Source organism: Ambystoma mexicanum, chromosome 3q (assembly GCF_040938575.1).
Source record: "Ambystoma mexicanum isolate Mex_15411 chromosome 3q, UKY_AmexF1_1, whole genome shotgun sequence".
Taxonomy (NCBI): Eukaryota; Metazoa; Chordata; class Amphibia; order Caudata; family Ambystomatidae; genus Ambystoma; species Ambystoma mexicanum.
In genome coordinates this window covers 663,179,971-663,324,149 of record NC_090926.1, presented here as the reverse complement: position 1 = coordinate 663,324,149, position 144,179 = coordinate 663,179,971, and positions in this window count along the sequence as shown.

The window sequence follows — 144,179 nt, the reverse complement described above, 5'->3', positions numbered from 1 at the left end:
CAAATCATACAATTTCTGGACATAGTTCTGAGCAATTTTTGAAATGTTGTTGTTTACCCACACTCTTTCTAACATTTCCGTCATCTGTTGAGCGCATACATGCGTAGGACCGTGTGCCATTACAACCATCATTAGTACATACGCATCGGGGAGTAACTATTTCCCATCCACCGTGTCCACCCAACACCCATCACCATCAAGTTCTCCCAAGCCCTCAGCCCACCTCTTGGCTTCTTCTACTGGGGCATCGGCTTGGATATCCCGTACAGACCCCACTCCCTCATACATCACATCAGCATTTTCAGTCTCCCTAGAAACATATATCTCCATACAGCGATCAGTGGTAGTTTGTTTGGCTATTTGATCAGCGAAAGCATTCCCTTTTCCAATGTTATCTACAATCTTGCGATGTGCTGCAAATTTCACAACTGCTAACTGGGTAGGGAGTGCAAGTGCTGAGAGAAGTTGTACTATTAAGGTGCCATGTTGGATCTTGGTGCCATGCGAGGTTAGGAATCCTCTTTCCGACCAAAGTCTCCCAAAGTTATGAATCACCCCAAAGGCATACTGACTATCAGTATATATATTCACTGCAAGCCCTTCGGAAAGTTCACAAGCTCGGGTTAAGGCTATAATCTCTGCAGCATGCACAGAATTATGTGTAATTCTCTTAGTTTCCACAACCGTGCTTAAGGTAGTGGTTGCATAAGCGGCTGTGGATGTACCATCCGGAAGTTTAAAGCAGGAGCAGTCACAAAACAGCTCTCCTTGCGGATTATCCAAAGGGGTATCTTTCAAATCAATCCTGCCCTTTGTTTCTTGCTCGCTCGTGTACAAACAATCATGTGAATCTTCATCGCCGCAAGTAATATCTTGCGGGAAAGGTAGGAGTTCAGCCGGATTAAGAACACAACACCTCCTAATTTGAATGTGAGGGGAAAACAAGATCAATTTGTATCTCGTCAACCGTGCGGAAGTGAGGTGTTGCGTTTGAGTTCGGTTCAACAGAACATCTACAGAGTGAGGCACCATCAGGGTCAAATCATGGCCTAGGACCATTCCCTCACTCTGTTTTACGGACGCAGCAGCAGCAGCGACAGCGCACAAACATCTTGGCAAAGCGCATGCTACAGGATCAAGGGTGGAGGAATAGTAACCACATGGGCTATTCTTCCCTCCATGCTCCTGCGTTAATACAGCCAAAGCACATCCATCACATTCATGCAGAAACAATACGAAGGCCTTTTCATAGTTTGGTGTGCCCAAAACTGGTGCAGAGCATAATGCAGTCTTAAGCAAGTCAAACGATTGCTGGTGTTCCGAAGTCCATGGCAACGGCGAAGAAATGCCCTTCTTCGTCAAGGCCAACATCGGTTTTATCACTAGTGAAAAATTTGGGATCCACAACCTACAGTAAGAAGCCATACATATCAAGGCCCTAACTTCCTTCTGCGTATTTGGGACAGACATACCAGAAATGTGTTTTATTCTTTCAGGTGTCAATCTTCTTCCCCCCTTTGACAGGAGATAGCCTAAATAGGCAACCTCCTGGCAACAGTATTGAAATTTCTTAAGCGAAGCTTTGTGACCATGCTTAGCTAGATGAATAAGTAGTAACACGGTGCCCTCCTTACAGGCACTCTCAGAGTCTGCAGCCAGAAGCAAATCGTCAATGTACTGAAGCAAAGTACAAGTAGAGGGCAATTCAAGGGTATCAAGTTGCTCTTTCAAAGCCCTACTATAAATACTAGGACTCTCTGTGTACCCTTGAGGTGCACAAGTAAATGTAAACGAGCGTTCCCCTAAGGTGAAGGCAAACAAATATCTACTATCCTTGTGTATAGGAATACTAAAGAACGCATTCTTTAGGTCCACAACACTAAAGTAAGTAGCTGTAGCTGGAATCATGGTTAAGATCATTGTCACATCAGGCACAATTGGAAACTGCGGTGCCACAACTTTATTAATGGCACGTAAATCAATTATAAAACGGAATGGAATTACATTATCACCTTTCTTGTACACGGATAAAAACTTCCTGAGATTTCTTCAATCACACCATGGTGCACAAAATCGGAAACAATACATTTCAACGCTCGCTCAACCTCATCCGAAATCTTATACTGGGGAATGCGTGGCAGCTCAATTCCATGTTTCAAAACTATCTTAAGAGGCTTAATCTGCAAAACACTGACATCATTGTCGTCAACAGCCCATAAACTCTGTGGTACCTCAATGAATTCTGGAGGCAAAGGTCTAGTCAGAAATTGCGAGGTGGAAGATTGCTGCGGTGAAATTGTCAAGCGTACTCCATCAGAAGAACAATGAATCACTGCATTTAATTCTTTCAACAAGTTCAATCCCAGCAAGTTTTCCCCGCAATCCGAGGTCAATAGGAAAGGACACTGGTCCGTAAAAGGACCCAAAGAAATAGGTACTGACATAGAGACCGGACAAATAACTGGAGTACCAGAAAACCCTACAGAAACATTGGTTTGCCCTGACAGTGGAACGTTTGAAACCCGTGAACGATCAATGGAACACTTCTGCGCTCCAGTGTCTATCAAAAACTGATGTTTCCTATTTCCCACTATCATTTCAACGTAGGGACCTTTCTGATTGACGGGAATAAGTGTAGGTTCCAAACCCTGCTTCGGGCAATCCTAACGAAACAGAATATTGTCAAAAGGAAGCTCTTTAGACAAATATGCAGCGGAAGGATGATCGAATATGTTCCTAGTATCCACACTCGAAGTCTGATTGTCCTGCGAAAAAGGTTGTTGAGGGTCCTGTGTGAACTGACCTCTACCAGGGCCCCCTATGCCCGGGCGAACTCTAGATCACCTACCCATGTTATTACTCGACCTCTGTTGAAGGACGGGGCATTGTGCTCGCCAATGACCCACTCGTCGACAATAAGCACATTGATTAATGTTCACAGGACCCAAGGGCCCATCAATCTGCCGACCAGGGATTGATCCCTTTCTATAGACCGCTTTCTCTTTCGCTTCCTAAGCCATTATCAGACCATTGAACCAGATATTCTGCAGTTTACCTTTGTCTTGGTATCAACCCAAGTACACCCACTTTGGATGAAAATACATGTTTACTGGACCTTAGTTACCATCAATCTAATACCATTTGTATGGTAAATCACATGTGATACCAATCTTGGTTAATACTTCCCTTCATTTGCCTCAGCCAACATTCTGAACTACAACTACCAACTTGGTATCCATCCGACAACTTTGCAACTTTTCTTTTACCTGTACGCCTCCACATACGTCCAATCCAACCCCTGTACTATGAAATTCTCCCTGATGAAGGACCAAGCATAGGTCCGAAATGCATTGGCATATTATTTCTGCTGCTTCTGTTCTGTTTCGGACATATTTCTTTCAGAAACATTTGGTGCCTTGTGAGGCGCAATTATCCACAATTTATTCATCCACTACATATGAATGTACCTAATATCCTTCAGTAGTTTTTACTACAATTGGCGACCCAAGGTCTGATGATAATTTTTTCTCATCAGACATTTATGAAACTTTCCTGTACACCCAGTATAGTGTATACTGGTTTACTTGGTGACGCCATTAATCGCCTGCTCTAACTAAGAGTTACATTAATGTAAGGCAAACTCAGCGGTGCCCGCCCTAACCACTTTCTCTGTGCCATTCACAGGACCCAAGGGCACATTCCCCTGTGGGACATACTGACCTCTAACCTGAGAGTTACCCCCTTTGGGGCCTCTAACAATTTGCTGCAATAGCACCTTTGTTTTTAAATCACCTTTCCGTTTTTCAATCCTATCTTTTTCATTGTTGACACGATTTTCATAATACTGAGCCATATGCAGTACTTCTGATTGCGATTTCGCCTGCCAAGCGCTCTCAGAGGACATAATCTGTGACTGGATGTCAGGCAGCAATCCACGTACAAATGTGTCCACAAATAACCTTTTCCCCGACTCTGTGCCTAAGTCTTGTCCACTGAAATCCGAAAATACCTGTTCGAACCGATTAAAGAACTCGGTAGCATCCTCAGACTTTCCTTGGACACAGGCCATAAGCTTGTCCCATATAATTCTTTTTTCGGGAATTATGTTTTTTTAATTTAGCAATGATTCTATCAGGCAAGGTTAATATCACGTGCTGTGGTCTTTCACCAGCTGGCCTTTCCCCATCGAATCTAGTTAAATCCGCCCATGTATCTCCCAGGTGTACATCGTACATCGTCAATATTTCTAACTTGTTTCCATAAATCTACGGGCAGGAGTACTGGAAACAACAAATCAATGTCACCCAAGGTGAACACTGAGGATTGCAAAACGGATTCCATCTCTTTATAGAACCCTGTCGGATTTTTCCTAATATCAGGAATAGACGTGAACAAACTGTGATACATAATGTGCGGGAATTTCCACAGCGACTATACCTCGTGCAGCATCGGCCGCAACCTCAACCTTCGGGACAAATGTCGGAGAACCTCTCTCATAGGCAACTGAGATGTAGGCAACTCCGAACAGTTACTAAGCAACAGAGCCAAATCGAGCACTAAAGCAGTCGAAGAAGTGTCAAACAAAAAAGCTCTCTTATAATTATTCAATAACTCTGTGGGACAACTAATCTTCTTCTTTACACATTCATCTTGCAGGTACTCTATCATTACCTGTATCACTTTTCTCTGCATTTCCAACGTATATTGACTATATGTGTCATATACCTCAACTGGAGTTATCGATATGTCTGAAATCCATCTAATCGCATCTTCCTTACAAATTCGCATTTTCTCCGATATTGGTTTAAGACACGAAAGGTACCGTTTCTGTACATACATACTTTCCTCTTCATCATCCTCATTCCGTATCCTTTCTAACTCCTTTCTATATTCAAATAGCCTTTCAACATGCTCATTTACCTTCTCCACAGTATCTCTGGAAAGTGCTAAAGTATTTAGATCCCTTAACCCTTGCGGAACATCCGTATTATTTAATCTTCCCCACATTATACATAACTGAATCCCCAAACCTTCAATAAAAACATTTTTCTCAGGAAAATTATCCGTATTAGAAAGTGTGGAAAAAACACTAGCCTGATCATCCATCTCCATACAATGTTTAACCCATGCAATTAACTCATGTTTCTTCTCCGGTGGTACGAGTGACAACCTTCGAGCCTTCACCATGATCGATTACAAGCGGCTCAAGACCACTTGGAAGTGAGGGGATAGGCAAATTCGATGGAGGAGCTATAACTGGTGCGACAGGAAGAGGCAGAGGAGCAGGTGGAGGAACAACAGTCAAAGGACTAGGAACAACAGGTTGAGCAGGAAGAGTAGGAATAACAGCAGGTAAAGGTACCGCAGCAGGAAGAGGAACATACAGAGGTGGCGCAGAGGCACCAGGCCTTCGTTCATTTAATATTTTCTCAAAAACTCATCAGAATCATGGAGATCTTTGGAAGGATAGATTTTCTGAATACCAAGTGAAAAAGCCCTTTCCATATTTTTAGCCGACTCAGCCTGTTTATTCTGATCATATAATAATGCTTTTTCGGCAACTGTCTTATGACGGCGTGCATGTTTTTCTCTACTCTTAAGCTGTTGTAACGCCTCTTTTTTCCAATTCTGTAAAACATCAAATGCTGCAGGTCTAGCCTTTTTCTCTAACAATACTGACTCCAAATATTCAATGCGAGGGATCTCAAAACTACCATTGATTGGCCACTGAAGTTCGGAGGTATGTCTGGTTTGTCTGTGCCAAATATCATTAAATACTATACTTCCAATGCCATGCTTACAGTACATAGTACATGCCGGCGACCCCTCCTGTGGTGCCGGACGGCTAAATTCCAAAGATTGTCTATCACTGCGGAATAATGCCCTAAAGCAGGTAGACAATTTCCCAGGCATATCTCAAATTCTTGGTGTTACCTGGTCAATAGTTGTGTCTGCAAATACAATGCGCCAAAATTCAAATTGCCAGGGTTAAATTAAGAATCGGGTCACGACTCAGCTGGCCAAACCTAAGGAGGACCGATCGGTACTTCTAAGAATCTTACCTAACTAATCTTACCTCGTGTATGGTGATTTCGGATAATCTGCCCGCCTCCATAAGTGGACCCTCGTCAAGATGCCGTCTCAGACCACAGGCTAGTCGTCCAGGGATGGGGTCGTGCAGTGCTGCTGAGGTGTCGCGTCTCATCCAGGGGCCCCTTACTTATGTACACCGTCCGATCCCGGTCCGATAGCAAGTGTCAACCTTCAACAATCCGGCATCAATCTTGAGGGTCCCTATTCGGGCGCCAACTGTGAAAACAGAAACAAAATATCGAGGCTGGGTACCCCAAAAGGAAATACACCAAACACAGGTTTCAAAGGAATATACAAAGTACTTTATTCTCTATCGAATACAATTATAAAACAGTGCAAAGTCAGATAGCTATCAGCCCTCAGTACAACACAACGAACTCCAGCGTGGCTCAGTGAGAGACGGTACATTAGAATGCATTTGCTTTTTATACATTTTGTGAGCGCTATGGCCAACCCCTCTTCAGGTTAATATTCTACTTTATACATCACCAATTCTAGGGTTCGTTGCCGAGTCTCAAATAACCGCGTCTAACTGGTTCATTTTTTATTACATGTAACAATAAGCGTATGCATTAACTGTGTATTCTAAGTTTCGTATTGCAGGTCTTCTTAAACATTAATACAATATACTAAAACAGATGTTCTTTGTCCAATGTGTAAATACATTATCATAATACATACTCGTGGGTTGGTTTACTTGCGTGAGTAATCCTTTTACACATACGTCAACGTAGGACGAGGTCTCAGTTCATGACCTCAACAAGTAGCCTGCAGGCAGATTACACATTAGCGATGTACAGAGGTCAAGACGGCCATGTTGTATTTTGCAATGACATTGTCTACCATTTGAGCTCACAGGGTGACTTTTCCACATAAATCCTAAAATGGCGGCCTACATAGATTAAGGGCCTCATTACACGGAAGGCGGTGATCCAGGGTGCTATTAGCACCCTGGACCATGCTGGTAAATTACCGGCACCGCCTTGGCGGTAAGGGGATTTACCGCCCCATTCCAAGGTCGGTGGGGCGGTAAATCCCCCTTCGGCCATTGCCCTTCCCCATTCCCATTTCTGTCCCATAGGGCTCTATGGGAATGGGGAAGGCGCTAATTACGGCACCGCAATTTTGCGGTGCCGTAATTAGCTCCGAGGTCCCTTAGCGGGTTGGTTTTTAACGCCTGCAAAAAGCAGGCGTTAAAGCACCAACCCGCTAAGGGACCTCGTAGTATGGCGGTAAGGGTTAACGGTCACCGTTGCCATTAACGGTGACCGTTAACCCTTACCGCCGTCCGTGTAATGAGGCGCTAAAGGTCAGGACCAAGTAACACAGATCTCGCAAAAGACTTTCGAGCAGCTTGGCGCAGGCCAATATTAATATATTTATTACAATAGGAGGCACGATATACTTTTTATTCCGACATGCTGATCCTCTTTGTCACCAGGCACAGCAATTTCAGTTCTTAAAGCCAGTCATTTGGATCTGGCCAGAGAGCCCTACAGTGCCATTTGGCCACATATGGAACTTCCCAACAGTGCAGCATCCCACACTACAAATAAGAGCCCTCGCCTCTCCCCCATCCCCCATGTCCATGAGTGGGATGATGACAAGCAAACTGCTCTTTACTCATGGACATGATGGGGGTGGACAAGCTGGATAACTGAAGGTGGTGGGCCACTGCCACAATTAACCAACTATAAGTGAAAAAGCAGTGCATATTATTAATTTGGATGAAAGTCACAGACGGGTTTCCATTTTGTCTCTGCCCAGATTTCAACTGCCTGTATTTTTTCATCTGGTCTAGTTTTTTTGTTTATGCAGCACTGTGAAATGATCTTAAAAGAGACATGCTTACCACTTTGTAAAAACAAAAGTAAATTAAAAGTAATACAATTGATTTTATCGTAAAAAATTATCGGGCCAATTCATAGAATTCAGCGCAGAAGTGGCGCAGAGAGGGAGCGTGCGCCAGCCGCGTGCACCAAACAGCATTTAGGCGCACCGCGTATTCATGGATTCCCCTAGCCATTTGCAACCGTGGCGCAGCGAACCTCCAGCAGCGCCAGTTACACCCCCAAGAACGCCCATTGTGCCAGAAAAAGCCATAGAAATCCCCATTACGGCGCAAGGAGCCGCGCTAACCTTGGACCAGCTTACAGCCCCCCTACACCGTAATCGCATGAAAAACTACACGTATCCCGCTCGCAGCAGCCAAAACGTGTGAAAATCTACTTGTGCACGCCCTTCAATACGCGTACCCTGCTCGCACCAGCCAAATCGTGTGATTAGCGCACTCGTGTACCACTGAATCCATGTACCCCACTCACGGCAGCCATAACGCATGGAAATCTCCCTGCGCACCCCTTGAATACGCGTAGCATGCTCGCGCCAGCCAAAAAGCATGACAGTCTACTTGCACACCCCCTTGAATATGCATTCCCCACTCGCGCCAGCCAAAACGCATGAAAATCTACTCGTGCACCCCCTTCAATACACGTACCCCAATCGCACCAGCCAAAACACGAGAAAAACTACTTGCGCACCCCTTCAATACGCGTACCCCACTCACGCCAGCCAAATTGTGTGATAAGCGCACTCACGTACACCTGAATCCACGTAACCCACTCGTGGCAGCCATAACACATGGAAATCTCCCTGCGCACCCCTTGAATATGCGTAGCCCATTCAAGCCAGCCAAAATGTGTGAAAATCTACTCGCGTACCCCGCTCACACCAGCCAAAATGCATGAAAATCTACTTGCGAACCCCCTTTAATACGCGTACCACACTCGCGCCAGCCAAAATGTGTAAAAATCTACTTGCGCACCCCCTTGAATATGCGTACCCCGCTCGCGCCAGCCAAAACACGTGAAAATGTTCTTGCGCACCCCCTTCAATATGCGTACCCCGCTTGCGCCAGCCAAATTGTGTGGAAAGTGCTGTGCGTGTGGTGAGAGTTGTCGGGGTGTCCCCCCTGTGGTGTGGGCTGCCTGCGGGGCATGGTCATGGGTGACGGGCTGCCTGCAGGGCATGGCCAAGGGTGATGGGTGGTGCACTGTGGTGTGGGCTGCCTGCTGGGCATGGTCACATGTGATGGGCTGCCTGTGGGGCATGGTCACGGGTGATGGGCTGCCTGCGGGGCATGGTCAGGGGTAATGCATGGTCCCCTGTGGTGTGGGCTGCCTGCAGGGCATGGGCACGGTGATGGGGGGTCCCCTGTGGTGTGGGCTGCTGCGGGGCATGGTCACAGGTGATGGGGGTCCCCTGTGGTGTGGGCTGCCTGCGGGGCATAGTCAGGGGTGATGGGCTGCCTGTGGGGCATGGTCACGGGTGATGGGCTGCCTGTGGCGCATGGTCAGGGGTGATGGGTGGTAACCTGTGGTGTGGGCTGCCTGTGGGGCATGATCAGGGTTGATGGGGTTCCCCTGTGGTGTGGGCTGCCAGCGGAGCATGGTCAGGGGTGATGGGTGGTCACCTGTGGTGTGGGCTGCCTGCAGGGCATGGTCAGGGGTGATGGGCTGTCTACGGGGCATGGCCAGGGGTGATGGGTGATGCCCTGTGGTGTGGGATGCCTGCACGGCATGGTCAGGGGTAATGGGCTCCCTGCGGGGAATGGTCACGGGTGATGGGCTGCCGCGGGGCATGGCCACACCATGCCCCGCAGGCAGAACACACCACAGGGGACCACCCATCACCCCTGACCATGTCCCACAGGCAGCCCATCACCCGTGACCATGCCCCGCAGGTGGCCCATCACCCGTGACCATGCCCCACAGGCAGCCGACACCACAGGGGACCACCCATCACCCCTGACCATGCTCCGCAGCCAGCCCACATGGCACCGGGCACCTGTAAGCAGGCCCTGACTCATGACTCTCAACAGTGACGGGCACCTGCAAGCAGGCCCCAACTCAGGTCCTCACAACCAACACATTGTCACTACATAAAATCATGTAGCAAATGCCCACCCAAATGCCACCCCACGCTGCCCCCGCACAGTGGAACTCCACACACATCCATTGACCCCACTTCCCAGTACAGGCCCCATTGCATGTCATTCACAGAAGCACACATGCATACACCCAAAGACATGCCCAACATGGCAACACAGCAGTGACACATGACTGAGGCAATGACAACTGACACATGCACTAAACAAATGAGAGCAGACAACACAAATATATGACTTGATGAAAATGTATTAAAAAAATTAAAAGCAACCATGACAATGAAAAATAAATTAATGTGAACTGAAATGAAATGCAAAATCCAAAAGTCCAAAGTCCAGAAATCAAATTCCAAAGAGTAAACCAAAATAAACACCATTCCTTCATGGGTGAAAAAAAAAGGAAGAAACGCCACAGTACCACAACTATGTACAATGACATTTTGAGGGTCCAAGACAAAATGAAACTTACCAAAAACCCTACAAAAATACAACTATATACAAAAAGTGGAGCAATGTCCGTGGACTCCAACAAAAGAATAAAACGAAAGTCTAAATAACTATTTACAATGGCGGCGGGTTAGTCCTACGGCTCACTGTTCTTCCAAAGAGTCTTGGCCAGGGCATCATCGAACTCCGAGTCTATGGCCCGGAGGCGGGACTGCGCTCTATCCTTGAGGGCTCGCAGGGATGGCGCAAAGCCCTCCACCAACTCCTTGCGAGTCTCCTCGAGGAACTCTGCATGCCTCAACTCTCGCCGCATGGAGTTCTCCGCTCTGACCATGGTGAGCCGCGCCATCTGTGCACGTCGCCGCTCTGCATCTATCCACTGGCCCAACCTCTGCCATTTGGAAGACACACTTTGTCTAGGGTCTTCCTGCCCTTCGGCCAATGCCTGCCTCCGTGATGTAGTCGGCTCCGAGTACTGACGCCTCCTATGTCGAGGCTGCTGCCGCCTTGATGCCATCCACCTGTACCACCACGACTGCTTCCTGGAAGATGGCATCCCCCGGGGCTGTCGTGCACGTGTCCTGCCTGATGGTGCCTGCACAGTCTCTGTTGCCAGGGGTCCAGTTGCTGGGGTAACCACCTCTGCTGGACCTCCGACTCCCGACTGTGGCAGGGATGGGATCTACACCAGCCTGGTCGTGGTGACTGGGGCAGGTCCACAGGGGGCCCTGGTGGCATGTGGGCCGGAAGACGGCATGGAGTAAGATTGGTGCATAGTGGGTGAAGAGGAGGAGAGGGTCGCAAGAGCACCCAGCACATGGAGGAAAACCCGACAATGAGCCCTCCTAGTCGGTTAATGTTGGCCCACACCTGTCCGTGATGAAGTGCGTGGTCATGCCAGGAAGCACGCACAGCATCACAAATCCAGCGTGTGCGCAATGTGATACTGACTAGGAAGGGCTCAACCCTGTCACGGATCGCCACGTCTGCAGGTAGATGAGTGTCAGTTCACATGGAACTCCCCCCTACCTGCCGACGGACCTGGGACGGGGTATCCCTGCCAGTGCATGGTGATGCAGTCTCAGTATCAGGGACAGGATTAGGCACCGGCCCCTATGCGGTGACCTGTGCTGCCTCCTGCCCCTGGACTGCACCACTTGCACCAGTGGAATGACCCCCACCAGGCCCCATGTGTGGGTCTAATGCGGCCTCCTCCTCCTCCTTCTCCTCACCCACCACCGACCTGGATGCCTCTGCACCATCTACCACTCTGGACAGCCCCTCTGGCGGCTCACCTGCCCCTACCACTGCAGAGGAGCCCACTCCCAACCTCGGCCTCGGCCTCTTGAGCATCCCCTCGGCAGCTCCGGCATGGACGTGGCACCAGTCCCCTCACTTCCAGAGGATGACTTGTCCTGGGAAGGTGACCGGGCCAATGCGTCTCCGCCTGGTGGAGGCATCCCTGCCGTTCTGCTCCACAGCACCGTCCCCGCCCTCTTCCTCAGTCACTGCTGTAGATGGGGAGAGATTAAACACAAGCATCAGGGTACTGAACAATAGTCTGCTAGACACAAAGCAATTGCACATGAGTGGCACTGTCAAACGTCACTTCCATCATCATCCTCCACAACACACAGGTCAGTGCAAGCAACACACATGCACAAACAAGCATGGCACATGCAATAGTCATTTGCATTCATGTCCAAGGCACTGTTGGAACATCCGATGGGGAATGAACATCACATGCACACACACCATCGGACAGTCATGCATATGGCCATGTCTACCTCCCGTCACAGTGGATTCCTGGACAACTGGGCCGCATCAGTCAATTCACGCATCGTGATGGTCATGTGTCATGCATCCATGCTGTTTCCCAGTCACACAAACACTACTCAGTCACAAGCACGTGTACACCATGCATGACCATGACGGTGACATCAGCATCCATGTCTCACACCCCAAACATGGCCAAGTCCAGACACAGGCATACAAACATGTGTGCGTTGTCACATGCTGGTGCACATCATGCATTGCAACACAGACACCATTGATGTGGAACGGGCTTGAGTGGACTCACATGCAGCACTGTCATGGCCCTGCACACAGACATACATACATGGGGCATGCTAGACATGAGGACAAGGGGCACACTCCTGCCACAACTCAACATGCAGTACGCTGGACAAGAACAGATGGACACTTACCACTCGACTCCAGATGGGTCTGCAACTTGAATACCTGGCGGTGAAGCGCTGGGAGTGTGCGCTCCAGGACCAACATCTGGATGTTGGTCAACTGGTCCCGGCGCTCCACTTCTCCACGAGCTGCTACGAGGCGCCGGGCCTTGTTTTGGGTTCTGGACCTGAAGTCCTCCCAGCGCTTCAGGACATGCTTGTAGTCGCGGGATGCCACCCCCTCCACGTTGATGGCATCCACGATGTCCGACCAGATCCTCCTCCGTCCTTCCCTGTTGAGGCGCGATGATGAGAAGAGGGCATCATAATCCCCCAGGACTTACTTCACCAGGATGCCAACTTCATTTGCAGTGAAGCTGACAGCCCTTTGCCTCTCTGCCAGGGGGTTGCCACTGGCCCTGGATGGTGCTTGGTCCGATATGGCAACCCCTGAGGCAGGTGTGGCTGGGCAACTGGGTTCTGGGGCTGGGCTGTTGAGTGATGGTACACCAAACGGGAGTCTTCTGGGTCAGCAGAGGTGGTCTCAGGAACAGGATCCCTGGCAATGGCTTCTGTGCAGGCACCAAATAGCAGGGCACGTTGGCAGCAGGCAGGCTAGCAGCAGCAGATAGCTCATAGGAGGCTGCTAGGGGCTCTGGCGGGCAGGTAAATGTCCTTCTGGGCAGGAGCATGGTCTTCCGTGTGTTGTCGCGTGGCCAGCTTGATGCAGAGTGAGTCCGCACATGAAAAAACAGCATGTGAGCATGGAATTCGAGGAAAGACCCTTAGAGCGTAAGCGCAGAAGTGACGTGACGTGCACGGGTGTTGCCTTTGGCAGGGGTTAAAGGTCCGTGCGGGTAAGCAGTTCACTGTGCGTGCTTTTTGTGGAGACAGACCGCGTGTGTTTCTTCTTCTTGTGGGTTCACACACGATTACTTCACAACGTTTAAAGTTCCTAATTCTTGTTTTGGCGGGGGAGTTGCCTACGCGTGTGTGTTTTTCTTTTCCATGCAAGGCAGACGGTGAGTCGCGCATGCTTTTTTTTCCACTGTGGTTGCCCTTGTGTGTCGCGCACCCATTGTCGAGGTCAGAGTAGCCTGCGTGTTCCACGCGTATTTATTTTTTGTGTCCCTGGGTGCCACGGTGTACTGCGGGGGGTTTATTCCATGCATGTGGGCTACCGTGGGTTGCATGCACGTTTATTCTTATCTTCTGGGGTGCCTGAGCATTGCATGACCCGTCTTTTCTCACCAGGGGTCCCAGACAGCCTTGCAGGAGCACAAGGGTGCGTCTAACATCACGTACCCTGCCCCCTTCAACCGAATTGCCCAGGACAATTGTTGTGTGCACCTTCCATTGGCAATATTCCATCTGTGCCATGGTTGGGAGGCCACCAAAAGGGAAGGGTGGTAAAACTGGGCAGGCTCCCAGAGCTGGGTGTGGTGGGGCATGTGGCCCCGGTGGCCAGGGAGTCCAGGGAATCCAGGGAGGCCAAGGGGACGCAGAGGGGGATGTAGCCAGGGTGTTCCACCAGGGCAGGATGTCCAGCAACTTGCTGGGACAACCATGCCACCACCCCAAGCGGCTCAGGGAGATGCTGCTGCTGCAGTCATCCCCGGTGCACATCTGGCCCCACAGCCAGTGTCATCTGGCCACCAGGTGGTAGAAGCTACAGGTGCAGCTGTGCCAACCACCACCCAGGCTCGGGGTGAGCCAGCACAGGCTGCCTGGGCAGAGGACTCCCAGGCAAATTTTCAGGTGAGGAAGACCAAGCTACGTGTGTCCAAGGTAGCTGTGACCAAGGCACATGTATCTGGGGCAGTGCTGACATCTGCTGGCCCAAGCAGCCAGGTGGTGGGAGCTACATGGGCAGATGCAGGCAACACCACACCGGCAATGAGTCTGCCAGCCAGGACTGTGTCGGTCACAGCCCTTGGCAATGAGACAGTTATGCTGCTGGGTCCTGGCAACAGCACCCAACAGCCAATTACACAATCCAGGCCTTCCGTCCTAATGCCAATTCCTACTCCCATTGGCTAGTGCACCATCGCCACTGACCTCCGACGCTGTGCAAAAAAAAAAGCAGGCCTCTAATTACTCCCTGACTCTGGTGACTGGCAGTGGGTCACCACCAGAGGAGGATGAACTCACTCTGCACGAGGAAATCGCTGCGGAGTTCATCGGTCAGGGACAGATACAGGGAGTGGGAGGGATGTCGGATTATGACGCAATGTTCGGTGAGTCTTGATGCGTGTGTGGAACAACAAAAATGAACCTGGGCGAAATGAGATCAGAACATCTGTACACATTTAAACAATACCAGGTCTTGTCAAAAAATATATATATTTATTTATAAACAATTTACACAAATATTTCTTGTTCTCAACATCCCCATTTAAACACCACCATTCATTCCAACATTCATTCACACTCTCACTATACATGTCAATATTCCACACCTGTGGTACTCAGACCACCTAGAACCAATATATTAACATACATTTCAACACCTCTTGGTGATTACAGTAAGTGTTAATACAAAAACAAATAGCATCCTGCTTATTTGCTGTAACTCAACATATGTTTCGGTCGTCACAATAGGCCCCTAATTTAAGCCGGTAAATATAAGCAACCTTTTTCAGGAGACAAATGGTTCTGTTGCAACCACTCCGAAATGTCAAAAGGTGGAGGATGTCATCAAACCTCAATCTCCACGGGAAATAGTGGAGACGCCTGTCAACAATGGACTAAATCCTGCAGTGGTGCTAGATAACTCTGCACCTATACTGATCAAAGATTCAGGTATGGGGGTGTCTTGCGTCTTTAGTCAATAAATCCAAAGAGGAAAAATCCCTTTTCTCGCCTCATGTGGCCATGCCTCCCAGCTTCCAGGTCCCGGTGTAAGGCTGACATTCTGAATATGAAACTGTCATGGGTGGACCAGGATAGTTTGCATAGACAGAGGTGATGATTCCCTTGGCATTGCATACAACCTGCACGTTGATGGAATGCCAGTGCTTGCGGTTGCGATAGATGTGCTCAGTGGCCCTAGGTGGACGTAGGGCCACATGGGTTGCAATCAATAGCACCGAGCACTCTGGGGAAGTGGGCCACCGCGTTAAAGTCCTGGACCAGGGCCTGCCTTTCTGCAGGTGTTCTGGGCATTTATATGTGCCTGCGGACTGAGGGGCGTGTAGTCATCATTGCCAACACCTGGTGTAGGCAGCGTGGCTGTGTGGGCTGTGAGACACCCCCAACTATGGCAGTTGTCCACTGAAATGACCCAGTGGCCAAGAAATGCAGGACATTGAGCATCTTTTCCAAGGGGCTCAGTGCTTGGGAGCACAAGGTGGGTGATGTGAGATCATCCTCCCACTCAGTGACCAGGTCTGGGATGATGTGAGGTGGAAACCTATATCTTTTTCCACTACAGAACGGTTACAGATAACAGATGGATAGCATAGCTGCAAACAATGTTCTATCACTACTGCACATTCATACTAGATGTCTCTATTGGAAGAACACTCTCTCCTTATCTTATTCAAAGATCTCTCCCTAGGCAAAGGATGATGTCTCGCCTATCTAAAAGGGATAGTCAAAGGATTCACCCTATCTATCCTTCATTCATACTCAGTTTTTTAAAACATAAAAATCATGTTAAGGTCAAAAGAGGAGCTAACTATACAGAGACCCAATATCTACTATTGGTGTTTCTATCGTCGTGTCAGTGACATATCCTTGTCGGGAATTTCCTACTAAATTTATTCACCAGTTTACAGGGCTGGCACTAATCACTGTTGACCTTATTCTGATAGAGTCAATACAATAGTCTACACAAACTCATACTAGATAGTTTGATGCTAAATCAGACACCTAACATAAAAAAAATTCTTGTTGTGTGTGTCCAAAAACATATTGATGGACATCTTCTTCAACATGAGACCACTCATGCCGAGTAGGGTCGACAGGTTTCGGTGATGTAGCAACTTAAATCATCTTCTTCAGGACCAATTAGTTGTATTACAATCTAATTCAAGTCGAAGGCCATTGGGTAATTCGAAATGTGCCTCTGCTTCCTGTCAGGGAGACATAATGAAATGAGGGACAGTGGGTTATTAACCCTCCTAGAGAGTAATCTAGTAGCCAGCTGGCTACAGGTTACTAATTGTGCACTTAGTTTCTTCAATCGAATAGTGATGGTGATTGTACTAATCAGGGCCTAGAATGGAAGTCCTTAGGTGCACACATAACATACATGGTACCGGGGTGGAGGGATAGAAAAGGGAAGGGAAAGTGTGGCATTTCTATATCATCTGCACCAATGATCAGGGGCTATAATGGCGTTTTGTGCATCTACCACCTTGTGTCCATAGTGAAGAGGGAAAATGGGACGATCCCTTTCCCCGATTCCCGTCCAGATCATGGCCTATGATGTCACAACCTAAGCACCACCCGCAGGATGAGTTCAGCCCTCTGACTGCTGCCCCGGACGTCAAGATCCACCGCGGCCACGCCCCACAGGCCAACTGCGCATCATCCAAAGCATGTGGTGGAGCGGAGACCGACCACGTGGACCAACTGGATTAGACATCGCCCATCAATATCACCATCGTTAGAGATGACATGACGACATAGCCAACGGACAAGAACACACATGCCACCAAGCACCTGGATTAGACACACACCAGCCCACACGAAGAACATACTCAGTGCTACGACGTAGAGGACCGCTCACAGACATTCATCGTTATTTTTCACATAGGCTAACTACTGCACCACAGAAACGCAAGATGCTAGAAGAGTTTGTGTATATACTTGCAGACCCTTTTTTGCTACTAAAACCATGAGGATGTCACTCTGTAGATGGACTAATGATTAAGGACCCGAGTCTCACCTCGCGACCCCCGTGTTATGAACTATACGCCGCCACCCATAGACTAGGCCAAGGTAGGCCGCAAACCAGAGACCTCAGGCCCGGAGCAGCTCAGACGAAACTGTAAGATGCTGATCATGCAGAACAAACCCTGACGGGAGCCCCACAGCCAAGGCCATGAAGTTGCAATCTGCACGCCACGCTCTCAGCACCAAGGTTACACCTGCCACTGCTAAACACTCCTCGGAGCAGAAATACAAATCAAATCCCCAGAATTCTGCTTCAGCCACGGTCTCTCAACACGTGCAGCAACAACGAAGTTACAAGTTGGACACCAGCGGCTATGGGAAAGGGACACTAAACAGCCAGTAGTAAGACCTGCCCATTGTCCGCCACTGACACATAGTCATACATTGTTGCCAACATCAGGTACATCGCGAGCTGGGAACGACGTTGGTCCCAGGCTTGGGGGCTCGCGGATGAACCAATCAGAATACGAGGCGCTCACCACAGATGACACCATAATTCAACCAATCGCTAACTTTCTCCATGTAACAAATCTCATGTAACCATTCTTAGGTACGACCCAAGCGTACCACCTGACCTCTTCTCCACCACTAAAATTCTCTCCTATACTGATCCATACTGACCCTACCACTCGGTGAACCAACCCGGAGTAGCGTTAGGTTTAGGGGCTAGTTTTAGCAGGTGACGCACGTAGTAGCGTCATCCTGCTAGAGAAAGGCCCCGCGAGCCCATCACCGCTGAGAAGTTCCTGGGGTACCGATGCTCCGAGAACCTGTACCTGTCTGTTTTGTGCAATGAACAGCAGTAACTCTTTGCTCTTGTGTGTGTCTCATACTACTTTGGGACGTGGGAGGAGTTGGGGCCTCCCCAACCCCAGAGGTCCGCAGACAGCCCTGCTGACCCCCGGGAAATCACCACGACAATAGAGCTCCCTGCACCGTGCTACACCTGTGCATTTATTCAGTGTAATGAGTCAGCTTCTACATACCCGCTACTAGTCTGGGTACATTCAAGTGCGATGTTGCCGGCCAAGTGGTTCCAGGGTTATCTGGATTCCTGACTTTCTGCTGGTTTCAATCTAAGTCTAAATATGCACATAGGTGTTAATATTCATGCACTAAGAGACATATTTAGTATGTCATTTTATGTCTGTATTAGATTGCTTAACCAGTCTTCTATGTTGTATTAGATGCATATTGTTGTTACTGACTCTTTCTAAATTGGAGTGTAGTAGTCCCCAGGACAGCAGTCAGAATGCTGATCAATGCGCGTACTGAAACACATTAAGAATACCAACAGGCATCTGAGTATCCCACTATGTTGTAATATCTACTATTCCGTTTTGTAAACGGTAACCCGCAAACTCTGTGCTGAGCCGCTTACCTTCGGGAGACAAACACCGTCTTGATCACGGATGGAATCTCTCTGTCATGATTCCTGCCCCTCATGTCCCCAGCCCTCCAAGATGTCAGGCTGGAGCCAGGCCACGATCACCTACATGGCCCTCAAGGGCCTCTCCATCCCTCCAAAGACCCACTTGGAGTCAGACTTGGCGATTGTGGCATCAGACTCACTCACTCCCATAGGATAACATTGGGGATTGGACTTGTAGTGCATTGATGGGGACAAGATGGATGCCCCCACATATTTCGGTTCCCAGAACTGCATGTGCAGTCTAGTCATTTGGGTATGGTTCAGCCCAGAGACACCTGGGATACCCAGAGACTATTTAAGTCATGCCCAGGCTGAGAAACATGCTTTGTGTTTTCTGCCCCTGCAGCGTGACACTCACCGTGTTCGGATCGGTCTCCAGTAGGCCTGCATCTTTCTTCTGCGCTCAGCTCCTGCAAGAACAAGAACACCGTTAGGAACAGCCTTACCTTGCGGCGCTTCTGCCCATCATTCATCGCTTCTTCTGTTCTGCGGGCATCTTCGGCGGTGTCATTCACTTCCCGGCACGCTGCTTCCTAAGGAAAATGGAAAAGAACAGAAAAAAGGCATTAGTAAGCATTCAGCAAATCTTCGCTTATTTTTAAAGACTGTACGAGCTTCAAATGCTTACCTGAATCCCAGCCGCTCTGGGGGAACTCTGTCTCCGGAACTTCTCATCCATCTGCAAGAGGAAAAGACACTTCAGGTTAGCGTGGAAACATCTAGAGGCGCCGCATACCACGCTTACCCACCGCATTTCTTCTTCATAACCGGCATCCATGCTGAAAACATTGCGGCTCCTAAAAGACACAGAAAAAGAACTCAGTTCAATACAAATATGAAAGGGTCGCATTGCGCATCACGCCCTCACTCACCTTCAGCGCTACTCATCTCAGCAGCACGTCACCATCCCTGGACGCCGGCCATCATCTAAGGAAGGAAAGGAACGAAGTTAGAGAACTGTTCAAAAGACTCATTATACTTACCTGTCGGACTCTTGCCAGTGAAGTAACTAGGCAGCAACGAGCCCGCATCAATCAACACGCCCCTATGCTGAAAGTCGGACGGAGAGCAGACTTTCCAAGAAAAGAAGGTGAGCTGTGGATCAAAGAAAAGGGTTGGACCCCGGGGAAGAAGGTGTTCAAGCACACAGAGATAATAGGGAGTTAAACTCTACCAATCCTGTGTTTCAGGCCCAGTCTCCAGTCGAGTAGACTCCAGGGAAGAGTTCGAGGTCGTAAGAGGTCAGAACAGGCTGAGTGACGTCCCCGTGGATACCAGGTGAGCGTTACACTCTCTCATACATGTATCCCGTCCGCTAGAGATCTCTATGGAACATGTCCTAGAGTGTCTCTATTAAGGGGCGTATCCGACGTATCCAAGTGCTGGTCGCCATCTTGAATTGGGCTCCACCTTGATGTGAATTACATCAATTTAAATACAGGGAGGTCCGCGTACATCCCTTTTTCTTATTTCAAGGAATTCTATAAATCATCCACGTTTGTTAAAGTGGGATATTAAATATGCATATATATTTATGGCCCGATATAATGATCTATGCTAGCGGAGGGTATGGCATTCCCAAATAAGTAGAAACTGTTGTAGGACTTGTTGCTGGCCATGTACGAGTTACTGCCTTACTTGTATGGACCTATGATGAGATCGAAAGAACATCAATGCCATGTGGGTTTGTTTTATTACTCCGAATCTAATTCATTCAATCGATATCTCCTACAATTAGTAGCGTGTGGTGGATGTGCTGGTCATCAATTACATATAGCCTTCAATGTATAGCCTAAAGCTTCAGGTTGAAGGGGGTAAAGTGCACTTGGCTATTATAGAACTTAAATATCTATCGACTTGGTTGTGGCTGCCAAGACCTCAAGTATGCATGATGAGTCTAGAAAGGTGTGTCATAGGTGTTTTGGTAGGCAGGTGTATTTTTGGGTGTTCTTTTACTTTTAATGCTCTTTAAACTGTAAAAACTTGCTATCCAAGGCCAACTGCAACCCACTGGAGGGTGGGCTATTGGAGATGCTGGGATTGTATCTGGTTGATGTTTATAGGACAGCTAGATCATTCCGCAGTATCTTTCCGCAGTATCTGAGTATGAATGAGGGTTAGATATGGTGAATACTTTGACTATCCCTTTTAGATAGGAGAGACATCATGCCTTGCCTAGGGAGAGATCTTTGAATAAGATATAGAGAGAGTGTTCTTCCAATAGGCACATCTAGTTTGAATGTGCAGGAGTGATAGAACATTCTTTGCAGCTATGCGATCCATCTTATCTCTGTAACCGTTCTGTAGTGGTAAAACGTTAACCTTTAAAGGTCGGAAAGTAATTTATACTTAGCCCTAGGTGTGTTTTTGGAAACCTATACCTGCCATAGACCTGGTCAACAGGCATCCCAAAAAGGATGGTCCTGGGTAAAAAAATGTGGGGCCTGGCTATCCTCCTCCTCCTGCGGTGTCCCACGATCACTGCTTCGAGGAATGGGACATTCATCGTAGATGTATATGCTTGTTTGTTGTTTGTGCGTGCTTTTATGCTGCGCGGGGCCGCTTCTGCCTGCTTTCGCGTGGCGGACGAGTTTCTGGCATGCGCAGATTTGCCCTGTTCAATTCCATGAATACGCGTTGTTAGCGCACGTGTGGGCGTTGCAAGGGTTTCACTGCTGTACTTCCCCCGTTACGCCCACATTTTCACGTCGTGTTCCCCATTTCGTGTGTTCCGCCCCCTTTTTAGGTGTGTGTGCTGGACATTGTGTGCCTTCACTGGGCGACTCGGACACAGCTTTCAGGATGTCGCAGTGACGTGTGCACCACGCACGGATTAGGGCAGGCTCCCAGGTAAGCCACGCGCAGTGCCTTCCATGAATCGGTAAACGGGCGCACGCATGCATTTCGCACGTATGCGCTGCGTTTCTCACGCTTGCGCTAGACATTTCAGCACGCAATAATTCCATGAATTACTCCGAATTTGTTTTCGAATCAAAATGTGATAAAATAATACATTTTAGGGATAAAGGAATACAGAATTCTGCATAATAATCAACTCTCGTAAAAGTCTGCTCGCATCGGAAGGATATAACCGGAAGCAGGGGAGAAATTGGGCTGGAATAAGAGAGCTTCACTCCAGCAAAAACTGCCTTGCCGGACAGCCGTTCCGACATCAGGCCCAAACCCCCCCCAAGTCTAGGAAGCTCTGCCCCTGACTTCCATGAGTCTCCCAAACACTGTGTCTTAATGCGGGCATTTGAGCAGGCATGTCTTCACAGACTGCATCTGAAAGTCTTCCTTTGCTCAACAGCCAAAACCTAAACAATGAAACTGTCCAAAGCTGTCTATATGTCTCATGCTTTGCACCCATTTTACTGTCAGGTTGATGATTCTGACAGAGGAAACTAGCACCATACCAAGTGTGCACTGTATTCACGTTTGAATTACAAGCACAGACATGTTTGATACATTGGTGGCCATTCTTATGTTACCAAACTGCACTTTGTTTTTATGCAAAGCAGCCAGCATCCCACCTTCAGGGCATCCACATCATTTGAGACTTAGCTCCGCCCATCAGTCTCACCCACACCACTGGCAACCGCCCCAGTCCCACCCACACCACTGACAATAGCAGCCCCCCAACCTCACATGGTGAGTTTGAGGGGTTCTTTCTGCCCAACATTTTTGGAATAATGTGCCGAAATGGTGCATCTTACAGCACAAACATGTGAATAAATTGAATGAAAAACATACAATTTACTAGCAGCCCCAAAGGGAAGTACGAGAGATTCTAATCTTTTGGGTGTCAAACGTGCAAAAGTAAACAGTGTCAAACGTGCAAAAGTAAACAGGAGCATCTGTCTGCAAGAAATTGTGTATGTGCTCATCAAAAAGGTTTGCGCTAAATATACACACTAGATGCACAGATAGCAAATGTATATTTCTGCCACTGCTACACTGCAGTATTATCGCACCAAGAGAAACTTCCAGCATGCAGAGGTCATCGGAGCCTCCTCCGGTAACTATGCATACATTGCTATGCTACAAGGTTGATTTGGCGCATTTTAGAGTTTTGGAAACAGGTGTCTGAAATGCTGGCTTTGGGTACTTTACTCATACTTTACTTTGACTTTACTGAAATAAAAATAATTAAACCAAATAAAAATATAAACAAATTGTATATCTTTTCCATTCTCAATGAAATCCCAGTGTGAATGGTTACAAAAATGAAGAATGATCAATACGCTGGTAAATTCAATTATCAACGTTGCAGTTAACTTGAATGTAGGCTTTATTTAAAGCACACACGTTGCCACATGTACATTTGGTTTACCCTGAGCAAACATTCATCATGTATTGCAAAATACATGAATATTCAAGACAAAGATTTCATTTACTAAAAAATAAAATTGCCTCAGAACACCCCTGCCTATCTAAATCGAAATCCTCATGTAAATTCTCATTTATTGAAAGTAGACATGTCCGTATTTCAAAGAACATTCTAGAAAATGGAATTTAAAGATGTCTTAACATTCCTGCATGTAAATCGCTTGCAAAGAGAAAAATGTCCATTCAACGTGTATGCTTGCTAGATTCTCTTCAATGGCGTTTCTGTTGCATTATTGTGCAAGAGGTGTACATTTGTCATTTTTCAATGGGTGATTTAAAGTGGGAAAATGGGTGACAGTTAAAAATCCTCTCCCTTTTTGCTTGAGTAGTTCAGGGTCAATAGCCGGACTATGGGCCTCATCACGACTTGGGCGGTAATGCAGCGGTATTAGCCCTACCGCCGAACTCCCCGACGCTAATAGCGCCGGATCACGAGTTCGGTGGTAATGTTAATCCCCATTCCCCATTGAGCCCATTCGGGAATGCCCCATTCCCCATTGAGCTCAATGGGGAAATTTTGCGCTAATACCGCCGGCGGATTTCCCGCCGGCGGTATCAGCGCGAATTTTTGGCAGATTTCCCCCCAGCTAAGAGCTGGAGCGAAATCCGCCGAAGTCCTGATTTGGTGGACCCTTAAATCCGGCGGTAATAGCGCTACCGCCGGATTTAAGGGTTACCGCCAAAGTCGTGATGAGGCCCTATAATCTGTGATGTAACCAGGGAATGAATTCAGTTGCATTATTTTTCTAGGCATTTGCAAAGTGACTCCCATTCTATTGTAGGCCATTGCACAGAAAAGAGGTCAACGATCTCCATATATACACAGCATTTGAGTTTATTTGATAACATCCAAAGTTTCGAGAACCACTTAAACTGTTGAAATATGTACTAATTTCCCAGGATGTACAGTCAAATGATATACTGCGCCTCCCCTCAACCCCCCACACCCCTTCTCAGTACTTTCACAAGTGGGGCCAGGATTTAATCTATTTCCCTTTAGAGTATAACTCCTCATAGAATTACATTTCTCCTTTGCATTCTGTGTACATAGGAATTTCTTTTGGCTGTCTCACAATCAGCTGGGTATCCTCTCAAGGACTGGTTTAATTTTCTCCTTTTGATAAGAAGGGAGCATCAGTCAGAAAGATTGGTGAGCTTTCCTCCACAGCCTGGTTTCTCGCCTGGGTTGGGCCTGTCCTCATACATTGGCAGAGGATAATTTAGGGCATTCCTCCTCCTACCCCATTCAAAACATATCCCAAGGGGAGATTGCTGTTGAAACACTGTTGCTGTGTCTGTAACCTCTGGCAACATTGTAATAGCCATTGCTCAGATTTGGTAATGATGCTTTTCAATGTGTCCCACCAGGTGAAGCTACTCACCTCAGACTTCAAATTGGGTTCCTCAAGAAACTCCTCTCTCCATTCAGGCTCGTGTCTCATGAGAGTGATGTAGATATTGACTGAATATGTGTGTGTGTGCACCTCCTTGCCTGCATGATAGCATTAGAAATGATATGTGCACACCCTTCCCTGTGGGACAGTGGCATAATTAGTCCATGTGCCACACCTCTGCAAGAGTGAGTTGTACATTGTGCATGTGCCCCTTACCCTATGGGTGTGCAACAAAAATATGTTGTGCACCCCTTTGTCTGTGGGAGTGCATTTGAAATTGTGTGTGTTCCCTTCCCTTTAGGGATGTGGCAAAATGTGTGTGCCTGCCATGGCAGTGTGTTAGAAAGCATGTTGGCAGACCCTTCCCTATTAGAACGTGGCAAATATTAGGTGTTCACCACTTCCCTGCACCCTTCTTCTTGTGTGACCTCTTGGTTTGGAACTGAAGCAAAATGTGTGTTGGCACCCCTTTCCCTGCTGCAGTGCGTAAACACATGGGTGTGCTCCCCCTTTTTTGCTTGTACCCCCTCCACTGCAGGAGCGCAGCGAAATTGGGTGCACAACTACCTCGCTTTGAAAGTGCTGAAAAGGTTACATGTGCTCCGTTCCCTGCATGAGCAAGTCAACAATAAATCTGCACACCCTTGTGGGTATGTGCTTAAAATGACATGTGCTCCCTCCTCCGTCTGCAGTAGGGCATCAAATATATGGACTACATTCACTGCCCTGTGGGATTACATAAATAGGTGTCTATGTGGGACTGCGTCTGGTTACTCGGTATGGTGGTATGGTCAACTAGGGCCATTTCTCATCCACCCCATGCTACCTTCTCATTGTAGACATTCAATATGTAGCATGCTTGTAATTTCATTCTCTGGGCCAGCAACAAAATATGTAACCTATTTAGCATAACAATTGAAATGTAATCTTCAGAACCCTGAGCTACAAATGTCTATGATAACATCTCTATCTTCCACCCCCATTTCACTGCTCTGGTGACCGGTCTTACACTGCGAGTACATCTTCTGACACCGGTTTGAGCAATGGTGGACTTCAAGGAGGCTGTTGTGCGTATAAAGGTACCAGGACTGGGACCTTGCCATAGTCTGCTGGGGTGAGGTGCCCTTTCAGTTTGATGAATGTGAATTGCTTAAAATTAGGTACAAAGAGACTTCTCCCGTTGCCAGAGAAAATTGTTCCAGCAGCACTGACGACACATTCCAATTGCACACTAGCTGGTAACTGGCCTTCATACCTCTGCTCTATAAGCACATGTTCTTGCAAATTTCTCTCAAGTGCAATACTACACATTTCAAGTCTTCGTGATGTGTTGTCCTACTCTCCACAGTCTCTAATGCAGCCACTTTCTTCTTCAATCTACACCATGTCTGTCCCCCTCTTGCTTTCATGTTCCATTACCTTTTTGGGCAGGTTCAGGTCCAACAAGTATTGCATTGGAAGTGACCGAGAGTTATGGCTCACATGGTGTGTGGCTTCCTCATAAACCGTAGCACCATTGAGTCTGTAAGTGGAATGCCCAGTCAAATGCTCGACTGTAGCTGTAGTCATTTACATTATTGTTTTGCTCACGCAAGCTGTCAAGCATGTGCAATGTTGAATTACATTATGTCGGAACATTCATTTTCAGCTGATAATGTGGGAGTTTGGGTCACATCTGCAACACTTGCAAAGAATTTCTGGCACTGTATAACTGGCTGAAATGAGAGAAGATTGTTGTGCCATGGCAAGCATTTCATAGACAGGAGAGCAATAGCTTAAAAATCAAGTCACTACAAAGGGGTGAATATCTTCAAACCATTGGGCTCCCCAATCTTAGGGCAGAAATAACATTTAATCCAATGCCCACTACCACAAAACCTGAGGATAGCTGCAAACACCTTTGCCACTCCGCCACCACCTGCTTCACTTAATCTCGGATATTGGTGCCTTTATGGCTCTTGCCAACAAACACTTGCATGCACAAAGTGGCTTGTTGGTGGGTGACATACTCCTTCTGTGCTGAACCCTCTCACTCACCAGTGCTGCCACTAGAGGTGAAGGTGATCCGATATTCTAAGCACTCATCTTTTCTTATTCTTTTAGAATTATCGACTGCTTTTCGACACTGTTGATCACTCGTTACTTCTGCCTTCACTTTCGCCATGTCTTAGCCTAGTTTCACTGTCATCTTTCTAACAGAACATTCTCTGTCTCTTGGGCAGGCAAGTCCTTTGAGTCGTTTTCACTTGCCCATAGGGTGTCTCAAGGTTCAGTTTTGGGCCCTTTTCTATTCTTTCTATATACATCTTATCTCACAGTCATTATTTCTTCCTTTGGGCTATGTCACTACTTTTATGCCGACAACAGCCAACTATTTCTTTCATTTTCTTCTTTTTCTCCTGAAATTCATCATACTATTCCTGATTGCTTAGTTGCTATTAAATCTTGGATGTCTTCCCACTGCCTTACTCTTAATGCTGGGAAGACTGAAGTACAGTTTTTTCCTGCTAATACTCTTCCTCCCCTTCTTCCATCTGCTTTTATATCCTTTCCCCCATCTAAACTCCCAATCTCACTTACGGCTTGTAATATTGGTCTCTACTTTGATACTAATATCTCTTTCTCCTATCACATTTCATGGACCTCTCGTTCCTGCAGGTTTCACCTCCATAACATTCGTAAAGCTTGTCCATTTCTTACTTTTCAAGCATCTAAACTCTTAATTTCTTTTTTAATCTTTTCTCTTCTTTTTTACTGTTTGACTGCCCTGTTCGGCCTCCCTAACTCATCTTGCACCTCTTATATCAGTATTCATTTCCTCCATCCTTCTTCTGTGTCTTCTTTCAGTTTGGGATGCTATCTCTTCTTCTCTCGCAACACTTGGCTTCCCTTTCATTCTCAAATGAAATTTCATTTTCTCTGTCTTGTTTCCAAATCTCGTCATGGTCTTGCCCCCAGCTATCTTACTGCACCAATATCTTTCTATATTCCTTCTCGTTCTCTTTGTTCCTCTTCTCAAATCGTACTCTAAGCTCCCCATCCTCCCTGTGCTTAGTCTCATTGTAGTTCCTTCAAACTAATTGCCCCTCTTCACTGGAATGCTCTTCGACTTTCTCTCCTCTCTATTTCTGTCTATTCCCTTTTCTGTGGTTCCATGAAATCTCATTTACTCCAAAATTCCTCAGTGATTGTTTTCTGGCTCATCCATGTACAGCACTTTGGTTTAAGGCACTTAATAAAATGCAAATAAAATACAAATACATTGCACTCTTACTATCATGTAGTCAGTGCTTTGGCCACTCGTCCAGATATTTTCTGTGAAGTGGACTTTCCTTCCCTCTGAGCTGTTCAGTGTCTTACTCACTATGAGAAATATTGCATCATAAAACTCAGGTATTAACTTTCATACATAGTAATTCCAGCAGAGAAAGAGAATTTGTCAGTAGGCATCTGCACCTGCCAAAAGATTACGAAATCCTTTGCTATCATCAAGGGCTTATGGGAAAAGGAAGAAGCATTATTGACAGCTTGGCATTAAGTAGCCATACTCGTGGATAGTTGCTATGATATTTCTGGTTGCACTCAATGGCTCACTGAGACTTGGCTGGTGCATATCCATTGTTCTGCTGCCACTACTATAGCTTTGCCTGCCACAGAGTTCTTTGCTGCAGGATTAACACACCTCCCGCTTCTAGCATTGATGTGCGGTGCAGTGCCAGCATGTTGAAGAGTGTTGGCTGATTCCTGGGCTACTGCTGCTGTGTATGTTTCCAATCAGGTGTCCAAAAGAAAGTTCCCACAGACCAATTTCTAGCGTAGAAAGGCCATACTGCACCTACACCTTCCAATATTGTATTTCAATAGTAAACGCTAGGTGGATTCCCTGCCCCCACCCCGCCAGAGTTCAATTGCTAAGATCTTACTTTTCCCCTGGGAAACTATAACATTTTTCTTCCGGTATATTTTTCAAAAGCCTCAATAGTTTCCTCGGCCTATATTGGCCCTTGACATATTAGCTATGTCTTCCACTCACAATAATGCTGGTATAACTTTTGTATTTATTGTTGGGCAATCATCTTCAAATTTCAATAGGAAGTCCACCATATAATTTATAAATACATTAAAAAATAAGGGGGCAAGATACATCCCAGACTTTTCACCAATTTAAACTGACCTACGTTTTACACTTGAACTCTGTATCATGCCTCCCCTATAGCGTTGCTATATAATTTCCCCATTCCCTTCACAATTCCTTTCCCATAACTAAATTCCTTTTTTTGACCCAGAGATCTGCCTTGGAAAATTGCAATCAGGTTAATATTTATTTGAAGAACAACGAGGTTAGTTTCAATCAGAAATAACTAACTCATTTACAGGTGGCAGAGGAATTTCTCTGAGGATTGCCTGCTCAATAGCACAAATATCAGAGCAAGTGGTGAGGCACTTTATGAGGTTGTGAACAAAGTGCGACAGACCCGGGGGAAAAAAAAGGTACAATAACAGTTGACTTACAAAGATAACAATCTAGGGAGGCAAGTGCTGCAAGCTAAAGAGCAGTATTGTAGACATGTACACACTGCACGCCCCTGCAAAGGTGCAACTGCATAGTGCTGCCTGCTGTTATTGCTGCTACCTGTGGACCTGGTGTTTGCTGTCTTGCGTGATTGCAGTGATTGCTGTGAGGACTATTTGTCTTTCTATAGGATTACCTAGGAATTACGGTGAGGCACTTTTCTGAGTGCTTGAAGGCCTGGGTCTATTGACTTTTACCTCCTCTTTACCCGCCACTTTGAGCAAATATGCCGGTTGAGGCGTGAGTGTACCATCTGCACAGCAAACAGCCTGCCCTGCGGAAAAGGAACCAGAGCCAAATTTCAAATGGCTCCAACTCTTCTATGATGAATACTCAATTCTGCTAAAAAATGAAAAGGAAGGATTAAATGATGTGGCCCAATCGAAGATCACTGTTTTTTTTCTCCGAAGTCCACTATGAAAGAAACGAATAATGGAAGTAATGATGAGGGTGAAATGTCCCTAATCCCCTCAAATCTTGATCATTCATTCCTCCCAGTTGAGAAAAATAATCTTCTAAACCTCTGCTATGACATGCAAAGGGAATCACTTGGCTATCCTGTGGTCAGTACCCTTAGACCTGATCCCAATGTGTATGATAGTATCATAGGTACACATCTTTCGGCATCTCTGAATCTTACACTAATTGCGGCAGAAGTGGCTACTGAGGGAAGAGAAACATCAGTACTGAAGACTACTTCTATATCATTTGAAAATAATGAAAACAGGGCTACAAGCTTTGATGCTATTGGGCCACAATGGATGCAGTTTTTGTCTTTGCTCTAGTCTTATGTAGGAGCAAAGTAACATGACGGCAGCAAAAGCAAACATTAGAGAAGTCAGTCTGGCAAATAGTAACAAAACTCATGATGAAACTCATACGACATTGGACAGTGAAGCTGCACTGATGTCCGGGGCAATTACAATGAATGACTACCCGGAGTTGAGATGGGGAAGCAAGAGGTTAGTATTGAGATCGTAACAAACCAGCACATTTTGGAAGTGAGCAGGGGGAAGAGAATGCGCTGGATCAAGAGGGGCAATACGGCAGGTGAAAAAAGGACTGGACGTAAGCACAATAATAAGAAATGGCTGAGTATGATAAAGGCAAACTCAGGGAAGAATCTGGCTGGAAATCCAAAAAGACTGCAAAAGTGTGGGAGCATTGGCAGAAAAGGGCTCTGATGTTATGGCGTGTCGTTCGCAACTCTAAATATGTGCTGGTACCTTCCTGTGATGCTAATATTCCCTACTCTAAACCGGTGTAAATGCTCTCCCTAAGGGACCAATGGACAATTGGCTGCAGTGTAAAAACATGGAGGCGACTGCTACTAAAAAGCGTACGTCTGATTCCAATCTGATGGTACATAAATCCCTCAGGTTTTCTCATATGGATTGCAACATTGAGGCAATTGAATGTAAAGAAAACATTGTTAAAACTTCAACTAGGAGGGCTGGTTGTAAATAAACAATAACCCAGTGGGGATCTTTGTGAAATTGTTAAGTGTACCCGACGGTGGATAGTCGCTTCATTAATCGTGGGAAGCTGCTAAAGCTCTTTTCTCATCTAGAGCAACTTTCATGGATAACATCTATGGATATAGTATCAGTGAAATGACCAGACTTGTAACGCAAGTCTAATTGGGCGATGTGAAGGTATCACAAAGTAAGACACAGACAACCGTCTTAAAGTTCAAACGAAAGATATTTATGAACTTAAATGTCAGGTTGGTTGAAGGCCTAATTTGTCCTATAATAAGGCAGGGTTTCCCTACCTGAACAAACTAAGGAAAGTCTGAGTCAAAGAGTTCAATTTAAAAGTCTGTCTGTATCCAAAACCTATCCTTTCCCTCACAACGTCAGCTAAACAACATGTAGGGATATCAAAGTCAAAAGAAATAGTGTTCAACTCAAAGTTCTGAGCTCTCTCCAGCTCTAAGCTTTCTTTCATCTGTCCCTACCCGAAACACAAGAAAGTTCCATGAAAAAGTCTCACGATTGCCTTTCTCCGATTCAGGGTTTTCCAGTTCAAAATCACTCCTTGGGGTCACTTTAGGTCTCAGGGTTCCCTTCCCCAAGACTTCAACTTCACCACTTATACTTGTTTTAATCTTTTCCAAATAAGTGTTAGCAAAATCCAGGTCAACATGACCCTCCTTCTGGCTTACCACGCCAGTGCATTCAGAGGTTTCATTGGGCTGTTTCACAGTGTCCTTATTTGTCACCATTCAGGGCTGACTGGTCTAGCTGCAGATGTTAGACTGCATGGTCCACCCATCACAGGTTGTGCAAACAGGATCCTTGGGACTCCTTCGCTCATACAGGTTCCTTCCCCCAGGTTAGATGATAACTTATTGGGGCTCCCTAGGGCCCCACAAGAAGTTCTCACCAGGTCTAAGTTCTCTCCATCTATCTCCCTTTTTTATGGATTCCCAAACTTTCTGGGGGAGTAGATAAGAGAATTGTCTTTCCTTTTCAAAAAAACTGAGAAAAGAATTTGGGCTCCCCTTCACAAGAGACAACTTCTCATGGGACCTTTCTCTCAACAGCTTATGGGCAAGAGGTTTCCATAAGACTTCATACTTTAAACATCCCACCGATTGGCCCTGTTTCATCTCAATGGGGTCATCAGAGAAATTCAAAAGGACAAATTTTAATTCATCTATCGAAGAGAGTATAAGTAGTATCTTTGATTCTCTTTCTTGAGGGGGTAGCACATAAATGCCCACACCACAGGGGAAAGTATCAGTTTGTCACTCCGTGATACCCAACAATCTTGTGGGCAAAAAGGGTGGAACTCATTCCCTTTTACGGACTTCCTCATGGGGAGGATGGCTTGTGTGTTCAAAGCCTGGAAGTCTATCCCTAAATTATAGTTTGTATGGTTGAGAAAGTTAGGATTTCTCCTCAAACTCCTACTTTGTAGATTTGACCAGCGGAAAGAATTTGGGCCAAATTCTGCCTCTTGGGATTTCAATCTGCTAGTGGAACAAGTAGGTGGCATATGAGTCCTAGCATTTTGGCAGATTATACACGACTGCAAGAGAGTTTCAATGTCAGCGTCACATCCAGGCCAGAAAGGCTTCTGTGTAATATAGGTCTGGAGCTTCATGTGTCCTAGATGATCTTGTGTCAAACGTGCCTGAGCTCTTCTTAGGATCACCTGTTTATGGCGTTCTGGGATCATCAACTGTAGCTTTACCCTGCCCTCTGGAGACATATCTCCCCTATAGAGGAAAACATATTTCAAGAAAAAAAAAAAAGGTTCCCCTTTCTCAAGACCCTATGGCTCCAAAATCACTTTTGAAAATGCCTCAGCCACAAAGGGTTCATTTCATTGGGCTAAGGCTAAATCTAGAAGCGTAGTTGGTCCTCCCTTATGATTTTTTCTGGGTTCAAGGTTGAGGGTTGAGAGAGCTATCGGGTGTCCTATCAGCCTCCCCAAAGCTTGAATCCCCCTGTCTGTGCTTTCCTCCCCAGATTTTTCCTCAAGCCTAGGGAATACTGCTTTCTCAAGCAGCCCATGAGCAACCTTATCCCCTGGGAGAATCCATGGTTTTTTAACAATACCATAACATCTCCTCTAAAGTATGGGTCGATCACTCCTGCCAATACTTAAACTGCAAATCTCCACGCTAACCGTGACTTGGGTCCTAGCCTGATGTATGTATCTGGGGTGGAACCAATATCAAATCAGTGGCCATCAGTCTTCTTTCACCTGGAGGGATTGTCTCATCCCTTCTACTACAGATAAACCCAATAGAGGCCTTGGTAGCTACTGATGGGACTGATGCTCTGGCACTCAGCTTTTCAAATCTTAGGGTCCCCCAACTTGTATTGGTTGAGCCGCATCCCACTTCTCACACCATTTGTGAAGGCATCAGAAAGTAAGACACAGACAACATATTTAAAGTTCAAACAAAAGATATTTATTAACTTAAATGTCAAGATGGTTTAAGGCCTAACCTGCCCTATATTAAGGTGGGATTTCCCTACCTGAATAAAACTAAGGAAGGTCTGAGTCAAAGAGTTCCACTTAACAGTCCGTCTGTGTTCAAAACCTATCCCTGCCCTGACTACTTCAGCTAAACAATGTGTAGGGATATCAAAGTCAAAAGAAATAGTGTTCAATTCAAAGTTCTGAGCTCTCTCCAGCTCACAGCTTTCTTTCAGCTCTCCCTACCCCAAAAACAAGAAGGTTCCATGAACAAGTCTCACAATTACCTTTCTCCAATTCAGGATGTTCCAGTTCAAAAACACTCCTTGGGGATCCCTTCCCCAAGTTTCAAGTAACTGTTCAAAACAAAAAGAGATCTTGAAACTCCGTTCTCAAGACAATAAGTGTGGGAAAAAAGTGTGGTCATTTTAAGTCTTAGGGTTCCTGTCACGGTGCCTGCCCCCAGACATCAGGAGCAGACCAGCCTGCCCAGGGTACTGGCACCCATGGGGACCTTTAAGGCCCCAAAGGATTGCCTAAGGGCTTCCTGGAATCAGTCCTGGCACTGTTGGCGCCTGGCTCATACTGCCCTCCCAAGCAAGGCAGGTTACAAGGCAAGAGAATCACGTGCAGACCAGTCTGAGGCAGGTTGGAGGGATTACTTTACCTGGGAATACTTTGATGGGGTGTGGTTGGAGGGACTACTTTACTTTACTTACTACTTCTTGAAGCTATATAAGCTACGCCCTCACAACAGAACACGCTTCCCGTTATTATGCACTCCTGCAGCGTAATGCTCACCGTGTCTGCGAACTTCAGGCCAGTCTTCGGCCACGCCCATCCAGGTCGTCACGAAATGCCTGTAAGGAAAGTAAGAGAGAGGAGGAATCAGAACAAGGCTCTTAGCTGATGCTCCATCTCGATCGCTCTGGAGTCTCCCCATCTGCCGAGCCTGAAAAGCAAAACACCAGGTTAGCCGCGCAGAGAAATGGACCACGTTAAAGACATTGCAACACTGCGCAACACTAAATCTCACCTGAAGGCTGCTCACTCTTGCGATCCATCGAAGCACCATCACTCGATCGCCGCTCCGGAGCTGCCGCACCTGCCGAACAGAACAGAACGCATCAGGTTAGCTGCGCAAAGAGGAAGGGCCTCATTAAAGACATTTAAATCTTACGCAGCGCTAATACTCACCTGAAGGCTGCACTTCCTAGCGGTCCCTCAAGTCACCATCACGCGATCTCTGCCCCGGAGGCACCGCACCTGCAGGATAGGAAAAGAACAGCAGGTTAGTTGCTCAGAAGAACAATACTGTATGTTAAGACATTATCGCACCACGCTAGCGTGGAAACTCACCTTGGAATTCAGCTCCACATTTCTGGGGAGGAGTCACGCTTCATTAGATACACCAAAGGGGAACCTGCAAAGAAGAAGCACAGGAGTGAACTTTTGGCAACTTGAACTCTAAAGCAATTCATACCACTGGTATAAAGACTTACCCATTGAGTCACAGTTGTCCGGAACTCTTCAGGATCAGTGAAGTAACTAGATCCTTGAACTGCTACGCACCCCTGCATACAGTCGCAGGATGGAGAGTCCACCATTCATAGCACCAAGGTGAGACATAGCAGAGTGGTGCATAAGGAGATCACGGGAGGTGGGAGTCGGTCCTCCTCCTTACAGTTAGGTAACATTTCATTTCAACATTTTAGGCAAATCTTCTTTTGTGACGGAAGGGCAAACAGAGGGGACACGTGGAGCCATTCAACATTCCGCTACGTGTGACCGTCCAGCTCCGTTCGGTACCCCTGTGGAGACCAGGTGAGCATAACAGTTCCCTTCCCCAACACTTCAACTTCGACACTTAAACTGGTTTAATCTTTTCCCAAATAAATCCAGGTCAACCTGACTCTCCTTCTGCCTTACCCTGCTAGTTCATCTGCAGTGGTTTCATTGGGCTGTTTCTGTCATGGTTCCGGGTCAAGGACACGGACATTCCTGGTTTACTCGTGATCTGAGAACGAGGTACAAAGTAAACAAAGGCCTTTTTCCGACATTGTTGGTAAACATGCTTCTCCTTTAAGGAAGTCCTTCCAAAGTAGGTGTGTACTAGACAGGTGGCGGTTACCCTAGAGACAGTGGCATCCGTTACATTTGGGACGGATCCGATCGGTCATGTGATCGTGGCTTTATCAGTCCCGTTTCAGTTGGAAGCGTCGCTTCTGAACGAATCCAGTGCGCCTTTGTTTTTGTCCTGGAACTTTCATGTTGCCGTGCCTTTTCTATTGATACTATCTTTGTTTTGCCCTTGTCGGATTGGATGCTTGGTCTTCGCTTGACTTCATAGTTTTTTCGACAAGTTACATTTTACGACCTGCCTTTGTTTGAACCCTTTTAACTTGGTGACTTTTTCTGCTCGTCAACTCTTGCAGCCCCCGAGTGGTACTTTCATGCGGCAGGCTGCCGGTGTACTCCAATACTATCGGAGCGAGAGCAGTACGTTTATACTTTGTTGGCCTCGATTCACATTCTAACATCTCTGCGTGGTACCTATTGTTAGATACTCCAACGACACAGAAGACGCGAATGGGCGCACTGAGGGATCAGCTGTTGTACTTTCTCCCGTCTCTATTGAGGATGCGAACGCGTGCACCGAGCGATCAGCTGTTTTTGTACTTTCTCCCATCTCTATTGAGGACGCGAACGCGCGCACCGAGGGATAAGCTGTTTTTGTACTTTCTCCCGTCTCTGTTGAGAACGTGAACACCAAGGGATCAGTAGATACTGTACTTTTCTCCTGACTCTATTGAGGACGCAAACATGCGCACAGAGGGAGATTCTTGTTTGTTTCTTTTCTTGTATTTACTTGTGACTGCCTTTGGGACACCGCAGTCCTAACCTGACGGATTGGCCTACTGATAGCCATCTGGTTACAACTCCTTTAGTTGGATTCCATGGTTAAGGTCTACTCTTAATATTCCTTGTATTCCATTTAGCTTCAGGTTAGTGTTTCTTTTCTTGATACCTTGTTGACTTTGTTTCGGTCTGTTACTGACACCTGATTACCTTTTCTACAGTGATTCTGAGTGACGTCATCCATCCAGTACAGGTTATGAAGTACTCAGATAGTCTATGTTATCACACTCTTGTTAGACATTGTATCTAACAGTTCCTTTTTCCTCCTTGCAGCTTGGTGTCTCGTGGGATCCATCTTCCAACCAATTAGTCCTTCTGCATGTGTATTTGACATCCAGAGGGTCACATTGGTGGGAAGAAATATATGCTTCACTATGTGTCAAGAAACACAAGGAAGGTTTTTTTGGCCTTTCTGACAGTTTTGACAGTTTCACAATGTCCTTATTTTTCACCATTCAGGGCTTACTCGTCTGGCACAACCAGGATCCCTGGACTCCTAAGCCCACACTAGAACCTTGACACTTGCTCCAATGTACCAAGTCACCTTCACTTAGCTCCTTTGTGTCAGCCTCTTGGCTTTATGTGGCCTCTGTTGGCTTCTCTTTGTAAGCCTTGTGGCTCTGACACCACATTTCTCAGACCTATTGCCAATCTGTGGCCTTGACACACTGTGGTCACTCATCAAAGCTGGCTGTGTGGCTTCCTTTAGCCTTTGATGTACTAAATTTCAGGATTTAAGTTAACTCATGGTGCAACATTCATCTAATATTGTTTACTTTCAGTTCAGTGTTCTATGTGCACTTATGTTGTTTAATTGTCAAATTTAATTCAGTTCAGTATTGAATATGCACTTATTTGCTTCAAAGTTAAGTTTCCATTTAGTTTGGTATTCAATATGCACTTATATGCATGGACCGCTGTTCATTTGAAAACCCACAGGACCGTCCCGGTGCTTACACGCCCTCCCGACATTCACCAGCCTTTTGTACATCTTCCCGGCAGTTCCTGTACTTCCTCTTGATGTCTGCAGTTGGGAAACCCACCAGCGCAAGCCCTGCTTGCCTGCCTTGTGTTTCTCTCTGCACGCCAGCTCCAAGGCTTCTTCCTGGGTGCGGGCGATGTCCTCTCTACACCAGGCTTCTCCTCAGCAGTTCCTGCTGCTTGCACTTGGAGATGGGGGCTCCCAGACCTGGAGAAAACACAAAGCCACTTGTTTCGAGTGCCACAAGTCCTCTGGGATAATTGCCGGTATCCTGGCTCTGTCTCCAGTCCCACCATGGTTGCCTCCTCATAAGGATCTCCTACTGCTCCTTCACACACAGGTCTCCCTTTTGCTCACTTCCCTGCTCGGCTGGTCTCCCTTTACAGACATGCAACCCCTTGACAGGCTGCAGGTGTGGATGTTTAATTAGCCCTGCCTGACTATAATTAAAGGGACATGCCTGACCCTCACAGTTCTTAGCAGGCATCTTCCTCTTCCCATTACTAGAGTGGCGAAGGAGTGTAGTCTTCATTGCTCTCAGTTGCCTCTTCTTTGTCCCAGTACTAAAAGAATGTTGAGAGAGTGTGGTGTTCATTACACTCAGTCTCCACTTCCTCGTCTCAGTATTGTCAAGTGTTACATGTGGGAAAATGAGGGAGCTAGCTTATAATAGCCCATAAAGGTTGGGGGGGTTAGGTTAGTCAATGGGAAAAGGGGGATACCATTTCTCGCCCGAGGGCACCTCATTCCCAATCCTCAAGGACCCTCCACCCAGGTGATTCTCCCTCGCTTCTCTGCCCCTGGGGTCAGGATCCAAGAGTGATGGCCTTTCCCTAGCCACCAGCGCAGAGGATCCAAGGGGAGTCGGAGGTGAGAATACACTCAGGTTTCTCCCATCGATTGTTCAGGTTGTCACCACAATAATTGTTAAATTATTGTGGAGCAAGCTATTGCATTACTAAACTTTGGTATGATATAGTATGCAAAAAACAACTAATAGCCAGTAGAAGTAATTGATGCATTGAACTGGACACAACACAATGCTCACAATCGTATACGACCGAAAGACTCAGCCTGCTGAATGCGGCGATTAACCCTGTGATTTACACAAGTAATGAAGTAGAACACAGACAGTGGGTTCTGCAATCACTCTTGCTACAGAACAATTCAGTTGTAACCAAAAAAGGATCTCTCTGCATGGTTTCGTGGAACAAGAGAGGACATTCTTCTTTCCTGAGTAATGAAGGGCAGAAAGTGATGAATATTTGTGATTTCTCTACATTGCTGGAAACCTGGTTACGCGATAACCTATATATTGATGGATATAAAACAGTTGTAAAGCCTGTGATTTACTCGCCGAGGGGGTGACATAGGGGAGGATTAGCTATGGGAGTAAAAAATGCCCACTGGCTTATTGAGTTTGATGTTAGCATTACATCTCCCTCTTTGCTGGCTGGTAGGGTATTGCTGGAGGAATTTATAGGGTAGATACTTATAGTTACTCTATATGACCCCCGGGTGGCATGGTTTCAGATGGCATAAATAACCACCTTCAATGTATTCTAGATGAGTGGCTAGCTGCCCACCCCAAATCAGGAGTTGTAGTGGCTGGAGACTTTAACTCCTATTGTGCTAGGGCATTTGGCTCTCCAGTTGCAGGAAATAATCGTGAATCCTTTTATTAGTCAGAGGGAAATAATCTGTACCAATTGTCAGAATTCCAATTCTGGGTATAATCTGCAGACAGTAAAAGGTCAAAAAGGGCTGCAATTTTTGGGTGATTATGCAATGTACTTTATTGTCCCTTGCCTGAACAGCATTCTATTGTGGTTGACACTTGGACGAGTGGGAAGTATTCTTCCCGTATTAATTATATCTTTGTGAACTGGAAGACTATGTACCGTGTTTTCGCACAAAGACCACCACTATGAGTGATCACTGTAGAATATGTGTGACCTTGACTGGTGATATTCCTATACCTAAAAGTGTTCCTTGTTATGGAGCAAGTATGAATTATGAGAAACCTGAGGGCGTTGTCACTTCCTTCTCCCCAACTTCCTCCCCTTAGGTGGCCAGGGAAAGACCATTGCTTTTGGATCCTGACCCTGGAGCTGGATGAGGGAGGATCACCTAGGTTGAGGGACATTGGAGAGGGGGGGGAGAAAACATCTACAGGTGAAAAATGGTATTTTCCCTTCTGTTTTTATAATGAACATTTCATTCCAGAAGCTTTTATGTGGTCATGTTATTAGACTCCAGTTCCCTGCAGTCAGGATAACAAATGGAAACACCCTTGGTATAGGAGGACTAGAAATAGACCCATCCGAAAGACCTCGGTCAATATGAGCCGGATAGAACACCTTCAGAACTCTTACAAGGATTCCCCAACTCCTCAAATATATGTCAACTCAGGAAATAAACCAATAGGAGGAGTCCCCCAAATAAAGCAGCCTGTTTCTCTCCCATACACACACCATGACTTTAAAGTAAATCCCTTTACAACTGGGACGAGGAGGAGGGGACTAGGAGCAATGCACACTTCTAGTCAGTTTCACCACCTTAGTACTGAGACGAGGAAGATGCCTATAAAGGATCAGGCATGTCCTACTAATTGTTACAATGAGGGTCAGGCAAACTACCTGCACCTGCAGCCTATTGAAAGGCTACAGGTGCTTAAAAGCAGGCCGGCAGTAAAGCAAGGAAAAACCCGTCTGGAGAGAAGGAGGCCAGCGTGTGGCAGGAAGCAGGATGGAGCAGAACAGGCAGAGAGGACACTGTGTTTGCCCTAGGGAGTGAGAAGGTGCATGTCATGATCTCTGCTTCCAAAAGGTCAGGGTTTTCCCAACTCGCTTGGAAGCAGATCCATAACCCAGGTTCCGAGTGCCAACCAGTCCCAATTGGGACCTTTTGGACCCAGTCCTGGCGCCAGTGGCACCAGGCTCATAAATATGCCCAGTCCCAGCGCTGGAAGCGCCGGGCTCATAATGCTTGGGTGGACTTACCTGCAGCAGACCATGCTGCTTACTTGCATGCCAGTTGAGCCTCTGATCCTCTTCTGTTTGGAACTACTTTTCCTGTTGGGTGGGGCAGGAGCCACTCCCTAGATTCAGAACACTGGAACTCTTCTGGAAAGCAGGAACTCTTTTCTTACCTAGGCGTGGCTGTGGAAGGAGACACCTAAGCACTACAGGAGGCTATTTAAACCACACCCGATGGATGAATCTTGCTTTGCGTTATTCTGCATCCTCTGCAGCAGAACGCTCATCGTGTCTTCTGCATCTGATCCCGGGCCTAAGGAAAAAGGCTTACCATCCTGAATCCAGTCTTCAGCAACACCTATAAAGACAAGAAAGAACAGCTTAGCATTACGGTCTTCAGTGACAGCTCTTCACTTACCTGGTCCATCGGCTGTCATCAACGCCTCGCGCTGCATTCCGGCATCTGAAAGACAAAGGCTTACCTACTCTTCGTGCGCTCCGGAGGTCTTCACACTGCATTCCGGCATCTGAAAGACAAAAGCTTACCAACTCTTCGCACGCTCCGGAGGCCTTCGGCGCTGCATCCTGCATCTGAAAGACAAAACAAGGTGCGTTTAAAGACATTGGGGAACTTTAATACTCACGTGCCATTACTCCTTTCCACATCTAACCCAGTGGGTATTCCGGCACCCTGCAGCCGCTCCGAACTTGTACCTGCAAAATAAAAAGACAGTTAGAGCGCATCGTGAAGCAGGCAACAAGCGCTTACTTACGTGCTTCCAGGCGCTTCTATTCATCACACGGGCTCCATCTTCAACTCACTTCAGCCCGTCATCCGCCATCGCCGGAACCCTGCAAAACAAGAAACATCATTACTAAAGACTTTAAAGACATTAGAATTACTCGAAACTTACCGTTCGTGCAGTAAACGACGGACAGCAGTCCTCTGAAGTCAAGAGGCCTGCTCCCCTTATCCAGTGAAGAAACTGGTTACAGCACCCTGCCCCGAGGCAGATGGAGAGCACGGCGTTCACTTACCTAAGGTGAGAGCGTTAACCTTTGGGGTTCTACAGGAGAAGAGAAAGGGAAGAAGAGAGAGACATTCAATAACCCAGTTCCTTAATCCCATATTTTCTATCTGCAGACATCTTACCCTTCGAGTCAGACATACAGTGCACAGAGGTCCAGCCCAAAGAGCCAGCCGTGTGTTACACATCACCTTTGAAGATACGGTATACGCCCAGTCAAGACCGGCGCCTCTACGGGAATCAGGTGAGCGTTACAGAACGCAAAGCCTACCACAAAACTCCCGTCCAGGCGCTATGGAAACCTCGGATACCGACCAGCTAGCCCAGTTACTTGGGGAACTAAGGGCAGAAGTGCATGCAGCCCGTCAGGAAACGAATGCTCTAAGAAGGGAACTGATTATTTCCAAGGAGCGAACAGATGATCTCGCTAGACAATTGCTACAGTCACAAGCCGGACAGACCCCGTTACCCGCATCTGGGGGAAATCTTCCTTCTACATCCTCTATGAATCCAGTGCAGATCAACCTACCTGGGAATGTACCTCTGGCTCCGCCCGAACGATTTTCTGGTGACCCAAAGAGGTTTGCAGTATTTATCAATCAGTGCCGGTTGCATTTCTTATGCCGGCCAGCAGCCTTTCCAACTGATCAAGCTAAAGTAGCTTTCGTGCTTTCGTACCTTAGTGGCAATGCGGCAGACTGGTCGATCCCTCTAGTAAATCAAGATCATCCGGTCCTCCATGATTTTCAAGCTTTTCAGCTCAGTATGGAAAAACTGTTCGCAAGACATTCACAGGGGCAGGCCTTGGACAATGAGCTTCTTTCGTTGCGACAAGGTAATCAAGACCTTTTGGCTTATATTGCGTCTTTCAACAGACTGATAGTGGAAACTCAATGGCCTGAGGACAAAAGGATTACGCTGTTTTATAGAGGTCTACGTGGAGAGCTCAAAGATGTGTTAGCCCAAGTAGTGAATCCCCCACAAGATTGTTCGGACTATATAGACTGTGTCGTTCAAATAGATCACAGACTGCAGGACAGGAAGGCCGATCGTTCCAAGTTTGATGCTCGAGTATTTTCCAAACCGCCAACTCCTTCCAAAGGAGTAGACTCCGGGGAACCCATGCAAATAGGGGGTCTGAAAGGTCCTCTAACACAAAAGGAGCCGGAAAGGAGAAAACAGTTGCAATTATGCCTCTATTGCGGAAACTCAGGGCACTTTCTTCGAGACTGTCCGGTGAAACCTGCCAAGAAGGCAGTAGGAGCTGCAGTTACCAAAGTTACAAACTCTGAGCAGGGAAACGACCTCGCCCGACAAGAATAGAGGTCCTCTTGCCGAGCGTGAAAACCAGTTCCGTGACCTCGCATTTCGTGATACCTATGGTCCTCATTAGCCCTGATAATCCGGATCGATTACATGCAATTGAAGCTTACGTCGACAGCGGTGCCATCGGCAATTATGTGGATCATGAAATGGTTTTGAGGATGAATCTAACTCTTTGTCCCAAGGCTGTAAAGGACGTCATTACTACGGTGGATGGTACGGAGATAGCCTCCGGGCCAGTAACGCATACCACTCAAGAGGTGACGCTAGTAAGTCAAGATGGACACCATGAGAAGATCATGTTCGATGTGATCAAGGCCCCTCAGTTTCAGATTATTCTAGGAATACCTTGGTTAGAGAAACACAATCCTCTGATCGATTGGCGAGCAAGAACGGTCCAGTTTCCAGAATGTGTCTCTACTTGTCACCCTCCACCTGGTGTTGCACTGGCAGCAATTTCTTCAGAGACTCCCCAGTTACCTCCCGAATACCTAGAATACCAAGATGTTTTCCGGAAGGATCAGGCTAACTCTCTACCTCCTCATAGTCTTATGACTGCCAGATAGACCTGATACCTGGATCTACTCCTCCTTGTAGTAGAATTTATGCCCTCACCGAGCCTGAGAACCTTCACCTTCGACAATACCTGGATCAATACCTGGCAAATGGGTTTATTCGTCCTTCCAAGTCCCCTGCTTCTTCAGCTTTGTTCTTCGTTCCAAAAAAGGAAGGAGACCTTAGAACTTGTATAGATTATCGCTCCCTGAACCAGATCACCGTTAAGAATAGATATCCGTTACCTTTGATCCCTGAACTCCTGGACCAAGTCAGAAAAGCATGCATATATACAAAGCTGGATCTTAGAGGAGCTTACCACGTGGTACGAGTAAAAGAGGGCGATGAATGGAAGACGGCCTTCCGCACCAAGTATGGGCTATTTGAATATCAGGTCATGCCCTTCGGACTTTGCAATGCCCCGGCCGCCTTTCAATATTTTATGAACGATGTCCTCAGAGAGCTCATAGATGTGTGTGTTGTTGTTTACATTGACGACATCCTCGTTTATTCTTCATCGGAATCTGAACATCGGAAACACATGAAAATGGTCCTCCAAAGATTGCGTCAACACAAACTTTTCGCTAAGTTGGAAAAATGTGTTTTCAACGTGACTGAAGTTGAATTCTTGGGATTCATATTATCACCTGGCGGAGTGCGTATGGATTCAAAGAAGGTCGATGCAGTTCTCAAATGGCCATCACCATCCTCCGTAAAAGGTGTGCAAAGCATGTTAGGCTTCGCTAACTTTTACCGCAGGTTTATCCCCGAATTCTCTCGAATAGTCCAGCCCATCACTGCCTTGTTAAAGAAAAACAAACGTTTTGAATGGTCTACCGAGGCGGAACAAGCTTTCCAGGATTTGAAGACTAAATTTATCTCTGCACCAATCTTAAAACACCCTCGCCCCGAACTCCCCTACATCGTGGAAACTGATGCTTCAAGCCTTGCCATGGGGGCAGTTCTATTACAAAAGGACCCGGTAACCAATCAGTTGCATCCTGTGGCATTTTGGTCCCGCAAATTCTCGCCTCCTGAAATCAATTACACGATTACTGACAAGGAACTTCTGGCTATCAAGTCTGCCTTTAAGGCTTGGCGGCATTATCTGCTGGGGGCCCGAGACACCGTTACTGTGATTACGGATCACCGAAACCTGCAATATTTGAAAACCGCAAAAGCCCAATCCTCTAGACAACTCCGTTGGGCATTATTCTTTGCCGAGTTTGACTTCATAATTACCTATCGACCTGGTACAAAGAACGGTAAAGCTGATGCCCTTTCTCGGATGGGAGTGGAAGAACACTTGATCAACCCTAAACCTGTACCAATCATTCCCGAACAAAGAATTCTGGGTGTAATCGCCACAGAATCCATAGAGGAAGTTAAGGATAAAGCCAGGCAACTTTTAACTCCAGCAGACATACAGAATTGGCATCTGCAGGGAAAGGACTTTGCAGTAAAGGACAACTTATTGTATTTCCAAGAACGATTATACCTACCCAGCACAGATTTACAAAAAAAAGTAATCTCTTGTTATCACGATTCTTTAATGGAAGGACATCCCGGTATGGCCAAGACCTCAGAAAAGATCAAGCGCTACTTCTGGTGGCCGTCTTGGAAAAAAGATATCAGAGACTTTATAATGTCCTGTGGATTATGCGCCCAAAACAAGAGTCAAAAGGAAAGACCAGCAGGCCTCTTACGCCCTATTGACATCCCACCTCGCCCTTGGCATACGCTTTCTATGGACTTCATCACCGATCTACCTCCATGCTCCGGATACAATACGATTCTAGTAATCGTGGACTTATTCTCCAAGATGGCGCATTTCATTCCGCTCAAAGGCTTGCCAACAGCAGCAACTCTGGCCCGAGAATTTCTCGAAAACATCGTCCGACTGCACGGTTTTCCTTCGGTTCTAATTTCGGATCGAGGTAGTCAATTTATTTCTCATTTTTGGCGAAGTTGCTGTCGGTCGGCTCAAATTGATATGAGACTATCGACCAGTCACCACCCTCAGACCGACGGACAAACCGAGAAGACCAATCAAACTCTGGAACAGTATTTACGCTGCATGCTGCAACAAACTGAAAAAACTTGGAAAGACATCCTTTGGATAGCCGAATATGCCTACAATAACTCTGTCCATTCGGGAACTGGGAAAACCCCATTTTTTCTTTTGTACGGCAGTCACCCTCGAACCTCGGAGTTGGATCCCCTCCAAGATCTTGAAACACCAGCAGTAGACTACCTGCATTCTACAATCACCCAAGCCTTTAAGGAAGCTGTTTCTCACCTTCAAAGGGCTAAAGAACAATACAAGAAAGGAGCAGATCAACATCGGAAGGAAGCCCCTCAATATCAAGTAGGGGATCAAGTCTGGTTATCCACCAAATATCTACCTCTAAAAGGGCCACGCACATTCAACCCAAGATACCTTGGTCCCTATTCCATCACTACCATAGTAAACCCCGTAGCGGTCAAGTTGGACTTGCCCCCGCACATGAAGATACATCCGGTCTTCCACGTCTCTCTATTAAAACCCGTGCAACCTCAATCCCGACTAACTAAATCTCCAAAACCTATCCTAGTTGATGGAGAACTCGAGTTTGAAGTCAAAAGCATTCTGGACTCCAAGATCTCCAAATCTAAACTATTTTACCTAATTGACTGGAAAGGCTACGGCCCCCAAGAGAGATCCTGGGAACCTGCTGAATATGTCCACGCTCCTCTCCTAATCAAAAGATTTCACCGAACATTTCCTGACAAGCCAAAACCCCCGGAGAAGCCCGGTTTGGGAGGGGCCTTGAGGGGGGGTACTGTCATGATCTCTGCTTCCAAAAGGTCAGGGTTTTCCCAACTCCCTTGGAAGCAGATCCATAACCCAGGTTCCGAGTGCCAACCAGTCCCAATTGGGACCTTTTGGACCCAGTCCTGGCGCCAGTGGCACCAGGCTCATAAATATGCCCAGTCCCAGCGCTGGAAGCGCCGGGCTCATAATGCTTGGGTGGACTTACCTGCAGCAGACCATGCTGCTTACTTGCCTGCCAGTTGAGCCTCTGATCCTCTTCTGTTTGGAACTACTTTTCCTGTTGGGTGGGGCAGGAGCCACTCCCTAGATTCAGAACACTGGAACTCTTCTGGAAAGCAGGAACTCTTTTCTTACCTAGGCGTGGCTGTGGAAGGAGAGACCTAAGCACTACAGGAGGCTATTTAAACCACACCCGATGGATGAATCTTGCTTTGCGTTATTCTGCATCCTCTGCAGCAGAACGCTCATTGTGTCTTCTGCATCTGATCCTGGGCCTAAGGAAAAAGGCTTACCATCCTGAATCCAGTCTTCAGCAACACCTATAAAGACAAGAAAGAACAGGTTAGCATTACGGTCTTCAGTGACAGCTCTTCACTTACCTGGTCCATCGGCTGTCACCAACGCCTCGCGCTGCATTCCGGCATCTGAAAGACAAAGGCTTACCTACTCTTCGTGCGCTCCGGAGGTCTTCACACTGCATTCCGGCATCTGAAAGACAAAAGCTTACCAACTCTTCGCACGCTCTGGAGGCCTTCGGCGCTGCATCCCGCATCTGAAAGACAAAACAAGGTGCGTTTAAAGACATTGGGGAACTTTAATACTCACGTGCCATTACTCCTTTCCACATCTAACCCAGTGGGTATTCCGGCACCCTGCAGCCGCTCCGAACTTGTACCTGCAAAATAAAAAGACAGTTAGAGCGCATCGTGAAGCAGGCAACAAGCGCTTACTTACGTGCTTCCAGGCGCTTCTATTCATCACACGGGCTCCATCTTCAACTCACTTCAGCCCGTCATCCGCCATCGCCAGAACCCTGCAAAACAAGAAACATCATTACTAAAGACTTTAAAGACATTAGAATTACTCGAAACTTACCCTTCGTGCAGTAAACGACGGACAGCAGTCCTCTGAAGTCAAGAGGCCTGCTCCCCTTATCCAGTGAAGAAACTGGTTACAGCACCCTGCCCCGAGGCAGATGGAGAGCACGGCGTTCACTTACCTAAGGTGAGAGCGTTAACCTTTGGGGTTCTATAGGAGAAGAGAAAGGGAAGAAGAGAGAGACATTCAATAACCCAGTTCCTTAATCCCATATTTTCTATCTGCAGGCATCTTACCCTTCGAGTCAGACATACAGTGCACAGAGGTCCAGCCCAAAGAGCCAGCCGTGTGTTACACATCACCTTTGAAGATACGGTATACGCCCAGTCAAGACCGGCGCCTCTACGGGAATCAGGTGAGCGTTACAGTGCAGCGAACCGAGCAGGCCACGAGAGGTCCAAAGCCCCAACTCTGGCTGGTGGTATGTCTCCCAGCTCGAGCTGGGGAACACAAAGAACTCCTGATTGCCGCAGGATGCCGCCCAAAGGTTCTACGGAAACAAGCGCTGCTCGCTGTGTCTCGCAATGCCTACCTGGGAGGAGAGAGCCCAACAAAGCAGCGCAGCTCTGGTGAGTACGAGAGAGAGGACACTCGTACCGGGGTGATCTGAGACGAATGTAAGACAGTCAATGTTTGCCCAAAGGTGAAAAAAGTGCATAACAAGAGGGTTTGGAACCCGAATTGAACAACAGTCTACAACCAGATAACCTCAAGAGAAAGGGTGAATTATATTAGCATTTTCTGACAGGTTAAATCCCTTTGAAATTAGTTAAAATCGTTGAAAACATGAACTTGTCACAAATGAAAGGTGACAATGGACACATGTGGGTGGGTGGTGCATTCTCCACAGCAGGACAGCAACAATGGAAACTCTCACCACATTCCATCCGCCTCCATCACTGCATGGCCGTGCGTGGGACAGTGCGTTATCTGCAGAAGGACGGCAACAATGGAAACTTATCATACTGCTCAGTGGGGTTTGGGGAGATGCCACCATGAAAAGTAGTCAGATTTCCAAAATAGCAGGGCACCCAACTTATGTATTCCACGTGGGGTGTGGGTTCCCAAGCCCAAATGTTAGGAGAGCGAGCGTCCAAGGCAGCGAGTGAGCGGCATGCGGGTCTGGGTGTGGTCTCTAGCAGGTACACACACCGAGCAACACAGTCAGACATGCACATCTGCGGCACCCCCCGCCTGCAGGAGGCTGCCTCTTAAAAGAGGGCTGGACGCCCGATGTTGTGTGCGGGTCTAGTGGTCCCCGCTGCGTGCGTCTCATGACTCCGTTATGACGCTGTAACAATGAAAGGGGCTCTGATGGCACCGCGAGGGCAGAGCAGCAGAGCCCCAGGAAGTGGCAACTCGTGTCTGAGTTATTGTGTCTGTGTGTCCGTGGAGTGCCACGTGGTCATGGCCTTGTGTGCAGCGTGGCCCGAGTGCCCTCAGAGCCGCGGCTGCTGGTGACCGGGGATGACCCCCCTCTGTACTTATGAGACTGCGCCCGGTGATCCGGGCGCTGTAGGGTGAACCCCTACCCGCGACTCGCCGGTTGCCCACCGCCGTCTCTGCGTTGTCGGGTGATCCCGACTGTATCAGTGGGCTGCCCCGAGGATCGGGGGCAGCCCACAACACTGGCGATGAGGAAGTCGCACCGCCTACTGACATTTGCAGCGGGCGGGCGGACAAAGGACCTGCGCATGCGGCCGCAGTCGGCGGCCGTGTGGGGAGAAGCGCGTGGTGGCGGCAGCATTGCAGGGGCCCAGGGAACTGCAGGGGTGTTGCCACGCAGGTCGCCTGGCCCTGCCTGGAAGATGCGGGGCACTCTTCCGCTGGGCTGGAGAGGTCTGGCCTGCGGCATGTGCCACGTGGAGGCCCAGGCCCCGGAACAAAGGAAGGGGGAGGGACCTAGAGATTCAGCCCGCGGCGGCGCTCTCCATCAGGGCAGTGAGTGCATCCGCTGTGCCCCGGGCTCCCGTCGGTGAAAACATTCATTTTTCAACAACAAAAAAAACAATACCCGACCGGCCAGGAGAATCCCCGGGCAGAGAACACACCGGAGGTTGCCCCGAAAAAAAGGGGCGTGGCCCAATGGCGGCCAACAACAAGTAAGGGGCGGGGCCTAGCCCCGTGGACAAAGAAAAGGGGCGGAGCTCAATTGCCTGAGCTCGACATCGGCGTCGGCAAAGAGTACATCCCGCGTGGGGCGAGTGAGAAGAGGACACCGGTCGTGCCCCGGGCCGCATCTGGGTGAAAGCAAAGGACTGGAGGAAAAAAAAAAAGAGAACTGCCGGTAAGAGGGGCGTCATCGAACCCCCACAGTAGTACCCACCAGGGCCCTTGGGGTTGCGGCTCCACCTGGAGTGCTCGTGCGCCCTGGGCAGGGGAAACCAGGAGGCCCCGGTGAAATCAACCAGAGGGCGGGGGAAAAGGGGTCAAGCTACCTGAGGCCCAGGACTGCACGCATCCCTCAACGCCGGTGACTGCGGCTGGCATCCCCAACAATACTAAACATGTCGGACGACGAGGGGGTATGTCGGGGTCAGCTGGCACCAATACCCCATTTCGATGTCCTGGGAGCGACTGCAAGTCTGGGGGCCCGGTGAGTGGCCTGGGTGGAGAACCTGGAGTTGTACTTCGCTGCAATGGAGATCAAAGACGCAGCCAAACGCCCAACACTCCTGTACTCTGCCTGGCTGGCCGTCCAGAGACTGTTCAAGACATTAAAGCCCTGAATTCAGTCGTACGACGCAGCCATCGCAGCCTTGAACGAGTATTTCAGACCCATGGTCAACAGGGACTATGAGAGGTTCAGGATGAGATGTGTGAGGCAGGGGGAAGGGGAAAGCCTCGATGCATTCCATGGGAAGCTGCGCGGCATTGCACTGTCCTGTGCCCTGGGGAATTTCGAGGAGGACGAGATCCGGGCGCAAATCATCTATGGCTGCAGCTCCGCCAAACTGTGCAAGCAGGTTCTGAGGGACCCAGCGCTGACCCTCAATCGAATATTGGAGCTTGGCCGGGCCCAGGAACTGGCGGAGGTGCTGGTCTCGGTCATGGAATCCTCTAGACACCACCTCAAGATGGAGGTCCCCACGCAGCGAGTGAAGGTTGAGGAGGTGGCCACTGTTGGCAGGTGGCCAGGAGGAAGAGTGATAAGGAGGGGAGACCGGCCGAGTAGAGACCCCAATGCCACCGTATGTCATCAGTGTGGGTGGGATCTGCCACACCCGCAGGACTGCCAGGCGATAGGACAAATCTGTGCAAGGTGCGGAAAAGGGGATCACTTCACACGAGTGTGCCTTGCCCCAGCCCCTGCCCCAGCCCGCATGGTGGAGGTATCAGGGGGAATGAGGCGAAGGCGAGAAAGACCACCAAGGTGGCAGTGGTCCAGGTGGCGGAGGGTCCCCGAGAAGTACCGTATGATGTGGGGGAGGAGGAATATGAAGAGAACATATTCTTCTTGGCCTGCAGCGGCGCCGGTGGCCAGTTTGATCCGGGAATCTTCTGAACTTCCCCAGCCCGTGGTCGGGCCCCGTGGTGTGCAGACTAGAACACACCTGTTTGTTTGCAGTGGTCAACGGTTCAGGATTAGCAGCCGTTAAGTGGTGCTTGGACTAGAATGCACCCAATGTTTGATGTGATGATGTAGGGGCATGGTGGGTGCCCGGAATAGAATGCACTGTGTGGAACACAGTAGGAAGTTCTTGTTTGCAGTGGGGTTTTGTTTTATTTTGTTTATAATAAAGGAGGGATGTTGTGTGCGGGTCTAGTGGTCCCCGCTGCATGCGTGTCATGACTGCGTCATGACGCTGTAACAATAAAAGGCGCTCTGCTGGCACCGCAAGGGCAGAGCAGCAGAGCCCCAGGAAGTGGCAACTCGTGTCTGAGTTATTGTGTCGTGGAGTGCCACGTGGTTGTGGCCTTGTGTGCAGCGCGGCCCGAGTGCCCTCGGAGCCGCGGCTGCTGGTGACCCCCCTCTGTACTTGTGAGACCGCGCCCAGTGATCCGGGTGCCATAGGGTGAACCCCTACCCGCGACTCGCCGGTTGCCCACTGACGTCTCTGCATTGTCGGGTGATCCCGATTGTATCGGTGGGCTGCCCCGAGGACCGGGGACAGCCCACAACACCCCCCACATTCACCATTCACCCGGCAAGTGGGGCACTACGTGTTTCTGACAATTACTAAGCCCTACTGCCCCACCCCCCCCCCTCAGGGGGAGCCTCCTTTGGAAAAAATCTCACCTTGGTTCCTATTAACCAGCCCATGTCAGTGTTGCCCGTGACGCCGACCCAAAGCTGCAAGCTTCCAACCCCGACCTCAGCACATTAAAAAATACACCCAAAAACGCCAGACCCATGAGCGTTTTAACACCATACCCTCATTATGCTAGTAACCGAGCAGATGTACACACTTCGCGCAGCCGTGCCACCGGTGCACCTGCACGCAGTTACCCCTTATCTCTGCATTCTAGCGGGTTTCTCATTAGCCCAGACTGGCCGATGAACGCCACATTAAGCCCCTGAAGCTGAAATGCGTGCATTGAATCTGCACTGGGCCCTTTCAGTGAACCGAGGCCATTCACGGGCAAAATGAAATTCATTTTCAGATGTCATCGTCACCAAGGGCGCCGTTCGATACCAGGCCAAGCGCTGTCGCTGAATGGAAAGTCCTGGCCAAGGGGTTTCCTTATCAGACAAGGGCCAGATAGCGGAAAACACACAGTGACCCCTGGCCTGGACAACACTTAGCGTGAGAGGGGTCGCTTGGCCTTCTGAATAGGGCCTCAGCACACGCCTTATCTGTTGCTAGGCAGGCAAAATATTCGTCACATGACTGATACCACAGGGGATAAAGGACAAAAAGCCGACGTCTCAGAGGTATATATATATTCGGTGAGGTTTTCGAGCACGCGCAAACGGAGAGAATTGATTTTACATCAGAACGCCACTTTAAAAACGAGTAAGTTCCAAAACGGTGGCACAGATGTATCCCTGTGGCATCACATCTGCATGTCTGTTCCATGCCGGGTGAAGGGGAAACCTTGCGACATCCACTTCACACGCCACTTGCTGGCCCCTTGGGTACAGCGTCCCATTTATGTTGAAAATGTTGTGCACTTTGTACTCTGGTTTGTGAATAATGTGGGAAGCCAGGTGATTAAAAGCATGATGCAGGAGGTTCTTTGGCCTTTGACTTGCACCAGCCCACCTCACCAAGCACTCCTTCCAGAGACCATAATGGTGGCCCGGGCAGAGCCATTCACATGTTAGCCATAACCTGGTATGTGACTGACTGTGGCCTGAATAGCAACACCCACTTCCCTTTCCCCAATCCCCACCCTGCAATTCTGGCAGGTCGCAGCAAACGGGGACCACAGCCCCTTACCAGTTGTATACGGTTCGTGTCCAGCAAATTCCTACTATTGGGCCGGTGCCACCCTCCAGAGCAGGACCAATCTAAGTGCCAGGTGGTGACTATTTTCTTGTGACCACCTGGATAAAAACGGAGGCCCGAGAGTTGAAATGGTCTTTAACCCTGTGACAAACTATTAAACTCTCCAACCCAATAAGCGTTTATTAATTCGCAACACGCTATACCCCAATTGATTCATAATCAGAAGTAAATTTGCAAAGTGTTGCTAACACTCTGAGCTTTTCTTGTCGCTGGCACCCTTATTATTGTTGTTTTATATTAAAGTAGTAAATCAGTTAAAGAGTCAGAGAATATTGACTAGAGCGGTGTTAGATTCTGAAATAACTGTGGTTTTCATTAGCTATGTCGCGCCACAATGGAATGCGCGGTCAGTTAAATGAATATTGCGGCTTACCAGTGATTAAGTTGTCTGGGTTACAGGTGGGGTTTTAATTTGACATCCCAACTAGGGGTGAGGTTATAGTCATTGCTTACCAATGCCTATTTCCATCTCATTACTTTCCTGCCATGATCCAGAGCAGAGCCAGCCAGCGCCCGAGCGGCGCTAGTAATCAATACGGGGAGAGGACATTATCACAGCATGCATTTTCAGTGATTGCTTGTTGGAAGGTTTGCAACCACCATTGTTCCAGATTAATGTAGGAAACAGTAGATAGACACTTTGAGGAGTGATTTTGGGGTCAGGCTGTTCCTTTAACTTAAGTTGTGCAGCTATGCAGCCTCTGGCTCGAATTTCAAGGGGTATTTGGGTTTTGTACTTCTCACCAGCACACAGAAAACACCCAAATGGTTCATAGAAAAAGCACAGTCAGGTAACAAGTCAGGTTATTTATAAAGTAACGTTTATTAAATCAGTAGCAGTTGTAAGTCAAAATGACAACAAAACAGCACAAGTGGAACAAGAACATTCAACTTGAAAGGAGCTGTAAGGTTATACATGATTGAGTAATGTGCACAAGCACACAGCATAGATCAAATGTGTACTGGCTGTAGCCAAGCATTTAACTCTAACCCACCCTCCTAACCCACCGGGATGTCCAGATCCCCCTTCCAACCTGTATATCCGTGGGACCTTGCGTGACGCACCAGGACAAGCAAACCCTAAATCAATTACCGGTTTCTGATCTGTAATGAATTTACTATAAAATAAAGGGAGATCCGCCATTTTCAAACAATTGCCTGGGTATCAAGCACGCTACCACCTAACTAACTCTTGCTCCTCTGGCACAGAGTCACTTAATCTCTTACTAGTCCCCAGTCACATACAAATGCCGAACACATACAAGTGCCCCAGGATCTACAAATCTTAAGCAGCCAAAAGAAACTACAGCAGCAACGCTTAACTCAATTTCTTCTCATTGCACAGATTGCTGCTGGCATTGCAATTTCAAGGTCATTTTATTTTAACTTTAACTTTTGCAATTGCTACAGCATGACTGTGGCTCCACCCGAGTCAATGTCTAATCTCTGGCCAATAAAAAGCATTACAATCTGCAGGGAATGTTTCAGGTGAAAAGAATGCAATGCTCTGAGGCCGTTGTATTTTTTGTATTTAATATTTATAGCGCTTAACACCTAAGCATACAAAAGAACCAACAGTACAAATCACACGAGCAGATAATAAAAACCAACAGATTTACATAGTAAGAAGATGGGTTTTAAGATGAGTCTTGAAAAGGGCGAAGATATGGAACGAGGAGCAAGGGTTAGAGAATTCTAATTTTTTGGGACCAAAAGAGAAAATGAACGGAATCGAGAAGAGGCAAAATGAGCATGATAAACATTAAGGAGAAAAAGAGATTCAGAACTAAGAGAATAATCAGGAGAGTAAAAAGAAATTAATGAAAAAAGATATGAAGGAGCAAGACTATAGAGACACTTAAAAACAATACAAAGAAAATTGAAAAGTAAGCTATTTTGAAATGAAAGCCATTGCAAAGAGAGTAAGGCAGAAGTAATAGAATCCCGAGCAGCAAGAGAACAGAGAACCCGAATAGCAGACCGGTAGATGTAACGAAGAGGGGCAATCTGAAATGCAGGAAGACCAAGAAGACGAGAAGAACAATAAAACAAGTGACAAACAACTAAAGAACAAATAAGAAGTTTAGCAGAAGAAAAAGAAAGCAACACGCTTTTTTGAATATTAAAAAGTTGATAGCAGCAAAAAGATGATGAAGAGTCAAGAATGACACCGAGATTATGAGTAGAAGGAGAAATAAGAAGGGAGGGAAGGAAAGAGAAGGGGGACGGAGAGGAGAAGAGATAGTTGATGCATGAAAATACTTAGAGGGATTAAGATGTAAGTAATGAGATGAGATCCAACATTGAATTGGAAGAAGGCAGGCAGAAAAAGAAGAATGAAGAGAATCATTAAAAGAACAAAAAGACAGACAAATGTGTGAATCATCCGCATATAGATGATCGAAAAAACCAAGACGAAATAATGGAACCATGATGAGAGTTATAAAGAGAAACGAGACGAGGACCAAGAACCAAACCTTGGGGGACACCATGTAAATGCGGAAGAGTAGGAGAAGAGTGACCAGCCCAAGAAACAGAAAAAGTACGGCCTGTGAGGTAGGAATGAAACCACTTTAACACTGAACCCCGAAAACCCAGATTAGAATGGGAAGAGAGAAGGATAGTGTGATCGACTGTATCAAAGCGGGCGAAGGATCAAGAAAAACACAAAGAGATGAAAGTTTGGACTGACAAGCGGACAGAAGAAAATTAGTGGCAAACACAAGTGCAGTTTCCGTAGAGTGGTGGAGCCAGAATAAGAGGGTAACAAATAATGTGCATTAAAAAAGGAATAAACCTGGAGATAGAATGTGTTCTAGAAGCTTAGGTAGAAAAGGAAGGAGAGATATAGGACGAAGATTAGAGGGCAAAGAATAATCAAGCGTAGTTTTTTTCAGGATAGGAAGTATAGAGGCATGCTTTAAACAAGATTGAACAATAGCAGTCGAAAGAGAACTATTGAAGAGGGCTGTAAAATAAGGTAAAAGCAAAGAATAAAATCTAAGGATTAAGGAAGAAGGAAAAGAAGTATTAGGGAAAGAGATGGGATGAGCCCTAGGCTAGGGTTAAGAAATATCAGCATCAACAAGAGGTTGGGATGTCAATAATACAGGGAGAGAAGAATCAGGCTTAGTCGAAAATAAAGGCGCTACAACCGACAAAGAAGAGATGGAAGAACGGAGTAAAGACATTTTTGAGGTAAAGTAATTAGTAAAATCAGATGCAGAAAGGGAGGAAGACGAAAGATCAAGAGAAGGATAAAGAATGCAATTCAGATTTTGAAAAAGACAAAAAGGATGCGAAGCAAGTGAAGCAAAAAGACTGAAAATTCTGCTGCTTAGCAGAAAGTAGATGTGAGCCATAGACAGAATGGCGTGCAGATAAATAAGATACATTGGCTGCTGAGCTGGACTTGCACCAGCTCCCTTGCGGCCTGAAGAAGGGAGCAGCAAGCAGCCCGAAGAGAAGGTGACATCCAAGGCTGGCTGGGCTGATGAGATGGAGTAAACGCCACCAAAGGATAAAGAAGATACAAAGAGTCAGATAAAGTGTCAAACAGAATAGAAGAGGAAAAGAAAACAAGATAAAAGTATCTAAGATCACAATGGCAGAAAATAGTTGAAGATTGGAGCAAAGAGAGAGCAGACAAAAGAGAAAAGGAAAAAGAAAGGAGAACATGGTCAGATGAATAGATAGGGAGAGCAGTGACAGCAGTAGATGTTGGAATAGAAAGAAAAATGAGATCAAGAGAGGACCCTGATATGTGAGAAGGATGTGTTGGAATTTGTAATAGAGAATAGGAATGAAGAAAAGACATAAGCAGAAAAGTAGCACAAGTAGAAGAGATATGGAGATTCAAATCTCCCAATAAAAATAAAGGCGCAGAGGAAGGCAAAGAGTAGAACGAAGAGTGTCAGGATCATCACAAAAGGAAGAAACCAGAGCAGGCAGGCAAAATATAACAACAAAATGAAGATAAAGACTGGAAAAAGAGCAATAGTGATATTCAAATTATGGAAAGGAAAGATGATCTGTCTGAGAATGGGATGAGACAGGAGGAAGAGATGACAGAATACCAACACCACAACCATGACTGGAAGGGTGGGGAATATGGGAGAAAAGCTACTGAGCAGATGAAAGTGAAGCAGGTATTGCAGTATTAAACAGAGTCAGCCAAGTTTCTGTGAGACAAAGGAAATGAAAACGAAAGCAGGAAAAAAGATCCCCAAAGAGAGTTCTATAGAGGCACGTTAAAAGTATGAGAGAGATCAGTCAGAGGGGGGATGCATGTGAGTAGAGAAACTGCATTGGCCAACATATCCAGCACTCTGCAGCAAAGCACTGCATTCCCTCAGATTAGACTGGATGTAGCTCTGCCAGTGCCATTTTAAGGGCTTTTGGGGCCTAGGGCACTGCAAATGTACCTCTCAAGTCAAAGAAATAAAAGGATCCAAGGATCTCTGTATGTACCAGACCCCCATTATCCCAGTCACAACCCCTAGCTTGATAAGCAGCTGTGTCAGCAATAAAAATAAGTATGGGACCTCCCTTGAAATCCCCCGATCCCCTTCATTCATTCTGGATTCAAAATAACAAACACATGGCATGTCAGGGGTAACATTAGCAGTCCATGATGAGGCTACCCGTGTTCTAGCATAGGTACAGGGCATAATTTAACAATAGCAGCCAAGAGCAAGGTATACAGTCTGTAGTACAGAGCCGGGGACACTGTTCAGTACATGTATGTAAAAGGCACTGCTCCATGTTCCCCACATAAATACAGAATTCAGATTAGCAACCTCACAGAATGACCACATGTTCAAATATTGATAAAGGAGACAGATGGGAAGCAACACAGAACATACACATAGCACAGATTGAGAATGTGTTTCAGAAGTTATCTGGAAGGTGCAACATATGTTAGCAAGTAAGAATGTCCGTGGTTTTCACATAGTGCTGTATTCCATGAACAAAGAAACATTTGACTTAATTATGTGCAATTTATGGATGGTGTGACAATTGAAGTGGGAAAATGGAAAAACAGGCTCCCATCTTCCCCCTCTCGCGCCTGGCCTAAAGGTTCACGGCCCAAGCACCCGCCACGAGAAGAGTTTGCCCATCTACCAGACGACCAGATACCCTGTTACAGGAACATAAGGATGTGTCCATCTGCCTGCCCAGCAGCCCGCCCTGCCCATGCCGATGCCTGCGGCATGGATCAACTAGACTAAAAATTATACGTCGTTAGAGATGCCATGACGACCTAGCCAACGGATAGCACACCTGTGCCAATGTACACAATGGACACTCCCGCACCAATCTACACGAAGAATATACTCAGTGCTATGACGTAGGCGACAGACATACTCACGGACGTGCATCCTTATTATTTTCCACTTAGGCTCTCAAAATGCAGAAACGCAAGACGCACCATGAACTCATCTAAAGAGCTTGCTTACGCTTCTCCTAAACCTAGGTGCCATAATGAGAATTATAACGAAGACACGATACTGGTCATAAGACAATATGAGACTATAACCTAAAACGCCTGTGCACCAAACGGTTCCACCTATACACCAGGCCTAAGTAGGCCGCAAGCAAGAGCTCCCGTGGACGTTAACAGAACAAGAGTCAGGTTGCTGATCCTGCAGAATGAGCCTGGCGAAAGCAGACAGCCAAGGTCGTAATGTTGCAAACCCACATTCCAAAAGCAGACCATCAAGGGCACGATTTTGCAACCTTGCGCGCCGTGCACCAACATCAAAGTCGCACCTGCAAATTAAACCAAGCACACAGTGGAAAAACAATATTAATCGTGCAGAATTCTGCCTCAGACACGGTCCCACCTCACGTGACCAAGCCGAACCTGACGAGATGCCAAGCCCAGAAGAAAGAAGGCGTCTGGATCCCTCAGTACGAGACACAGGCATATACACTTGAAAGGCTCGATGGGCCTCTGCGACGGTGGGAGTAGTCGGCCGTCCAGCTCATGAATAAGTCTTCACATTGTCTGCATGTACCCATAGTGAAACATTGTTGCAAATGACAGGTGCACCGCGAGCTGGGAACAACGATGGTCCCAGACTGGGAGGCTTGCGAACGCACCAATCAGAACATGGGGCTCTTATCACTGACGCCATTAACATTGACCAATCATTAGTAGTCTTCATGTAACAATTCTCATGTATCTAATTGTAGGGACAACCCAGATATATCACCTGACCCACCTTACCCACTAATATTGTTCTCTATACGTATGCTATACTAACCCTACCACTCGAGCAACCAATTAAGAGTGGCGATAGGTTTTTTGCTAACTTTTCGAGATGACACAGGTAGCGCGTCATACTACAGTAAAAAGGGCCTGCGAGCCCCACGACTGTGTGTGTGTCAGGTCAGACGCGTATGATCTTTGACCCATCCCTGCCGTTTGTGTTTAATAAACAGCAGAGTCACCTTGCTTCTTGTGTGTGTCTCATACTCTATCTCTTTTGGGATATACGGGAGGAGTTGGGGCCTCCCTGCCCGGAGGTCTGCGGACGGCCCGGCCGACCCCGGCAGAATTTCCCCCCGACAAGTTGGAGGCACTGCTGAGATCTGTTTAAGATCCGCCTTTTATTTTTTTTTACTTTTTCCAGGCACTCCGGTTGCGAGGAGGCCCGGCGGCGCGGCCCCCTCTGCCGTTGCCCCCTTCTGAGGACTACAGGACCATCGCGGAGCTGCGAGAAGACCGGACAGCGCAATCCGGATATTGGCCTTCGGGAGCCGGTTGAGAAGTATCCCGCCCGCGGTTGGCGAGTGTCCAGACGTGGTCCAGACGAGGGGAGGTGGCGAGCCGCTTGGAGGGGTGCACGCAGTCGAGCGGCCCCGCATCAGGAGAACTTGGTGAGCATGCCACGCACAACAAGAAATGTGAAATTGTGAGGGAGGGGGAGGAGTTAAATAAGGGAGGCGGGAGGTGTTACACAGGTGTGCGGCGAGGGTTTGAGAATTTGGTGTTGGAAATGGAGTGAATGGTAGCCGGAAAAGTGCGAGAGCAGACGGCACATTACGCGAAGGGAGGGGGCGGAGCACGAAAACATCACGTGCGGCCGCTCGTAGACACTGATTGGCCTAGGTCGCGACTACGTGTAAGGAAATGGGTGTGCGTGGTTTCCTACGATTTGGCATTTATCGATCAATGAGTAGATGAGGATCCCTATTGTTCGAGCAAGAAACTCGATAGGTAGATGACGTTTCCCTGTAGGCGGTAGCTAGGTAGTTGCCTAATACGGAAGATAGTTGGCTGGTTAAGCCCTCCTGTCGAGGGGCGTATCACACGCGAGGCGACGCAGCGTGCGCAGTCCGATTATATGATTGATTTGATTACCTTGTTCCAGGAGTGACAGGAAGACAGCTGTAGGGTTAACGGGGGTAGATTAGAAGTGTATTTTGAATGTAAAGAATATATGAAGAACTCATCAGTAGCTCGAAAAAATCGGTGACGTCACCAGTAGGGTTTTCATAGGATATCCCGAGTACAAGGCGTATTCCATCGTGAGGTTGGTGGGGGAGAGAATTGTGGTAAGGAAGTGGAAACGGGGATAAACGGAAATAAGTCGATCGGGGAAAGGTGAACAGGGGGAACGTGGCTGCGCACGGAGAACGCCGGCCACGGCCAGTGTAGAAGAGGGAGGAGCTCGTGGAAATAGGACGACTGTATAAGAACGTATCAAGGGGTACGCAGCCGCAGGGGGCTACGTGCGCCTCGGCCGCAGGGGGCCGTAGGGGGGACAGAAGGAAACATATAAATGTAACATACTGTATTTTCTGTAATTTTTTCTTACACGGATTATCGTAAGTCCCCAAACCTACGGGGGCCAGGTAAGCAATACAAGGCTGTATATTGTAATCTGCTAGTGAGATAAACTGCTACCAGATAGGGGAAGGGTAACAATTGGAGCGCTATTATGTCATATGGGGCAGGATCGGGAGGGTGGGGGAACACACTCATTACCCCACTACAACACATATGCACAACACTGCCACCCCATAGGGAGAAACTGATTAAGTATAGCATAGAATGGACCCAGGGGACGGATAACAAAATGCTAACACCGTGGCCGCCTAACGGTAGCTTCGATCCATATGTCCAACATTCACTATTAAATCATCTGCACAATACATTTAAAGGGAAGAAGTTGGCAAACAATGTGGAGGTGTTTAACTTATGGAGGATGTTCCAGGGGTCCAGACCAGGATCAAATGGAATGCTCACCATGGGGGAAATACCGGAAGGAAAAGAGATTAAGGAGGAAGGAAAGGATGGGGAAAAGGGGAGTGAGGACCCAAAGAACACGGGGAACAGAGGTGAGGGAGGAGAAAAGAATAATAAAGCAGATGAAATAAAAAAGGAACCGAGCAATGATATACCCCTAGCAACGGGAGTAAAAACAGGGGGAGGGGGGCTGTACCCTTTAAGAGAATTGGGAGAAATTGAAAGAGGACAGTTAAGGGCGGCTGAGGGATACTCGAACCCGGCGTACAGCCCTCCACCATATGTGGCTCATAGGAAAATGCCAGCAGGGGAGGGGAGGACTGGAGAAGACCAGACTGTGGAAATAGGAAATGATGAATGGGTAGCTGCACAGATATTATTAAAACTACGGGGTTCATTAACGGGAGAAGAGAAGGAGGTAGTAAAGAAAACAGACGAGGATAATGCCAGGGAGAGTGAATTGAGGGGGGAAGAGCTGTTAAGACAAAAAGAAGAGATTTTGGAGGAACGATTAGCAAAATTAAGGGATGAACAGAATGAATTGATCAAGCAGCTTGAGAGGGAGGAGAGAGAGAGAGCGAGGAAAAGGAAAGAAGGTAAGAACGAATTGGAAAAAATAAGGGAACGAACTGAGGAGCAAAGGAGAGAAGCTGACACGGTAAAAGCAGCAGCAGAAAGGGTATCAAGAGTAGTACTGCGGGAAAAGAAAAGGGAAGAAGAAGAAAAAGAAAAAGAAATGGCAATATGGAGGAGGAGGCTACTATCAGAATCAACTAAAAAATACAAAGAAGGGAGGGTGATGGAGAGTATTGTAGAAAAAGAAAGGGCGAAATGGGAAAGGAAGAAAGAGGATGAAAGAATATTAGAACAGATGAGAAGTGAAGTGATGGAGGAATTGAAAAGGAAAAGGGAGGAAAATAGTAAGGAGATGGAGGAAAGGTATGAAGGAGAAAGAGGAGATAGGGGACGGGAGAGTGGAACATGGGGGGATGTATATGATGACACAGAAGTAGCAACATCATCAGCACAAAGGGGAGCGGTTGATAAAGGAGAAAGAGGAGAACTGGACCTAATAGATTTACAAACAGTAACGATCAAGGGGAAAAAGATCGAGTGGGGGGTACCGTTTATGACTAGCTTTTGTAGTGAGGAAGAAGGAGTGGAGAAAGAAGGAAGTAGCAGTGGAAGGGAAAGTCTAGATAAATTATACATCACCCGAACCAACGTAGATTCACCATGGATAAGTAGGAGAATGGATGAACTGGGAAGTGAGGAGGAAGAGCGAAGAGTAGTGGAAAAGCAAACACATGAAACAACACCATCTCCATCACCATCACCATCACGCCCTCACCCATTGCACCCTACATGCACAACCACCTCACGCTCGTTACGCAAAGTAAAACTCGCGCCATTCACAGAAGGATTGACACCCTATGGATACCGGCTTAGAGACCTCCCTAGTCGCAGACAAGAAAGTCGAATAAACATGCCCACATTGAACGCAGGAAAAAATATAGAAGAAAAGGTTGAGAGCAGGGGAAATACGGACGAAATTGAAGATGTAAAAGAAAGGGAGGAGGAGGTAGGGTGTGAGGACTTGGTATTATGGAACACAATGGGTGAAACAAGACATAACATGATGCCACTTTTAGAGAAAGGAGGGGTTAGACCACAGTACGTCCCTTGGAAGCATACTGATAAAGAAAATATAAAATGCAGGCTCCCATCATTAAGTGGAGGTGCGGGTAAGTGGATATATGAAATGGAAAAACACACCGCAGGACAGAAACTAGCAGTAGGAGACGTAAAGGGCCTGTTAATATCAATATTAGGGGATAGAGCGGATGACATTTGGAAGAGAGCGGGATTCCACGGGGTAACAATAACAAACACATCGCACGATGGGGCACCATTCGCAAACTGCAGACATGCACTATGGCAGGCACTGAGGGTACAGTACCCAGACACATCAGACATAGGTGCAATTACCTCTCGTAAGATGCGTGAAAATGAATATCCTGTTGATTATATCCAGGAGATTCAAGAGAAGTGGCGTATGGAAACGAGGGAACAATGGGATAAAACACCAGCAATATTCTATCATATACTAGTACAAGGGCTCCCAGAAGGAGTTCAGAAACAACTAAAGAAAGTAGTGGGAATGGAAGCAAAACCATGGCCAGAAATACAACTTACTATAGTACATCATTGCAGAACATGGCAAGGTAAAATGAAACAAAAGGAAGAGGACAGGAAAACGGAAGAGGCTAAATTAGTACAGAAAAAGCTTACTAAATACACAATGGAAGGGGCACTAATAACTACACCTACAACACTGACCCAAAGCCCCACACAAGTAGTGGCTGCACAAGATTCCTCCCTAATACCACCTTCACAGACTACAACACAACAGGTGCCGCCACTCCAACCATACACGCCCAACATGGGAGGAGGATACCCAATGCAAGGAGCTGGGTATTATAATTATAACAGGGGGAGAGGAGGAATTATGAGAGGGAGAGGGTACGGGTATGGTACCCAACCGCAGGTGGGAGGATTTAGAAATTCCTACCCCTTAGGGCAACCAGTATACCAGGACAACACAGGGAGCTTTCCATGGCAGAATAGGGAACCACCGGTGTGTTGGAGCTGTGGACTATTGGGGCACATGTCACGTACGTGTAGAGTTAGACCAGGAACACCATCATGGAGTGATCAGGGACAACCACGGCCCGCACAGGTACAGCAGGGCATACCACAACAGCAAATGTTGCCACAAGGAAATGAACAACAACCACAACTGACACAACAATAGCCACAGACGTGTTCGCTGCCACAACAACAGGTAGCGATGACACAGCAGTCCCAAGCACAACAAACACAACTGGGTAGGGTGACGGTTTTGGGACACAACCCTTACACAGGAAATGGCCAATCATTGTACCCCCAATAGGACAGCCCACAGACGGCCTTGGTGTGTCCCATCCTGTCAGTAACACCTAATAGTGCGGAGGAGCCACGCATAGAGGTAACGATAGGTGACAAAAAATTATCAATCCTTGTTGACACCGGGGCAACCCGGTCTTGCATAAGGGAAGGTAAGTTTAAGATGTCAGGCAAAGCCATGAACACCCAAGGATTCTCTGGGGCTAGAGGGTTGGTTCCCTTTACTGATAACATTCCCTTATTTTTGGAGATTATGATTTGTCAGTTCCACTTTTATATTATAGTGCCTCACCAGTAAATATATTGGGGAGAGACATAATGAATAGGTTGAATATGACGATCTCCTTTACTGAGGACGGCATAATTTGCTCTACTCCAGGGATTAACATGCTCACAGCGCGACAAATTATGCAGGCATATTGCGGACAGACCGCGATTAGGGCGGAGCCAATAGATGGCGAACTATTCCAGTATGGAACTGATATGGCAATTGCATGGATGCCAGGGATAGAAGGGAAAATATGGAGGAGGCCAGCAACCTATCTGTTCAGACAAGAAACACCTACTAATGACCCAGAAGGGAAGGTGCTCTTAATGGACATTGAGAGTATTATTGCAACAGCTGACTACATTGCTGTATATGCCCAAGACAAAGAAGGAAGAGCATGGAGGGCAGTGATAGCATTAGCAGAAGGATGTAGGCTCACCCAGGTGTCAGATGAGGAGCTGTTCTCAGATGAAAAAGAAGAAGATGAAATGGTGTTTATGATGAGTGTGGAGATATGGCTAAGGGTGGCGTACAAACAAGTAGCACAGAAAATTGCAATGGCACTTGAGGCACCCGCATGCACCCCAGTCCCCTTCTTTGAAGAGGATATGTCAAAAGTACCCAAATCATTGTGGACCACCGGCCCCTATGACGTGGGGTGTATAAAAAGTATAGGGGGAGTAAAAATAAAATTGAAGAAAGGTGCAATACTCCCCAGAGTTAAACAGTACCCACTATCAAAAGAGGCAGATGAGGGTATCTATGAAACCATAACGGCCCTTATAAATAATGGCATATTGGTCCCCTCAGAATCACCTTGCAACACGGGTGTGTACCCAGTGCGCAAGGCTAAAGGGGGGTCTTGGCGCTTCATACAGGACCTCAGGCCCTTGAACAACATAGTAGAAGCAGAATATCCTGTAGCAGCAAACCCGGCCACAATATTGTGTGGCATCCCAGCAGAGGCATCACGATTTACAGTGATCGACCTTAAAAATGCTTTTTTCTCAATACCATTGCACCCCGACTCACAAGATCTGACGAGCTTCACTTACAGAAACACAAAGTGGAAACACACTAGATTGCCACAAGGGTATTGCGAATCACCCTCAATTTTCAATAGAGTGATATAGATGGATTTGGGTAATATTGAAGTGGAAAGCACGGTGTTGCAGTATGTGGATGACATAATAATATGCAGCACGAACGAGAGAACATGCAGAGAGGACTCTTTAAAAATGTTGACAATATTGGCTGAAAAAGGTTACAAGGTAGACATGGAAAAGATACAGTATTGTCAGGAACAGGTACTTTACATTGGTCAACTCATATCCCAATATGGAAGAAAGATTGCACCACAAAGAGCACAAGCAATTTCGAACACTCCACTGCCACAAACTGTGAGGGAACTGCAGCAGTTTCTGGGGCTGTGCAACTATTGTAGGGCATGGGTGTTTGATTACAGCTCGTACATAGGACCCCTGCTTGAGGCGTTGAGGGAAGCTAATAAAGGGGAGAAAAAGCTGGGTTGGACAATGGAGATGAAAGAGGCTTTTGGTGAATTGAAAGATGCGATATCTACTGCTCCAGTGCTTGCATCCCCAGATTATGAGAGACGATTTTTTATATTCTCACACTGCGACTCAGCAGTAATGAAAGCAGTGTTGGCTCAAAGAACAAGCATGGGCTACAAACCAGTAGCATTTTACAGCGGCCACTTAGATCCTGTAATGTTGGGTCACTTCCCTTGCGAACAAGGTCTAGCCGCAGCTGCCTTCGCAGTGGAAAAGGCATCAACAATCACCATGTGATGCCCAACTATCTTGTTTGTGGAGCACGCACTATTTGCAATATTGAATAAACCTAAGTCCACCCTAACCACGCAGAGAGCATCTGGTTATGAGATCATTTTATCAAGAGCTGAACTATCAATTGTTAGATGTAGCACGGTTAACCCTGCAAGGTTCATAGCAGAAGTAATTGAGGAGGGAGATTATGCCCATGACTGTACGGAGATAACTGAAATATACTCATGTAGCAGGAAGGTGGAAGAAAACGCACTGGAGGGTGGTGAGCTCTTATTTATTGATGGGTCATCAACTATCGATCAAGGGGATGGTATTAGGAGAACTGGGGCAGCAGTGGTAAAAATGATGGAAGTACCGGTGTGTGTGGCAATAAAATGTGTACAATTACCACAGCATTACTCCGCTCAAGCAGCTGAATTGGTTGCACTGATCTTGGCGTTGAAGGAAAGCCTTCACAAACGAGTAACCATATACTCTGACAGCGCATATGTTACATCCACTGTCCACTCAGGGCTGTCGAAATGGAGAAGAAGAGGGTTTAGGAGAGCTGATGGCACTCCAGTGCAACATGCTCTGTTATTGGCTGAACTAATTGAAGTAATAAACGACCCCCAAGAATTAGCTCTAGTAAAATGCACAGCACACACCAATGGTGATGACCACGTCTCAAAGGGGAATGCAGCAGCAGACGCACATGCGAAGTATAATGCATACTTTGGTGAGATATGGAACCCCCCAGAGTCACAGAGAGGGAGGGGAATAGCTAAGGAGATGTTGATAAGAGAAGGGTACTCCCACCTCCCAGCCACGCAGATTATGGAGCTACAAGCGGCCGCACCAATGGCCGAAAAAGAAATATGGGTAAAAAGAGGATGCATAATGTCACCAACTGACGCATTATGGCGCCAAGGTGGCACTGGAAAAGTTGTAATACCATTGGCACTTTTGGACACTGCCCTAAGCCAACTACATCATCCAGCCCACACAGGCAAAGAAGTAATTGCAGCACGAATTAGGGAAGACTGGTTCTGCCCCGAGCTAAATTCTCATGTGTCTAAGTTTATCAGTAATTGTCTCACATGTCAACAGTTTACGGCCGGCAATACTCTAAAGGTGGTAAGAGGTACTATACCCCGGCCAGAGGGACCTTTCCGGCATCTCCATATTGATTATGTTGATATGATCAATATATGTCAAGGAAATAGGTATATGATCGTAGTAGTGGATTGAAGCAGGGCCCTGTTCACACCCAGATGCATTTAGAGCAGCTAAATTCCTAGTGAGGGAGGTCTTCCCAAGATGGGGAGTGTGCGAGGTGTTAAGATCAGACAATGGCCCACATTTCGCAAACGAAATGTTCCAGCACATTACATCCTTGTTGAACATAAAACATAAATTTGCATGTGCATACCACCCACAGGCCAACGGTATATATGAACGCCTGAATGGCCTATTAAAGGAGGCTATAGCAAAGATAAAGCAAGCAACTAATAAGAATTGGTTATATTGTCTTCCATTAGCCCTATTCGAGCTAAGGAATAGACCAGGGTCCGACCACCACCTCACCCCACACAAGGTGGTTACCGGACGTCAGATGCGCCTTCCCCTAACGCCAACATCAAGAGCATTTACTGACAATGAAAGTACTGCCGATGTCTTTGGAGATGAAATGTACCAATATGTGTCTTCTTTGATTACTAGTGTAGTGTTTGTGTCTCAACAGCTCGAGCGCACACGGGGCGGGTCTAACAGCAATCAACAAGAAGACGCGGATAAAGAATTGGACAAAGAAAGACTGTGTAAAGTTACTAAAGGTGACCACGTATTGCTTCGCAACTTCAATAGAAAGTGGAGCGACCCCCGGTTTACTGGCCCTCATCTAGTAGAAGAGGTATCAACGAGAGCAGTAAAGTTACAGGACAAGCGCGCCTGGAATCACCTACACGATGTAAAGATCTACAGACCTCAGACCCGCCCCAGCGCCACCGACAGGTCTGTTGGAAGAAGAACAACAACATCGCCAACGGAAGAAGAGGGTTCTATCACAGCCAATGACCCAAGTGTCCCCATACCCTGTCACTCCCCAAATTGCCCAGAGACAATAACTGAAGAAGAAAAGGGTGATCCCCATACTGCCCACCCCATGGTCACACGCTCCAAGAGTAAAACTACTTCCGCCAATTGAACAAAAACCCCCTGCCCACCATCCACTGACCCCTGTCCCCATTACAGTAGTAACTGAACTAAAGGACATTGTCTTGCACAAATACACATGTAAACACGTGAATGCTCTCTTTTCTTTTCTCTCGTACATGCAGGAACCGCGTATTATTGTATTGCTAAGAAAGTAGATAACTAACAAATTCACTGCCCAGGAGTAGATGGTACCCTCAGACGATAATTACCCAGAAGAATTGTCACACCAATTTGTATATGAAATAAAAAGGCCAACGTACCTGAAAAGGAAAAGGGTACGTGTCTACTACACAGCGTTCCTTTTGGCCATAGAATACTCGATGCCCCACCTCCACCCATACCTGCCTGCACTAAGAGATAGGTCGCTTAGAGTAGCGTGGGAACAGCTCTTCGCCTGGGCACTGAATGACTATCTGGTAGGGAGAGCTTAATTAACAACAACTAATATTTAATAATAAGCATATTGAGAATTTTCAGGCGGGCAACTGTAACGTCGCAAGAATACGCTGCCGGACCGCAGCAAAGGTAAGAGCAAAATGCCGGTGAAATTAGCATATGTAATAAAAATAATAGGGATTTTGATGATCACCGGGTTCTTGGCTGCCTCTGTATGGCAGTACAGCTGTGCTATCAATATTATTGCTGTACCCAAACCTAACACACCCCCATCCCCAGCTGCAACAGGTGTTCCGTCAGGTGATATTAGTAAAATTGCGCACAAGCAAAATAGAGTTCAACGCAGCACATACTCAGATAATAAAGGTATTGACAATTATATACAAGATTCAGCACACGTCTCAAACAACATATGGTATCAACACATGACCCGCATTGGTAAGCAGACAACAGAAGACAGCTGCTACGTTTGCTCATTAATACCATACGCCATGAGCGCTTCTCGAACATTTGTTGCCACAGAAATAGACGAAAAAACAGCACGATGCATAATATACTTGGCACTGTTCCAAACGAAAGGAAGATTTCAAGGGACAGTGGTGCATATGACGTGGAAAACACGAGACTCATACCCATACGAAAACAACTTCCTCAAGACTTATTTGAGTTACCACAAGAGCAGTTTACATGCTGAAGCATTTAGATACATAACAAGTGGTCCTGCAAAAGGAGAAACAAAGAAAGTAACACTACAGTATTTATCATGTGATTGGTACGCCACTGAAGTTCCTGGTAAACTAGGATGCTGGGAGAGGCCACTGGTGACGATAACAGGGAAAGTGTACTTGGACAACAAATGGCGGATAGGAGTCGTTGGCAGCAACATGGTAACAAAAGAAACTATTTCAACTATCGATGCACACAACCACAGATGTTGGACGACTTGGATCAAATACGTGCCTATGCTCACATGGATAGAAACGGATGAAGACCCGATAACAATACTGCCGCTGACTGCGCCTAAAGTATGCTACCAACATAAAGGAGAGGTGGACGTAGGATACAACACCAATTGTGGAAGTGTGATGGAGTTACCTGAGGGGGGAGCAGGAACAGCAGTGATAATGGACCATTACTGGGCCTGTGGAGAAAAGGCATATCACACACTGCCCCCTCTGTGGAATGGTGTATGCACAATGGTGCACGTCAATGTACCATCACTAGTGGTACCCCAGAAGCATGTGAATGTGGCAAACTTTCCCAAAATGGATGAAGGGGACAAGAGAAATAGGAGATCTGCACCACCTCAGGAGGAGCCAGGGAACAGGACCAGCGGCAATGATACTGTCCTAAATAGACGGAAAAGACAAGGAGAACCTCTGACAGGAAATTACCTATGGGGAAGGTCGGAAACGGCACTCACTTCAATCCCGCCAGAACACAGACTATTCAGCAGAGCAGCAATGTTCTTCTCCTCAATAATTCATCCGGGACTACAGGCTTACGCAAACGCAAAAAGGCTCCAGATAACTAGATGGGAATTTATGATGACCATCAATTCTACAGTAAACGGATTCAACACGATAAAGGAGGAGCTGCGAGCAATAAGGATGGTAGCACTGCAGAACAGATATGTATTGGACCTCCTCACTGCCATGGAAGGAGGAGTTTGCGCAAAGATAGGACACTCATGCTGCACATTCATTCCTGCCAACGATGCTGACAACGGTACACTGACAGAAGCAGTTTCACAATTGGCCCAGTTGCACTCCAAAATGGTGGATGAAAGTAAAGGTGCGAAAAAGGATGAGAGCTAGTTTTCGCTATTATGGTCATGGATGCCATCTTGGCTGTCAGATGGACTGAAAATTATAGTTGGTTGTATTATTTTGGCTGGAGCTACACTGATCATAATAAGATTTTGGAAAGCCCGGAAGGCACGCACCACTGACGAGTTGCTTGAAATGGTCGGTATGCACCCACTGATGCCAGCAGATGACGGCCAACACACAGGCATAATCATACAAGAGAGAGAGAAATTGCGCAACCAGATCATCACCAACCACCTGGACCCACCATCGGTGAAGGTCGAGAACCCAAGAAACCCCAGGAGTTACACAGGGAAATGGGTATAGTGTACTCCTGGAGGAACCTGTGAATATATGTATTGGTCGTTTGAAGATCATGTTAACCATTATGGACATTTAGGAGGAATAACTAAAGTATGGAGAGTAAGAGGAGATAACGAAAAGGATATGTTTGTGGTCGACAAGTCGACCAGAGGGGGGACTGAAGTGGGAAAATGGAAAAACAGGCTCCCATCTTCCCCCTCTCGCACCTGGCCTAAAGGTTCACGGCCCAAGCACCCGCCACGAGAAGAGTTTGCCCATCTACCAGACGACCAGATACCCTGGTACAGGAACATAAGGATGTGTCCATCTGCCTGCCCAGCAGCCCGCCCTGCCCATGCCGATGCCTGCGGCATGGATCAACTAGACTAAAAATTATACGTCGTTAGAGATGCCATGACGACCTAGCCAACGGATAGCACACCTGTGCCAATGTACACACTGGACACTCCCGCACCAATCTACACGAAGAATATACTCAGTGCTATGACGTAGGCGACAGACATACTCACGGACGTGCATCCTTATTATTTTCCACTTAGGCTCTCAAAATGCAGAAACGCAAGACGCACCATGAACTCATCTAAAGAGCTTGCTTACGCTTCTCCTAAACCTAGGTGCCATAATGAGAATTATAACGAAGACACGATACTGGTCATAAGACAATATGAGACTATAACCTAAAGCGCCTGTGCACCAAACGGTTCCACCTATACACCAGGCCTAAGTAGGCCGCAAGCAAGAGCTCCCGTGGACGTTAACAGAACAAGAGTCAGGTTGCTGATCCTGCAGAATGAGCCTGGCGAAAGCAGACAGCCAAGGTCGTAATGTTGCAAACCCACATTCCAAAAGCAGACCATGAAGGGCACGATGTTGCAACCTCGCGCGCCGTGCACCAACATCAAAGTCGCACCTGCAAATTAAACCTAGCACACAGTGGAAAAACAATATTAATTGTGCAGAATTCTGCCTCAGACACGGTCCCACCTCACGTGACCAAGCCGAACCTGACGAGATGCCAAGCCCAGAAGAAAGAAGGCGTCTGGATCCCTCAGTACGAGACACAGGCAGATACACTTGAAAGGCTCGATGGGCCTCTGCGACGGTGGGAGTAGTCGGCCGTCCAGCTCATGAATAAGTCTTCACATTGTCTGCATGTACCCATAGTGAAACATTGTTGCAAATGACAGGTGCACCGCGAGCTGGGAACAACGATGGTCCCAGACTGGGAGGCTCGCAAACGCACCAATCAGAACATGGGGCTCTTATCACTGACGCCATTAACATTGACCAATCATTAGTAGTCTTCATGTAACAATTCTCATGTATCTAATTGTAGGGACAACCCAGATATATCACCTGACCCACCTTACCCACTAATATTGTTCTCTATACGTATGCTATACTAACCCTACCACTCGAGCAACCAATTAAGAGTGGCGATAGGTTTTTTGCTAACTTTTCGAGATGACGCAGGTAGCGCGTCATACTACAGTAAAAAGGGCCTGCGAGCCCCACGACTGTGTGTGTGTCAGGTCAGACGCGTATGATCTTTGACCCATCCCTGCCGTTTGTGTTTAATAAACAGCAGAGTCACCTTGCTTCTTGTGTGTGTCTCATACTCTATCTCTTTTGGGATATACGGGAGGAGTTGGGGCCTCCCTGCCCGGAGGTCTGCGGACGGCCCGGCCGACCCCGGCAGAATTTCCCCCCGACACAATGTTAAGAGGCAAGGAGATAGGGCTTGGGAGAGCCTGGGGGCTCAGGATTATTGCCTGCTTTATGATGCTGGCCCCAGAGTCAGTCTACAGGGGAACCCACAGTGCCTCTGCCCCATCCTAGCCTGGTATGGTGTTCTGCCTGGCGGGCCCAGATATCCCTGATGTGCCCCTGGCAGTGCAAGAGGAGAGATGTTGGAAGCACAGAATTTGACATTTGCAAGCCTGTGGGCACACTGCTCCACCAACAAATCGATAAACACTAATATGTCAATTTGTTATGTTGATTTAAACGGTGCACTGCTGGTATGTGCATGGTCCCTAGGAGCTCATGCGGCTCTTTAAGAAAAGTGGGTGGGGTTGTTTAGTAAGGGAGAGAAGGATAGGATACAATGTGTGCTCATCTGGTGATGCGTGCAGAACCAGGCAGAAATGGCATCTGTGCTTGTCATCTGTCTGGGTGTGCTTTGTTATGTGCACTGGGCTTGCTGTGTCCATAAGGGTGGGTCCAGTGTCTGAGCCGTTTGTTGTTTGCAGGTATTGGGATTGTAGTATGATTACAGAGGGGTGTGCGGTTTGCACATTTTTTGGCGCTTTGTTTTACTAGCTCTCTGGGCGTGTCGAGCACTTGAGAGGTCTGAGGGTGTGGAGAAGAGAAGGGGGTGGTTAGTTGGTTTCAGGTGATCTGTGGGTGTTGAGTAGTTTTATTGTCGGTTCTTCATTCAGTATTGTCCTGTGTTTGCAAACTATACACCAGGACCAAAGCAGAGTGGCACGTATAAACTAAATATAAACAAATAAATCAGCACAATTCTAGTGTGGCTAAGTTCAAAAGCAGCAAGGCTAACTCATTAGAATTCGAGTGTGGCTAAATTCAAAAGGAGAAGACACCAAATCAGTATGGTTATGGTGTTGTTAAATTCAAAAGCAGTGATAACTAAATCAGTACAATTCGAGTGTGTCTAAATTCAAAAGGAGCAGATGCCAAATCAGTACAGTGGAGTGTGCTAAATTCTAAAGCAGCGTTGACTAAATCAGTACAATTCTGGTGTGGCTAAATTCAAAAGGATCAAGGCATGGTTCTAGTATGGTTCAATTCAAAGCAGCAGACACCAAATCATTACAATTCTAGAGTGGCTAAATTCAAAAGCATTTGGTTACACTTCTGGTATGGCTAAATTCAAAAGTAGTGTGGTAACTAAATAAGTACAGTTGTAGTGTGGCTAAATTCAAATGTAGTGGGAACCAAATTGGTCTGAATTATATTGCGATGTCCCTTACATTCTTTTCTGTAGTCCTCTGGAAAGGGGGCTCCAGGGCCCCAGGCAAAAAGACTAACAGGAATCGCCCTGCAGTGACTACCTGGGCAACGCTGCCCTTGGAGGGTCCAGTAAGAGAGCTAGTTGGGTCAAGTTAACCCCAGTAGCACCAACCAGTGGTATAGGGGTTTTGGGGTAGGGTCTCTGGAAGCGGGCAGGATGTGGGAGTGGGTAAAATTGACTTTTTTTCTTTTTTTAAATTTAAGGGTAAAGGTCCATAATGTTATGGGATAAGGGTTAATTTAATAAAATGAAAGTTAGGGGTCAGTATGAATTGATTAGATTAAGGGGTGGGATTTAATTAATTAAAATTAAGGGCAGGGGGTTGGATTTAATTAATGAAAATTAAGGGCAGAGGGGTCAGATATAATTAATTAAATTAAGGTGGTAAGAATTGTGTACTAGTGATATCAGGTAGAGGCAGGATTTAGAAAACGCAGCACTGGCTATGCGCCCAAATTCCTGCCACATTACCTGTTTGTAGCAGTAGAGTGTTTTACAGTGCCCATGGCGAACGGGCAAATAAACAATGGTGTTGCCCTAGGGAGGTGCCCTTTGCCTTTGGCCCTTTGCCGGCTGCCCGGACAAGGCTGCCGTGGCACTCACTCCCAAGAGTGCTTCCTGGAGATGGATGACTCCATCAGGGATGGGGTGGGTGGGAGTGGAGCGGAGGGATGGGCAGAGGAAATGAAATGGAGGGTTGAGGAGGCGGAGGGGAAAAAAGGACAAAAACAAAGGAATATACCACAAAGACAGTGGACTCCATAAGCAATCCAGCGCAAAACAACACATTAGAAATCACACTAAAAATAAAGGTAAATCTCTCCAAAAGAAACAGGCTGTAAACTCCTTACCAGGTGCTTGCTGTACAGGAAGGCAGGGCAAAGCACTAACAAATTACTCCTAAAATAGAGGAAGACAAGGACACACGACTGCCTCAGCCAATTGCTATGAAGATGGGAGGAGAGGGGGGAAAGGACAGAAACCAAGGACTATGTAATGCTGTAGATGCTGATCATGTCCAGGTTGGAGGTGGCTTAGAACTGCTGGCCAGTGATGTTTTCATGGGACAACCTGAGCCTCTACAACCTTGGTGTGTAGGGCCTTTGAGGTCTCTGCCGCTGATGGAGAGGGGTGGAGTGCAGGTCAAAGGGCTGCCTGAGGGTGGGTGGCTAAAGCCAAAGGCTGGTAGGCTGCCTGAGGATGGGCTGAAGCGCAATGTGATCCGCTGCTTCATGTGGGGGGGGCATACAACACAGGCTGATGGGCTGACTACTGTTGGTGCTAATGTTCCAACTGTTGCTGTAACAGGAAGGCTTATAGCTGCCTGGGGTGCAGTGAAAGAAGCCCTGCTTGCTACTTGGTGATTGCAAAGTGTGGTTCATTTAATTAAGTTCTTTTCATGTGCAGCTTCCAAATCTTAATTGTTTTTTCCCCATGTGTGGATTGTTGTAGGTATTTGGTCACTTTTAAACATTTAAATAGCACCTGCTCCACAACTGAAGGGGAACAGCTTTACATTATAGGCTAAGGTGTTTTTTTAGAAGTGATATGTTAAGGCATACATGCAATGCATACAACAAAGTGTAAGCACAAGGCAGTTTGTGTTTATGCCTCGTTTCCATATCATGAAGTGTATCGGTTAACCCTGCACTAAGACAGAGCATGAAACAAAGGCCTCTCCTGTTTACGCCTTGGTTTTACGCCAAGGGGGCTTATAAAACGAGCCCATGTTGTCGAGTTGCCATTAGAGGAGTTTCTCTCTAGTGCCAGAAGTGATGGCTCTTTGTCAATGACCTTTCTAAAACAATGGATAGTGCAAATGCCTCTATCAGTTAAACCTGGATACTGCAGCCACTAGTACTTGCTGTTCAGTCCACATTACATTATTGCATCTGCATAACAGAATTGCATTCCCAGTAATGATTTGATGTGCTCTATATGCATTTAGCGCACGTTTTTAGCACCACTTCTCTGTACTACTTACTCTTTTATACATGTGTATATACTTTTTTCGGTTTCTTTCTTACTTTCATTGTCTGTTTCTTCAACCACCCACCCTCGGCACTCTACATATAGAATATTTCTAATCCTTTACCTCGAGAACACCTTTCAATTGCTTCACAAGTACTCCACTGGCTTTGAGTTGGGCACAGAGCCACCTTCAAAGCTTGGTGTATGAGCCATCAAACCATGTGCCTTAAAGTGATGGAATTCATACAACAGAAATTCTCATAGTAAAGACTTAACAGAGACCTCCACAAACCTTCTCAAAATTCCAAAAAGCAAATCCTCTTGCAGCGGCGGCTCCTCCTCCCTGGTACAAGTATCTACAATTGGAAATACCCTGCCCACAAACATTCGATGATTAGAAGACCACCTACTCTTCTGGAAGGCTCTCAAGACTTGGCTTTTTTTCCAGAACCACTAGCATCATAATCAGTTGCCAACATCTCACAGTCACACCATGCCCAAAGCTTATTCCTCCTACTCACCAATCTAATCCTCTCCAGAACGCTCACGCTGATTGAACTCCCAGAATTTTCTTCCATTGTCTGTCTGTCCCGCATGATAAGAGCTCCTTAATTTTAGTTGGGGATACCCTTCCTTCGAATAGGCTTCCATACTACTTTTAGCTGCCGTCTGTTATGCATCCAGGACTTTTCCACTACTAATAGAACGATTCTCCACTTTATGGGATCATATTGTCTTGCAGTCTCTCATGATAGAGATCCTCAGTTTTAAGCTTGGGGCATCATTCTCTCAAATAGGCTTCCACACAGCGCATAGATGCCTTCAGTTTGCATCCAGTACTTTTGCACTGTTAATGTGCCATAAACAAATAGAAAGCCAATGCATGACGTTTGCATCCTTATGCAGCTGCGGAGACCCTTCTTTATGGGAGTCAAACGAACACCCATCACTGACCAGTCCTCCTCTCTTGAAGCATGACCGAAGCACACATACTTGCCAACCCTACAGATTTAGGCAGTAAACTACTGCTTTTAAGCAGTCCTACCACCTACAGATTTCAGTGACATATCCGACTGCTCTTTACAGTGGCAAGTGATGTATGTGATTCTAAGGCCGGCTCCAGGACAGAGCATGTAACACATTCATTAGTCTATCAATACAGTGGACTGGTAGGTGATCACTTTGATCGGGCTCCGACCAATCCACTGACCTGACAGCTGCGTGACTCTGTCCTGCACTCTTGCCGGGCCAACCCTTAGGTGAACCACCAGTGAAGGCAAGTGGCAGAGTGTAACGCCATCACCCAGCATCTGCCTAGCAGACTGAGGGGGGTATCAGTCGCCAGGTCATTCAGTGCTCAACTTGCAATAAATATGTACTGCCTGGGCTGCCGCTACAGAGCAGTGGCAAATGTTGCCGACCAGCTCTGTGTGATTACCTTCTGTGAAGTTAGGTAATTGAATTTGGTGTTAATTTACCATACATTTTCAACATTTCAACATATTTCCATGTTGTGCTGCTTGATGGGTTGTGTATTTTAGAATGCTTCAATGGTGCCAACATTGTATGTTTTGTATTTTTCGGTGATGTCATTGTTATAGGAATGATTATTTTTGAAGCTTGAAAAATCCTACATCTTTTTGGTCACAGAATATTAGCAAGTATGAGCACAGCTCCCCATATGCTAAGTTAGGTTGGCTGGCCTCTTTTCCCTATGTGGCATCTTAATGTTCGTCCTTAGTTCACAGTTCTTACGCTTCATGTTTTGCACCCGGGCCACTTCGGGCAGTTCCCCCACTTGAGTACGCAACTACAGATCTAATAAACACATTTGGGATAAAGTTAGAAAGCAACCTTGCTTTTGCCCAGGACCCGAGTCCTAAAAAATAGGTGTGAGGCGGGGTTCTGACTCATGCATTGGGACGTGACGTCACTGGAACTGAAACAGATTCGAAAATGAAATATGCAAATTTCATTCAAATTGTCTTTCATAATTGAAGAAAGTGCACAGACCAAATAAGCATTTGCCAAGAGAACATATTTTCTTATGACATTTCTGGAGAATTATAAAACGTGTGCACCTAATAATCTCTAACAAGACTCGTCCTGTATTGCAGTGTCAATGCACACATTCTGGCAGCCCATGCTAAACTATTCGTGTGGAGTTGTGGCTCAGTATCTCAACTCCCAGGTGCACAATCTTGGTTCGATTCCTATGAGCCACACTGCTTGTGTCAAGTGTATGCAGCAATGTGTAATTTTTTTGGCAAGATTCCTTAAAGTATGCTCGTCCTTTTTGCATAGACTTGCATCATAGCCTGGCAGTTAGGTTAAACACACAACAGCGAAAGTGCCTGCGCTTTTATAACAGTGGGTGGACGCCATCCCTGCATTTGACACTGGAGTAAACAAGAGGACAGCGCCAGGACGTCAGCCGCCATCCTCGATAAACACATTATAGCAGTACATCTGAGGATGGTTAAGGAAAATGACACAAACGCACAAAGCGACAACATAGGTCTGCATCAATTATAAATGAAATTAATGACTCTTCTCGCATTTTAACTTTCAGCTCCTTTCGTTTTTACCACACTATTGAAACAACCAATCGGGCAACCCCATTTCTCTGCACTGCAACTCTCAATGAACGGGATAACATCCTGCACATATCTTCTGTTAAACTGCTTCTGATCTCTTGGTTTTCTAAAATTATCAACGACGATTGTTTAACGATATATTTTTGCTAAGGGTACTTGAATTACGTATTGTATTTATCCTTGTTTGACTATTGTTCATGGAATTCTGCACTCAACTGCACTCAATTGCGTCATGTTTTTTTTTTTTTTACTTGTTCGTAGTGCATAGCAGAGCCCTCAGCTGTAGACAGTTGCTCTTGGGTTTGATCTATCTGTTGCATACTTACCACTCAACCATGAGTGCTGCTCTCTATAGAAGAGTGCTGAGCACCATAATAAATTAGGTCTAGTGTTCACATAGCCAGCAGCGCAACTCTACATGGCGCAACATACGACTACGACTTTAGTCCTCTCTGCAAATAATTTGAACAGATAATTGACTTTAAATTCTATTTGGTTGCAGTGTAATGCTCCTTGGTATTTTATGTTTAGATTGTGGTATGCCATTACTATGGCTCGAACTTCTGTGGGTGGGTGACCTCCACACCCACCCACAGAAGTTCGAGCCATACTAATGGCAGTTACGAGCGATACAAATGGCAAGCAACATAACATAACTTGTCCCCTAACTGAGCATAGGGGATCAGTGTTCCCCTCGAACCACAAGAGGGAGGTTTGGCATTAACTTTTCACTGATTGTACATTTGCTCCCACCAATTGTCTAATTTCTGCTCTCATTGCAACTGTTGCGTTTTGGCTTATTTAGTTGTAATTAATCTAATGCAGTCCCATCAATGTTGATATATGTGTAATTTATATAAGCTAGCTGATTTGACTTAATTTTTATAAGAACAAATATTTTATTGAAATTTTATAATTGCGTGTTACAATTTTACACTTTAGATTTTACATTATATGTTATGCACACATAGCATTTTATTTCTGCAGTGCGACTAGGCAGGCTCAGCCTCTTTCCCCCTATTTAGTGCAGCCTTTGAGCCTCTAGACTTAACAATAGGCCCGAATCTATGAATGAATAGGGTGTATAGAGAGCAGCAGCAGCCATCCTATAATTAAAGTGAAACCGATAATGATTTTTGTGAACATTCGATTGCTAATAACGTTGGACACGTTGGATGTATGTGGCTGAAATGTTCCAAACAAAAACAGTTTCCTGGAATCTCCCGCCCCTGCCCCGCCCTCCCCCCCCCCCCGACCCACCCAACCTCATTGGAAAATGTGATGCAAATATTTCCGTTGGTTTAAAAGTTATTGGCGAAAAAGAGGTTTACAGACCGAGCCCATTATTTTTGCCATAGGCAAAAAGGTGGCTCTTGTAGACAGGAGCAAAGTGAAAACTGCTGGACCGATTTGCACCATGTAAGGAACAAGTTGGGCACAAAGTGGTCCACATGTGCCTTTTGGTCGTTGTCAACCATTCAGTAGTTTTTTTTTTCTTTAATTTGGCGGTGAAAGGTGTGTGCTTAGTCCCAAAAAACGTTATATATCTCGCATGGTGTAAATGAAAAGCCATCATTTTGTTGTTTGATCGATGCAAGCTGTTCCCACGAGAATCTTGCAGGAACAAAGAAAACCACGCACAGAGACTTTGGGAGCGGGAAAGAGTTGTTTTTAAAAACTGGGGGGAGGGGGTTGGGAGCGTGAAAGTGGACCAAACAGTATGACACTTGAGACATTTTTGTGTTACTGCAGTAATCAAAAGACGCTGCGATTCTCGGGAACCATTCCAATGGTGACTGATCACGTGATATTTACATCACTGGCTGGATTTTCCAGTGGTTTGCTGGGCTCCTTCTACCCGAGGTGCCCCAACATTGTGGCTTTGACAACGCCTGCCCACTTCTGCCGCTTCCTGTTATGGACAACATCCCCAGGGGGCTGTTGCCCGAGGTGCCCCAACATCGCTGCTTTACCACCTCTGGCTCTCCCTTAAACCGTCCTGAGCCACCGCCACACCTACACATCTTGGTTCTCACTCGGTGGATAACGTGGTGTCCTCCGCCCTTAAATCATCACCTACTAGGGCGTCCTCAACCAGGGCATCCTTCTCGAAGTGCAGGCTCCCCGTTTACGCCTTCTCATGCCTGCTTGCCCATGCCATTATGGTTTTATTTGCCTTTTCTGCACAGCCTACCTTATCCCCTTCTTCCACGGTCATATCTGTCCTTCTCCTTTCACCGCAAAAACGTTCTCCATGCCTACCCGCTTTTCTCCTGGCCTCTTACTACTTGCTCTCCTCACCAATCAAACCTCATCTAACCTCCTTTCCTCATCGCCTTTTTCTTCTGTCTCAGTAGGGCTCTGGATTGCTGGCTCGGCTTGGATCAAATCCCATTGCATCCTTGACTTATTTTTTCGTTTTAATTTCCACCTACTTCGTCTTACTGAAACCTGAGGTTCTCCCACGTGCCTGTCTTCCTCTAAAAATAACTTCACCCGAACCACCATCTCACTGGCAGAGGTAGCAGAGTGGGTATCCCCCTTAACTACTCTTGGGCCTTATCCCCCCTTCCCCTATTCTCATCTTGCAAATATAACTTCTCCCCTTTCTGCCACCCTCTTTCTTTCCTTTCTCACTCTCTACAGACCTCTGGGTCATCTGTTCACTTTCATTGATGACCTGGACTCTCTTCCCTCATGCACTGCCCACCTCGGTTCCCCCTCTTCCTTCTTTGTGACTTTAATCTTCATCTAAACACTATTCATACCTCCTCCCCTTCCTGTCTCTTTTTTTAAGACCTTCCACCTGTATTACTTAAACACCACCCCTCTCACATTTCTGGCTCTTGCTTTGACCTAATCTTTTCATCCTTTTCTGCAAATCCTACAATTACCGCTCATCCTGTCTATTCTTCAGACCCCCTTCAACTCACTCTTTCCACTTCTCCCACTCTTATAGCACCCTCCATCACTACACCTTTTTTCGACAGTGTTTTGTCAACTCCTTTTTTCTTACATCTCAGTTCCTCTTCTTTATCCTGTATAGTCCACTTTTCTTCTCTGAGCCGATCAGCCAGAACTTAATCTTCACTCTAATATCTCAGCTTCACTCACTTGACTCTCATAATCCATATTACCATAACCAACTTTTGACACCTCTGAGATAACCGACTCAGAGCCGGAATCGATAAAACACCTTTTGATGCACTGGCCCAAAACTGAAAAATGGAGATGAGCATATTTGAGTCCTCTGATAAATTCAAACCTCTTGAATGAAGAAGACGTCTGGTGGAATCGACTTTTGAGCGGTTCCAGAACGACATGGTCTATTGCAACTGTAAAAATTTTAAAAGCAGCTTTAGAGGCATGTTCCCTTAGATCTAAAGAATCCGATCAACTAGGTTCTTGATAAACAAGGTTTGAATCTGACCTGAACGTCAACATCGAACTGTCAAAGGGAACTCTCTATAAACTTTTAATTTTTTTCTTTCTTCAACTTTTTCTTTCTTTCCTTCTTTTTGCAAAATCATTGATTTGATAAAAGCGAAATAAAATAAATAAAAAAAATATTATCCATATTATCCTTTTCTCCCTTACCACAAACCCTCTCAACCCTGACTACCTCCTCCACTTCGCTCTTTCAGATCTGCTTTTCAGAAGGCCGAGAGATGTTTGAAAAGATTTCGCACTCCCTTCCGACCTCAGTATCCGCTTATTGCTCTTCACTCGTCTTACGATTCTGTTACTCTCTGCTATGAAATATTATTACTCTGAACTCACACTATCCCTCCCTGCCCTCACTTGACATGTTTTACAACTCTTAAATAACATCATCCTTTCCAATCCTCCTAATCCTTCCCTCACCTCTTTCATCATCAGACTTTGCTGACTTCTTAACCACTAAAGTTTCTTAACTTCATGCCTCCTTTTAATCACCTGTCATTCTTTCTACCCAACCTTCTCATTTCCACTCCTCTCCCCTACTTTCTTTCTTTGCCCCCGACTCAGACACTGCTTGCCTCCATTCCCACGCTCACCCAACTGCTTCTCTCTTGATTCTCTTCCCCTCCTCTCTAAGTCCTATCATCTATCCTTTCCCCCTACCGTAAATGCCCTTTCAATCTTTCTCTCTCTCTCCCCCTGTACCTTTCCTGCCTCATTTAAACACGGTGCTATTATCTCTATTCTCAGTGGACCACTCTACTCTTCAATCTTCTTTAACCTCTCTTAGCTTCTCAAGCCTCAAAAGTAAATGTTTTTTTCCCTATCTTTCTGTCTGCTCCTACTCTGTTTACTGGGCTGGCCAGGCTTCTTAATCGAGCTCTCTGCTCTTCGGCGTCCCTCATAGTTCTCTCCTTGGACCTTTACTCTACTCTACTATGCCAAAGATGCACACATTTCCTTTTCCTTTTCTTGCTTCTCTGAACTTTGTTTTCTTCCTGCCTTGTTGGCATCCAATCTTGATGAATACCCACTTTCTTCCCCTCAATCCTTTTGAAACCGAGATTCTCTTTCATTCTTCTCCCATCCTCTTTCCTCCTACTGGCCTTCCGTGTTCCTCCTCCTTCCTCACCTTCTCCTTTTCAGCTTGAATTCTTGGTTTAATCTTTGACTCTTCTCCTTTGTTCTTTTTAATTTCTAACACAACCCACACTTGTCGTTTCTATCTTTACAACCTTTGCTGTGCCTGCCATTTTCTCTCCTTTCATTCCACTAGCTTTCTTATATCTTCTCTTCTCTTCTTCCACTTCAACAACTGCTCCTCTCTTCTTGTTGGCCTTCCCCCTCTCACCTTGCCCCTCTTTACTATATTACAACTCAGTTATTAATCTCCTTTGTTACTACATCCTGGCTCCCTTCTTTCTATCTATCTTCCCACCTTTGACTCTCGTCTACCTTTTCACTTTTTCTGCATGGTCTGCAAATGCCTCCAAGGCCTCGGTTCGCTTTATTCGTCATCCTTACTCTCATTCTACGCCCCTTCTCATACTCTCTGTTCTCAATTCCGCTTCCTTCTTTCTGTCCCTAAACCACCTGTGCCTCCTCCCATTTCCGTTCATTTTCGCTTCTTGCTACTAAATTCGGCAACGCCCCTTCCGTTGCCCACCTGCTCCTCACCATCCTATCATATCTTCTGCACTTAACTAAAATCTCATTTTCTTTGCTCTTTAACGGATTCACAAAACCTGATGTAGCCCTGATGTATCGATCTTAATATAATGCCATGTTTAGTGGGTCGTAGTCTTCCACCCTAATTGGTGTAACGTGGCAGTGGCCACGAATGAAGAGCGTGGTTACTGGACATGGTTATTTAGAACAAATGTGGACAGGGGCCAAGTCGGTGAGTCCATGGCCAGGGGCCACGGACATCTACTATAATTGGTGTAAACAGGAAAGGAGCCAATACCGAAGGCCATGGCCAATGGGACACGCTCTTTCACCTTACTGCTGAAAAATGGCAGCAGTCGTGGCCAGTGGGCCACAGTGTTTTATTGTAATTATTTGTAAATTGCCCAGTGGCCTATGATCATTTGTTAATGCAGATGGGCGTAAGATATAGCACAACAAAACCCTTGAAATTCAGTGCACAACAAAAGCCATGAAGGTTATTGAAACGACAACCTTAACTCCGACTCTCCGCTTTCCTCAGATCATGAGATTATACATGATACTGACCACAGATGGCATTAGCAATGAAATGGGAAATTACAACATGGATGACATCAACAAAAGGCCTCCAAGTGAAGGTTGTTGTCACTTCCAACACGCGCCGAAAGGAATACAATATATAAGTGCAGAATATTCCATTTGAGCCAAATCACAAATGCCACAACACCTCCTAGTAACCATTGCTGGAACTTCCCCTCCAGTTCAACACCACATCAACAAGGCATTGTGGGAATGCTAATGTTCTCAAATGCAAGCCTACTGCTCCAGAAAACTGCCTTTGTCTTACGCAGTGCTACTTTATACATGACAATCAACCAAAGAAATATTTTAGTAGACTACAGACAACTACATACCTGGTTTCACTCTTATTAGGGATCATCAGCGTAGTATAGTCTGACAGACTTGTGGTTGGAGCATGTTTAACAAACACCAGCAAAGTTATGGTAGGTTTAAAAAGGCCTGAAAACACCCATTCACCTGAAATGTGAAAGAAGAACCAAATACACATGCTACAACGCCACCTTGTAACCATCGCTGGAAGGTCACCTCTAGTTCATAATTTACACACACACCCACGCACGTTACTAGTGCCTCATTCATACTCCACTAAGGGGTGCCTCTTTGGAGGATATGGAATATAGAATTTGACCTAAAACAATTGACCTAATGACCAATTTGGTAGAATTTTGCATGGGTCATTTGACCTTCGGCGAAATTTGGTTGTATATATTACAAAATACCAACCCTGGAGAGCAGGGGTTGCGGGGGTGTCCTCTGCTCCCCATGGTTGGTATTTAACAATTTTGAGGGTGCAGGGGTGTCCCCCGTTTCCTTAAAATTGGAATTGGAGAAGGAAAAAAAAGAAAAAAAAAGAAAAACACATGTGCGTTTAAATTGGCACACAATCAAATTATTTTCGGTCAGTTTGCCGTGAACATAAACAATTCGGGCAAACGTAGCCAAACCATAATGTCTACTCATTAAATCAGCTAAAGCAAAACACTTTGATATTCTCTATAACACTATTTTTTTTAAAATAAACTTTATTTTCACATTTTCAAAGGATCACAACAATATTGCACCAACACACAGGAACAAACCATGAAAACAATCCATATCTTACAGTTCAAGATCTTTAATGCAAAAATTAGTAACCCCAATAAGTCATCACTACAATAATGAAGTGCTAAAGCCAGTTTCTGTGGGCTACACCGGCTGGTAACGGCCGGTGGCCCAAGTTACAAAACGGCTTAGTTTGCAGCAGAGGCCATGGATGGTCAGGCAGGGCTGCCATGGTAATTGAAGGCGTGGCTCCCCTCTTCCAGTTCCATGGCTTACCAGGAAGCCAAGCTGTTGGAGCAAACCATGCTGAAGACTGCCCGGAGGAGCCCGTTTGAGGTAAGAAGAGGAAGGGCAGGTGTGTAACGGGCTGGAGTTTGGGGGTGGAGGCAGGAGAAGGGAGAAACAGCAGCGCTGGGAGGAGGCAGGGTGCAGAGAACACTCAGGTTGCTCCGAACCCAGGTTTGCATCAGCAGATTCAGCCCTGGTTTGGAGCATTCTGATTGGCTCTAAACTCGCCGAGGGTGGTAACATACTATAGCTTTTCGCATTATAAGTGTATTCTTAACAGTTGATTCTGTGAGGAATTCGACCATCCACACAGGGAGAGGGCGCCCGCCTGGGTTTTTTGCTTATTTAATAATGAGAACGAATGATGGGAGATCAACTTCCGAGGACTGTGTGAGGCCATTCTGCACACAGTCCATCTCCTTCCCGCCCAAAATGCATAGTCACATGTACTCCGGGAAGAGACAGCCTATAGGCGCTATCTTCACCTAGTCATATTCAGTTGGACTGTGACAGCCCGGATACATCAAAGCATCTCCAGAAGGGGGAAGGCACATCTTCCAGTCATGACCGGCCTAATTTAAATATCGAAGGCTCCATGGATCTGCCTTCCTTTTGTACTCCGGCTGGTGGCAGTGCATACTAATAAGAGATAATTGAAGCAAGCCTGAAGGGGCTTGGTTGCCAGAAGAGACAACAGGAAGGCGGGACTAACACCATTTTGGTATGCAACATGTCAACTTGAAGCTTGCTCCCACCTCACTGTATGAAAGGCAGTGAATGGCATGTCTGGGTCCAGCAGTTACCACAGGTGTGCCTGCAGAGCAATCCCCTTTCAAAAGGACAAATGATGTGATTTGGGAGAGACAGGAAGTCTGCTCCAGGCGCATACTTCAAGGGAAATCTGCGCTTTAACCAAGAGTCACAGAAGGCTCAGTTAACCGGAGAGACACTTTGATCTACACCAGACAGAGATATGGGTGGGACATAGGCTTATGTTGTCACCCCCTTGTCTGTCCTGTTGCAGAGCATCTTGGTCCTGACCTCATGCATAACAGAAGATTGTTGGTGGGGACCCAGGATTGGTTCATTAAGGTAGGCTTAGCCTGCACCCATCACTGGGCCCCTTTTGGCTTTAAAAGAGGGCTGAACCCCTCACTTAGCAGATCATCTAAAGACTTCGAAAGGAGTAAGAAGGAGGACTAATTTGGACCTGATCTGAAGGTACAGTCTACCTTACATCTTCCGCCAGTGAAGGAAGGCCAGGAGTTCCAAGAGGGAAGCAAAATCCCTCCCCTAAACATCTCCCATGGAACAGAAGGAGATACCGGACTCAGAGGGCCTCGTCCAGAAGCTCCAGAACCGTTACCCAGCCAGCCACTCTAAAACTTGAGGAGAACCGTCTCCGGTTCCGGAAGCACCTCAAGACCTTCCTCTTTGCTTCTGCCTTCGCTCCTCCTGTCCCCTGCTGATCTGCTCTCCCTTGGCACCGTGCACCTGGCCACCCTCTGTCCCCTGGGCCCAGGTACATGCTCACCCTGCCACCCTCCTGCACTGCCTCCTGGCCATCTCTTGCACTGGGGACTGTATCTGTACCTCTACAGCCACCACCCCCCTATCTTTCTTCTTTTTCTGCACTTATCATACTTACCCAGTCTGCTGCCTTACACACAGCACTTGCTGGCTGCACTACCACTGTTTATTGCCTCCATTTTCTATTTATTTTTATTTATTATTATTTATTTGCTCTCCTCTGCTCCGCACTTTGCACTCTCCCCCTTCCACGCACTTTTTCCCTTTCCCATGCACTTGCGCGTTCTCAATGTCACTGGGCCTAGTAAGATCGTTGTTGTGTTGTGTTCTCCCCGTTCCCATCCCTTGCCTAGTCGTGCTTTGAAACACTTGTGTACGGGCGCGATACAAATAAAATATCTTATCATGTCATAGCACAAAGCGTGGCCTGCTAGGTTCTGCCATCAAGCTTCCTAGCTGGGAAGTGCCAGAGAGTATCTGAACTAAGTACAAGCCTGTTGCCTGCAAACACTCTCCTGAGCTTTGGGCCATCCGCCTGGAAAGGACACGAGCCCTGTGAAGAAGCTAGGAGTAGTGCCACACAAGCATCATTCAGCGTTCATCTTTTAAGGACATTTTCAAAACAGTTGAGTCCTCGAACCGCATCCGGCTGCACCGCGCACTGTTGTCACGCCGCAGTCACAAGAGCTATCCGAGCTGCCTTGACCAGAATTCCAGATCCGCCAACCAGCACTGAGACAATTCCTTGCCCCATGCTGCCACACCAGACAGCTTGAGGATGTCCGTCCAACCTTGTTTGACAAACTGCCAGCCACCTGGTATCTGCAGCGGTCTGTCGCGCACCAAGAATTTCTTCAGCACCGATTACTTTGTTGTTCTATCCCCTCCGACCACCCCTTGATCCTTCACCAAAGGCCCCTAGAGACAGTTACGACCCAGTGCTGAAACCGAATAGCCTTGAACTGTAAGACTGATTACCAACTAACCTCCTGTGCATATCCAGAGTGCCTCCCTTTTCCTTCATGAAACTGTCTGTCCTATGTGTGCCTTTACAAGGTGGTCATATTTGTAGTGTGCTAAAACTGTCTGTTGTAGTAATAATAAAGTAGATATTTGTATACAACCTTGACTGGACAGTCCCTTTTATCATTGGGTTGGGTAATAATTGAATGTTCACTGTATTGCAACTAACCAACGATCCACAACCATGCAGAGATAAGCCTTCCGTTCAGTGGTCTAAGTGTATGAAAAGAAGTAGTGGAGCTATGTTCCCTTCTGGCCTGCCCCTGCTCCCCACAAACCCCATCGCCACACCCCCTCCCACACACAATGCACACCCCCAAACACTTGCACCTGCTGTTTAAGGGAATGTTCAGTGCAGTGCACTATAAGTGCAAATTTCAACTTCTTCCAACACTTATTTTAAAACGAAACCATTCCGGAATGGTTTCTTTATAAAATAAAAGTATAGGAGCTGTAAAAGATAATTAAAAAAAGTAGAGGATCACTGCTCCCGACCGCTCCCGCTCACTTCGACCACTGCTGCTGTTCCGTCCACATTGCCAAAATTGGACAAGGAAGTCTTATAATGTCTTGTATTATAATTTATTCGGATCCCTTCTGCTGTACTCTCTAGTGTGGGGTTGGTTGATGGTTTAGAAACCGAAATTCATCCCTGGACCACTGGTGCCCCGGAAGTTGATTTGTCACACATTGCAAAGCCAAATTGAATCCAAACACAAAAAGTAAACAATGATACATCTACCTACAAACATACATATACACACACACACACGACCCAGATCCCCAATTCAACAACACTGCATTGAACTGAATACAATACTAACCATACAAATCATTAAAAGATTTCCACAATTCCAAATACACATCAGTTCTGTCGTGTTTCGAAAACATGACCTTATTAAAACTAGACAACATCTGCAACTCAGTCCTCCACCTGCGGCTTTTGTCTGGTCTTCCAGACCTTCAGTATCAGTGTTACTGCCACCACTAATGATCTGCGAGCCACTGCACACATGGCCAATCTAGATAACAGAACAGCCTGCATAGGTGATCGTGGAAAGGACACATTCATTATCATATGCAGCCCATCTAACACATCCTTCCAGAAACTCAGACCTCTCGTACAATCCCACAATGCATGCAGCAATGTACCCCACTCTTTGCGAAAAGCCCAGCACAGATCATTGACAACAATCCAAGTTTGTGCATGCACACCGAAGTCCAAGACAGGCGCCCAAGTACCTTCTGATAAATTGGTCTCAAATTCAAATCCAACTTTGCCTTATAACCTGCCCTCAACAAATAATCCCAATGTTCTGTTCAAATGTTGCAATACAACTTTGCTGCCCAAACCTGCCGTAACTCATCCCAGCGTCAGTATAGGTCGACTTCACAGGCATCAGGCTAAGAAATGTTGAGAGCATTCGCTGAGGCAAATAATAAATCGTGCACATATTTGGCTTGTCCGCAAGTGCAGCCTTTAGCAAATCTAGTCTATGCTATAGAAATCTCTTCAGAGCCCTATACCTTTCCATCTCACGTCCCCCTAATTGATACATATGACGTAATTCAACAAAGATGTTAATTCCGTAAAACATCTCCTATCTTCAACACCCCCTTCATAATCCAGCTTCGCCAGTGTAAATACCCATTATCAATCTGTAACACCGGATTATGCCACATTGAAGCCTCATAATTCAACCACCGATTCTGACCGTTATCCTCTAACCATGAAACAAGAGCATTCCAAGTAGGCTTAACCGAGGGCAACCTGTTTCCCCATGTTTGGTATCCCTCCAAGGAATATACATTGTTCAGGTTATATGGTGTCAACACCTCCTTTTCAATGTTCATCCAAAGCAGAGATGTACTCTTGTTTGATGTAAAAAAAAAAATATGGAGACTTTTTAAGCAAAAATCCCTTTTGATAATTCTCAAGATCTGGATAGCCAAACCCACTTTCTTTGATGCTTTGTACCAACATGAATCGTGGAATCTTCAGTCTTTTACCGCTTCCCCATGGAAAGCACTGAAAAACCATCAGTTGTCTGTAAAGCTTTCTTGGTAAATTTCAATGGAAGTGACTGCAAGACATACAGCACTTTGGGGAGGAGACTCATCTTTATAGCATTGATTTTAGCACAAGTACTCAACTTTAATCTCTCCCACTTTCTTACATACCCCGTAAGAACCTCAATCAATTTGTTCACATTGAAATCCACTATCTTTTTCCAATCTCGTTCAATGTGAATCCCTAAATATTTTATATATTATTCAGAGCATTTGCAATCCCACAAGTCAAAATTACTCCTACTTTAGGACAAAGTGGGAAAACCTCCATCTTGACACAATTTATATTATTCCCTGATAAACGTCCTACTTCAAAGATTCCTTTTAGTAAAATGCTCTGTGGGTTGGATAAAATGACAGTCATGTCATCAGAATAACATAGTGCCTTGAATTCACTTTCCCCCACATATGCCATGTATCCCATTCTCCTCTTTGATGTGAGCTGCAAGAGGCTCCAGTCCAGAGCAATATTAAACAGGAATGGTGATAAAGGGAACCCTTGACTAGTGCTCCTTGCCAAAATAATCTCCCCGGAGGTAACCCCATTCAGCAAACCTTGTGCGTCGCTCCAGAATGCAAGCAACGGATCGCCCGTAAAAAACCTTGTCCACAGTCCATTCTCAACAGTGTGTGCTCCAAAAATACCCAGTTAACCCTGTCAAAAGCTTTCTCGGCATCTAAAAACACCAAAGAAGTCTCTGCAGTAGCCTTACAGTGAAGCCCCAAAATATGCATAAGTGTTCTGATGTTGTCATAACCAGATCTCTGTCTCATAAATCCAGTCAGCATTTTATGTATAATTTCCCCATACACTTATCTAACCTATTCGCCACAAAGTTTTTGTAAATATTTTAATATCCACATTGAGCAATGAGATTGGACGATAATGCCTGCTTTTAGCGTGGTCTCTACCCAATTTGGGAATCCATGTAATCAGGGCCTCCCACATAGGGGGACACAAGTCTTCACATTGCAACATAGAATTATACATCTCACACAAAAAAGGGGACCAATTAAGGTACATCCAAATTCAGGGATTTACCACTCTTAAACTGGAAAATAGCCACTACAAACTCCGCCTCATTAATACAAATCTCCAAAGAGAGTCTGCTATTATGCATTAACACCGGAATATCCATTTTCTGAAAAAACACATCCATCTCCAAATACGATGAAAAAAGATCCTCTTTGTAGAGTACCTCATAGAAGGGGCGAAAGCACTCACTAATATCCACATTCCTCATCACTAATACCCCTTGGGATTCTCCACACCCTTAATAAGAGACCACTGTATTTTAATAAAGAACATTTCTTATTATGGAAAGTAAAACGAGCTAGAGAAGCATTTAGGAATTCGGGATTAGGATATTCCCCTCTGTTCGAACCCCGGCCGGTTTTATCCGTACCTTCTTTCCAGCACCACTTCAACCTTGAATCCATTTTCGTGACAGGCTATGGTCTGGCTACCCCAATATATATATAAAATATCTTTAACATAGCATAACATGTGCATTGCATTCGTTTATCGTCAGGATTCTTTTAGCAAACTCGATATTGGAAACCACCTCTAGCTATGACAGGTTTCATGGTGCCCATGGTTTGCAGATAGAGTAAGTCTAGGGATTTAAGGGTTCTACATACGTGATAGAGGAGTACCACTTACCATGATTTGACCCTCTACTCGCAATTACTTCGAACACTGTCCCACAGCACCCAACACGCATTATGCAATCCTCTCTTTCAGAAGGGACCAGGCAGGTATGGCTCTTGAAGGATCAATCGTTTTATCTTTTTACCCTTCACACTTCCCTTTTCTGTTCAATACTGTCGTCTTTACATGTCCAACTAAGTTTATGGCTTTTATATCAGTTGGCACAGCGCTCCCAGATGATCGTTTCAGTGATTGTGGGCCTTGAGACCTCCACACAACCCGGAGCTACTAATTCTAGTACCAATCAGCACAGTACTAGAAAATGCCTTCACAGAAAATGATTTGTTCCCACTTTCCATGCTCAGCACTCCGCTAGACACATTAGCAAGGATTACATATGCACTCCTATCCCCACAATCAGGCAATCTCTGCTCACATACACCCTACTCTTGATTCACCGATCCTCACACATTTCTTCCCTCCTCCTTTCCCCGGACTCCACAGTCTGTTTACCCACAATGGGGGCAAAATACTCCACTCTCCGTACAAGCCTTGGCATGGTCCACGACGATGGTGGTGGGAACAGTGCAGAAGTGTATTAACATCAAACAACAAAACAGATTATGGATGAGCATTTAAATCCCATTCTATCCTGCAATTCTTTCACTCAACATTACAAGGCTAGAGAACAAGTTCTACTTGACCACTGACAGTAGGCCAATGGTGTTCTCTTAAACACTATGTTTTCACCCCTATTTACCAGTGAATACCAGAATCATGGTACACAATGCTCCTTTGAGCATTATAAAGGCGATTAATTCTTTTCGGAAAAGAATATCTGGTTGCCGCATAATTTGAAATTGAACGTTTTAGACTGTTCCATGAAAAGAATATGGTGCGCGGCTTTCCACAGATCTTCACTGCGTGCCTCCCGTTGAAGGAACACAATGCCACAGATTCGACAGCCAATAAGAAATGTCTAGTTAGATTACTCTCACGAGTCTAATATCACGAATGCATCCTTTACAAAACACATTAAGATTTCCTCTAAACCAGGATTCATTTTTTATTTAGGATTTATTATTTATACAATATATGTCTTTCTCTGAACTTCAGGCTGCACAAATCCAATTTTCCAAATCCAATCATTCTGTACTGGCCATTCATATTGAGTTGTTTTTTTGTTCGATCTTTACTGTTGGAAATCTTTATTGTTCCATTGAAGTGGCGCACTATGTGCGGGCTGATTCCCCGCATACTTCCCATTTCAATCCCACTGGCCACAGCTGTCGCCTCAATGTATTTTACTGCCCAGGCAGATGCCACAAAATGGAAAGCGCTTGCCTTGCTCGGCGCGCCGCCCACACGTCTGGCAAGTTTCTCCCAGAGCAAACACCTACTTTATGTACCCTAGCACTCTGCACAGGTGCGGAAACAGCCTTAAAGTTGTGGATGTCCTTTTTGGAAGCTGTTCATGAATGGGGTCATTAACACATTGGGCTCTTGATTGCCCTTACCTCTGAGCCCAAGAGGCTGAATAGCTGTTACGCCTCCTTTGTCCTATAAGATGCACCACCGCCACTCAATTCAGCGGACATTCAGCAGTACTCGAAGTGTACAGAACAAAGTAGTGGAGCAATGTTCCTCTGCTTATGCCCCATTGCCTTTTCTGCTCCCTTCAATCCCCCATACTCAGCCATCCCCCCCTCAATTCAACCCCCCTACCTGGGTCCTTCCTTTCCTTCCCTCCATGCCAAAAAGCTGTGATTTACAAACGTTTTCTCAAGACTAAAGAAAACGCAGTGAAAGAATATACATTTAAATGGCACCATTAGTGTGCCATTGCTCCCTCTGCCTGCAGCTTTATGTAGCCTCCCCTTCCCTTCACCCACCATTCACACTTCGGAAGGGATATGCCCATGACTGTAGCCACTGATTCACCCCCCCCCCCACCCCCGCCATCACAAGCAAACACCTCTGTGCCTACACAAGCACCCCTGCGTCTACAGCAATTCCCAGATTGCTGTGGACCTGCCTGGGAATCGGCTTCATGGCAAGCAGTTCATTGAAATGAACAAAGCTTAGCCAGGACTTGCGAGATAGCACAATGTTGTGTGACACAGGATTGATAACACAGAGCATACGTTCAAGTCCCCAGCAGGGGAGCTGTTTTACAATTTAAAAACATTAAATATAAAGTGGCCTTTCCTACCATCCTGGAACAGTACCCCAGGTCACATAAAGTAAGGGATTTATAACCGATTTGTCTCCGAAGTAAGGTAACGTCGTACCCTTTAGTTCCCTCCCTCTTTGACCTCTGATATTCAGTTTTACAGAGAGATGCTAATGATTGGAGGTGTGAGCCCTATGAAAGCTGAGCCCATCAGTAAACCTTTGGCTTCACCATGGGGGTGCATTGATATCACCTGTGCAGGATTTTGTCCTCCATCACTGTAGGTTTTCTGCTGCTACAACCTTAATTATTGTTTCATCATAAATACACTGCACCACCAGGTGAGAAATGTTCAGGTTCTTCCTTTGACGCCCCTTTCTGACCTGTGCCCCACCGAATCCAGGGGTTGGCACCGCCCCCACTCTTTGACAGTCTGATCATCTAACAGCCCTTGCAACCTTCTTCCACCTGCGCCTCTCTGGTGCCACATTTCACGCTTGCCCTCCTCCAGGGCAAATTAAACAGAAATGACTCACAATTGCTACAGCCATCTCTGAAGACGGAGTCGAGAGATTCCAGAATGGCGTCCATAGTCCTTAATTGTGCACTTACACATACAAAGCCATGATGCTGCAATTACCTTGCTGTGATTTCATTGTCTTTTCAGTCTTCAGTGCATCAAAAGCGTTGGGCTCACTCATTTGGAGCAGGTGAAAGGGTGCGGCTCTCTGACCGAGGAAGGTGGACACGCTAGGAGCATATTCCAGGAGAAGGCTTCAAATCGAATCTAAGATGTGATATGTATCGATAAAGAAATCCACACTGCGGTTAAATGCAGGAGTTTGATGGGTGGTGCGGTGTCTAAGGTTTCTGAGTCCTGGAAGCCGAGCTTTACTGGCGTACTGGGAATATTGTTTTGCCAGTGACTTGGGCGCTGATGCAGAGAATATGATGTACAGACGCTCTGAGAGTGAGAAGGAGACGCCGCAGAGTGCTTGCAATAGAGTGCTAAAAGTGCAATTACTGTGCCGTTCAAGTCTGCCGCTGCCAGTGCATAATGGACATTGGGAACCGGCCGCAGCATTATGTGCAGGGCATCACTTTTTCTGTCATTCACCGCATAGCATTTCAGGACAGAATATTTGCCTACTGACTGCAGGCACAGAGGCCATGAAGGCCCACTTTTCGGCCAAAGCCTAAAGCCAGACGTGAAGGCCAGAAAACCTCTGTCCCTGGGGCCAGAAGAGCGAGCAGTACAGCACAGTTTAGACACATGTCTTCTCAGAGGCACCGCTGGAGGTAGGACTCAGAAAGGGGAGGGAGAGAGAGAGAGAGAGAGAGGAAGAGAGAGAGGAAGAGAGAGAGGAAGAGAGAGAGAGAGAGAGAGAGAGGAAGAGAGAGAGGAAGAGAGAGAGGAAGAGAGAGAGAGAGAGAGAGAGAGAGGAAGAGAGAGACGAAGAGAGAGAGAGAGAGGAAGAGAGAGAGAGAGAGAGAGAGAGAGAGAGAGAGAGAGAGAGAGAGAGAGAGAGACTCTCTCTTTAAGGGCAATCTTTGCATATCTTGGGTACCAGTTGTAAGACAATGTGTTGCTGGGCAATGCGGGCATATAATGCCACAGCCACCATTAAAATGTATTATAGTGTCAATATTGGAAATAGGCACAGCCACCATTAGTGTGTTTGCAGTGGCATCACTGGCATATATTGGCAACACCCACATGTGTCTGCTCTTAAAGGAGCAACGCTGACATTAGAAATGGCACAGCCAGCATGAAAATGTCATTTTACAGTGACAGTACTGACCTTCTAAAGCATAGCTAAACAGTACCGATTACCTGTAACTGCACTGCTCTATCATTGGTATCTTTCTGAGATTCACGTGCTTGATTTATTTCCTGTCGTTGGGTTGAGAATCCATGATGTATATAACATGTTATACCAATACAATCCATAAACACATCAATAGGAAAAGGATAATTTATAGCCTTACCCTCCACATGTTGGTTCTTGCTGGGTAACGCCAATGAGGTGGAAATGATTTAGCCCTGCCCAAAGTAGCCATCTTCCTTTTCAAACCCTCAGTCGTGTGACTCAGGGCATCTTAAGCTGCAACCTCTTATGGGAGGCAGTTGGTTTATATGGGAACCTGTGGAAGATATCACTGCTGAAGAAAGAGGTAACTCATTCATTCTTCTCCAGAATTATCTCTTTCATAGATTCACACGCTTGCAAAGAGCACAATGCATATGACATTGCTCTCTCTTCAAAAGACCCAAAACCTAGAGAGCACTAATTGTGGGATAGCTACTCAACAGAAATGGATTACACACCAAGCACATGCGATATGACAGAGGAAAGGCCGGAAGGGTACATACACATAGTGTATGGGAACAGGCATCACAGCATCACTTGGCAAACTGAAGATTCTGTCCTGGTCTCCTAATTAAAGCAGTAGTGCTTGGCGAAGGTGTGAAACGACCTCCAGGTTGCAGGCCTCCTGATGCCCCATAGGCACGTGGGCTTGAAAAGCCTTTGCTGTTGGGGCTTTTCCTCTGATTGAGTGTGCCGTCACTGGGCCTGTGACTGTGCGGCCCATCTTCAAATGGCAGTGGTTGTCCCAGGAAAATAACCTATATGCTAGCCCTTGCTTTGAAATAGCTCGTCCCTTGCTGGTGCCACCATAGACCACACATAGATGGCCTGACAACCTTAAAGAGGCTGATCATTGTATGGACAATGTTAAGATCCGCTTTATGTTTAAAGAGCGACAGGATCATTCTGATGGTGTGGAATGACCGACAAAGAACATGGGTAAATAGAGACCTGCTGAGAGTGGATTCAGAAGCTGCCTTAAGGAGCAATGCAGGGTATTGGTTTACAAATCGCCCGGTATTTGTGGAATGGAGTGTAAGGTTGTTTGAGACGGAGCGCCTGATGTTTGCAATCCGTCTGGCAGAGATGATGGCCACCTGGAAAGCCACCATCCAAGAAAGGTATTTGAGGTCATATTTGTGTACAGACTGATAAGGAAGCTTCATTTCGGCCATCAACACTGTGTTGAACTCCCAGGTGGGTAGCAGACGCTGTGCTGACAAAAATGAACGCAGAAGCCCTTTCAAGAACATTTTCATTCTAGGATCAACAAACAAACGAGCATTGGCATTGCCAACAGTTTGGGTTTCTGTGTAGGCATGAGAAAGGCACTGCTATAGCGGTAGCCCATTGATGGCACTGCTATAGCGGTAGCCTATTGATGATAGGTGCAAAATTGTGTGAGTACCTGGGCATCTAATAGAAGTGCCTGGCAAATGCCAAATACTTATACACATGCCAAAACGGTTGTCTTTGCCAATGCTTGTTTTTAATACGACGTCAGAGTGCTTATAAATTGAGTGGCTGAAGGCAGGCCTGGTAAGACACTTATTACACTAGTAGTGGGTTTAGAGCTACAGTTAAGTCACTGACTCTCAGAAGAATGCTTTGAAAAGCACGGGCAGGCACTTTGAGTGCAAAGCTTGAGGGTAAGGCTTAATTAAAGCAACCTCAAATAGTTCCCATGAGGAGGTGTTTTTGGCGGGGAGTGGCAGGAACTGGGTGGGAATAGCCATAGGGATTAGCATGCCCATGGGCAGTCAATGGGTGGGCAGATAACCAAACAACACCTGCAGGTTGTGTGTCCGTCTTCATATGCCATTTCGCCCCATCTGCACTTTAATGCAATAGTTCCTGTTATGGGAGGCTAGCCCTTTAAGGCAGCCTCTGTAAGGGAACATCATGGGAGAAAGTGACGTCAAGGGGGAGGCAGTGCCATGGGCTTTGGCAGTTGGTACCTTGTATGTGAATAAAGAGGTACGCATTACATCCGCTGGTGTCGCATGTTTATTCCGAGCGGTTTCACCCGCTAACATTTGGCGACGAGGCACGTCCCCACCAGCAGTCCTCCTTGCACACGTCAGTGATCCCACTGCATGTGTGCCAACGTGCGCCAGTAATCCTGCTGGCCTGCGGTCCTCCTTTCTTCAGCCGCATCCAGAAGTCCTCCAATTAAAAGATACGCGCAATCCCGCCGTCTCGTGCACCAGTGATCCCACTGGCCCGCGCTCCTCCTTCTCCAGTCGCATTAGAAACTCATCCGCACTACGACACGTGCGATCCCGCCGTGCAGCTGAAATCCAGGGGGCCTACATCCAGGAACAGAAGCGCGCGCCTGCACCAGAAAAAAAAAAAAAGAAAAAGAAAAGGAGATTTTTTTTTCTCCGGCTTCACTTTGCCCTCCCTCTCCACAATGAACTATTCAGCCTCACAAGAGAACAACTGAGGGATCCCCACCTTCAGCGCCCATCAGACAGTAGCTACACTTGCCCTAGCACGTAGCTGTGGTACACAGCAAGGGCACACCACTACATGTGGTAAGAAGTGGTGTTCTAGGTACCACCCACTCTTTTACAAGTCTAAGACCGGGCGCAACCTACTACAGTGTGACTGAGGGGAATATCGCTGTACAAGTGCGCTACAACGCAGTGCCACGCCAGGCACCAACCTAGTAAGAATGAGCATGTCAGCTGACCAAGCAAACTCGAGCACACAACCAGCTCCAACGGTCATGAGATCCACAGCAACGGCATGGCGCATGCCGCCTCCCTTCTCCATGACCCCACAAGCGGACAAAGGAGCGAGGTGGGTGGATTGGCTTGAGGATTTTAACAACTTTATAGATGCTGCAGGGGAAGAAACCTCTCCATGCCTGTGCAGCATGTTCATTAACACGGCGGACACCGAAATAAAGACGTTAATCAAAACTATTCCACCAGCTGAACTCACTGACTTTGCTAGCCTGATAACAACTCTGAACAAACGCCTTGTCAGTTCTCCCAACAGGGATTGTGACAGATACATCTTCAACCAGCGCACGCAGTGCAGCAATGAAACGGTGGACGAGTTCATCACAAGACTCCGAGTCAAAGGTGCGCATTGTCAATTTGATGCATTCTCGTTAGATGAAGCAATTCGCTTACGAGTAATTGAAGGGTGTGTCTCACCAGCGTTGCAGAAACAACTTCTCAAAAAACCTGTCACCATTGAAGAAGTGAGTGAGATGGCATGAATACTAGAGAGGGTGGAGAAACAAGATACACACAAGACTAGCACCGCAGTCAACAAGCAAGATAGAAGCAATATTATTGCAGCAATACACGCAAGCAACATCAAAGAAAATGAAAGAATTAGTGGCCCGAGCAGCACATCGACCCCACGCATGCAAAGACAATGTTACAGTTGCGGGATGTCATTACTGCATGCCGGGTCATGCCCCGCTCTCTCTCAAAAGTGCTTTAACTGTGGCAGAGAAGGATATTTTCAGTCTGTATGCAGGGAAGGAAAACCATTTCCCAAGCCACGCATGAGTACAGCTCAGCAGTACAGGACATTCCAAAGGCTATTTCCGAATCAAACTCACCAATCACCCCCATACCAGCAAGGACAGAGGCGGTACATGCGATTGGTGGAAGAAATATATCCTGAGGACGATAGCCAGGAATTTGAGACACAAGACCCGAACACACAACTGTGCGATGAGTATGACGGCCCACCGCCGCCGCAACAGGGACTCCACCTCGGAGCACAAAGAAACCCTGATTATGAAGGGGACCACTACAACCTGTATGACCAGGATGAGTTAGTAAACCTCATCATCGACCAAGAGGACGCACAAGAGGTGCCCAGAATACAGATAGAGATCTGCAACAAGCAATTTTGTTTCCTGATCGACTCTGGTGCGACAGTCAACATAATGGGCGAAAAAGAATTCCAACTACTCCGAAACAAACCCATACTAACCCCAACAACCTCTAAGATATATCAATGGGGCGCAGACACCCCCTTACACAGCGTGGGTTCATTCAAAAGACAGCTCACTTTTGGGGACAAATCTGCCACCACCGTCATTCACATCTTCAGGAGTCCCACCAAAGGGCGTTGTCTGTTGAGCTACAGAACTGCCTCCTGTCTGGGATTGATCAGCATACCTGTCCAGGACGGTGACATCATCAGCTCATCACCACCCCACACAAGAAAACAGGGTCACGTGTGCAACATGGATCTGGAAACCCCTGTCACCGCGACCATCACGAAGGAAGAGATTGTGAAAGAATTTCCACGACCATGTCAAGGCCTAGGCAGATTGAAAGGCCCACCAATAAAATTGCACATTGACCCAGCGATCCGTCCGGTCACACAACACCCACGCAGAGTCGGGTTCCACCTACAACAGGCGGTCTCGAAAGAACTGAACCAACTTCTACGCGATGACATCATTGAACCTGCCACTGGTCCAACACCATGGGTCTCCCCTCTGGTAATTGTCCCAAAAGAGGGTGGCCGGCTATGACTGTGCGTAGATATGAGAGTGGCCAACACTGCCATACAACGAGAGTGTCACCCAGGACCAAAACGTGAGGATATGATTGTCCAACTGAACAAAGCCGTACTCTTTTCTAAGTTAGGTCTAAATCAAGGGTACCACCAGCTTGTGCTCCATCACGAGTCACGACCTATCACTACTTTTTCATCACACGATGGACTGTTCCGCTATAAGCAGTTACATTTCGGAATCTCCTCAGCCGCCGAAATCTTTCATGAAACCATTCGGCAGATAATACGACCCATCAAAGGGGACCTAAACTACAGTGACGACATTCTTGTATTTGGAAGGTCACCCAGGGAACATGATGAAGTCTTTCGAGCCGCGTGCAAGGCGGTGCAGGAAGCCTGACTAACCCAACATTGAGAAGTGTTATTTCAGTAAAGCAAAGCTCAAGTTCTTTGGCCACATCTTTTCAGCTGATGGGATGACCCCTGACAAAGTCTCTACAATCTTTCATCTCCAAAAACCTAGTCAAGTTGCCGATGTCAGATAATTCCTAGGAATGGCCGGATACTGCACTCGTTACATACCACATTTCGCAACCATAACTGAACCCCCTAGACACTTTCTACAAAAAGACGTCACATTCAACTGGACCAGTGAGTGACAATCTGCTTTCGACACCATCAAACAATCCCTTGCAGAAGCCAGGAAACTTGCATATTTCAACCCCGAATGGCACACTGAAATAGTCGTAGATGCCAGCGTGGTGGGTCTGGATGCCATCCTTGCCCAGACCAGTGGACAAGACACCCATCTGAGGCATGTAGTTGCCTATGCCAGCAGGGCCTTGGCGCCCCCAGAATCAGCATATTCCCAGGCAGAGAAAGAGAGCCTGGCGGCTGTCTGGGCATACAAACATTTTCATAACTTCATTATTGGAAAGAAATGTACCTTGATCACGGATCATCAAGCCCTGTTATCCCTCTTTGGCAATCCGCGAACAAAGATGCCACCCAGGATTGAGCGGTGGGGAATCTGCTTGCAAGAATACAACTTTGACATCATCCACAGAACAGGGGGTGAAAACAATCCCGCAGATTACCCCTCAAGGCACCCAGTTGGCAGGCGACTCGGAATATATCAGCTATGTCACAACCAATGCGTTACCCCCTGCTATCTCCATTGAATCCATTGCTGCAGCTTCAGCAGCAGACCCCTCCATGGCTCTGGCAATTAGCCTGACAGAAAACAATAAATGGAAGGACTTCCGCAGAGCAGTCCAAAGGCACCCGGGGGCATGCAGGGATGAGATAAGAGAGACTGGCCAGAGTACACACCGAACTAGCAGTCCAGGACAAGTCCATTCTATTACGGGGATGCAAAATAGTCATTCCCACTACACTACGATCGGATGTCATCAAAACCGCCCATGAAGGCCCCAGAGGGGCAGAAAATACAAAAAGGCAACTAAGGTGCAACGTCTGGTTCCCCTTCATGGACGACATGGTCGACCGATGGGTCAAGAACTGCACAGCTTGCCAGTGCACTGCGAAACCAGAACCCCCAGTGCCACTCAGAGTGACCACAATCCCAGACCACCCGTGGGAAAGAGTTGCGGTCGATTTCTACGGCTCATTTGAAGTGGGAGACTACCTACTATTATTCATAGACAATCACTCCAGGTACCCTATTGTAAAACATGTCAAATCCACAGCCTTTGCCCATGTAGCTGCCACATTCGATGAGGTCTTCAGCGAGTGGAGAATACCGCATACGATAAAATCAGACAACGGCGTGCCCTTAAGCGGACATGAATTTGGAGTGTTCGCAAAACATATGGGCTTTCGCCACCAAAGAGTGACACCAAGACGGCCTCAAGCCAATGGTATGTCAGAAAGATTTATGGCATCCATCAAAAAGACCAAACAAAGGGCATGCATAGAAGGGACTGACCCACATCAAGCACTATGCAGAATGCTGAGAGACTATCGAAATACGCCTCATGAGGCCACCAACAAAACACCGGCAGAACTCATGGTGAAATACCAAGTCAGACCAGGCTGGTCACCAACCCAACATCACGACCAGAAGCAGACCAGGAAGTCATCATAAGAGACGAAGAAACAAAAGAAAAAGCACGGGAACAGACAGACAAAAGCAGGAGGGCGCAAACGAAGGAGTTCCAAATAGGAGACGAAGTGTGGTTACAACAGCTTGTAACAAGAAAGAGACTCCCAGTTCTCACCCGAGCCACTACAGGTTGTTCCCGTAAAAGGTACCATGAGAACGGCTGCAAATGGAGAAAAGGAAGTAACCCGGAACAGGTCGCGTTTCAAACACGTCACGACAGGAGCAGAAGAGAAGCCACCACCTGTTGATCCAGACCTGGACTATGTTGACATTCAGGATGAAGCATGGGTCCCCCTCAGACCACATGTTCAACGTCAGCCAGGCCTGGATGAAGAGGCTGACAGCGGCTCACACCAGGAGCCGCGAGGACGACCCCAGAGGAGCATCAAGAGACCTCCAAGATTAGTGGAAGAATGTTGACAGCACGTCAGACAGTTAAGTTAAAGATGTTGTAAGGACATTCGTCCGGGCATGTTGTTATGGGAGGCTAGCCCTTTAAGGCAGCTTCTGTAAGGGAACGTGACGGGAGGAAGTGACATCAAGGGGGAGGAAGTGCCAGGGGCTTTGGCAGTTGGTACCTTGTATGTGAATAAAGAGGTACGCATTACATCCGCTGGTGTCCGAATGTTTATTCCGAGCGGTTTCACCCGCTAACAGTTCCAGCTTATAAATAGCCCACATTAAAACGTCTCACAAACTTTTGTGAAGATGGTGATTGCTGGAAGGTGAACCTCACGTATGCCTTTGAGAGTAAAGTCTGCCCATCAACAAAATATAAGGTAATTGCGATACTGTGTTGTTTTTAGAAGGATTTTCTTTTTGTCGTACCACAAAAGTAAATGCTTACATTTCTTTTTATAGGTCTGCATATGGCTGGCACTTCAGCTGCTTTCAGAATTGAGTTTCTGTGTGACAGACAATTGTAAGTGACCATATTTCCAGGGTTCAGGAGTCCAACCTCGAGTGAAGGGGACATCTTGTGCAGGATGGGACACCATAAATGTCCCGCTGATGGAGTGATGAGAATCATCTTGTACGGCTGGCATAACCTCATTTCTCCAGCATGGGATAGGGGCTGCGCCACTCCCCCCCACCCCCCATCCAGGTGCCCAGATCCTGCTCACAAAGTGTTGCACTTGGCCTAGACCTTGGTGGCAAAAAGATCTGTGGAAGGGGCTTTCCAGAACCTTAAGACACTCTGTAGTTGCCTGTCATAAAGTTTCCACTCTTGGGGCACTGTGCTCTCTCTGCTGATCCAACCTGTGAACACATTGGCTTACCTTGGGCGATTCACCAAGATACTTCACCTCAACCATGATCTTTCCTTTCAGGACCCACACCCACATGAGCTTGGCATCCCGGGACAGCAACGCTCATCTTCTTTAGCCTGGTTGTATAATGCATGGATGTCATGTCGTCTGCTTGTATTATCACTGTGCAGCATTTAATAACTGGTTCGAAGGATTTTAGAGCCCACTGTATGGCTTTGAACTCTAGCACGTGGATGTGGAGTTTTGATTCTGCTTCTGATCATGTACCTTTTGCTTGGAGATAGGTTCAGTGTACCCTCACCCTGTTAGAGACGCAACCATTCTTTAGGTGAAAGTGGACATGTGCATCGGAAATGGCAATGCTTTGAGCAGATGTTTATTTGCTCACCATTGAAGTGACTGGTAAAAGCATCAGATTAACTGGAGATGACTGTCCCAAAATCACTTGGCTTGTGATTTTTGTCCGACTAGCTCTTTCTGAGACAGGCACATTGTTCATCTACAATAGGGATGTGCCTCATATTCACCTGACAACTACCCACACTTTTTCTATTTAACACAATTCCAGAGACAGCTCTTGTTTATCAAAAATAACATACATATTTTAATATTTATACATTTGTAACACATTCATAATAAAAACCATACTCATAAAAAATAATTATACAAGCGGTAAACACACAACAAATCATTATTCTAAAGACACCATTTCATTATTAGTGTATATACATCAAACCATCAAATATTGCTATGATTCGATGTGCCAACAACAATTATCCCTCTCCAGCAGTTCTTTTTTCTAAGAGAGAATAGATGTCACAAGCCCTTTCTAGGGGAGATTAGATGTGTTGACACTTAAAATGTGTTTCTAGAACCAACGTCTATTTCATAAATCCATACAAAACAATGTTCCTTTGCATTTCTCGTAGGTTCTGTCTTCAGGACACTTTGTTCTTTCACTTCACGTAGTGCCATTCAACGTGTTGCATATTATGACCACAGTGTGTGCCATACATTCTAAAAATTAAAAACAAAAAACAACCTAAATTAATCTCTCTGGTTTCGTGTGTTGTGTCTGAATATCTTGAGGTCAACGTATCCTAACTGTTCTTTTCAGTTTAAGGGCTATCTTTTTTCATTTATGGCGGCTGAATCCACCCAATTTCATGTCACCATATTTAGTAGGACCCGTTTCTTTTTTTCCTTTTCTTTTAATCTATACCAGTTTCCCTTCTGTTGTTCTATTCCAGCTGTATTGGCAAAGTGCCGACCCTTCTCACAGTTCTACATATCTACCCATGTTATACCAGATCTTTATTTCAGTGATCACATGGCATTACCTCTTGTTTCATCTGTATCGTGTAACGCTTAACTGGAAACCCAATTCTCGATATTCTTGATGTTTCTAATACCTATTATAAATGATGGTATTTTATCTATATTAGCCAGATGGATTGCACATTCGTAATTGTTACATTATCCAACCGGTTAACAAGGTACACTTAAGGCTTACCAGGCACGGGTAAATAAGGACCGCGTCCACTTCCAATAAGGGTGCAAGTATCTCAGAGTCACATATACCCTTCCGACCGTACCAACATCACCGCCCGATAATACGGATCTACGGGAGACAGTGTCAGAGACTCCAGCCATAGTTCCCACTGCTTCACATAACTTACACCTCCCCTTATTTATGAATTACCTGGATTGCTCCCAAATAGTCCTCTGGTGTAATTCCGCTTGCGTCCAAACATCCGCCTTGGAAAGCGCTACAGCCAACGTTAGTAACGTGATCTCTGCGTCTCACATGAACGTGATGACGTCACCTTTAAGTACCATGTGATTCTCCCTCATTGGCCGCCGGTCGATCTACAGACCGCAGCCAACTTGTAAAGCTATTGTGATATAATGGCGGGCGCCATTTTGAAAAGTACATTGAATCATGATAGATTTCATATAAACATAAATGAGGTCGTATTACCGCCTCAGCTAGATATGAATGCACCTACTTTCGAAAGATATCACGCATCGATTCTACGTGTATTTTCTACATTATTACAACATTTCGGAAAAAATTGTTCTTATGCCTGGAAGATTTTCTTCATTCCAGAACAAAAACAGCCCAAGACATATCTTTTACTGTCCCCATAATATCACTACTTATAAACCATTGATAGCGATGGATCATATTTTAATGGATAAACAAACCCCACTCGATGGCGATATTGAGGCCATCTTTCACCGTATTAAGGTTTGAGGCCATATTTCACCGTATTAAGGTCGAAAAGGGTGGAAGCCGTTGTTGTGGGAATTTTATGTGTACATGTTATATTTTAGTTCTCACCCACACGGTCCCTAAAAAGAGGACAAATACAGCTCAGTTGAGTTGACATCTGCAATAGGGTACAAGTAATATACAAGAGAACCTCATGTCAAGGAGTCATTTTAATTCCCACACTGTGCAAATTCTCCTGTATGAGAACTGATTTTCCATATCGGTCAAAGCTGCACTCATTCGGCTGATGGACTTGGATTGATCGATTTGAAGTCTGTCCCTCTGGACTGTACTATTTTATATGAAATCATAAACTAGGTTTTCTTGAAGTTATGGAAAGTCCCAAAAGATTGATAGCCATCACTTCCTGATCAAACTTTGATCAATCTTGTCTTGGGAGGGGCCTTTTATTAACCAGTCGTCCAGGTGTTGACACACCTCTATTCCTTCCTTTTGCAGGTTTTCTGCCATCAGTAACAGACCTTTTGTAAGGACTCCTGGCGCAGATCTGACACCGAAATGTAAGTTGAGGAACTATAATGGTATTTGTCCACATTACATTACATATAATTTATAGTGCGCACTATAGACATGCAGGCACGGACATGGTAACAAATAACAAGAGCTTTGAACCTGAAATATGCCATGTGAAATGTATTGGAATGTGAAAATACGGATCTTCCAGGTCTATCATTGATATCTAGTCCACTTCCTCTACCCATAAAATGACATGTTGCTACGTGATCATTTTGAAAGTGAACCGCTTGATCAACTTCTTGAAGCAACTGTAATGGTGGAGAAGCAGGACACTAACACAGGAAGGGCTTGTTTGTTGGCATAAAAGTTTAATGAAAGAAAATAAAGTGGAAAACCTCTCTCTCCCTAAAACGAAGAGAGGTTTCCCTGCCTCAAACAAATCTAAGGAAACTGTAAGAACATCTAAGAAATCAAAAACATACTTAGTCAAATTCTATTTCCAACCCCTACTATTATCAATGTTCGTGGTCCAGGAGAATGGCTCCCTTCTCCTGGATGATGACTCACAGTTCCTGTGCTTTGAGGATTCTTTCCTGAGGCTTTTGTTCCCTTCCCCCAGGATACGTCTTTCATCAAAAATGCAAATCAAAGTTCTCAAATGCTCAAAGCAAAGTTCCATAATGAAAAAAAACACAAAGTTCCAAACAAGTGCAAAACAAAGTTCAAACTTCTGCCGTCCACCGCAGTTGAGAATGTCTCCCTTCTCTTGATGTTAGCGGACTCGAGCACCAGGGGGAATGACTCCCTTCCTCTGTATTCTTAAGTGTTGCACAATGTTAAGAGGATGTCCTTTCTCTCTTGGTCTTTCACCAGGTTTCCAATGCAACACCAAGGGGTATGCTTCTCTTCCCTGGTCTTCTCAGGTTTCACCATATTAATAGGAACTATAATCTCCTGGCTCCCCTCCCAGTGTTCTGGCAATACCCTGGTCCACTCTCCTGTCAGGTCTTGCTCATTCTCAGATATACCAATGCTGAGAGAACTTCTCTACTCTTGGTTTTTCTCACAATGTTATTGCAAAACCCTGGTTCACTCTCCTGCCAGGTTTTGCTCTTCATGTCACAACTTCAAGTAAACAGGTATGGGTCCAGGCCCTGATTTCCCCTCTCTGGGAATCTGCCATGAGGTAACTGCCTCTGGATAAAACTCGATTTTCCATGTGGGTCCCAGACCCTTATTTCCCTAAATTGGGAATGTAGCAGACCTGGTGCACTAACCTCCCAGGTACTGCCACGAGGAAAGGAAGATCCCCCTGGAGGTACCTCGGTTTCACAGGTGGGTTCCAGAACCGCATTTCCCTTCTTTGGGAATGTGGCAGGCCTGGTGAACTAACCTCCCAGGTACTGCCACTCAGTTTCACACGTGGGTCCCAACCCCATACTTTCTGATATCTCTGGCTGTTGGGATCCATACAGCCTCTCCGGTTCTCTAACTCTCTAACCCTCATCTGGGTGCTCACTGGTCTCTCGCGGCTCTCCTTGGGGCTCTTCTCGCGTACTCGCCATCTCTCACAGGTTACATGGTTTGTGGAGGCACTGCAGTGCTTCCCTGTCTTTCTGGCAGCCAAACTGGTCTGCAACCAGGGACATCATTTCACCAAAATGCCAGGGGTAGCGGAAGTGAAATCACGCAGCCCTTGACCTGTGATGACATCACAGGAAGTGATGTCATTTGACAACCACAAAGTGACATCACAGGAAGCGATGGAACAAAACATTTCACCCTTTGACAAAACAAAAAGGGGGATCACATTACATTGTTTCTAAGTACACTAGGAAAAATATGGTTACAATATCAGAATATCACTAAAATGGTGGCAACCACTCGACAGTTCAAATTGGTCCATAGAGGAAATCTTTAAGCCTCTGCACATCCTCATCTCAGTACAGGCAATTGGGTCTTGTTGGTGCTGTGGGATATATTGACCCCCTCCACGGGGGTCAAAAAGGGTTGCGCTGGCTCCTGCGCTGGCTCCTGTGAGCACCATGGCTCAAAACTGCATGTTGCAACAACAACCAAATCTGTCCTGCCAAGCACACTCCGGGCAGGATAGAAGAAAGGGGGCACATTGAAGGAGATTGCCAGTGTGTGCCAACATCAACAAAACGAATAAAGTGGAAAAAGCAGCGTTGCTTTGCTGCAAAAGCCAAAATCACCATGGAAAAGAAACCCTTTTCACCTTTAAAAAATGTGGTTTTGACGCTAATTCCCCTTGTTCAGTAAAGTCACTGTGATTAATAATTCCTACCAAGCCCTGTGTGTTTCACTGTGCCTCAGAAAAACCAGGCATAATTCTGAATTGACAAGCCCAGTCAAACCAACTCTAAAAAAAAATAAAAAAAAATATACCAGGAACCTTACTTTTACTCACACAGGAAACGCGGTAATTTTCTCTGCAAAAGTATCCAAAACTCTGCTGTTCAGAGAGAGACTAACTAGCTGAGCCATGCATGCTTCAATGTATCCGTGTTTCAGGCCAACTCCAGCATTTCAAGAGCATAAATATAGCTACAGACAGTATGTGGATCTGCTGGAGATGAAAAGTTGAATTTAAGAAGGAAAGGCCAGCTGCACCACGTGTCAAAAAATGGGCTTTTGCAAAACAAAGAAAAACAAATGCCTGTGTGTTGGAACAGTACACTGGTGAATGAAAGCCTGCCAGTCTTTGCCAATATGAAGGGGTTTGTTGCTGGTCAGATTAGATAACCTGAGTTATTTTATGCAACAGGCTTGCTTTAATTCTGGATCTAAGATCAGAAATTAAAGGGTAAAAAAATATGGTGGCTGGAGCTGCAAGTTGAAAAACAGGTTCTGCTTGGAGGGGTGGCACCAAAAGGCGGGCTCTCTCTCAGCAGATACTGACAACCCCCTGATAATTATGGGGTTGAACAGACTTTTGTCTCTGCTGAGACCAAAACGATGAAGTTCCCAGGGAAGGAAGCCGGAGGTGTGAAGGCGGCAATATAACTTCAATGAAGGGAGAAACCTCCACCCTGGTCTAAAGGAAATGACAGTTGGCAGCAGTTGAAGGACAGAAAAAAGAATGGACCCAGGAACAAAGAGACTGACTTTTGTTCCCCAAGACTGTTTCAGGAATAAACTTTAAAGACTTCTATCTTTGCAGCAAGACTTCGAAAAATTGTAAAAATGTTGCAGTTTAAAAAATTATTTTTCATGCTTGCTTTAGAGACATGGTAGAACTCACTGACACATGGGGACAGAAAGAGCAAAATATTGAGGATAAAATGAAAAGTATCAATGTTGCAAATATACATTTTTGTACATACATTCCTTGGGATAATTCGCATCCGTGTATAAAATTATGGAATTTTAGGACAAATCTTCCATGTTTAAAATTACCAAAATGTATCAGAAGGGCGAAATAAGGTCCCACAGACTTGAGGATTGGACTTAATGTGCTGCACATAATATGTAACCTGTGTGTATAATTTGCCAAGAGATTACAATGGTGTAAATGTATGTTTTTGGCAAAATCGGATTTTAAGTAAAGTAAATGTGGGAGTTTTTGGACATTGTAAACCTCAACTCACAAATCTGACATCATTCCCTTGGAAATCCAACCAATTGAGAGTGAGGCTCAGACTAGCACCCTTGTCCAATCCCTTTGTTAGGGGTGTGTTTAGTCAAGCCTGCCCCAGTCATATACTTGGATGATGTCACTAAGCATTATAAATAATGACAAGACTCTAAACACACTCTCTTACTGATTTCCTGTGTGGCGTCCTGCGCTGTTTCCTTCATCTTGCACTGATCGAGATTCCAGATCCAACTACCAGGCCGTGCATTGCTGACTCTTCCAGCAAGGCCTCAATTTTAAAATCCCAATACTTAAAGGGGCGAAGTGGTGGTATTTATGTAGGAAGCCTCCAGACACCAGCCTGGCTTGCGGCCCACCATTGCTGCCCAATAACTGCATCCAGAGGTACCTGTGCCATCCGGTGACCAGAACTATCCTTTGGTATCCAGTCCCTGCTCAGCTGATCCTGTCCCGCTGATTTTGTCCGGCTGTCCTTAGTTAGACCAGATCCGTGTGGTGACCAGAACGCTGACTGTCCCATAATCCTAACTAAAGTGGACTGTGAGTATCAATAGGAACCATAGAAAACAACAGTATACCTTGCCTTGCCTTGTTCCCCTCTCTAAGTCATCCTATCCCTACCCTGATAACTTGTAATACCGTCAGAATCATTCTTGCAACCCTACCTTTGATTTCTAGTGCCATCTCTTTAGTAATTCTGCCTTGTGTAAATCCTAAACCCTTAGTCCTATTTCGAGTGATCGGACTGGTTCCACCAGGGTGGGCGCTGAGGTACTAGGGTTGAACTCGCGAATGAACCCTGGAGCTTACTGTTTCCCTCTTTGGTAGCCTAGCCAGAATGCTCTAGTGTAGAGTAAAACTGTTCTTGTCAAAACTGATTTCCTTTCCTTTTTCACTGCTCCATTTTACTCAAAACGCACCTTGCTAGATCTTGCATAACTCATTCAATTTACCAGCTAGAGACTTAATTTAACTTCCATATTGTACCTGTGATCTATAGTAGTTCACCAGTTTTTATTAAAAACCGTTTGGGTAATTTCAGGCGGGAATTGCAAAGTTTGCAAAGTTTCCAACGTGTCATTTGCTGCAACATGTTTTAAACCCTGCCACTCATCTTCAAACTGTGTGCTCTTGGTTATCCATTCTTAGGGATTGTTAGTATATTTGCATTGTTGCTTTAGTGAAGAATTGTATCTGGTTCAAGATTTTTACACACATTCATTATTTTATTCATCCATTTCCAAGTGTCATTTTTAGCATTGCAAAGGGGTTTGAAATCCGTTTTTCTCCCTTATGTGGGGAGGGAAGGTCAGATTTCAATTCTGTTTCCTATTTCCTGATTACCTGCTGCTTCTGTTTATCCACTCAGAATTGATTATTTGTGGATGGAGTGAACATTGCAGGGGGAAATTCTAACTTGAGTACTATCTTTCCTAAAATCAAAAAGTGCTCCTATTTCCTGGTGTTTTGTAGATGTGTCAATAGAAGGTTACACTAAGTGCATTGCTTACATTCCTATTGTTATCACCCCATTGGTGATCGCTGCCCCATATTAAACATTGTTTGATTTCTTTTATTTTTCAAATAAATAAATATTACATTTCATCAACCAGCCTGGTTCATGATCCATTGCGACCCAGGGTATTTGAAAAGGGGGGGGGGTGATATGAGTGGTGTAACATCTCAATATTGAATCTAACATCAAAAAAGGCATTTCAGTTGTGCGCTGCATACTAGGCCAAGACCAAAGTGTGTGTCGCCTGATTGAAATCCTTAACAGTTTTTTTTCTTCCCAGTACTTAAGTGGTGGTTTTCACGTGTTGTTCTTCGTCCAGTAGTAAAAGTGTTCTTAAATGGGTCAGTGAGATTCTCTCTTCTCAATATTGGACAAGGTGGTTCTAACCAGGTGAATTCTACTCTTCCTACACTCAGTACGTCTACGATTGATCTCCCTTTGTCGGCTGTGCTCTCCATAGTCCCAGTACTATTCACACTATGGGATTGGGAGATTGGGTTAAGGAGGCTTAAGTGATGGGAACCAGGTGTTAGATCATGTTCTCCTCCGATAGTCGTCCCTAGTCCCATAGGGGATCCCGCACCATGAGATCCTCCTTCTGAGTACCACCTCCAGGTTGACTATCGGGTAGTGCCCTCACCTCCATGGCCTCGTGAGAAAGGGCTCCTCAATAGGGCAGAAGGGACATCAGAGAATTTGTCACACAACATGGAACTACTATAGGCCACCATTCTCAATTTTTCATAAACCAGGAAGCATTTATTTATTTAGAATGTATAAAGCACAAACAAAAGGCCGAAGACATCTAGGCACTGCAGGAGACAAAATAACAGAAAAGCATTCAGGCAAGAGTCACCAGAAGTAGAAAGTGAGAAAAGTCTCAAAATAGATGGGTTTTAATGGCCCTACAAAAACTCATGAGCTCTGTAAATTGTTGACTGGACTATACTGTAACTACCTATGCTTTACTGTATGCAATCTAGCGTCGTGATACCTCTGGGTCCTGGGAGCGTATAACAAATGAAATAAATTAAAATAAATAAATATAAATCTCCTGAAGCTGAGGAGGGATGGTGTTCCAAAGGGAAGGTGATAAGGTGAAAGGGAATGACCCTACCTCCCCCAACCGGGCCTTACGCAATCTGGGAACCATCAACAAATTCCGAAATGTAGACCGCAGCTGCCTAGCAGGGATAGTCAACTTAGATTGCAGGTATTTGGCCTCTGTATTGTAAGAAGCTATTAACAGTACACAGAACCTTTAATTTAATGCAGCTCTTCACTGGGAGCCAATGAAGCTGGCAATGAAGACTAGAGGAATGAGAAAGTCTTGCAGCTCCCAACGCTGGATGTGCTGCAGCGTTTTGAAGCAATTGCAAATGGTCTATCAGAAAATCAGGTTGCCCAACATAGATTCCATTCCAGTAATCCAAGGGGCCTGTAATTGATGCAGTGACTAGCCTGGGCAGACCTCCAGTGGGAGAAAAGGCAAAATCTTCCTCTGGATCTTCAGCCTAAAAAGCTGCATACTGCCAAAACTTGGGCTCCCTGTATCCAGAGGGTAACAATTTGATACCCAGACTTTTCACTGAGTCACTGGGATTAGGGGAAAGGGTCCAGTCAGTCAGTCCAAAAGGTTATGGTCCAGGCAATACTGTAGGTGCCGGAGACGACCACCAAGATCTCCCCTTTTTCTCAGTTGAGCCTCAACCAGTTATTTGCCATCCATTTGCCAATTGCTGATAGACAATTTCACAGTTTTAACTGGGGCGGAGGAGGGTGTGGGGCCAGACTCGAGTGAGTTCAGGCAACAAAGCAATTGGGTATCCTCCACATAGGTATAAAAGCATACCTCATATTCAACAATAAGTTCTGCCAGAGGCTGAAGATAAAGATTAAACAAAAGTGGAGACAGAGGAGAGCCCTGGGGAAACCCACACAAGGGCCACAGAGTCTGAGCAGAATGGGAAAAGAGACACTGATTGATAACAACCTGAAAAAAAGATGAAAAACCATCTATGAAAAATAATGCCATGGTCGATCGTATCAAATACTGCAGAAAAGTCAAGGAGAATTAAAACTCTGACCTCACTGCAGTTCTGCAGCAAAGCAAGATTATCTAGCACCAAAATCATAACTGATTCCGTGGCCATGCCATGCTAAACCCAGATTGAAAAGAGTGTAAAAGCTGATGGGTGGTCTCCAGAAAGCAAGACAGTTGTGGCGCTACTATTGCTTTCATACGTTTCATCAGGAACGGGAGGAGCAGGATTGGCCAGTAATTTGCAACCAGGGTAGTGTCCAGATGGGGCTTCTCCGGAAGCGGCGCAACCAGTGCATGTTTAAGATCATCTGCGATAATACCAGTAGAGGAGGAATATTGGAGAGCAGCAGTGAATAAAGAAATAACTGCAATGCCTGAATAACCCGAAGGGGAACAGGGTCTATAGGAGAGGCTGATTTGATCTTTTTACAGACGGCTAAAACTACCTCATTGGTAACCAGACCAAACTGAAACGGTTCCCAGGAAATGTCCCTACTGATGAGATTAGAAGGAATAAAGTCAGATGCAGGGTTAGAAGCTGTACTCACAATAGAATGACATATTTTACAGATTTTCTCAGAGAAAAATAAGCTCATAGCATCAGATTGTGATTGCGTGTGTGAAAGATCCACTTCTTTGGATGTTAAAGTGGAGAGTTCCTTTGCTACATAAAAAAAAAAATCACATGAGTAGCAAGAAATAGATATGATATGCTTGGCAAAGAACTGCAATTTTTCTGCCTTTATGACTTTATGATACTGTAAATCAGACTGCGTATACAGTGTTTTGAATGCAGTATCATAGTTAATACGCTTTCGAGTTCAAAAGAACGGCATATCTGTTAAAGTAATGTCAGCTCAGGGGTAAACCAACTGGTTGATGATTTAGCACAAATATTGCTCATTTCCGCAGGTGTGAAAAAATCAGCTGCATGCGTCATGGCCTTAAGAAGAGCACCCATCAACCCACAACTCTCCCCCCCTGTGAAGTTGTTAGAGATGCTAACAAGCTGGTTAGCCAAGTAATTTCTTCCTTTTTTAATGTATTGGCGGTTTGTCTACAGCTCCCTTCAAAAGATGTTTGGCCAATTTCTATTCAAATTGCTGCAAAGGATGGCAATTCAACATTGACGGCAGTGGTTCAGGGGGATTTCGGGTGAATTATAGGGTGCCCCTTGGTGATTATGTCCAGCACCCCACTTGTACAAAGTTATGGCATCCCACTGCGTTTTGTGACTTTGAATCCAACCTCCCACTAGGGAGCTGTGAGGGAGCGGGATCTTAAGTTAGACCAGCTTATTTTTATGTCTGTGGATGGGATTGGCCCAATCTCCTTCGCCCCCTTTTAGTGGTGTATTTCATAGTGGATTAGTGGTATGACGTTTAGGCAGATTGTGAATTGCATCCTCTGCCATATGGCACTCTATACCTGCTGGCGCATCCACAAAACTACTGAAAAAGCCTCTTTTCCAGGTGTTATTAGAAGACTGTGGATTTCGGTTTATCTGAGTCCAATTGTATTCCTTTCTGATGACTATCATTGTTTTTACCAAAACGATCCTGATTATTATGCAGTAATTGGGCCTAATTTGTTGTGTGAATATTATTGACCTTCCCCAAAACCTGCTCTCTAAGGACCGCTCCATGTACCATTTGCCTGAACTCTGAATCAGTGGTGTCAACTGCTGAGTCAATGGTATGGTCCCGGTGTAATCTCACCTCTCTGAACGATGGCCCTGGCTTCGTCTTGTAGGTCAGCTGGCAAATGCTCCATGAACTAATTCATTATATGCCAAAGTTCCCCGTCATAGCGAGCTGCCAATGCAAAACCATTAGCTATTCTGTCCACCATGAACGCTGATACTGACATTTTATCACCATTGTGTTCCAATTTCCTACCCTCCACAAGTGTGAGTCTGGATTGGGCAATCTGTGCCTAACTGCGATCATAAGAACAGAATCCAACTTGCCATACATAGTGGGCGGTGTCCAGTGCTTTACCCTATCTTCTCTGGCTTAGCAGTGATATCTGGCACAGACAATGGCGCCTTAAGGAGCACCTTTCCAGTCTCTTAAATAGTATCTATGATCAGTATAGTAATATAGCGCCGCTCGTCTTGATGCCCATCTAGTGCTGACGTCTTTACCTCAATAGAAATCTTAAAGCAGAAAATCTGTGCCGACTATGAAATCAAGGCACAGAAAAAGACAATGATCTGGTGGCACACTCTACCTGGGGAGTCATGCTTTTGTTGTTTGGGAGTGACATAACCCTTCCACTCATCGTCCTAAGCAGAATCCTCTGGAATTTTGCATTCCTCAGGTCCTTCTTCCAAAGAATGTTTGTTGCCTGACAAACTATGGCAAGAATTGTGCATTGAATCCTCACATGGTTTAGAATCAGTCTCATGGTCCTCTGAACAGAAGGCAAGAAACATGGCCTGAGTTTGAGCTGAATTGCTGCATTTATAGACGGTAGGAAGGGCTCTGAAGGCATTGGTAAGTGATTCCTCTTAGGTGCCCACGGTTCTGAGGGCTTTACCCCATAAATTGGGGAAAAAAGACTGAATGCACAATTAGTGTGCATTCGTCCTGGTATATTAAATTGCATCCCATAATATCGTGTAAGGAGTTACAGGGGTGTGCCCCAATCCCCTAGTTTGGTATTATGGGTTGCAGGGCATACACTAGATGCCAAGAGGGGGACAAACAACTGAAATACAAAACGTTCGAATTGCAAAATGCAAACAAGTGGGCTTTGCAATTTTGTAATTCAAGCTTTTTGTATTAGTTTTTTTTTATTTTTTTTACGTAAATCCGTTCAGAGAGCACCACCTCTGGAGACCAGATAAATCAGGCGTACTGGGCTCATAAAATGGTGCTCTGAAAGATCTGGATCATCTTGTAAAATAAAATCTGGCAGGCCAGACATTCATCTATCAGGATAACAACATGGAGTCCCATTGATGAGCGTTTCATGGACAAGGAATGAAAAAGTAGCAATGTTTTCCTGTGTCCGTCCAGAATTGGTGATTCATTGATGAGTGCTTTTCTATTGACGACTATCAAAAAGGTTTTGAAGAGGACAGCCTGTGGATGTGGTATTCCATGTGGGCATATGCTCGTTTGTCTATGGTTGCTTTTTGGAGGGTTGATCCATTCATAATGTTTTTGTTTCATGAATGTTTAGAATCAGTCATATTGGACACGGAGCTCATGCAGCAGCATTCCATAGATGGCACTTTGCCAAAGGCAGTCCTGCATCAGCAGGCTGCTGGGAGCCTGGGCACCTGAACCCGCCTCAGTTCGCCCCTTTCCATCGGGCCTCAGGTTCTGCTGTTGTCCCTCCCAGACGGAAAATATTTACGAGCCATCCAGTTTAGATGACTTCACTTCTGGCTCTTTAGGCTCCAGCCCCCCGCCTATACCGGGCCAACCTCTCCAGTTATCTTCAGGTTCGCCACTTATTGAATGCAGCCAGACCTTGCACCGACCACCAGGGGACACTTGCATGTTCCCCACGGGCCGCCCGCCCGCCCTCATGCCGGACGCCCTCACAACCAATGCCCATAGTGGTGTTTCTTCTGCCCTATTATGAAACCTCTTGGGCTCATCTGCTCCCAGTCAAAGCATGACCAGTGAGTTTCCTGACTTTTTTTGGCCCCAGAAGGCTTCCATCTATTTCTGCCGAAACGTCTTCAGCACATAGACCTATAATCTTCATGGGTTGTATTTAGTGCTGCACTCTTACTCCTTACATCTTACTCAGACGTAGACCAAATATGAGGTCAGACTTTAGCCGGGCACAGGAGGCCTAATATCAACGTCTCCTCCATTCACACTTTCATCCTGTGTTTCCTGTACCCAATCACATGGGATATTTTATTCACAAGCAAGTTGACTGTTAAAATGTGTAAATTGATGTTTTACACCTTATGTCACCTGTAAATATGCTACACTGAATTTTCAACAGAACTATGTGTTTGCTCACCACAACGGTCATTATGTACTGTCATGTATATACAAAAACTTAAAATACTTTGTAAAAAAAGAAAAAGCATCAGCTAAAACTAATAAAAGCTGACACTTTCATACAAGTTTGAGATATGTGTTTGTCAGCAGCAAGCCTGTTTTATTCAATAACGGATGCCCCAGTTGCATGGGCACCCAAAAGGGTTTAAAAAACTAGTGTGCACTTGATGAATTGTGTGCACTCTTTTGATTCATAGAGGGTAGGACAACCCCATTGTTATAGTTGTCCCTCCCACAGGCATACCCCACCTGGTCATGTGATCCGTCATGTGATCCTGCCCCGCTTCTCTCACAGCGCTGATTCAAAAGGAAGCGCCACTCGACTGTCTTCTGGATGTGGCACCTTGCTGATTGTGCTAGTTGGCCGTCTGCACACACCCTCCGCTCCTACCTGCAATTGGGCTGCGGGTCCAGGTGTGGCTCCTCCCACCTGCATACTCCAACTGGTTACACGATTAGCTACTTGACCAACCAAGTTTAAAAGCAACCCAATTAACATCGTGGGACACTCAAAAAGGTCCCTGAAGTGGTTCATTTTAGCCCATAAAAGCATATTACCTAGCTCGTACAGGGAACTGGTGGAGTCTCCCGAGTGTGTTCTGGGAATCCAGAATCTCTAGGATATCCAAAATCAAACAAGCTCCTAAAATGTGTAAAAATAGGGACAATATAGAGATAGGCGAGCTTAGACAAGTAAGATTTGCATATAAAAATAAAACAGCAGAGAATTATTTTTTACGGTGGACGAATCTGGAAACTTTACTCAAAGCATCATTAACTAAGGACTCTGCAATATTTTGGAAGTTAATCTCAGAGCCCAATGGTAATTCGGATAGATGTTTACAGGGGAATAATCAATTAAAGCTGTTGGTAGGCACATTCTTGCAAGCCATATAAAGAGACAAGAGTTTTCCCCTACTCCCGGCTAATGATGACTCACCTCGAGATAAATTAGCATCCAATCCTTTGGTCTTTACACTTAATGAGATATCAGAGGCTATTATGGCTCAGAAATCAAACCAGGCTCCTGGCCCTGATTGGATCCTGAGTGAACTATTCAAGTCCGAACCATCTATTAGGTCTTGCTACCTCCATTATCTATTTAACGCTACAGTAAGGTCTAATCGGGTCTCAAAGTCTACATCAGCCACAGAAATTATCCCCCTAATATAAAAAAGATGTCTGCGATTCCCCTGGCAACTATCGTCCAATCTCACTTCTCAACTATACTGGTAACATCTTTGCAAGAGTGATTCATGAACACTTAAACAGTTGCGCCAACAATTCAACGCTGATCAACCATCGGCAAGAATGATTTAGCGAGAGAGTTAGTACCCTAGACCAATGTTTTAGGCTATCCTTAATAATCGATAAATATGTCACATTGAGGAAAAACAAACTTATACGTGTTGTCTATCTTCATACTGCCTTCAATACAGTATGCCGTATTCAATTTTGGGAAGTATTGCAAGCTCTAGATGTCCTGCATCCATTTCTGGCAGAAATACTGTTATATAATGACAACAATGCTGTTGTGAGATGGGGCTTAGGAGGGGAAACTACTGCACTCATTAATGTACAAAAAAAAAGTGAGACAAGGTTGTGTGTTGGCCCCAACCCTGTCCCCATCATATATTAATGGCCTAAGAAACAAAATCTTTGCATCACCAACAGATGCCCCATCCCTAGCAGGTGAAAGATTCCCGGTACTATTGTTTGCTGATGATACGATTCTTATTTCTTTGATATCGTCCCGCCTATTGAAACAGCTCAAACTCCTTCAACAGTTTTGTAGTGAAAGGGGCCTTGTGATCAATGTAGGCAATTACCTGGAACTATTGTTCTTCAGCATGGATCTGGCATGGATTCACATGCTCATGAATATTCCCTGTTGTCAGGCTGGGAATCCTCGGAAAAAAAAAAACTGTTTCACTTTCACTTACAAATTGTATTTCTCCATTAAACCAATCACTGTCCTCTGGGTCATACTGCCCCCATCCAATGACAGCCATCTTCAGATTTGGTAAGCACGTAAAGTGGCTGTATGACCAAGAAGAGCCTCAGAGGGGACATAGGGATAGTTTGCATGTGAATCCATGCCAGACCCATGCTGGAGAACAGTAGTTACAGGGGTAAGCAACTTGTTCCTGGTCTGGCATGGATTCACATGCGCATGAATAATGAATGCATAGCAGTACAACATTACACAACCAAGGGAGGTGGCAAGTTTCAACAGAAGCAATCAACTCTTATCTCTGGAACAGACTCACCTCAAGCGAACAGGTTGCGTAGAACTGCTTGGCTGGCTCTGGACTCCTTCCTGGAAACCCTGTCGATGCAGTAGAATCTTCTGAAGCTGTACATGGACCTCCACGTAGCTGCACAGCAGATGTCCAGCAGGTGCACACCAGACAGGAACGCTGTTATCGCAGCGATTGCTCTGGTGGAGTGAGCTCTCGGACGGCCGAGCACTGCTCGGTTCGCCGGCCGATGACAGTGTGTGATGCAGCCGGAGAGACACCTTGAGTTGGAAGCCTTGGACAAGGCCTTACCATGCTTCACAGGACCAAAGTTCACCAACAGTTTTGAAGTCTTCCAAATACTCTTTGTGCGTGTCATGTAGAACCTCAGGGCATGAGTAACGTCCAGCGAGTGCAAGGCCCTTTCAGCCGGTGATGAAGGCTTTCGGGAGAAACCAGGTTAATACCAAAGGCTTGTTGAAGTGGAATTCTGACAGAACCTTTGGCATAAAAGAGGGGTGCATGCGCAGCACCACCCTCGATTCGTGGAAAGTCAGGTATGGCTGTTTGCAGGACAGGGCCTGCATCTCACCTACCCTCCTGGCAGAGGTGATGGCCACAAGGAAAGCCCTTTTCCACGAGAGGAACTTAAGAGGGGTCTGATGCATAGCATCAAAAGGGGTCCCATGAACCTTGTAAGCACCACGTTGAGTTCCCACGCCGGGGCAGGAGTCTTCACTGGCAGGAAAGATCGAAACAGTCCTTTGAGGAACTCCTTGATGAGTTGGTGAGACCAAAGTGAAGATCTTCCCTGAGACCTGGTGTAGCAGGAGATAGACACAAGATGTACCGTGATAGAGGCATGCGCCAGTTCAGCCTTGGCCAAGGATAGCAAGTACGGAAGAATCTGTGGGGCTGTGACCATCGGAAGGGTAATCTTCTGAGACCGGCACCATGTAGCAAAATGCTTCCACTTGTGACCATAGCACTTCAAAGTCAACAACTCCCTGGCCTTGTCGAGGACCTCCCTACAGTCCGTTGGCAACGCATACCCTCCAAACTCTAGGGCTGCAAGAGCTAAGCCTTCAGGTTCAGTGATCCAGGGACGTGATGAAGGATTGCGCCTCCTTCTCTGGTGAGAAGATCTGGAACTACTGATAGCTTGACCGGAGGCGACGCCAACAGGCTGAGAAGGTCCGGGTTCCAAATCTGCCTTGGCCACGTGGGGCGATGAATAGCAACCTGCATTGGCACTGAGAGTGTGTTGAAAACATCCACTGCATCTTCTCTTAAATGGCCGCTACCCTCTCCTCTGAGGGCAACGCCAGGCAGTATATTGTTATGAGTCTGGCTCCTAGGAACAGCGCGTTCTACGATGGTGTCAAGCAGGACTTTGGATAGTTGATGGAGAATCCCAGATCCGTCAGCAGCTGCACAGCCAACATGACCATCCTGAATTTTTGGGACTTTAGGTATTTGTTCAGATGTCGCAGGTCTAGAATGGGGCTCCAGTCCCTGGTGTTCTTTCTGACCAAAAAGTATCTGTAATAAAGTCTGGAGTCCCAAAGTGGTTAGAGAACTAGCTCTATCGCCCCTTTCCACAGCATGGCCCATACCTCCTCCAAGAGCTGAGGGATGTGCTGCTCCCGACGGGCCACCGTAGGGATTCGCAGACACCTGCGCTGAAACTACAGGGAATGTCCTTGGGTGAGAGTGTCCAGTGCCCATCTGTCGGTGGTGATCTTTCTATACTCGCTGACTAACCTTGTTAGCCGGCCTCCCACCGGGGTGCACAAGTGGGAGCCCCACATCCTGGTTGGTTCAGGCTTGCTTCGTCACCGGCGTCCTGCCCTGCGGCCGACAATGATGCTGTCCTCTGCCACCATAGGCCTGGGAACAACCTCTGTAGGCTTCCTGGGTCATGGATCTGGAAGGCTGATGGTACGATGAGGAGAAACCTTTTGAAGACCTGCAAAAAGAAGAGTGCTGCTGGTTGAGGGTGCCCAGGGAACAGGCCGTCTCTGCCTTGATGGCCTGTAGGGACTCGTCAATGACCTTCGCAAAAAGGTTGCATCTGTCAAGAGGCATGTGCAGTACCTGCGCTTGGACATTCTGGCAGAAATGTGTGGCCTTCATCCAGCTTTGGTGACAAAGGCAGACACTGTTCCCCATCTTCCAGAACCCTGTGTTGGCAATGTCCACCGCTACTGTGATGGTGTGATCCGACACTACCTCCCTTTCCTGGAAGAGAGTGATTGCCTCCATATTCTTGTCGTCAGGGAGGAACTCCAAAATCAGACCCAGCTTGTACCACAGCTCCCTGTCGTACCTGGCTAGGATTGTCAGTGCGTTGGCCGCCTTGATGGTGGACGCCACAGTGCAAATAACTTTGCTTCCCATGGCGTCCATCTTCTTCCCCTCACTGTCCAGAGGGACTGAAGACGACGAGGATGGGTTAGCCAACTATTTTGTTGCGGCCACTGGAATCAGCAAATCCGGCGATGGTTGCGACCTCAGGCGCGGATTCTGGCACCCGGCACTTCTTCTCCAGGCTATCCAGTTTGACAGGAGCTGTGCAAGGGTTCTTCAATAGGGCCAGGCCAGGCCCTCCTCCCACATGTCGTTCAGAAGGGGCACCACTATGATGGTCTTCCTTTTGGTCTTGCGCCTCTGGTACAAGAAACCCTCCTTCCTGGTTTCTCCGGGCAGAAGCTGGAATAGCTCGGAGCCACTGGCAATCATGGAATGGAACAACCCCACCTCATACGGTCAGGATGCCCTATGCTGCGAGGACACTCCGCCCACTGCGATGATATCATCATTGTCATCCGTTGTGTCATTGTGGCCGTACCCGTGTCTGAGTCTGCTGGGAGAGAAGGGGCCCAACGTGGATGTGGAGGCTGATATGGGGTTGTCGGATGATGCTTCCTCTTCTTCGATGGTGGTTGATCAGGGGCCTGGGGAACCATTGTCACAGAGCCCTGTGGCATCCTCTTCTGGATCTCTGACACCAAGGTGTGGAGGGTTGACAGAATGTCCAGAGATGCATCCCTTGGCTGAGCTGGCGTGATCAGAACGCTACGCCCTGCGCCATCATCGTTATACTCTTCCACATCCTTATGGACTGTGTGTAAGGACTCCAGGTCCTCGTCAGTGGACAAATCCTCCATGGTTTGGCCAAGGTCTAGGACTGATCCGGGGCCTCCTTGCCCCCCCTTTCTTTCCACCCTCAGGGGCCAGTATTGGTGGACGGTGAGACAGTGTCCCCTTCTCCGGCATGCCAGTAGACTTTGCCAAAGTCACTGCGGCAGTTTCGCACCTTGGGGCAGGTATACCTTCTGTGCTGTGGGCACTACCTTCACAGGGTCAGTCCCTTTAGCATTTGTGAGAGAAGCTGCCACCAGCTCTATCATTGACAAAGTCTTATCCTGTGCAGATTGGGCCTTCTTGGGTAGTTCAGCTTTCCTCTCCTCAGTCAGCGGCTTCTCAGGCTTGACCCGCAGTTTAGCTGGGTTGGATGATTACCATTTCGAGGAGGAGCTCGATTACCAGCTGGCAAAGAAGGCAGAGGATGATGTCAATCGCACCCTGTCCACCGTGGTGCCCGCTTCCGCAGTGACCCCGGACTTGTGGTTCTTGGCCTTGTCTTGGGAACCCATGGATGAGGCGTCCTCAAAGGGTTTAGAAGACCGCTCCTCGTAGCAGCCGGTCCTGGGTGAGGCATGACCCTGCTCAGAGCACGGGGAAGAGGCTTTGGCGTTCAGCATTCTCCTTCCTTGTGGTCTGGATGCAGGCAGTAGAAGCATTGCAGGTGCTTGTCTTCAACAACACATTCCGTAGCCCGCACTTGGTGCAGGACTTGAAGAGGGATCTTCCCTCTCCTCCGTCATGGTCAGTGGTGTAAAGTAGGCCCAATGGCTTTCTGGAAACTTCGACGATCTTTGCCCTTCGGGGCGCTGAAATTCACTGACAACGGGTCGCCACTGCTGGCAGATGGAGAAGAGAGCACGCAGGCTCTTTTGGAACAAAAATAGAACTTTTTCTGTTGAAAACATAGAAGTAGCTCACAGAGCAAACTCGAGGACTCTCAACACTGAAGCGTGTGATAAAAATCTGAATTTGGCTGCCAGAGGAGGGGCCTAGGGAGAGAACTGTCATTAGATGAGGGCAGTATGACCCAGAGGACAGTGATTGGTTTAAAGGAGAATTACGTTTGTAAGTGAAACTTTTTTCTTTTAGCGAGGATTCCTAGCCTGATGACGGGGAATATTCATGAGCATGTGAACCCATGCCAGACCCCATGCTGGAGAAGAGGAAAATATAACCTGTGCCCTATCCATCGAGAATGACTCCATTGAACAAGTAACCTCTTATGATTACATGGGAATGAGGTTCCTGAGTTCTTGCAGATCAGACCACCAACTGGCAAGAGCAGGAGACTCACTCACAAGGTACTGCTCTGCAATCACAAAGTTCTTGCATGAATAGGGGGCCTTCGGACCTACAGTAAAGGCAATTAAACTCCAAGCCAGACAGGCCGAAATATGGGGCCAGGTAAAATGTGGGAATCATAGTGTTATAAGAAAATGGTCTTATCAGGAAAAATGTAGGCTTGCCAAATAGCGTGTCTACAGTGATTATCCAGGAGGAAACGGGCCTGCCCTATATAACAAACATTATTGCCCGAGACTTGTTCTTTACAGGATCAGGTTATGGTCCAGACCAGAATTGCCAAAGTTTAGGGAAGTAACTGAGGATGTCTTTGGCCAAGAGGGTGGGTTGTCCCTCGCTTGGTGTGTGCATGTGAAAAACATACTTTTTAGGATAAGGGATGGGGAAATATGGTAAAATCCAGAGAATATTACTAACACAGTCAACGCTGCTTATATACAACGATGTCACCATGACGCATTCGACTTGACCCATAGGTCAATCTCGTTGAGGAATTATTGGGAGCTCAAAAATCGCATAGGATACAAATGACATATCAATTTTATGAAACCCAGATTTCTGCGTGCTTTATATATCAAATATAGGTTTAACCTATTACCAGTTGCCCATAGATTGTATAAGTGAGACATTAGTACATCAAACAAATGCTTAAATTGCATTAATACTATTGAAACTGACTAACATTCATTTTTATTTTCCCCACTTTACAAGCATCGTCAGCAAATGTTTTTGATACCAATGTTCTGGACATCCTACTATCTGCACTGTAAGAAACTCATGGTGGCAACAGTAAAGACAGACACAAGTGATTACAGTTCAAGGGTGTTTATTAAACTGTATAAATGGGTGAGAAAAATACCTAATCTAAACCTAAATCTAAGATGGGAGCCAGCTATGACCATCAAATAATAATAAAGCAGTGCTCGTGGTATCTTGACAAATAAAAAGGGCCTATGCTAAAAAACCTATTGCCAATCCTTACCGCTAAATTACAAATTAGTGTGGGAAAATGTTCACCAGAAAAGAAAGAAGTGTTCACAAAATGATAAGTCAGGATGGTATTACGGGGGTCTCCCATCCCACGTTTTTAGCACGGGACAAGGCAGGACTCTCGAGCGCAGCAAACTCCTGGGCTTCTCCAGCACAAGCTTACAGTTCATTTCCAAAATATCAGGGCCTTTTGTGGCCGAGTCTCTTTTACATCAAGTCTCTTGCCTTAGAGGGCCTGATGTGCTATAAACAACAAACAAAAACTTCCTTTCAGTAATCTTCCCATCTGGTGATTTCCCTTCACCTGTGGATTCCCCTTAACCGGGCTCCAATCATTTTACAATGTTGGCCTCCCTCAGTCGGGTTCAGTACAGCCTTTTGTTCAAGATATCAGCAACCTGTTACATTCAAGAGTCTCAATGACCCTTTGAACAATCGCTCATTGTGGACATCGTTCAGCCGGGTTCACACTTGTCAACACAATGTTTGCGGGGTGTTACATTTTACTCTCATTCGCGGCATCCTTCAGCCGGATTCACATTTGCCAGTTTAACACAGTTCACTTAGTTGTAACACCTTGTGAGATTCACTTCCATTAGTTTTTCTCAGTCCCCAGTCAGGCTTTCTCTTAAGCCCCAGCCAGGCTGCACCTTAGCCCCCAGTCAGGCTGCACCTTAGCCCATAGTCAGGCTTTCTCTTTAGCCCCAGTCAGGCTTCACACATTCACAGTTTGCACAGTGTTTCCCTCAGCCAGTTGCAAACACTTGTTTCACTATGTCAAAACTTTGATAATAGGTTAAGGACGTTCGATTGTACAAGGGATTTTGGCTCGACCCTTGTATGACCACCTTAACTATTTATTCCAGCCTTTGCTACAGCCTCTTGTTACTATAATGTTCACAAGAAAAGGGGACCAGCTAGAGTCTTGTGAATGGATGCCCCCGTGGCGCCAAACCTCTTTGTAGCTGGTCCTTCCCTTGGCTTTAAAAGTTCACTAGCACACAAGTTCTTTGTTCATAACAAGTTGCCATTTGCAACCTTTGCTCCACACTGTCTGGTTTACTATCAGTTCTCCGTCCAACTCACCGGCTGCGCTGCCCTCCTTGTTTCTTGTCTCTGGAGTCAAGGACGGTACCACGGTAGCAAGTGCGCCTCCCGGCCTCGGTTATCAGTGTTGGAGGTTCCTGTGCACTGTAGACCTCTGTTACACTACATGTCAGCTGTAGTTGCCCGGTTTTATGATTCCTTTCACGGAGGCTTTGTGGGTTTGGGTCAAAAAGGGCTAGGGCACATCCCTTCTTGTTGTCCTTTTCAGCCTTGCCTTCTTTCTTCTCTGTTTGAACTGCCGTCATGGAATAGCCGCTTCCTTGTGCATTTGTCCTTGCTCATTTGACCATTAGCTGAACATTGATTTAACTGTCCCTTCTGGATCCCCATTTTTCGCACAGAACTGAGAGGATGCTGGGGGGAGGGGAGGAGAGTGGTGATTTTGCGTGCACTCAACTTAAGTTATTTCAGACCCCTGTTGTCTGCAGGGGTTGTGAAATCGTATCCATCAAGACCACCCCGACGCCTAATAATTATCTGCATATAATGTTGTTATATAGGCCGCCTCAAGAGATAGACACCTTTTATGATGACCTAGCAGACATTTTGGCATCAACTCATAAACCTAACACATTTACCATCATATTGGGGGATTTTAACAGATGGTTGGGGAACCCACTCGATCCGGAAGCCACAAGGCTAGTACAACTACTTACACTTAATCAGTTTATTGTTGGTAATTGGAGCAACTCCACACAAAGACAGGGGAAGGTGTTGGACTGGGTGGCCAGTAGAAACCTCCCTTTAGGGTTGGTTGACTCCCAGCTGTGTGTTTGGTCGGACCACTTATTTGTTTCTTTCGGTTTTTCTATGCTGCTTCCTAAAACCCAGGAAAATAATCCTTATCATCCGGTCTCTTGTCGTAACTTTGAAAAAGTACAACAATCAGACTTAAAGCTATGTCTTGATGCTTTCATGGGTTATACGCAGGATACTGACCTCCTGAACATCTAGTATCAGAATTCGATAATTACTTTACCACACTCCTAAACCGAGTCACGCTGGTTACATTAAAATCGGTTAGGGAGAAGTGTAATAACCAGAAATGGTACACTTCTGACTTGTTGGATCGAAAAAGAGAAAAAAGAAGGGCTGAAAAAGCCTGGTTGAAAAATCAATCAGATGTGAACCAAGACGAATGGAAATCTCTGGAAAAGCTTTATAAAAAGGAGATTATTCTAGCTAAAGGCATGTTTTTGGATAACCAAATTGCTCAAGAAAAGTACAATATGGGCAAACTCTTCCAGACTCTTAGAGAACTGGAGAACCCTAAGGCTATGCCCCAAAAGAAGGACCATTCAGATGCCGACTGTGAAGCTATAAGGAAAGCTTTTGCTCTGAAAATATCATATGGTCTCTCGCAAATTTCTTCTAATTTAGATAATATGTCCTTCATAGACAATCAGAATGTGGGCGTGGAGTCGGTTAAAAATAGGTCTCCAACCTTCTTGTTCAGTGACATATCGTAAGAAGAGCTTCGGAATACTATGAAAAAGATGAAACCTTCGACATGCGAAGGGGAAAATCTCCTATCTAAGATTATCCTAAATAATAAAGAATTATTTCTACCTTTTCTAGCTCGCTTGATAAATGCTAGCTTTAGGGAATCCTGTGTGCCTATGGCACAAAAAAAAGGGTTCTGTGACCCCTCTATTGAAAAGGCCGGGCCTTGATCAGAACGTGCGGGAACATTTTAGACCTATTTCTAATGCGCCGTTTCTTTTAAAAATATTGGATAAGGTGGCAACTTCCCAGCTACAAGAGTATCTGGAATTGTCTGGAAAATTGCACCCAAACCAATCTGGTTTTAGAACAGGCTACGGGACCAGAGTGCACACTTGAGCATGAAGAATGCTTCAGATTATGGACAAGGTCAAGGCGGGGCTGCTGATGTTGTTGGAACTATCAGCAGCCTTCGACATTGTCGACCATGGGAAACTATCGGCGGGATTGGCCTTAGAGAGCTCCTACTCCACTCAGACTATGACTTGGTTAAAGTCTTTTCTAACTGGCCACAGAACTTGCATAGTGTGGGGTCATGCACACTCCCCATATGAATTATTGGAAAATGAAGTCCCACAGGGCGCATGTTTATCCCCCTCTCTATTGAACATCTTTTGATGCTCCTTTTGCGAAATCTTGGACAGGCTGGCTGGGCATTTTACAAATTATGCGGATGACACCCAGCTTGTCTTTGAATTGAGCAGCACGTATGCAGAGGGTGTGGAACACAAATAAAGTCTACAGAGCAATCCAATATTGGATGTCTAATAATGGGATGTGTTTGAATTCCACTAAAACAGATTATGCCATTCGGTTCTCCCCAGGCCAGATCCAAATTGGAAGGCCAGTATGAGAGTTTCTCTATTGAAAACCATACTATTAGAACTGTAGATAAGAGTTAAAACGCTGGGTGTCATTTTTGACTCTTCTTTGAATACCAAGCTGCACATTGACCATGTCTGCAACAAAGCTCAATATCTTCCCAGATTACTCGGGAGAATGAAACCATATGTAACAGAGGCTAATTGCAAGATCCTTGTGCATGCGTTAATCATGCCGAGGATCGACTATTGCAATGTCCTGATGATTAGAGATAGAAAAAACTGTATCAGGCGTCTCCAAGTCCTCCAGATTGATGCAGTTTGCATAGTCAAGGGGATCCCTAGACATCAGCCCACATAGGAGGAGTCTACACTGGCTTCCTGTGGAAGCACAAATCTGTGGAAGCACAAATCTGCTTTAAAGCCTTGACCATCGTTCATAGGTGTCTGTATGATAAGGCTCCAGACTATCTGAGAGATTGTGTTACAATTCAGCATTACCTTAGATCCACTAGAGCAAGTGAGTCAGTGTGCCTCTCCTTTCCAATAAGTAGAACAAGAGGCATGGGAAGATCATTCACTGTCCGCACCGCTATTCTCTTGAATCAGTTGCCTAAGGATTTATGCTCAGAGACAGATCTTTTGAGATTTAGGAAGGGACTAAAGACTTTTCTGTTTGAGTAGTTTTCGCTCCAAGCCCATCATCTCCTGGCTTTTCCACCTTTGATGGGCTCTCGGCGCCCTGATACCTGTGGGCTTCGGTGCCTTACAAATCCAAATCAAAGTGTGCTCTCGTGCTCCACCTTTTATCCACGAGGGGAAGGGAAAGGGCTGCCAGGTGTGTATAGTTAGTGTCAATTGCCTGACTCTGCCTGACCCTTGGTTTGGGACATGTCAGGTAAACGGCTCTGGTGCTCGTCCGGGGTAGGATGGGGAAAAGATGACATGAGGAATTATATTCTTCGTCCTGGGGGGGTTAGTGAATTCAGAAAGGTGAGATGAATAGGGGGGGCAGCGTTTGGTTAAATCAGACTGGGAATTTGTGAAATAATAATCAGAGGGACAGGGAGAAGAATGACTGAGTATTCCGGTAGGCAACAGGAAAACAGGGATCATGGGAGATGTTTCCCAAAGCATTGAGGTTTGGGATTCTAATGGGTTTACCATAGGTGGTGGGTATGTTGGATTCTGATAGGGGAGATTCATTGGGAGGAAGGGAGGTAGATTTGGAACAACCTACAAAAGCCTCAGTGACTTTGTCCTCCTCACCATCTTCCCTAGTATAATACTGCGTCTCACCTGGGGCATTCCCCCTAGCATAAACCTGGGCTCCTCTATCCAAGTGACCCCCCCTCGCTCGCTCGTCTACCCCCAGGGTTGGGATCTGAGAGGGCCAGCTCTTCCCTGGCCACCTGAATAAGGGATTCCCGGGATCTACTTGGAAGAATACCCTCAGGTTTCTCACAGCAAGCACTGTCTCGTTAAGCTTATGAGCCCATGTTGTCATCCTCTGTTTTCAGCCGCAGAAAGCACAATGGATGATGTTGCTTTTTAAAAATCAATGTATCTTTTTATTTCGACTGGAAAGTATATTTTGAATGCACTTTATCTCATGCCTTTGAGTCATTTTACAAACGTCTTATTTTTTAATTCTGACAACACGCTTCATGTGAACATGGTTTTATTTGTAAATACTTTTATGACTTAAAACCGAAATTAAGTTTTTTTACTGACTGTTACTTGACCACCACAGCATTCTATTTCCTATAAGTTTGAAGGGCATCCTCGCTGTGGGCATACACTGCAAAGAGTGGGAGCTCTTAAAAGCAACGGTACATCCGGTTTGTGACTGGTTTGACTTTTCTCTCAGGAATCTCTTGTCTGTCTTTGACAAATTGACTTCTCCCGTGCAGGAGTACAAGGATGAGTACAGGCTAAATGGCTCATTCAGCCCTCACACTTCTACAAACCAAGAGCAAACATAATCATAAAGGTAAAACATTCATAGTCAAGAGATATAGCTCCTTCGTCTGTTGTGGTAGGTAGGCAGAGGAAGGCTATACTCTTAAGAAGGGTGTGAATGTTGTTCAGTAGCAACCCAAACAGTATAACAGTCCAAAATAAAGGAATGTCCAATCAAGGTTTAATATAAATATATACTTTAATTAGACACACTGTTAGACACTGCATGTACAATACTAACTAGAAAACACTATAAAGTCCCAGTCTTGAAGAAGAAACACAGAATATGCACTGATAGAATAGATGCAGCACTCTGGGTGATGAGACAAGGGGAGAAAAAGGCATTCAAAAGACCACAATGCTCAAAAGGATATTTCTTCAAGTTGCAAAAAAGGATAAAATGACCTAGCCTGCCCCTAGAGCCCAAAGATGGACCACGGGGCAGATATACCTGCCCCGTGGTCCATCTTTGGGCCACATACCTTCTGCAAATTCCTTGGGGGTTCGGCAGTGTTGAACCAAGCTTCTCAGAGTCGACCCCAGTGTTGGCTCAAGTCGCAGGTGCAGCAGTCATGATGGTCTAAAGTCAAGCTGGCGGGGTCGAACAGAAAGGGAGCTGCAGTCTCGAACCTTCTTTTGAAGCTGTTTGGAAGATAGAGGGCGGTTGGGCTCTTACCAAGATGTACAGGCAAGTCGGTTCGATGCAAAGACTCGGAGGTCGCGGTTCAGTGGGACACCAGTGTCAGGTCGGTCATCTCACAAGAGCGGCAATGAAGAAGCTGGCATTTCAGACAGCAACTCAGGCAAGGCAGCAGTACTTTGAAGTTCGATCCGAGGCAACACTGCGCTTTTGTTGGCACAGCATGGCAGTGGACAAGGTCGAACGGAGGTTCGGAGAACAATAGATGTCAAACAGCAGCAGCAATGGGTCATGCTGGATCATTCTGCAGCAAGGTGTGCTCGAATCATAGTTTGGAGCGGGTCATCGTCGACAACAGGGAGCTCGGCTGGTCTGGCTTCCAGGTGCTGTGAGTCCCGCTCCAGGGTCTTGAGGGCCAACATCCATCCAATCTCAGGCTTCCAAACACAGGGGAGGCTGGCACAAACCTTCATGCGATGTGCAGCACAGTGAGGGCCTAGGCACCGGGTGGATGGCATCGAGGCAGACATCTGGTCCAGCAGCAGTGTTCACCCCCAATTGTCCCTGGGGTTGGTTAGGGGGAAGATCTTCCTTCTGCCTTTTATCTCCAGCTTATCCAACTGCTTTCCCCCTCTAGATCCCCTTCAATCTCTGCTTAGACCTAAAGTCTAGCAGCTCCCACTCCCATTCCTAACTTTTTAAAATTAATGCATCCCTCTGCATTGCTGCGTTGTCCCTCAGATTTTAGCATGCAGTTTTACTTTCAATCCTGAACAAACCTTTCCTTGATCCTTCTCTTCCTAACTAACAGTGGATCTCTCTCCTTGCTTTCTTATCTAAAATTCTAGAATAGGCCTCTACCCTCATGTCTTTTGTTATCTGTACCAAGACATCCTTTTCCACTACTCCAACTGGGGTTTCACTCTCTCATTCTATTGAAACCGCCCTCTTCAGCGTCTCTAACTCATTACTTTCTGCTCAACACGCTAAACAATCTTTAATCCTTATTCTAATGTTGGGATGCACGTTCAGTGTTCCAGCAGTGCAAAAAGGTATAGGCAGCAAAAAACCTATTAGCCTAAACCATTGTGGGGACAGATTGAGGGTTGCACAGGAGCAGGAGTTTTAGTTAGGTTTGACACATGAGATACTCACTTATAGCAACAAAGAAAGACAAACACATGGAATACTGTTGCAGTTGCTAAGGTTATAGATAGGGCAGTATTATAGGCCCTATGTCTAATTGATGTTAGTAACACTAGGGGCTGATGTATTGTGTGCAAGAGGAGTCAACAGAGGTAGAATATGGAGTCAGAAAAGTGCTGCATTTTGGTAGTAGAGGCACAAGAATATTAACAGAATAGAATGCAGGCCCTGATGCGGAGCCATGGCTCTGTGTAGTTAGCTTGAAAAACAAATCCTCTTTGCTATTTCCCAGGAGAAATGCCAAGGTCCGAGGCACCCAAGGTGTACTGATAATCACTAATTATATCCAGCTGCGGGCCTGAACATGGTGGTAATGGAACATGAGCAGGTAGGGATGGGCCCTGTGAAAGCCGAATTAATGAGAACAGGGCATAAGGTTCTGTGATGCCAAGACACTAAGCAAAGCTTTTGGAGCACTACTGCCCTCCCCAAGGGCAGACATCCTATAAGAATTACACCAAGATACACAACTGAAGCAAACAAGTTCCTGAAAGTCAGATCCAAAACCGGTGGCTGAAGTCAGGTCATGATTGACCGCCTAGGGTCTGAAAGAGAAAAGTGGGGAGTCGTGTCTGGAATGTCTTGTGATTTGAGATAGGAGGAAAAGAGGTGAACCAGTAAATTGAGTACAAGGTTGGGGAGGCAACGTGTGTGTGCCACTGAATTTAGCATAATGAGAGGTCCTATTGTTTTATCAAAGCGGAGTTGGCCTCGCCAGTTTACTTTGGGTACATCTGGAAAGGAGGGGTGCACATCACGCGGCAGTCCCGAATGATCAAAATGCCTTTATACTTCAGTAGCCAATCCCATTCCTAGATCCGACAGTGATGATGTAGAAGGACCACGTGTTAGGGGAGTAGGTTTAGACAGTGTGTGGCCAATCGGTCCAGGGACTATATGGGGCCATTTACATGTTCTATTGGTGGCAGCCAATGAGAGTGGTGGGATAACATTGTAACCACATTTTCAATTTTTCCACTGTATAACCTGTAACTTGTGGGATGTAACAAGCTGTGTGTCAGTTTGGCTCTACGGGACCGTCTGAGACTGTTTGCATGTAATACACCTTGTTTTCCCTTGCAAAGAGGTCCTGTGCTTATTTTGCCTTCCTGGATTATTTTTACCAGCAGGTTCTGGGTTGCTTGTCTCTCATACTCTATACCTCTCCAGCTTTTGATATAGTTGGCCACATGACCCTCCTCTCTACACTCTCCTCTATGGGTTTCTTTGGGTCTGTTTTAGGTTATTTTCCATATTATCTATCTGACCATTCTTTCTCTATCTCGTGGGCAGGCAAATGTTCATCCTCAGCAACCTGGTGTACCACAAGGATCAGTCCTTGGTCCCCTTCTCTTTTTCCTCTGCACTTCTCTCTCTTACGTTTCCTCATTCGGTCTATCCTCCCACTTCTGTGCCGAGGATTCACAGATTTTTCTTTCATTTTCATTTTATTGGATCATCTCCATGCCAACACTTTCACCTGCCTGCTTGCTTTAGAGACTGGGAGGCATACCCACGTTCATCCCATCAACACATCAAAGTTGGAGATCCTTTTCTTTCCTGCCTCCTCCATACCCCTTCCTCTACCTCTTCCTTCCATCTCACCCCCTCTGTTCTTCCTCTCTCTCCATCTGTGTGCAACCTAGTTGTAATGTGGATTCCTCCCTTTCAGTCTCTGATACATTTCTAACATCTCCTGATCCTCATGTCACCAGCTATTCAGCATCTGCAAGACATGCCTCTTCCTCTCCTTCCATGCCACTAACCTGCTAATTTCCACTCTTGTTCTTTCTTGCCTTGACTATTCTGCCACACTTCTTGTCGGCCTTCATGCTCATCGATTTGATGCCCTGCATTCCATCCCCAACTCCTCTATTCATATCCACTTTTGCCTTTCCTCTCGTGCACATCCGCTTCTTCCTCACTGCACTATTTATCCCGTCTCCCCTTCAAAACTCGTATACTCTAACTTTCTATGAATGGTCTTTAGATGTATACACAGACTTGGCCCCCCCCAACTCTTATCTCTCCTAATTGCCCAATCTCTATGTTCACTCACCTTCTCTTCACTGCCATGGTCATTTTCGTTTGGTCACCCCTAAACCACCTTGAGCCCAGTTTCGTTTTTGATCATTCATGCTCCGAAACATTGGAATTCTCTACCATTCCACATTAGACCACGCTCATCTCTTTCCCTTTTCCTCTCTCCCCTTCTAAATCATTGCACATGTATCTGCATGAACCATAATTGTTGTCCTGTTTTCTAACGTTCAGCACTTTGGTGAAAGAGCTTAATTAAACAATACATACAAATAAGATGACCCTTGCTTAGACTTAGGTTCTGGGTATTTTTCTTTCTTGGATGTCTCGTGAGGGTCCGAAGAGTGTTGTTCTCTACTAATTTCTGCCATAGAGGAAAAAGGAGGTGCCCTTTCCACAGATGACCCTCTCTTCATCTTAGGAGCTTGCTACTTTGGTGTCGCGGCATGGAGGCGTGATGCTGGAGCACATCTGGGGCAATACCTTTGCTCTCTTCCAAGAAAACAAACAACTCTCCTATCTTTATCTAAAAGGGTTTTCTGAGTGCCTTGCCGTTTTTGAAATGCTGCGTTTTCTGACTGTGCAGACAATAGATGCAAGTCCAGGTATGGATCCCTATGAAACACCCTTTTTCTTTCCACATCTACACAATTCTTAATTGAGGATTTCTTTGGTTGGAGTTGTGAAGGCTGTGCTAAAGATTCGATGACTTCAAGCTCATAATGACACATTTCTGAAGAAAATGCAGATGACAGAATACAGCAGGCAGTACAGACTAAAATGATGTTGAAAAAGTAAAAATAAAACTTCTGCAAATAGCTGAAGAATAAGTTTGAAAGTTAAGAAAACTCAGGAAGGGGCCCTTTCATACAACATGCAGTGAGGAATCTGAAGCTGACTGCGCTGGGTGAAACAAAAGCCTATAAGACGAGATTCATCTTATTGGCTGAAGCAAAAAAGAACTGAATACTGGACGCAGGAAATGTTCAGATATTTTCAAGGGGATTTTTATAGAGGATACTTATATTTGAAAGCACATTTATCAGAGAACCGTGATCTGCTATATTTGGAAGAACGCTTACCTGAAAATGGATCTTTGGGAAGAATACTTGCCTGAGGACCAGTCATTCCACCCCTTAGTGGATACTTACCTAGTTACCTTATCTTCCAGACTATTGCCTACATCTGGAACAAATTCTTCTGGGATGTAACAGAACCAACCAAGAAAATTGGACAAAGTCTGCATAGTTGGTCTGCACTGCTCCTGAGTGACTACACTCTTGAAGACCGCTTCTCCTTGATTTTGCTATTAGATCCACAGCGACATGGGAAGCACGATGGAGAAGGGTAGAGAATAACCTGTTTGAAAGGCAGTGAGAGTGCAGTTATTGAGGGCTTCTTCATCTTGTTGCAGGGACACCCCAAAGAACCAAACCCCAGGTGGAAAAAACTAGAAGAACATTCCGCCACGCACACCCTGAATGCTTTGTTGGATTTGGGAGAGGAGTTGAAACTGGGTTGGTATAAGAGAGGCACTAAGATGTTTCAGAGGAAGCCTCAGGTAAGTGTTACACATCATGAACATGCTCTTGGCAGTACTTGCAACTATTGTAGGCACAGGCATCATGAAGTGTGTTTTACAGTGGCAATGGTGGAATATATTGTGGGCATAAGAAACTCGAGAATGTATTGGAAAATTCTCCTGTATATTGATGTGCTGGCATCCAGTGTGGAATGTGTAGTGTTACCCTACATAACTAATTGTAAATAGTTTGGCTGTTCACCCAACTTTAACAAAAATTGTCTACAAAATATTTCTAGTCTGGGGACCTGGGAGAACTGCCCCAGCCCCCTACCACTTGGTTAGTTGAAACTCCCACGCAATTCCCACTTGCTTGAGCTTATTACTGGGAATAATGCAAACACCTTGAGTAAAAAAAAAAAAAGAATCACTAGATACTACACACTGCTTTTATCGGAAATCTAAATCATATGCGATAAGAATTTGTTTTCACAAAAAAAAGTAATTATGCATTTTTGGGTGATATTTTTTAAGGTAATTTTAATTATGAGCCATATGCTCAATAATCCTCGATTCATTTGATGAACGAAGATGTAATAACATTAATATGTTTTGAGGTGGCTGATGGGTCAGGAGAATCCATTGGGGCCAGGTTCCTCCACCTCCTACATGAAGTAAGGCCTTATTACTCATCTGCAGCTAAGGAAATATTATGCTGGCAGCAAAACCCTGGGGAGGCCAAGATCATGGTCCATTCGTATTGCATGATAAGCCTTTCATGAGTTGTCTCTTGATCCCGCAAATGTGATGAATGGTGTCAAAAGTGTGATCACAGGCCATGGCCCGATAATGTCTTCCTCAAAAAGACTTCTGCCAGTGGATCTGGGCACCCACATTTGTTTCCTCTCCCTCTTTCAGAAACAAATATGGAAGGGATTCCGAGATCATCTCAAATATCACTGAGAACTACTATCTAAGTGTTGGTTCCTAACCTGGGGGTCACTAGGCAGGGTACTTCATCTTCAGTAGAATAGGACAACCCATTTTTCTCAGTTAGCCCAGTGAAGAATAAACAATTCCAGGCCTAATGTTCCTACAGTATAGAAAAGTAACACTGAATCCCGGCGGTAAGAGTCAGTCTGCTGTTAGACAGGGAATCCACAGGGCTTGTCCTCATAGGCCAGTTATCTGTCTTCAGAGGATTAAGCCGCATCTTCCACCTCAACTATAAGCAGTGTCTCCAACATCCAGAAATGTCCAAGTAATCCAAAGGAGAACCAGCTTTCCTGGTTCTGGAAGACAATCCTGAAAACCTTGGAGCGCTGTGAGAGGGAGAACGCAATGTAACTACCTACCATCATCCGGCCAGCAACCAACTATTGGCTCTGGAAATGATTTTTGAAGAGCAGGTCTACAGCCAGCTCAAATTCATTAAGGAGCCCAGAGACATGGTCTATCAATCCAGGAGAGCATCCAACCCACCCCATGCAGTTCTACAGAAGCTTGCTACTGGTGAAGCCACATAGGTCATTTTTTAAATCAATTTCATACAGATTGCCAGACCAATAAAATAGAAAAAAGAACTATGAGAAAAAGTAGCGCATACCTATTGACCGCAGTGCTTCACAATGCCAACCAGATCCCTAATGCCGAAAGAGAGACTTTGTATGAAGCTAAGTGGAAATAAATTCTGGCGAGTTTAGACCTAGACCCTGTGCATCATTGGCAGTGCCTGTTAGATCTTTAACTCCAACTAAATGAGTTCCTCTTTCGAGTCCATAATAATCAGGGTGTTGCTGGTAAACAAGACTCCTATGCATGATTACCACCTCTTCTGTAACATTTAGTTTGGCAGCTACACCAGCCAACCTTGGAACAAGTATTATAGACTGCCAACGGCTATCACTGCGATTAGACTAAGCTAAACCAGTAAGATTATCAGAAGAAGCAACAGTACAATGTTATATAAAGTGCATTAAAAGATAGGAAATGAATTCAGTTACAAATTAAGGGTGCATGTATGTAATGTAACATCAACTACAGGTTTTGTAATATGCAGAGCAAATTCAAATATAGGTTTAATTGGGAACACAGTATTTTGTTAGCTTTTCACAAACAAAGACCCCAGGTGTTCAGAAAACAGGGGATTCATATTTATGTTTAATGTATTTATTGTACATTTGTATGGAGCCTATACACAAGTGTTTCAAGGCACCAAAAGACAAAAATGTGGTGAGGGCAGGGGAGAAAAAACAACAAAATGGTCCTTCCAGGCCTTGTGACAGATCATGCAAGTGCAGTAACAATTAGTGCAGGGAGAGGGGGGCCAGACAGGGGACAGAGGGACAAGGGAAAGGGGGTGCGGAGAAGTGCAGGAGGGACGGTGGCTCCAAGGGCAGGGCAAGTGCTGAGGGGAGCCCAAGAGGGCAAGTGCAGGGCAAGTGCCAGGGGAACTGGGGGTAGGGGTCAAATAGTGCAAAGACAGGGACCAGATTTAGGATAGTCGAGGAGGGTGCCCGAGGGTACTTGCTGGTTTAGGGGTACTGGGGAAGACTGAACAAGGGGTGCCTGCCTGCTATAAGGTACATAAGGAACCAGGCGCCAGTCCAAGTGGCAGGGGAACAATCAGCAAAGCAGGGGGAGAGGGAAGGAAGAGGAGAACAGATATGTTAAAAGTGAATTTGCTGGGGAGGGATCTGCATGACATATCTGTCAACATGCAATTGGAATGCTGTTTGACTAAGACAAAAACAGATGCCCTAATAAATAGCTTGAGCAAAGGTTCAATGCTTAAAAATAAATAATTGGCTCAAAATCATGGAGTGCCCCTAGGTTATCATATACCTGCTTGGCAGGTTAACTTTGGAATGAATGACAGACTGAGTGGTAAAGTTGGCCAAAAAGAATCTATTATCTTCCGTTAACCGAATGTCAGTAAGTATAGCAAGTTCCCAAAGTTCCACAGTGTAAATGGCTACTCAACACGAGCCCTAAAGGAACAGATATCTCTGAGTATCCTAAGTTACACGAGAGGAAGAAAGTAGACGATAGTTTGAGAAAAAATCAACTGAAACCTAGCTTACTGTGTCGTCAATAAGGTTTAAAATGAATTTAAATCTGCTTAAAATATAGAAACATCTAAGTTGCCAAATCTCAGCCTCCTAATGTCCTATAACAAAAACAAACATATTTGCATGTTTACCTTTATGCTGCATCCTTAGAGATCATTTGTGTGAAGATGAGGTTTTATGCTGAAATATTACAATCAAAACTTTGCAATGGTCATTCTATAGAGATGAAATCAAGTGGGTTGTATTCAACACAGCGAGAGTCCTATGAAAATGTGATTTTATAAAGAGTCATATATACAGAGACAGCACCTATAGTTGTAAAATGGTGTTATTATTCTACCCAAAGTCGGTTATTCTCTGATGTCAGATGATAGGTTTTTATTTCATTTCCCAATACGTCCTCCCACTAAAATGGACACTCTTCTATCTGACCTTCTTATGTGAAAGAGCCAAAAGTGGATGATATGTGTCATGTTCCCCTGGGTCTAGAAACTAATCAAATACCCTTACCAATAGTAATCAGATGTACTCACGTTCTCCTTTTGGAAGGACCTTGTGGGGTATTTAACATCAAACAAATAGGAATAAGTGAGAGTTTGGGGAAAACAAACAAGCAAGAGAGCTCCTCCGACAGGAGAGAAGCAGATTGGATTCCAACTGGATGGAGCGGATAGCAAAATATTTTTAAAGGGCCTGACTCAGGTTGGAATGAATGAAGAGGCCTTTGCCAAAGCAGGGCCACATCCCCCAATGGTGATTTTGGAGCAGGTGCGCACACTGAAGCATGAGCTTATCTGACAGAGCTGTAGGATGCCAGCCGGTGTCATTACCTCTCATATGCCTCTGAAAGACAGGCAAAAAATAAGTACCTATGCCCCAACATCATTTAGACATTTTTCCCAAGAATTGAATCCCAGATCACTTTCAAAAATATTTTGAGAGCTCTGTTTAAAAGTGATATAACTGAAAAGGGGAGCAAAGTGCTAGGCATGGGTGCTTATAAATGAAACTGACACCCTAGGTAGAATCATCACATTAAGACGTTCTACTGCAATATGGGATCTCTGGAACCTTTAGATATCTCAAATTCAAAATGGTACAAGTTCTAGGACTAATCGATAACATTGTCAGTAAAGAAAGTGAAATCTATTCTTTAATTAACACATTGGACTAGGTGTTGTGAGGATGAACCAGAGTCCTTGAAGATAGTATCAATTTAGGGCCCACTGTCGTTGCAATCCAAAAGCAACAGAAATCCTGAGACAACAAAGCCTTTACAATTATTTTCAATAGGTCAGACAACCTATAATCTATTGTCAAGTAGTATCTATACCCAATTTTAGATTCAGTCAATTGTTTTAAGCCTTATTCTGAGTACTGCTTCACTATTTTATTTTAGGAGTGGATTTGGGGTTAAAGTAAACCTAATTCTGTGATGTAGATTTTTGATTTTTCTGTGACACCATCAATGTCAAGCTGTGTGCCTATATATAGAGTGAAGACACACCTTACATTTGGCTTATTGAGGTGTGGTTGATTTTCTGTTGTAATTCAAGTGGGGAATCAACTGTCACATCAATTGTATGCCTTTTTATTTGCTTAAATGAATTGTTATTGCAAACCAGCTTGTTCCTTGTCTTAGAGTGTATGTGCAGGATGTTTACACGCTAAATGATTAACCTGCAGGTTGTCCGAGACCGGAAATAGAAACACAACATATAAAAAGTAATTGTATGTTTTTTGTTCAGGGAGGTGTTTGTAAGCTTCCATGGATAGAGTATCACCCAATTTGATACATAAATAATCTGACAAATCATACCAACTTGGAGAGAGACTGGTCAATTGGATAGTCCACCCAGATATGAAGTCTCTGGACATAGAAAAGCACACCCTAGTCATTACTCCTACCTCAGGACATCGCCTACCAGAGCGCCTGTGGAGAATACGGTCATAAAATTCTATGCTGGTGGCAAGCTAGTTCACATTGCATTGGTCTGCCCAGAGTAGCCAGCTGATGAACCTTCCGATAGGAGTTACTCCTACCCGGCTGTGACCCTGGATGAGGCAGATGGGTCTGAAATATGCTGGTTAATTAAGACACCATCCCTGGTTGAAGTGTGGATTCAGGTAGCTGGAGTGCGTGAATACTATTTTCCAGATACGATATGACAAGATATATCCACACTTTTGGACTCTGGCAGTTTTCAGAAGGCTACAAAGGTAAAATAATAATAATTTTAAAAAAAGTCTTCCAAAAGCACGAGTAAATTGTTGGCTCTGGGTTTTTTCTGGATCAACTTCAACACCGTGGCAACAACGTTTGTTCATGGAGATCAGGACATTTATGCCAATGCCAACAGGCAACTCAAGGTTTCTGGGGAGGAAATCACTGTAGTAGTGTTGGGAATATCTGAGGTGATCATTTTGTGAACAGATAGTTCCCAGTTCTCCAAATGATAGCGACAGCCTAGAAGATCAGGCCCGGGGAGCAAAGAAACACCACTGATGGAAGAGAAAAGCCAGCTTTAGACTTATCAGGGGAGAGGCTGAACAACTAGGTTTGACCCCATGAATTTGTAATAAATACCCTGAAAAGAGCTCTATTTATCACCTCAAAGGGGGGTGTTTATGAAAGGAAGGGAGTAGGTTTTATGTATGTAATAGTATGGGGATTTATACTGTGCTTCCCTGCTTTTTGATTGCCTTCCACGTGTTCTGTTGCATATGAGTGAGGGTGGGTTAGGCTAGTGGGAAGGGAAAATATGAGGTAGCTTTGCTGTTGCATTGCTTTATGTGGACTAAGTAAAACAAGCTCCATTTGAAGTTCAGTTTCCATATGGTCTATGTTGAGAGCAGTGTCCAGAATATGTGCCTGAAGTGGAGCCTCTTAGGCATGTGGTGCTTGGATGCATTGGCTGGGGCTCTGATATGTAATTTGTTTGTAGAGACAAGATGTTCTGATGTTTGATGTCTCTTGGGAGAAGTATTCCATTGCCATCTGTGAGAGGTTTAGTTGGTATGTATATTGTGTGTTGGAGCTTAGAATTTGAGTGGATGGGTGCAGAGAGCAGTGAAAGACCTGGAAGGTCAGGTTGTTGAGGGGCACAGAAACCTAAAAGCACATATAGCAAATTGTCCATGGCATAGCAAGGTATGAAAAAAACATAAACCTCACCACAAAGCATTACAAGTGAAATCAACACATGAATAAGGCCTAACAACTCTGTGTCCTTACTGCACTCTTATCTAGAGACATTTCCATTTGTCACTATGCCACCCTTAAACTCCCTGCAATTCTCTCTCTGTCTCTCGAATAGATACGTTGTACCCTGTGTGTAACAAGGAATTGGCAGATGATGGAAGCTGCTAGGCTGGAGGGCTATAAAAGCATGGATCGTTCAGAGAAAGGGCTGTCTGAGATATGAAGACCGCTGAATACTGTTTCACCTTCCTTAGTATATTGGGTGGCAGGCAGGTGAGCCGGATCTAACCTCACTCTAACTTGCTCAGGTGCTTTGCTCAGAAGTCACCTGGGACTCTCCATCCCAAACCCCCCTCACCAGGAGCCTACACCTAAAACCTAATCCTTGTCAGGTATTTAAAAAAACTTTTCTGCCAAAAATAAAATAAAACAATAGTTGGCAAATCACTGCACCCTTTATCAACCAAGGACTTTGTAGTTACATTGTTTGTTACAGTGTAATAAACAAAAGGGCTTGAGCAGCAAATGAACTAGTGGCATCAGGACCCACAGCAAAGATTGGAGCTGGCTAACATTATGCAATTGTTCAACTGCAGACAGATAGCCAGTTAACACCCTGCTGTGGCAGACGGGAGGTCAGGAGGCTCCTCTGTGAACTTAAACGGGCACCTGAGCGTCCAGTGGTGTGCCATGGACAAGTCAGTGAGCTTCAGCACTTAACGGATCGTAATCGAGGGCAAGATGGCGGATGCCCTTCTTAATAGATAGCTCTGCTGAGCAATGTGGCCAATCGCATCACATGTTAACACAGCTGGTAAACCAGATTTGAACTCCAAATCTGATAGAGGGTCAAATTCAGGGACAGTCCAGGGAAAACTGGGACGTCTGGTCATCAGACTTCTGTCTCTTTCATCTAGACACTCAGAAGTGTGATGCTCTTCTATACACCATGCATGTGTTTTAAAGTAAATAGAAATCCCTGTGCAGAGCAAGATGCAGTCCAACAGGGATTTAGTTCTGTCATTCGAGGAACAAGAGGCCGGGGTTCTGCAGGTGGATAAAAGCGGTCTACAGTTAGTGTTGGTTGGTGAACACTAGTCTGGAAGGAAGGCGGCAGTAGTTGTGATGCAAGAGAAAGGTGAGACAGCAAGATAGCAGAGCGAGCTGGAGCGAGAAGGGAAGGTGGGGTAGATTTTGTGGTGCGACCCGAGGACAAAGAAAGTGGCTTAGATCCAGGCACGTTATTTGGGGGTCACACCTGCGACCCCTGAGATCTCCCTTGCTACCCCTAATAAAATGGAAGCTCCTGGGCTGTGGCCAGTGCCATGTGGCTCTTTGGTTCTGGAGTGGCTGGCTTTCTTGGCCAGGCTTCAGTACAGGGTGTTTCACAAGTGTAACACTTTCAGCAGTGACCCTATATAAAAGAATAGAAATAGCAAATCATTTGCCTTTCTGGAATTCTATACAATAATTGTTGGACTTATTAAGGGTTTATTTCAGGCAAACTTCAGAGGGTGAGTCACTGATTTAGTCTGTTCTTAAAACACCTAACATTCAAAATGCAGACAAAAACGTCCACAAAGCATTTAGAGTAGAATAGGCATCCATTTACAAATGCGTAGTTTGCTTTTCGCAAGTTGCAGTTACAGCATGTTTATTTTCTGCCGTTGTCTCCATTACGATCATCACAAGACATTTCATCCCTGTGTCCTTGGTCACTTGACAAAATCCTTGTGTCTAAAAGCTTGTGTACAGTGTAAAAATGTTTGACCATAGCACATACAGTGGCCCTTGATTTCATTGTGCCACAATTAATGCTTTGTTATAATGTGCCCATCTTTTCTATTTCCATGGCATGCTGTTCAGGGTGCTTGTTTGCGTGCATGAGGTAACAGTGCCCAGAGTATGGGATGATGTGTGAGTGCGCGGCTTTCCCAGCGCTACTCTAAATTCCTTAATACACAGTTATGAACCCTTCCAATGGTGTGTATGTTGCCAACCTGCTGCGATGTGTGTGTAATCTGCATATTTCAGGCTCCAGTCCCGGCAAGGCCAACTTAGCCTTTCATCCTTCTGAGGTTGATAAATAAGTACCAACACAGATTGGGTGATATTGTATGTATATTTGTTCTTTATAAAGCGTAAAGTGCTTACTCGTAAGTGCTATATAATACAACATTAT